This window comes from Amblyomma americanum, chromosome 1 (assembly GCF_052857255.1).
Source record: "Amblyomma americanum isolate KBUSLIRL-KWMA chromosome 1, ASM5285725v1, whole genome shotgun sequence".
Classification (NCBI taxonomy): Eukaryota; Metazoa; Arthropoda; class Arachnida; order Ixodida; family Ixodidae; genus Amblyomma; species Amblyomma americanum.
The window spans coordinates 252697213-252841391 of NC_135497.1; the positions used below are offsets into that span (position 1 = coordinate 252697213).

General features: G+C 47.5%; 3 protein-coding genes and 1 pseudogene across 3 annotated transcripts; 1 reads left to right on the plus strand and 3 right to left on the minus strand.

Moving 5' to 3' along the window:
• Window positions 1-10025: 10025 nt before the first annotated feature.
• LOC144114927 (uncharacterized) lies at window positions 10026-63097 on the minus strand. The gene is made up of 10 exons (XM_077648957.1): window positions 62259-63097; window positions 48902-49147; window positions 47592-47667; window positions 41051-41203; window positions 38032-38305; window positions 29980-30321; window positions 27530-27715; window positions 17843-17983; window positions 17084-17189; window positions 10026-11486 (listed from the first exon to the last, which is right to left on the minus strand). The coding sequence occupies exons 1-10, from the start codon at window positions 62809-62811 to the stop codon at window positions 11218-11220; spliced, it is 2346 nt and encodes a 781-aa protein (XP_077505083.1). The 5' UTR covers window positions 62812-63097; the 3' UTR covers window positions 10026-11217.
• On the minus strand, window positions 42899-44977 carry LOC144114928 (uncharacterized). The gene has a single exon (XM_077648958.1). It carries the CDS (start codon window positions 44756-44758, stop codon window positions 43034-43036), a length of 1725 nt encoding a protein of 574 aa, XP_077505084.1. The 5' UTR covers window positions 44759-44977; the 3' UTR covers window positions 42899-43033.
• Window positions 63098-96523: 33426 nt separating the features above from the next.
• LOC144114929 (uncharacterized) lies at window positions 96524-99669 on the plus strand. The gene is made up of 2 exons (XM_077648959.1): window positions 96524-97639; window positions 98176-99669. Exons 1-2 carry the CDS (start codon window positions 96978-96980, stop codon window positions 98756-98758), a joined length of 1245 nt encoding a protein of 414 aa, XP_077505085.1. The 5' UTR covers window positions 96524-96977; the 3' UTR covers window positions 98759-99669.
• Window positions 99670-105633: 5964 nt separating this feature from the next.
• LOC144116782 (uncharacterized) lies at window positions 105634-107495 on the minus strand (annotated as a pseudogene).
• Between the last annotated feature and the right edge of the window lie 36684 nt (window positions 107496-144179).

Below are 144179 nucleotides of genomic sequence, written 5' to 3' on the forward strand. Positions count from 1 at the left end.
TGCCAATGGCCCGAACTCCTTTTGCAGAAACTTGCTCAATGTGTGGCCGCCAGGAGAGAGTAGAGTCGTATATTACACCGAGATACTTCACCGTCTGAACTTGAGGTATAATGTTATTTCTATAGACCAGGCAGATATTTACTGGAACAGAAACTGGAAATACTAACAATGCGCATTTCTTCACATTAAGGGACAGATGAATTCTTCCTAGCCAGTTGTCAAGGACATTGAGGTAATTTTGCAGGGTTTGATAAAGAGTGTGAATGTCACCTGCTGATGCAAAAAATGCAATATCGTCGGCGTACACATAAGTTTTCACATTTTGAATGCATGGAATTGAGCTTAGAAAAATGTTAAAAAGAACAGGTGAGAGAACTGATCCTTGCGGAACACCTCTTGTCTGTGGAAATCTCCTTGAGGAAACACCATTTTGGCAGCAGTAAAATTCTCTATTTTCCAAAAAAACAGAAATCCAGGCTACAAAATAGCTTGGGAAGTTGAGTTCCTGTAATCTTAGTAATAGAGTCGAGTGCTCCACGCTGTCGTATGCTTTACTGACATCCAAGGTGACAAGCGCAGCAAGCTTTTTTCTATTGCGAGCTAATTTAATACGACTCTCAAGGTCAGTATGAGCACACCAAATTGAACAACCCGGCCTGAAACCAATTTGGCATGGATTCAATACAGCATTTTCTGAAATGAATGACATGACACGGCTGAGAAGGACCCTTTCCACCAATTTCACAAGGTTCGATGTTAACGAAATAGGGCGTATATTGTCTAAAGTTAAGCCATCCCCTTGCTTTTTAAGCAATGGAACTATTTCAGCAAGACGCCACTCATGCGGTATCCAAGGACCTTTAATAGAATGGTTAATTAGAGCCAACAGGTCTGCAGGAGATTCATTGAACAATATTTTGATCATAGATGAAGTGACCTTATCGGGACCAGGAGCCGCTGGGGATAAGCGCAGAACAATTTGCGACAGCTCAGGCATAGAGACCTCAGTGAAATCACTTGAGGTGCATGTGAATATAGTAGGAGAAGGTAAAGCAGATGTAAAGCGAAGCTCTAGGCCACACTCAATATCCTCTAAGGCCTTTGCGATGTCAGCAGGGGACTGAACAAGGGATTCAATGTTGGCAGCCGGAGGAATCACCTTGTTGCGCCTCATGAAATTAAACAAAGCTCGTTTATTTCCTGATTGGCAAAGGAAATCATAATGATTTGTATTATACTCCTCCTTTGCACGGGCGACAGTGCGCTTAAATGTTGCTGCAACATACTTATAATCCAGCCAATTTTTTGGGCATTGATTGATGAGAAGTTTCTTCCAAGCTGCTTTCCGTCGTCTATATGCACGCGTGCACTCAGCATTCCACCAATTGTTCGCGATTGCACCCTTTGTTCTCTTAAGCAAAAATTCAGACTTTTGCCTTGCATGGCCCAGTTTTGAGCATAGATGTGCAGCCTTGCTTTCGGCACTACTCTGAGCGCGAGTGTCTGAAGTGATTTGGAGGGATGGTTTTAGCGTGTCTTTAAAGCAATTGTAATTTATGAACGTGCGCTGATGTCGCTCAGGAAGAGTTAATTTACACGCAAACTTGAAACTAATCGGTAGATGATCACTGTTCGTTGCACAGTTAACAGGCGCCCAAGACATAACAGAGACTCCTGGGGAGGAAAAAGTTAAATCCAAGGCAGAGCGGCATTGACTGCGAACAAACGTAGGCAATCCGGAATTGTTGCAGATCAAGTTGTTGCCAGAAGCCCAATCAAATAGTCTAGAACCAAAGCTGTCTGTTTTAAACCCCTAAGTCACGTGGTGCGAATTGAAGTCGCCAAGTAATAGAACCTGAGATCGGCTACTAGACATGAGTGAGTCAAGGGGCCGAGTGTCACACACACCAGACGGGAAATATGCATTAGCTACCATAAAGGGCTGTTGACCTGGGACACTGAGGTCAACCGCTAGGATTTCACATTCATTGTCCGCATATTGAAAAGAAATGCATGCCCTGTGGCAAAACTGACTGTGGGTCAGTCCTCTCGCCGCTGCTCTTCAAAGAACACTCATTCCCATGCATGGCCAAGGCGTTAAACGCAGTACCTAATCTTTCGCACTCCTTCTATGCCGACGACATTACACTGTGGACAACCACAGGAAATGACGCAGCCATAGAAGAAACAATGCAGGCCGGTGCCGACCTGGTGGCAGCGCATGATGCAACCGTCGGCCTGGCCTGTTCCCCTACCAAATCCGAGTTACTCATTCTTCGACCACCTAGATGTAGGACGGACCTAGACGCCTCCAATACAAGTCAGGTTGGACGGCACCCCCATCCCAGAAGTGGAAAAGGTCCGAATCCTAGGCATCCTACTCCAGAGCAACAGCAAGAACACCGCCACGATAACCAAACTCACACGTCAGACCATGCGGCTCATACGACGAATTGCCAATTGACAAAGAACATGAGAAAACATGACCTCCGTCGCCTAGTTCAAGCATTCGTCGTCAGCCGCATAGTATACTCTCTCTCATATCTCTTCCTCACGAGAGCAGAAGTAGAGAAAATTAATGCCCTGATTCGCCAGGCGTACAAGACCCTACTCAACCTCCCTCGACACACCTCCAACGAACGGTTCTTACTCATTTTCATACGTAACACACTAGCCGAGCTTACAGAAGCTCACCGTACAGCACAACTTGAACGCCTTTCCTCCGCCCTCACAGTCCGCAGCATCATTAAGAACCTAGGCCTTAACCCAACACTCTCCGACCTACATACCCCACCACCGGGGCCACCCAAAAGCTTCTAGCAGTTCATCCCCTCCCAAAAAACATGCACCCAGTCCACCATCAAGCTCGACGCGTAGCAAGAGCTCAGGCACTACACAAATGTTATAACACACGGAGGCTGTCTACGTAGATGCCACGGCATACACCACTCAGGCGGCCTTTGCCATTAGCGCAATCGGCCACACCTATATAGCAGCTGTATCGGTCCTAACGTACACCTCACTAGAAGCCGAAGAAGCTATAACTGCCCTTGCGATCTCCTCCATCACTGCCACACTCGTATTTAGCGACTCAAAAACCGCGGTCAGAAACTTTGCTAAAGGGCGGACGCATGCCGTCGCCCATAAAATTCTCAATTCCTGTCAGCCCCCCACTAGGCCCATTCAACTCGTATGGGTTCCCGCGCACGTGGGCCGTCCAGGCAACGAAGCCGCCCATGACACCACTCGAGCGTACGTCAACCGAGCAGGGCAAGCCGCCGAGCCAGGGAGCGCCCGTGACCGAATGATCACATATCACGAGATTTCATTCCACTATCCTCCGCCTCACGAATCACTCACTAAATTAGAGCAGGTGACGTGGCGCCAGCTACAATCTCGCACCTTTCTCTCCCCCGCCCATTTCGCGCTAATGCACCAAGGGCTGTTCTCTCCAGTGTACCCTATATGGAGCCCCAAGAGCTGATTTCCATCACACACTCTGCATATGCTCAAAAGTTCTAGCCGCCATCAGAGTGGCAACTCACTGACCTCGAGCGATGGGAGGTCGCGGTGTACAGTTCCGACCCAGCTGTCCAAAAAAGCAGCTGGTGTGCTAGGCATTTGAAGTCGCCAGGCGTCACCGACTGCCGGCCACTTCACGAGACCAAGAACCAACACAAGAACAGCCTAAGGTATGGCTCAATATTTATTAAAGTAAGTTTACCACCACCACCTCTGCCGCAGCTCACGCAACGCCGCTACGAGTGGGGTGGCGAGGGTGGGAGAGGCGGGTGCACTACGGCCGAGGTACAGAGCCAACGCCACCTAGAGGAATCGTTTATCTAGGTGGCGTTGGGAGAACCCGAGCGGCCGCACTGCCCCCGAAGACCGAACGTGGAGGCATGTGCTTCTACCCACATGTTCCCTTTCTCTTAACGGACTTTTCTCTCCGCGTCCCCGCTCCCGACGCGCAAAAGATATCAGCGCAAGAATCACGCGAGCAACCGTGCAGTGGCGAAGGCCGCGCACTGCTGGTGTCTTTTTTTTTTTTGCCATGCCCTATTACTTTGCGCTGCTTTTTAAGCATGACCCGTCGTAATACCACGTGGTATGACGTTTCAAAAGAGAAAGCGTCGGAGATGCGCCGACGGCACTGGAGCACGGCGTGATGTGTCAACTGCAGTCGGTCGTTTACAATCGGCATTCCTCTCATATCAGTTCGTGCTTATCACGAAGCTTTCGCGTGGTTCTGGCAAATTTTGAGTAACTCAGCACTAGCTGACAGATGGCGTAGCCAGTTTGTTATATCAAGGTCAACCGCCGCAACACCTTCGTTACGTGGAGGTCTCAAGTACACGCGCTTCAGTAGGGGCAGTTTGGTTTTTTGGGGAAAGCAAATAGCGCAGTATCTGTCTCGCATATCGGCGGACACCTGAACCGCGCCGTAAGGGAAGGCGTAAAGGAGGGAGTTAAAGAAAAAAGGAAGAAAGAGATGTCGTAGTAGAGGACTCCGTAATAATTTCGACCATCTGGGGATCTTTAAAGTGCACTGACATCGCACAGCGCACGGGCGCCTTAACGTTTCGCCTCCATAGAAAAGCAGCCGCCGCGGTCAGGTTCTAACCCGGGAACTCCGGATCAGTTGCCGAGCGCCCTAACCACTGAGCCACCGAGGCCGGTTCAACGGTTCAATTGGGGCGGCATTAGGGAATTTAGAAACATTCGTAATGTCAAGGAATTCGCTATGCAGAGGCTTGTTACAACCAGGTTTAATTTTAGTTATAATAGTCCCACATCTCCCATTAATGCCAGTAAATGTGAGTGCTGCGCACATGCTGGTGCCCAGTTTGATATAAGTCACTGCTGACATTTCTCTTACCAGTAAGGAATGAGCAGCGCATTTCTCAGACCCAATTTCCATTAACGCTAACACGTATACTTCACAGCCACTGCGTTCGCACTTAGCATCCATCGCTTTTTGCAGATATGTAGTACTCGCCACCAGACCACAGATGCCATACTGACCACCACCAGTGCCATGAACCAGTATACGCAACTGCACGAACCCGCCGCGGTGGCTCAGTGATTAGGGCACTCGGCTACTGATCTGGAGTACCCGGGTTCGAACCCGACCGTGGCGGCGTTTCGATGGAGGCGAAATGCAAAGGCGTCCGTGTGCTGTGCACGTTCAAGATCCCCAGGTGGTCGAAATTATTCCGGAGCCCTCCACTATGCCACCTCTTTCTTCCTTCTCTCAGTCCCTCCTTTATCCCTTCCCTTGGCACGGTTCAGGTGTCCACCGAGATGCGAGACAGATACTGCACCATTACCTTTCCGCAAAAACAAATTTTCATTTCCAACTGCATGAAATGCATGTCGGGGGAAATCAAGTGATCACTCAAGCTGTTCAGCGGCTGGAAGTGGAGCGGTTTTAGCAGATACATACCTGTTGGAAGTGGACTGGTTTGTGCTGAGCAGGAGGCAGGAGCTGTGATGCTCCATCATCGGCTACCAAGTGTCTAGTTGCATGATCACAGGTGAACGTGTGCCACACGCAAAGACTACAAAGGTAGAACGAGGTGCATGCAGGAGGAGCAGCGCAACTGTGTTTACAGCTTACTGAAGGCCATTGCGGCTTAAGTCCCTATAACAGCTTTGCTATAGAAAGACAGGGCCACAAGGGTATTTTTCGGAACAGTGGCCCCTATTCCTTTATAAAATATTTTAGCCGGTTCCTCAGTTCAGATATGCGAACGCAATGCCACAATGTCATTAGCATACAGACTCCTTGCATCACAGACACCCCAGAAATTATGTCATCACTGGCTAGTACCCTTTCCCAATGAATGTGAGCATGTTAACGGGGGACACGCCTCTTAGAACTACATTTATTTCTTGATAAATATTCATGAAACTTACCCAGTTTGTGTATTTCAGTATGCTGCTTTCAAATATGTTTTTATTTCTCCCGTGAAACAAGTTGTTCCCAAAATATTGTGCAATCTTTGTTTGAAACATGCAGGTAATTTAATTTTGTAACACTTAAGGCCACAGTGAAGTTTAGCATACAGACATGATTTAAAATGTCCACGGAGTGCAATAAGACAAAAATGGTTGTTTTATGCCCATTTAAACAGAAGTTACAGCACATTAAACTTTACCAAAAAAATTCAATATGGCGGCTCAGACGAAATGTAATGTTTTAAAATTATACTGATTGGCAACTGGTCTTGATTTAGTCTTATTGCACTCTCTCTTAGTTAATCTTCCCAACAAAAACAAAAAAAAATTATGCAGCTAGCCCGCCTAGAACCAGAGATATCATCCCTGCACTATTGCAAATGTGTCAAAATTGGTGTTTTGAGAAAATGACGAAAAACGTTTCCAACCATCTTTATGTAAAAGGAACACAAGTTCAAGCTCGTAGAAATCCGCCAAGGACATAATCAGGGTGCATTGTACCGCTCTGCCTCCTTTTTGCCATCTTAATGATGCCCACAGATGACTCTCACTTCTTGGTGGAGCCTCAGAAGCAGACACGACAAAAGGCTGTCTTTTGCGCTGTCACTAACGTCAATTCAATACGGAGTACCACTCGTTCGCAGGCACTAGCTTCGATCACATCACTATGGGTGATAATTTCAGCGCCGATGCGTTCGTGGTTGGCATAGACTCGAACTGCACATTCGTTGTTTTGCCCGGAAGCAGGGCCGGCAACAGCACTGGCGATTCGTAGTTCGTCGGTGGCAGTGTGCCAAGCGCACTTTGGCTTTGCCCTGCTGAGGTAGCTTCAATTCCATCATCGATGTGTACGTAGCTGGCGTCGAACTGGAACTGCACATTCGTTGTTTTTGCCCAGAGCGGGGCCGACAACAGCACTGGCGATGTGTCGTTGTCGGTGGCAGTGTGCCAACTGCACTTTGACTTCGCCCTGCTGAGGTAGCTTTAATTCCATCATCGATGTGTACGTAGCTGGCGTCGAACTGGAACTGCACATTCGTTGTTTTTGCCCAGAGCGGGGCCGACAACAGCACTGGCGATGTGTCGTTGTCAGTGGCAGTGTGCCAACTGCACTTTGACTTCGCCCTGCTGAGGTAGCTTTAATTCCATCATCGATGTGTACCTAGCTGGCGTCGAACTGGAACTGCACATTCGTTGTTTTTGCCCCGGAGCAGAGCCGGCGGCGGCACTGGAGGTGCATACTGAAGGTGCATCATATTGGAGGTGCATCGTCGCCCACGGCGCGGGTCTGCGATGCACTTCACGGTCGTTCATGGTGCGGGTGGCAACGTGCCATCCAAAGCTTGACCTTCGCCCTGCGGAGGCTGCGTCAATTCCAGCGTTGACGAACAGCGTTTTCGTTGTTTTTGCTCCGGAGCGGAGCCGGTGGCAGCACTGGCGATGCGTCGCTATTCACGGCGCAGATCCTCGACGCGCTCCGCGGTCATTCACGATGCGGTTGGCAGCGCGCCGACCACACTTTGGCTTTCACTCTGCAGAGGCTGCGCTAGTCCAGGCTCCTTGTGCCTTTTGCGTTTTCTCCGTTCCTGGGTGCCGAACCGATGCTACGAGTGATACCTCGTCCAACGCACCGCGCGGCGTAGACTCTCAAAATGGCGGCGCGCTTCTGGTGAAGACAAGCCTAACCCGAGGCCTAACCAATCACAGAGCATCATTTTGGTCACATAGCTTTTCTAGCCAATGAAAATGCAGCACGCACGTTCTCTTTGTGGTCATTTTGTCTGAGAACGGAAGAATCACCGTGTTGCTTACTGGTTTTAAAAAAAAAGCTGGAGGCGCGAGCTTTCTAACGAGACCAAAACAGCGTCAGGGGAGCGCGTAGGTATCGAGCGACGGCGAGGCATAATTTGACTTCAATTTAAAAGGCAACTCGTGAGCTTTCGCAAATTTAAATAGCTATAACAAAGCAAATACTGGTTATTTCTTTCCAAAAATTCGATGTCAGGTGCAAAATGACCCTGTAAATCCGAATATGACATAACTGAAAAATCCATTTTTTTCCACGAATTTTCGGCCTAACCTAACAAGTAGTAAACATGTTCTCAAGGATACTCTGTCAAGGACGCAATGCTGCATCATTTGATTGGCCCAGCATCAGGGGTGTGCCACATGTGCTGCACAGGCAGCAGTGCACAACCTGCTTTGGGAATGTGCCGCTAGCTTCTAGCACTCTGGGGGTGCTGACAGTAAAGAGAAAAAAAGTCTCAAAACAGGACAAATACCGTAAAAACCGGACTATAGGTCGGACCGGAATATAGGTCAAACCACTAACTAACCAATTCTAAATATGAAAAAAATCTTTTTGAATCGAAAAAGTACTGAAAACACCCTTACCTTGAAAAAAATGCGACTCGACAGGTTGCACAATGGTGACAGTATTTAATTTCATTTAAATGCTGCTCGTATGCACACCCGGCCAATTTTTTAACAGTACCGTGCGCCCATCGACCCGCATGTTTGTTTCTGGCACACAGAAGTACGTCACCGTAGAGCAAAGCCCTTCCTCTTCATGAATCGCCGCACCCAGGATGGCGAGCCCTTGAATTGCGCTCTCGAGTCTAGAGGCACGCGCGATCTCGATCTTGCATGCAGCGCAACCTTTTTGTCCAATTCTGGATACGCTGCGGTCCGCTCACGAAATGATGTTTTCTTCTGGTTGCTGCAAACTGCAATACAGTCGAAACCCGCAATAACGAAATCGCCGGGGACAGCAAAAAAATTCGTTTTCGCGAGAATTTCGTTGCCGCGAAAATGAGACAGAAAAGATAGAAAACAGCCCGCAAAAAGAAAATTTATTGCCAAAAGTCAGTCAGCTTAGTTTGCCGAGCCTTGCCTTGCAGCAACTTCATGCTTCTATTCTCACACTGCAAGAAGTGATCCATTGCCACGTCGTCGTCGTGTGCGCCTAAGAACGACCGGATCGTGTCAAAGGCGTCCAACACATTCCTCGGGTTCGGGTTTTCCGTCTCTCCATGTTGTGGACCTTGGTCCTCGGTGTCGTCAGTTTCGCACACGTTTTTTGGCTGGCGGAGACATCTCAAACGCAAACGTGCGGACTGCTGCTCATACACACCGCCACCACACACAACGAACACATGTGCACCGCTCGCAGGCCTAAAAGTGCAGCGCTGATGATCTAGTGTCGCCCCCTGATGGTGTCGCTGCGAGGCTGCCTTCCCTGAACATAGCCTCCGAGATAAACAACCACGCGGAACCGATCACAGAGGACACGCGCTGCGCCGGTATGGTGGCTAGCACCGGCTCAAGGTGGCTAAAGTTTTTAAAGTTGTTCCGGCTGCAAGGTTGCCAGGCGCCAATGCTCTCACTGTAGCCACGCAAGCGCGCTATTGCAGTTTGCTCAATTTGAGTGCTTTTTTGACGCTGTTATTCATAATATGGGAGACAGTATGCGGACCGACGCTGCAGCAAATTTCGTTATCGTGGGATTGCGGTACAAAAATGTTTCGTTACCGAGAGATACGAAATACATTGGCCCCTATGGGCATTTGCCGGGATCTCGGAAATATTTCGTTGCGGCGAGAATTTCGTATTCTCGAGATTTCGCTATCGCGGGTTTCGACTGTACGCAGCTTCTCCCTCCGCCAGTACTGAATGCTCTTTTCGGATACTCCAAATTCGCGCTGTGCTGCCAGGTTCCCGTGAGCTTCCGCGTACTCAGTCGCGTTTTTATTGACGGCAACGGTGAATTGCCACCGGCTTGCGCTCATTTTGGAACAAAATGCGAAAAAGCAGCCTTTAACCAAACATTGGAAACTCAAAATGGCAGCCACGCCGCACTGCTGCTGATGGCGATGGTGGTGGAGGCTGTTGACTTCAGCCGACCATTGTTGCAAGTCTTCCGTAGATTTTCTGCCAATGACCGGTATATAAAACGAGGGTCGACTTTTCACCATGGTTTTTTGAAAAAAAAGTTCAACCTATACTCCGGTTTATACGGTAAGTGAAGGGCAGGTCACAGGCCTTTTAATTAGACACAAGTCAGATAAAGTTGTTGATTTTTAATTCCACTTATGACATGTACATAGTAATCATGACATAGTATTCAGAAAAGATGTCAATCATGGCCAGAATTCCATTGAAATTATTTGGCAAGCACATCAAGCTCTCATGACAGAGACAGCTAGTGACTAAGTCGACGCGGTAGATGAAAAAAAAATCTCGAACACTGAAAGGTGAAGTATCCAAACCGGGCAACACTACTATCATCCAAAACTTGTTGCACAATATAACGCTTGCAGGCACAGATTTTAAGCGTAAAAAAAGAACAGCCTTAAGAAAGTAAATTACAAGTGACAATTGGTAAACCTCTTCTGCAACATTTGATACGGGTGAAACCCAGATGTCCATCAAATTGCTAGGAACGCATAAACCTATTTCTGACTATTTACCCAGTATTAATGCATCATAAAAAGAGAGAGAACTACTACCAATCTACGAACGTAGAAGACATCCGCAACTGTAACGATTACTATGAGCCACACGTGCATGTCATGCAATCATGTGCAAAATCATGTGCGAGCGCCAGCAAAAATGATAGCTAATTTTCAGCACTTATAGTATGCCATACAGTGAATGACCATAAAGGTATGAATGATGACAGAACACAAAGACCAAGTGTACCAAAAATCTAACCCAGGAGTAAGAGCTACAGTATATCCACCCCTTTCAAGGCGCAAAATTCATTCTAACAGCCACAGACCACATCAACACATTAATGAAAATGCTATTCTCAATTTTGTTTTTTCAAATCACCACCAGGCAAAACAATGCAATGGTGCATGCTAGCCTGAGCTCAGTCATGTAGCACCTTTCATTTGCAGCATCAATGAAGAAACACGACAGCAATCGTCAGCTGGCTCCCTTGCAACATTCGTATGCATGTACTTCAGAACTACAACCTGCAGTCAAGCTGCTTGATTAGGGGCATGCTACAATGCAGAGTAAAAAAAAAAAAAGCAAATGAGAAAAACAAGGACCAAGAAACAGTCATGGTGAAAAGCTCCCAGTCAGAGCCTTAGGTGCTACATGACCAAGGTTGATGTGCGCTGCCATTGCAAAAGTACCGCAGTGTCTCCTGTCGAGCCGATTAACTACTAGACTCCCAAAGTGACCCTATGATGACAACGTGAATGAAGGCGACGGTCCATGGCCTAGATAGCGTTGCTAAACGGCCACTTAGCTCGGGGGAGGCGGTGGCGGCGGGGCTGCCAGCAGCCCAGGCAGTGCCGCCAAAGTGCTAAGATCCACCATGGTAGTAGAGGTTGTTGATGTCGCAGCAGCACTGGAACTCGTGCCAGGAGCTGTGCTCTCTGTGCTGCCTGCAGTGACTGCTGGCGGTGGTGGCGGTGGGGGCAAACCCATGTTCATGAACGGTCCTCCAGGGCCCCAAGGGAACAGCTGCGGTGGTGGAGGAGGCACCCCCGCTATCGGCGACTGCCAGGGACCTGCAAAACAGGGCATTTTTTTCCACCTTTGTATCTTACCAATACATGAGTGGTACATTGTGGCCACACAGAGAACAAAACAGAAGCTGTGACACCCTGTACACGTCACTTGTGAGACAGTGCTAATCAAAATGCTCACACTGTTAAATCTCCCATCTCTTTTTTTTCCTCCTCACACAGCTGAACTCAAATAACACTGTTGTCATCACCTGCCAATTGATCTCCATCCTCAAGCTGCAACTGGCCGAGAGTGAGCACTGCAGTAACTACAGGCCCATTCCTCATCCAGTGAAAATGTGGCAAATATGTAAAACTTATTCGTAAAAGAGAAAATGAAGTGCACTGAAGAGTAAGTACAGTCGATATTACAGAAGTCAGAATGAATTATACTTTATATAGAATAATTTCCGACCACTATAAAGCTACAACATGAATGTGTAGCAAAAGATATGGCTACATTGTACAAAAATTAGCCATTACATCCGAACAGATTGATCTCTGAACAATGCCGGTCGACTAGGGAAGCTGGCTTTCCTTCAACACATCTCCAGAGGTTAGCTTCTCTGCACAAACCTGCAGGTGCTCGTAGCGTGCACACCAACCAATGATGGTGTTTCTCATGACGTAGGTGCCAGGCGCTCAGTGCGTAGCCAACAAGAGTATGTGTTGCCAACAGCAATTACGTATGGTTCTCGTCGTGCTTTGTTATTCTATGCGTGATGGCAGCTGTGAAATGACAGAACCTTCCCCCTTCCATGAGTGGAAATTGTTAACCCATATTATGCCTAGCGTCCTACATGCCGGACACCCCTTTTTAGTGCAGTAACACTAAAAAAGTTTACCGTGTAAAAACTTGCGCCCGCTAGCATAGGTTGAAGAAGCCCTAAACTATTCCTGTGCAAAGGTTGGGTTGCGTGCCTACAGTTTTTTTAGTTGACAAAGCCTACATAATCCTGATGTTCGTGAGCATGTGGGGTGGCAAAACGAAGTTGTGGCCAAATTTGTGAAGTTCCTACATCATGTGCTACTGAACTAAAACAGCTTTACCCAAACCATCCAAAAGCCCAGTCTCTTAAAATTATGTACAGCTGGTAGCCCATTGGTAGCTCCGCGATGGCCCGATTACAGTGTGTGTTGTGTTGTGTTGGGTTTAATGGCACATAAGCAGCTAAGGCTATCATGCGCCAGGCTCACGATTACAGTGTAACCGTTGATGCTTAGTGCGAAAGCGAGGAGTGAACATGGATCTTCTGAGGGAGTGAAAGGTATAAGATCCGAAGCACGTTGGCACATCCTGTTATCTACAATTAGCGGCAAAAGGGTCGACGCTCCGCAATGGACCGATAACGGCGTAGCCAGCGGTCCTTAGCGCGACAGCGAGGAGTGAACACAGCACTTCTCAGGAGAATTCCAGACGAAGAAGCGATACCTAAACAGCTTTCATTGACAGCCAGCAAAGGTGCGATAGATCAAGCTTTCCAACAAAGCTGGTGACGCGACGGCAGCAGCAGTCGCGAAATGGCATCCCGCAACGTGCAGCATCGCAAACCTTGATGAAATAAACTTCTCAATCATTTGAGGTGCAAGAAGTGCAAACAGCACATATCATAAGATAGAGGCTGACTGCAATCACAGCATCGTTGTGAGATGCGAAGGCACTGTTCAAGGATACCAGCTTCCAGACAGTGCCATCTGTTTGCTGGCACAATTTCCTTGTTGCAAGTGCGATTATGTCGATGGGAAATGGTGCTTCCACACCAGAAACCAGCCAGAACTCACTTCAGTGATTTCTAGTTAGCCTTGGTGCCACAAAAATGTGCCAAAAACATATTCCCCAGATTTCTCAAAACTCAATTTTTTACACATTCAGAATTTTGGAGGTGCGATATCTCCAGTTCTACACCACCTATTACTATAATTCTTTTTGTGCTAGAAAGATAAGTGCACAGGTTGAGCATTAATACTAACTTAAACCACTGCTCCATTAAGAAAATTTTCAAAATAAATACCTTGTCTCATGTCACCAAAATGAGCTTTTGCTCTGCCATGTTTGACCAGCTGTAACTTTCGTCCAAATCATCCTGGAATGCTCATTTATGTTTAACTACACTCCTTGGTCTCTCTGCATCATTTATAAATAGTAATCTTCTCCACAAGGTCCCATGTTTATTTACCAAGCTTCCTCCAAACAAAACTGCAGGAGGAAAACGCTTGCAGTTTTGGAATCAGCACATGAAAATTTGGTGTAAATCTGTCCTAAGAGGGGTGTCCCCCCTTAAAACAAGTTCTCATTAAGAAGCACAATCAAGAAAATAATGCATACTTCATGACATTTTAAGTATCATTTTTTTTTTGTCAAAGCACTGATGTTGGGACTACTACACACTCGCCTTGCCCCACCAAGTGGAGCAAGTTAGCGAAATTCACTAGGGGGCAAGTGCGCTTTGTAGCAAGTGTCACTAAAGCCCATTGTGCGACACTGCACGAATGACACTTTAGGTGAATGTCCCTCGTTCAAAAGCGACACTAAATATGCCTGTAAGATGGGTATAAATGGCCCCGGAATACCTCAGCCCATAAAAAATGTGACCTAGTTTTCAATAAAAATTGAGTTAAGAGTGTTGTGACGGTGCTAGACCAAAGATAAATGGCCATGCGATGCCTTAGCCCATATAAAATGTGGCCTAGTTTTCAATAACAATTAACCACTTGTCTTGCATGGTAGCTGTCGTCTCAGTTTCTTTTGCGTTGCCATTTTCCATGATGATTGACTGACTAGCCCACACAAGACATCAACTGTACCTGATTAAATCAAAACAAGAGACGAGGTCTTTTCATTTTTACATGCATTATGGTGAGTTGTCACACTCATAAACGAGTCTCTAGCTTGCTTTCTGGAGCCTAGACTTTGTCCATGTTTAACTCTCAATCTCTGCACTTCCCCAACCCTAACATGTTCTTCCGTCTGTTTTCAAACTTAACAACATGAAAAATTTCAAATACAGTAAAAGCTCTTTAATTTGAACTCGAAGGGGACAGGAAAATTGTTCGAATTAAGCAAAGTTCGTATTATCAAATTGGCGCTAGAATAAGCAGTACCGTAAAAACCGGAATATAGGTCGAACTTTTTTTCAAAAAACCATGGTGAAAAGTCGACCCCCGTCTTATATACCGGTCATTGGCGGAAAAAATACGGAAGTCTTGCAACAATGGGTGGCTGAAGTCAACAGCCTCCATCACCATCGCCATCAGCAGCAGTGCCGCCATTTTGCATTTCAGTGGATGCAAAGCGGAAGCTAACGGCAATTTACTGTCGCCTTCAAGAAAAACACGATTGAGTACGAGGAAGCTCACGGGAACCTGGCGGCACAGCGTGAATTTGGAGTATCCGAAAAGAGCATTCAGTACTGGCGGAGGCAGAAGCTGCGTATTACAACTTGCAGCAACCAGAAGAAAACATCATTTCGTGGGCAGACCGTAGTGTATCGAGAATAGGAAGGAAACGTTGCGCTGCGAGCAAGATCGCTGCCTGTGACTGCCGAATGCATCCGCGTGAAAGCGGCAGAGATCGCGCGTGCCTCTAGACTCACGAGGGCGAAATTCAAAGGCTCGCCATCCTGGTTGCGGAGATTCATGAAGAGGAGGGCTTTGCTCTACGGCGCCGTACTTGCCTGTGCCATAAACAAACACGCGGGCCGATTGGTGCGCGATATTGTTAAAAAATTTGCCGGGTGTACATACAAGCAGCATTTAAATGAAATTAAATACTGTCACCATTGTGCAACCTCTCGAGTCGCATTTGTTTCAAAGTAAGGATGTCTTTCGGTACTTTTCCCATTGAAAAAAGATTTTTTCATTTTTAGAATTGGTTAGTTAGGGGGTCGACCTATATTCCGGTCCGACCTATAGTCCGGTTTTTACGGTAACTGCGCCCCACTGCGCGGGCAGAATCCGAAGCTGTCACATCTAGACTCGCTATCACGAGCTAGGCGCTAGTACATGTTTGTGGGGAGCGATTCTGAGAATTAAATTCATGCGGTCCTAAAGGCAAATGAAATAAACTGATCGGCCAGTTATGCACCAGAAAGAAGTGCTGGAATGCATTCGCATGAGCAGCGAGCTTTAGTGCTGGTATATAGGACGCTATTTATTCGCCAAAACAGGTTTATTTACGGGGGAGGGTTGTCAAAATTAAAAGTAATCAGTGATGTGCATTTGCTTTAGTTTTTTCTGCCGAGACTTTTATCAGCATCATGTGCAGCTTGCCCAAGAGCTCCAGCCCAACGTCGGAGTTCTCACAAGGCAGAGCAGCAGCGTGCTGCAGCATCGAGCGCCAATGCCATATCACATGCACTACATGCACTTAGCGGCGGCATAGGCTCGTTGCCGCAGTCAGACTCATCCCTATCGACTGTGCTCCCCATGCGTGAGCCCTGTCCTGAGCATGCCGCCTCAATTATATCAGCGTCTGTCACGTGATTGTGACTCGGCGACTGCAGCACAACGAAAACCTGGAACGGCCTGTACCGAAGCATCGATGGCGCAGCCGAGTGCTCCGGCAGCGAAAACCTGCTTTGGCATGCACCGGAGCGTGGGCTCCGCCAGCCTCATGTGCTCAGCTTTTTTTTTTCTTTTTCATTGTTTTACATCTCTAGTAAATTTTCAGCGTGTTGTGCTCACTATGGGTCAACTTCTATCTACGGGAGCGGTGTAAGCCAGGGGCTCCTGACTTACACCGCTCCTGATCCAGAGTACCCGGGTTCGAACCCAACCGCAGAGGGCGCGTTTCGATGGAGGCAAAACGCAAAGGCGCCTGTGTGCTGTGCGATGTCGGTGCACGTTAAAGATCCCCAGGTGGTCGAAATTACTCCCAAGCCCTCCGCTACGGCCGCTCTTTCTTCTCTCAGTCCCTCCTTTATCCCTTCCCTTCGCGGTTCAGGTGTCCACCGAGATGTGAGAGAGACACTGCGCCATTTCCTTCCCCCAACAATCAATTTTCAACGTATCAGCGACAAAAGGTGGCGATGACAATCCAACTGCCACCTCGAAGTGTCAGAGTTCGCAGGGACCTCTACTGGCAAAAATGAGGTACCGAAAGTGTGTCAAGCCAATCCAACTGCAGCGTAAATCCACCTCAATCCAAAATGGCGCCTTTTGCGCCGGCGAAAAGCCTATAAGATAGCTGATTCTGGACAGCAGGCGATGGAAATTAGTCCGAAAAATCGAACTTTCGGACTTTTGAAGTCCGAAATATCCATTGCGAATATGTCACGCTTCTATGGGGTGACTCACGGTGCCTCATCGAGGTCTGAAATTTGCTACAAGTCTGAATTATCCGTCGGCTACTGTACTGTGTTACGTGGAGATAAAAGCACACTATGACATATTTGCTTGCGAAATATTTTATGGGTCGTTTGATGGGTGCACAATATTTGATGCCACAACGAAATGGCCCTTCACTGCAAAGTGAGCGCAAAGGATCAACTGTTAGCCCATCAACGCAGATTGCTGGAAATGGTGAAGAAATCATACCGCTGATTTGTGTCAAGTACATCTGCAATTAACAAAAGAATTGAAATTTTGCACAAAAAACCAACCTCCAGGCCCTTGTGGGGGTCCTGTCATCCATGGAGGTAGTCCTGATGGTGGAGGTCCCATCATGGGTGGAGGCGGAGGCACTCCAGTCATAGAGGGCATTCCTCCCTGGAAAATATGTGCGAGACAATTGCTCGTGATTACACTGTCAAAACAGCTTCCACTAACATAACACTTTTTAGCCTATTGTAAACCTCGTCGTTACTGAGAGCCACCATGCAGCTGATTTTTAAAGCAAGAGCACAGAAACCCCATTTTAGAAAAATCTGTCTGTCCGTCCATACCTCTAAAGCTTTGGTCCGCATGTGGCAAAGAGGAGAGGAAAATGCCCCTCTCCACTTCCAGAGAAGGCGGAGGGAAAGGGAAGATGGAGAGGGAATATGGCGTGGCACACAGTGATTGACAGACTGGATCATGCTACCAGCTTAAACTGTCTGAACCAGTCAGCGGCAGTGGTTGCTCCATTCAAACAGAACACTAATGCTAACGCATGCTCTGCCACGTCATTAGCATTGATCGCCTGTACTTCTTGTCTCGTGGCACTTTGCAATTTGTTGAAACTCGGTAACTTAAGGCAGCAGGCAACTGGCACAGCAAGCAGCTAATACAGGGCAGGGTTAATTGGAGAGATATGGGAGAGGCCTCTGCCCTGCAGTGGGTGTAGTTTGGCTAATGATGATGATGACTCAAGCCACGAGGGCAACATACAGTCAGCATTCACCAGTACCACAGCTCCAAACCTGAGGGCTGCATGAACACACCTGGGATGGCTGCCATGGCATGCCAGTGCCAGCCATGTGAGGAGGCGGAGGTGGACCGCCCATCATGGATGGTGGCCGTGGGGCACCGGGAGGCATCATTCCCTTCGGTCCAGAGCCCCACTGCTGCGGTAGTTGTCGATCCTGCACAATAGATGCAACATGTTAGGGCTTCAGCTATGCTAACATCTTGTACTTAACAATTGCATCATTAAGACAAAATGCTAATCAATGTCAGATGTAAAGCAGAGGTAAAGTACCATAAAAAGCAGAATATAGGTCGAACTTTTTAAAGAAGAAACCATGGCAAAAAGTCGACCCCCGCCTTACATACTAGTCATTGACGGAAAAACTACGGAAGTCTTGCAACAATGGGCGGCGGAAATTAACAGCCTCAATCAACATCGTCATCAGCAGCAGCGCGGCGTCAGTGGTGCGGCGACGTGGCACCACTGTTTTGCATTTCCGTTGTTGCGAAGCTATTTTGGATAAGGCAGCTTTTTCACATTTTGTCTCAAAATGAGCGGAAGCCGACAGCAATTCACCGTTGCCTTCAAGAAAAATGTGACTGAGTGCACGGAAGTCCACTGCAACATGGCGCCACAGTGCGAATTTGGAGTATCCGAAAAGAGCATTTGGTACTGGCGGAGTACAAATTGCAGCAACCAAAAGAAAACATCATTTCGTGGACAGACCACAGCGTATCCAGAACTGGAAGGAAAGGTTGCAGAGTTCGTCCGGGAGCTGCGTGCAAATGCACCAACGTGAAAGTGATGCTGTGACGATAAGGTGCTGACAAACACGCGGGTCGATAGGCGCGCGATACTGTTAAACAATTGGCCGGGTGTACATACGAGCAGCATTTAAATGGAAATTAATACTGTCACCATTGTGCAACCTGATGAGTTGCATTTGTTTCAAGGTAAGGGTGTCTTTCGGTACTTTTTCCACTGAAAAAACTTTTTTCATTTTTAGAACTGGTTAGTTGGGGGGTTGATCTATGTTCTGGTCTGACCTATAGTCCAGTTTTTACGGTAGTTCACAGCAATGCCTGTTGCCAATTGGTTGCGATGCACCATACAACAAAGACTGTTACCGGAGGCTATCAGAGATAAGCAACTGTCAATGTCCTGCAGTTATTTTTGCTTAGAAGCACACTATAGTAAACTCGGATATAGTAAATGGAAGCTGACTGCACTTTTTTTTTTTCACATGGCAGCACGATGCACAGGGAAGTAGCGACAAGAAGTGAAGGTGCAACGGCACTGCATGGGCAGTTTTGCCGCGCTTAACTGTGTCGCGCATGTTTCTTAAAGGTGCACTAAAGAAGAATCTGAACTTGTTTTTTTAGCACGGGAACTCATTCTACACGTTCCGAGCATTCTTAGAAACTACGAATTATTGTCCTGTGCGGCCAATTTCGTCAATTTAGATCAGATTAAACGTCCTGGCTCCCGCCTTTTTTGTAAACTCAACGCTGAAAGTAGGAGTCAACCAACGCATAAAGTGCCTTTCAGCCGGTCCCGTGGCAGCTTGCTGCTCTGCCATCGGCGGAGTGACAAGTAAATCAAAGAGTCCACGCGTATTTTTACTTCCGTGCACTTAATTTGTGGCTATGTTGTCTGCAACTGAAACTATTTATTCACAGAAACCTAAAAAAAAAAAGAGCGAGAGCAATGCCGCCACGGCTGAAAGGCACACCATGCGTTGGTTGACTCTTCTTATATTGAGCGCTGAGTTAAAAAAAGGTGAGATCTGGAACGTTTAATCCGATTTAAATTAAGAGAAATTGGCCGCACAGGAAGTTTCCAAGAATGCTCGGAGCGTGCAGATCGGGTTCCTGTGGTAAAAAGACGAGTTCAGACAGATCGGGTTCCCGTGGTAAAAAGACGAGTTCAGACTCCTCTTCAGTGCACCTTTAACAGGGGAAGCTAGTCTTAAAAAAAAAGAACTTTGTTAATGAAGTCACATTTATGAAAACATCAGGGAATTAGTATGTTTGTGTGCCGATTCCAAATATGTAATTTAATTTTACTTAAAACAAGTCCTTGTACACTTATATAATATGTTATGCAACTTTTTGCCATGAGCTTTCAAGAATGCATACCATTGGCTTCTCTTGACAAACTATGCAAAAAGAGGAACATTATTATCCAGCCTATCACAGAAGTTGAGTTACACGGTCTTGAAGTTGTCACTCCAGAAACGGGGATACAAACTTTTCTTCCTGTTTCTGAAGTACAGTAAAATCTCGTTACTACGAACATCAGATTAACGAAATTTTCAGACTAACGAATTTTTTTTAATCCCCGGCAAAATGCCTACATTTTCAATGTAAAAAACTTTCAGTACTACGAATTTCAGATTACCGAATATTTCAGAATAACGTATGTAATTTAATCTCGCAATCGTCGCAAGATGCTTCGTTATTACGAAGTTCCGTCAAAGTTTCGTACCAAATCCCTGAACCTGACGCCTATCATCATCATCCGAAGCAGCAGCTATGCGCTGGGGAACCTGTTGCAACGGATACAGCCCCAGCAGCATCGGCATCAACGCGAGTGTCGCGTTGAATGAATATAGGCTAGGCGGCGCAAGCTGCCGCCCGATACAAAGGGTAAGGCCATTATCATCCATCCATCATCCAGTGTGTGGTCGCATACTGCGCCGTAGTCGGAAGCCTATTCACCGCAGTGTCACCACGTTGACATCGGTAGGATCTGCAAAGTTATCGGCGCTGTGATTGTGTTGTGCATTAGCTTTGCTGACAATGAGTTCTCCTGGCCCCCGCGTTAAAAAGAAGCGACACCAGTTTTCACTTAAAGAAAAAGCGGACATTCTGTCGCAGCTGAATGCTGGAAAAAAGCAAGCGGACTTGTGCAGGGAGCTAGACATCACACCGTCAACAATGGCAACGATGCTCAAAGATTGGGACAAGATCATAAAGCTACATCGAGAGTCTCAGCTGGCTCCCTCAAGAAAACGTCTGCGGGTGGGCAACTACCGTGGACAGCGACTTATCTGGACAGCGACTTTCGAATTATGTGGACAGCGACAGCGCGGCAGCTACATCAGCGGAGCTCACCACCGAAGACATCGTGAATCAAGTGCGTGAGCAAGAAGAATGTAGTAGCGACGAAGACGATGCCGACACTGGATTAGCGCACGAAGAGGAAGAGATTGTTTCCAGCTCGGATGTCCTAGTCTTTCTAGAGAAGACCCGATCATTCCTCGGGCACTGCAAAGTTGTCCCCGATGACGTGCACAGGAAGGTCGAGGATGTGGAGGCGTTCGTCCTGCAGCGCTTGTCGTCTACTCGCCAGAAGAAAAGACTTCTTCAAGCAATAAATTGTAGTTAAACTGTGCCCAGCGTTATCGTTTATTATTTACTTACCAACACGTAAATCTGCTGCAAAAGTACGTAATTTTAGTTATTGTGATGCATACTGACATGAAAATAATGGTTTTTCAGTACTACGATATTTCAAAATAACGAATTAAATTCGGCAGTCCCGAGAAGTTCGTTGTAACGAGATTCTGCTGTAGTGGCTTCAAAGCCTGTAACTCAACTTCTACGATATGCAGGATGATAATTTTGCCCTCATTGCACTCCTAGATGTCAACAAAAACCAATAGCATGCATTTCAGCAAGTTCCCTACAGCAAAATTTCTTACATGCTCTCTCCAAAAGACTTGCATAGCATAATGCATAAGTGCACATACACTTGTTGGACATAAAATTAAATGACATAGTATTTGGAATCAGCATGCAAAAATACATGTTCTCTGAAAAGAGATTTCATAATTGTGACTTCATTAATAAAAATTAGGTGTGTGCAAATAATAAAAATTTCGAGTATGAATTGAATACGAATATGAAGAAAAAAATGGCTTCAAATATCGAATATCTCTCCAGTACAAAAAATATATATATATCCCATTTCCAAAGCAGTCTATGGTCTTTGCTACTCAAATATACAAAACAAGACACCCTCTGCACCGTTTAAAAAAAACATGATGCACACAGAAATGTACTGTATAAACGCGTGTAAGGGCCGCACCCCGTATTCCCAAAGGAAATATTTGAAGAAAAAAAAAAATCCGTGTAAGGGCCGCACCCAATCTTTCCAGGAAACACGCAAGAATAGCCTTTGAAATACATGCGCACAGGAGCTTCGAGGTGCCGCCCATGGATGGCGCCCGAGGCCACGGGTCACCATCATCTTTTCTTCTGCCGCGAGCTTCTGCTACTGTACTTCCGCTATCCGTATCGGCATCGGTATCGCCAGGTCCAACTTTGTTCTGTTCTGGCTGTCAAAGCATGCGTACTTTGGTGGTTGTGTTAGCGTGGTCGCTCGGCATAGTTGTTGCTCTCGTGCGCTGTCGTTCTTCACTTTTTCATGAACTGCCTCCGAGCATTGTCACTGTTGCACGATGGGCAAGCACCTCAACAGCTACACGGCGGGCTTTAAACTGAAAGTAGTGGAGTTCGCTCTCGAACACGGCAAGCGTGCCACGGGCAGAAAATTTGACGTGGACGAGAAGTGTGTCCGACGGTGGTGCGGACAAAGGGATGCGTTGAAGAATACCAGCTCCAAAAAGCGCGCTTTCCGAGGCAAGCCATGCAAATTTCCTGAGCTAGAAGAAGAGCTGCTATGCTATTCAATGGAAGTGCGGAACAACGGCTACGCGTTGACAACGGACATGCTGTGCGTGAGGGCACAAGCCTTGGCGCGTGCTAAAAGCATACCGCACGAGGACTTCAAGGCTAGTGCCGGCTGGGTACGAAGATTTCTGAAGAGGAAGGGCCTATCATTTCGGCATAGGACCACGCTGTGCCAGCGGCTGCCCCCCCCCGACTACACCGACAAGGTGCTCAGCTTTCAGAAGTATGTCATCGGTCTGCGTCGTGAGCACAACTATATATTTTCGCAGATAGCGAACGCCGACCAGACCCCCGTGTGGTTCGACTGTCCCGAGAGCTGCACAGTTGAACTGAAAGGAAAGAAGAGTGTTTTCGTGCGGACAACCGGCGCGGAGCGCCAACGGTGTACCGTTATGCTGTGCGTCACCGCGGGCGGGCGGAAGCTGCCCCCCTATGTCATCCTGAAAAGAAAAACGATTCCTAAAGGCGTTTTCTCCAAGGGAATTGTAGTTCGCGCCCAAGAAAAGGGCTGGATGGACGATGAGCTTGTGCTCGACTGGGTAAAAAGCGTTTGGGAGAAGCGCCCAGGCGCCATGCTGGCCCGACGATCGCTCCTCGTCTCGAACAGCTTCCGCGGTCACTTGACGGGTAGGGTTAAGGAACGCCTGCACGGTATCCGCACAGACATGGCCGTGATACCGGGCGGCCTCACCGGCATGCTGCAACCCCTGGATGTAAGCGTCAATCGGCCTTTTAAGGTTGAATTTCGAAGGCAGTATTCGGAATGGATGGCCAATGGCAATCACGACGAGACGCCGACAGGGCGGCTTAAGAGGGCACCGCTCACGACTGTGCTTGGATGGATTTTGTCCGCGTGGAATTCCGTGTCGACCGACACTGTAACCCGGAGTTTCAAAGTGACCGGAATTTCAAACAGTTTAGACGGGACCGAAGACGACTTTCTGTGGGCTGAACATTTACGTGAACACAGCACCAGCTCGGAGTCTGAAGACTCCGTGAGTGATGCCTGAACGGTAAATAAATGCCGCGCATTCCAGATTGGTTTGCTTTCACTTGAAAAAAATTTTTTTTCGAAAATCGCGTGCATGGGCCGCACCCCGAAATTTCCCCCCCGAATCTGGGGAAAAAAGTGCGGCCCTTAAACGCGTTTATACGGTATACTTCTCGGTTAGGCAGCAAACAGTATCCAGCCCGTAATGTCTTCACTGGAAATGAAAACCACAGAATGACAAGACTGGCAACAAAAAATAACATGATGCCTAGTAAAACCTAGTAAACTCGGAGTTCAAGGGACCGGAAGAAATGCCCGGGTTATCCAAGGGACAATTTATAAAATGCCCCGTGGCCCCTGAAAAAGAAAAAAAAAAACCTGCAGAAAAAGCAAAATGAGGTAAAGCCTTAAGAGCCGGTGCCGAGCGCCCAGTTTCAGAAACACCAGGAAATGGCCCAGTTGATTTTAAAGGTGCAAAGAGCATCTCTGCAAATAAAAAGTGCAGAACGGCAACGGTGCACGGTGATGCTATGCATCACTGCCAATGGCAGAAAGCTGCCACCATATGTGGTTTTTCAAGAGGAAGATGCTGTCAAAAGGAAAGTTTCCAGATGGCATTATCGTTCGCGTCCACGGAAAAGGCTGGATGTACGATGAACTCGTTTTGGACTAGGTAAAAACGGTGTGGGCGAACCGATCAGGCGGCCTGTTGCAACGGAGGGCTTTGCTCGTCCTCGACAGTTTTCGAGGCCATCTCACAGACCATGTCAAGGGCCGGCTCGCTGAAACTCACATGAATTTAGCTGTCATTCCTGGAGGAATGACAAGCATCCTGCACCCAAACTTTCCACGACCCTCGCGGGAATAGCCTTCGAAATGCACGCACCGTGGCCTCCGTTATCAGCTCCGGCTGCGAGCAACTGTGAGCTTGATCGCGGAGGCCCCGCACGCACATAGGAGCTCCCACGTGCCGCTCACGGATGACGCCCGAGGCCGTGGGTCATCATCATCGCCGTCAATTCCACCGCGAGCTCCCGCTATTCATATCGGCCACCAGCTCTAGCAAAGTCATGGGAGTTGTGGTAGCGTGTCAGTTCACCGTAGTTGTTGCTTTCGTGTGCTGCCGCCGAGCTTTGCAATTTTAGCACGATGGGCAAGCACCTTAATTGCTACATGGCTGGGAGCTTGCTCTCGAACACTGCAAGCGTACGGCGGGCAGGAAATTCGACGTGGTCGAGAAGTGTGTCCGACGATGGCACAGCCAGAAGGATACATTGATGAACACAAGCTCCAAAAAGCGTGCTTTCCGAGGCAAGCTGTGCAAGTTTCCGGAACTGGAAGAAGAGCTGCTCTGATATGTGATCGACGTGCGGAACAACGGCTACACGCTGACAACGAACATGCTGCGCAACTTCTTGAAGGATGAGCATGCACCAGAGCACAGCACCAGATCAGAGTTGGAAGACTCCACAAGTTACGACTGAACATAGAATAAACGCTGCTCATTCCCTAATTGGTCTGTTTTTGCATCATGTGTTTGGGGCGCACCCCGACAATTGGCCCTCGAATCTGGGGAAGAAAGTGTGGCCCTTACGCGCATTTATACAGCATATTGAACCCTCTCGCACCAAGCAGTGCTGGTAGGATGGCAGGCTTCACCACTGTGTACAACTAGTGGTGGTGTACCAAATGATCATGTCAAGGTTCACTTTTTTATCTGACACTTGTTAAGTGGGGACACGGGTCTCTGGGACCAAAAAATCGCAAAAAAACGACTTCAATTTTGTCATAGTTGGATACGTCTCCTCATTTTCCACCTTAATTTCAAGTTTCATGGCTGAATACTGTGTAGTTTACGAGAAATCGACACGCAAAGATGCAATTTTGACAACAGAGCTCGCGAAAATCAGTTAGAAAATGCCCGTTCGAGTCACGTGTCACGTCAAAAGTAGCCGGCGCAGCTAGGCGACTTTGGTCTCGTTTGAAAGAGCGATGCCTCAGCTTTCTTTCCTGCCAGAACGGAAGGTATACTGTGATTGGTCGCCGAGAAAAAGACAGAAAACAAAATATAAAATGCAGCAATTGTATTGGCTGTTGGACACCACGTGACGAAATTCAAGCGCCTCATTGGCCGAAGCCATTTTTCTGAATGCTCCGCGCTCGTCCTGCGACGCCATTTTCAAAAAGACCACCGCGGCGTGAAACTGCATCAGAAGTTCGCAGCGCGCATATAATTGGGAAAAAAACGTAAAAAAGGCCGCAGGATGCAAGCGGAAGACAAGTTCGTCAGCAGTGATGTCAACCAGCAGCAGCGGAGTGCCTGAGCGTGGACCAGTGGATGACGCGACCTTGGCAGCCGTTCCAGCGTTCATTCCAAGTGCTGTGCACATTGCGGCTGCAGCGGATGACGGAGAGCCGGGGAATGGTTTTACTTCACAAGCAGTGATCGGAACAGGGAATAACGAGGCACAGGAGTGCAATTCGGTGGTCGTGAGAAGCGTTTCTTTACCAGCTTCAGCGTCCGCTTTTGACACGGAGCAAATCGCGGGCTCGGGCGAGATTGGCAGCAACGGGTCAGAGTAGACAAATTCCTGCCCAGCGCTGATCACGAGGACTGCGAAGCACGCCGATGATAAAATCGCCAGTTTGGCAGCAATTTCTGCAACCTAGCGCAAGATGTAGACGCTAGCGAACGAGCACGTAGACGCCAACCCCCATTGCCTGCGGAGCTACCGACGTGGTCGTAGATTTGGTGGCGATCGACAGACTGCTTCACAATACAGTGTGCACCCTCGAAATCATTTTTGCAGCTTGCTAAGCGGCGGCAACGGCAAAAATGTGATTCAGACTATTCACTATGGGCCTTTTAAGCTGTTTGTTTTGGAAAATTAAGCACACACACACAGCTTCAAAATGTTTCATTTCATTTTTTGCGTTTTTCTCAGTTTCATTTTCTGCACCACCCTACACACTGCTGACAACCTTTTCCCGGCTTTGGTATGCACGATTTTCACCATTCTTGTTTTATTTGAAAGCTGAATGATTGGAGCTCGCAATAAAACCATTAATAGCACTGTTAATAAAATGCGAGAATATTACACAGCATAAAGAAAAATCAGCTTTTTCCCCGCCAATTTTACGTGAACTTCAAAACATTGTAACATTGGCTGCAGAAGGGCTAGAACAATGAAAGTACCCTTATTGCAAGCATTAATAATATTAGAATCCACTGGGATAAAATTTATTTGAATCTGAGTAGCCAATTTTTTCAAAAAGTTGTCAGAATAATTTTACCGAAATTCTTGAATGAATTAAGAAACGACATAATATACACAAAAATGGATACCATATTTGAAATCAGCATACTAAAATACATAATAGCTGATGTTTTCATTTTGCCAAGTCCAATATTAAAAATTTTTTCTCTAAGACCCTCTTCCCCCCTTAACAGCACCACGGAAAATATGGTGGTGTTGAGCGTAAGTACCCTGGTGGTCAGCATTTACAGTAGAATCTCGATAAATGGAAATCGGTTAAACGGAATCAACGCTTAAATGGAACAAGCACCTCGCAGTTGGTTGCGTTAATCTCGTTAATCGGAACTCAAATTTTCCAACCACCATATAAACGGAACCGAAAAAAATAGACTCGAAACAGCAACTTGACATGTACGCGCGCAGCCCCACCACGGTACGCATCACTGCCCCCCCCCTTCCCGGCTTCAGTCTTTGGACGTTTCCGGTTTTCTCACACACTGCAGCCGCATCGCTTGCTTTCTGTCACGGTGTGCTTGCAGTTGTGTTCAGCTAGGCTTGACTGAATAAACTGCGCTGCTCTTGCATGCGTTTCTGACAAAATTTTAATTGCGAATTTTGCGAGACTGATGCCAAGGTCTAGTGAAATGAAATACCTACTGCAGCAGTTGCGTTTAGCTGACATTCGAACACTGAGGCCAAAGGCAAGAAATGCAATTAGCTCTCCCAGACCGGGCCACCCACAAGAACATAACCACAGCTTAGAAAATTCCTCTTACCATGCTCATGGGGGCATTCCCTCCTGTCAGTGGTGGCGGTGCCATGATCGCACGCATCGGTCCCTGTGCACCACCCAGCTGGGGACCACCACCACCACCACCACCACCACGGCTGCCTGTGTCATCCCCTCCAGCTTTGTTCGGTGGCGGCGGACCTTCACCAAGCTCAGCCATCAGGGACATATACTGCACCAAGAACAGAACGAGCCCACCATTTAACAACTGAGGCTAGCAGCTTATCATTACAATGAAAAAAAAAATCATGAGTCAATGCTTCCTAGTACAACAAACTTAAGACGCCTGTGACCGCTATAATGTAATCCACTTAACGATACCAGACACAACAATATATCACTTATAACAGCCAAATTCTTTACACCTATCAATTCTCCTATTTCCCCAGTGTAAAAATAAACAGTATATAACAATTAAATTATCGGTAAAATAGCGGATACAACAACAGGATTCAGGCCGCCCGGACTGTGTTTACCACCAAAATTTGGCTGAAAGTTTGATAAAAATAAAATGCTTTGTAGTGAATGACGTGAGAACTCTGCAAATGGACCGGCATGGCAAAATCTGTGAGGGTTATTGCCTTGGGAAAGCAAGCGCTGTCATCACTGCAACTGCTGGAGGAAGGAAGAGCTTGCTTGGCTTTTCTGGCACAAACATAGTTTCTGCCATTTCCGAAAGCCTGTTTTTGCATTCGTGAACTGGGTAACAATGGCGGCAACTAAGTGCAAGGCTAAGTGCAAGGCGATATCTCTGAACCCCCCACTTTTCGCTTTGAGAATTTACTTTTTTTTTAAGCATTGGCTTTTCTTACTGTTTCGCGCTGTCCGCAGCGCAGACGTTGGCAGTGCGTCGATAACATCGCTGCATGTTTATTTTTTGATCAGAGCTCCCGCGGGATTAGCTCAGTCAGTTGATTTGGCAGAAAACGCTGTGTGCCCTTAACAGGAGCACCGGTGGCTACATGCATGGGGGGGGGGAATAAGTGTTTTTTTTTATTTGCTTTATTTGCTGGTCTGGCTATAACAATAATCAGTTATAACGATCAGAATTTCTAGTTTTCTCAATATCGTTATAAGTGGATTGCACTGTACTGTATGCAGCCGAAATGAAATCGTGGAATGTAGCTGCTATGCACACAACAAAATAAGGTGCAAACATAATCAAATCAGTTGCTAGTCATGACAGTCGTACTTTGTATTGTCCAGAATTTAAAGACTGCTTTGTAACTGCCTGTGTCATCCATTTCACTGAGTCACACGTTAACACTGCAGCATCCCAATTAAGAAAGAATTAATAAATATATGGTATGGTACATGCAGCTTAACGTCCCAAAGTGACATGGGTTATGAGGGACGCTGCAGTGGAGGGCTGTGGGTAATTTCAACCACCTGGGGTTTTTTAACGTGCACTGACATCAAAATCCTAATCTACTGCATTATGTGAACCGATGCTGCCAGACTGAAAAATTAAGATCATAAATTCATTGACAGCACTGTACCTCAGGAAACTGGCCCATCGCAAATTCTCAAACAGCGGGCATCCAGTCCATTTTGCACATGTGCAAATTTGGTGGCTGTATTCTTGACAAATATTGTACAAACAATTGTTTTTGCTCACACTGAAATGTGCACCATGTTTGCAGAAGTACATAAATCTATTCTATGCAGCTATTGCAGTTCTACGAACAATACTGAACTCCCATTCCCCAACAAATAGGGGCACACTGACTGCCAGCAAATGGGGTGACTGCCGATCATGGCATGGGTGGCGAATGTTTGGGCAATACATCTTCACTCAGTGCTGGCAGTGCATCTTCCATGACTAATGATTATGCCACTGGTGACGTAATGGCTGCCCTTGTGGCTCTCACATTCATATAATCCGTAGTGACAGAGGAAAGAATCCCAAACATCAGAAATTCTGCTTATTGTACACAAAGAGAATTCTACGAGTTCACATCATATCAAAATTCGCATCAGCCATAATGAATCATCACGATTCTATTCTTCAACGACTCTTGAGGGTATTCCAGCATTATTTAGAACTCCTAGAAACCAGTGTCAATGAATATTATCGGGAAACTGGTCACTTATGCATGACCACTTATGCATGCAAATAAGGTCTCCAAAGAATCAATTTTATGAGAGAAAAAAAAGATAAACAAAAGCCTTCCCTAATACTTTTTTTCCAAAACACACAAAATGTAAAAGTCGTTTTGTATCGACATGTTGACTTGCATTTGCTCGTGCTGTACTGACCACTACAGAACATGCATACAAAATTATTATTAAGCTCACAGCATAAACACACAACCGACTTTTTTGAATGGAACCCTGCATGAAAATTTAGCACAGCTTCCAAGAAAGCATCCCAAGACACGACTACATGAGGCTGACTAGCAGGACTATGATTACATGAAAACCAAACCTACACACCTCTTCATCTATCTTAGATTGGGCCCCACCAGGCCCTCCTTCGCCTCCAAAGCCACCCCGACCTCCATAGCCTCCGCCACCTTTGCCCCGCTCTCTGCAATCACGTGCAATGTGTCCAGTGCCACCGCAGCAAGCACAAATGACATTATTGGTGATGTTGGGCCGGTCTGGGCACTGCCACGCCTTGTGCCCTGGTGCACCACAGTTGGAGCATCGAGGTCCTCCCAAGAGATCATTCTCACGCAAGGTGCCATTCAGAAGAGCTAGCTCTCGCAGCTGCATACGACGGAGATCATTCTGGCCCTCCGGCACCTCCACACCTTGCCGGATTATCTCTTTGATCTGCAACGCAAGATCACACACCATTTGGAATGAACATAGAAAATACCACTAAAAAAAAGCTCCAGAAAGCGGTACTGATGAAGTACCACTTCGAGCAGTAAACATTTTCAGCACACCTACAAGGAGAGGCAAAGCCTTGCCTTAAAGCCCACTGACAACTGCTCAAGCAATTTCATAAGACCTAAATGTGTAGCACTACCAGACAAAATCTGAAAAGACACTTCATTTTTTTCCTGTCTGCATCAGGGAATCCCGCAGCCCAGAGCAATTTAGTCACCAACCAATTTTTCGGACTTAGCAGGACTCGGATAATAGTCCGAATAATTGAACAGTCTGGAAAATCTATAAACTTAAAAAATACCTTTCTGTGAAAAACTGGCTTTACAAATAGTAAACATCACTCTTCCCCATGTTCCGTTTGCAAGCTATAATATTAGACTGTATCTGAGTCAGAGTCATACTTTTGTCATGTCCACACCACACCACCTCATGTCACGATACCAGACAGTGCAACACAGCCACCGGAAATGCCACGAGCGAATGCACGCACAGCGCGAGGCAAGAATAGTTTTGTTTCAAGAGGCAAAACAGAGGGGAAACCACAAAAAAAAGCAAGCAAGAAGTGAACGCAAATGAGCTCCTCTGAAAGCAATTCCCTCCATCCGGCTTGCAACATGGGCAGCGTCGTCTAAGCCCCAGTAGACAACACAGCTGTCCCATTTTCTATGCGATTACGCGCTTTCTTTGTAGGCACTCTTAACGGTAATGATAGCAATAAAGTGTAACAAGTGGCAATGATGCCTAACAAATACCCACGCCTACCCAAGCCAGTCCGTCTGACTGACTCCGTTTAAATCTCAAGGCGGCACTTCTTAACGCGGTGACGAATCAGGCGGTTACAACAGCGATGCCCGCCCACATCTATATTTGACTGGAAAAAAAATGAACGTTCGGTCGAAAAATGCTCTATAGCATAGCTGGCATCTATTTTAGTCCAAAAAAACTAAGCTTTTGGACTACACATAAGAAGGTAAGACGACGTCGAAACAGCTGTCGTCTTCTGTGGTTGCAGTTGCATCAGCCGTTTCAGATGGCATTTCCTCTGCGTAGCAGTCTGGTGGCACAAAACTGCTGTGCTGGAAGTGGTTTGCTATGATTGCAGCAGGCATGTTGGCCCCTTCATGTGCCAGAATGCTCAAAGCACTGAGGAGCATAAGGTGGTACTTCTTCTCAGCTTCCATATACCGTATTTACTCGAATCTAACGCACACCTTTCTTCTGATATATCGGGTCCAAGAATTGGGTGCGCGTTAGAATCGAGTACGACACTAAATCTGCGATATCATATCGCCATCGGCATTTCAAAATGGCCGCCTCGTACGCACTTCGAGCCTAGCTGTCTATGCCTAGCCAACCTAGCTGCAGTAGCGTCCTCCTCATGCTTAGTCTACCCGTTTTCTGCGTTTGATCTACCAGCATGGACGTGCCGACAGCGAAGATATGTCGAGTTCATCATGATGCCGCATTTAAAAGGAAAGTCATCATGCATGCAGAGACGGACGGAAATCGGGCCGCATCACGCGCATTCGAAGTACCAGAAACATGCGTGCGGGACTGGCGCAAGCAGAAGGAAAAGATTTTCGCCAGCAAGGCTACACGAAAGGGTTTCAGTGGACCGAAGCAGGGCCGGTTCGCCGAAATAGAAGAGCGGCTCGCAGAATACATCCAAGAGCAGCGAGCGGCGCAGCGGCCAGTGACGACTGATCTGCTCAAAGTCCGGGCGACGCAGTTAGCCCTACAAACCGGGCTCACGCAGAGCGACTTCAAAGCGAGCAGGTGCTGGCTGTCAAATTTTATGAAGAGAAAAGGGTTTTCTCTTCGAAGGCGGACGGGGATATGCCAGAAGTTGCCCGAGGAGTATGAAGAAAAGCTGCACAGTTTTCAGCCGTACGTTTTGAATTTGTGCCGCAGAAACGGCTACCATCTCGGCCAGATTGGAAATGCCGATCAGACACCGCTCTACTTCGACATGCCTGCCACCACAACTGTTGAAAAGAAGGGGGCGAAGCAAGTGCGCGTGTTGTCTTCTGGCCACGAAAAAACGCGCGTCACCGCAATGCTTTGTTGCACCGCGGATGGACACAAGCTGCCCCCGTATCTTATATTCAGATGCAAGACGCTCCCGAAAGGAATCGTGTTTCCGAGTGGCGTGATTGTGCGCGCAAATGAAAAAGGTTGGATGACGACGGACTTGGTCGCCGACTGGATCGATCACGTCTGGCGCAAGAGACCCGGCGGCAGTTTGGGCCTGCGTGCGATGCTTGTGCTTGACGCGTTCAGGTGCCATCTCGACGAACGCATCAAGGACAAGCTCGCTGCATGCAACACCGACCTTGTCGTGATACCCGGCGGCATGACATCGCAGCTCCAGCCGCTCGATGTTTGTTTAAACAAGCCGGTTAAAGACAGGATTCGGGCGCTCTACACCGAATGGCTTGTGAATGGCAGCCATGAATTCACTCCCAGCAACAGAATTAAGCGTCCCTCGCTGCAAGACTTCACTGGATGGGCGAAAGATGCGTGGTGCACGATACCGTCTGCCATGGTCAGCAAGGCCTTTAAAAAATGTGGTATATCGAATGCCATGGACGGCACCGAGGATGAAATGCTTTGGTCCGTCGACAGTGATAAGGAGTTGTCTGACAGCGACGACGAGCGAAAACAATCTTGGCAAGATAAGCCGTTTCCTTTTGTGTGTGTGTGTGTTTTATTATCGAAACTTTTGCGCATCGAGATTAAACCTTTGTTTTTCCAAACGAGACAAAGTTGTATTAGTGTATGAAAGCGTGAGGTGCGTGGTACTTTTTTTTTTTTTTTGCGAAGGAAGACGGGTGCGTGTTACAATCAAGGAGCTTTTTTTTTTTCGGGAGGGGGGGGGGTCACGAAAAACGGGTGCGCGTTACAATCGAGGGCACGTTAGATTCGAGTAAATATGGTAGTACAAAGGCATGTGCTGTAGCACGTGCTTTCTGTATTTACGTTTGATGTATCGAATTATGCCCTTATCCATGGGCTGTAGGGCTGCGGTTGCATTTGGAGGGAGAAACACCAGCTTGATCCACTCAAGGCCCAATACCTTGCAGTGAGCACTGCAGTTGTCCGTAACCATTTTCTCGGCTCCAAAACGCCGGTCAATTTGATGCAGCAAGGACTGAAAAATGTTCGATGTCATCCCAGCCTTCCTGCTAGCTTGGTAACCATCAAGAAGGTGCCTCACGTTCTTGAAGCACCTTGGCTTCTGCACCTTCCCAATCACTTAGAGCAGCAAAACGTTCCGTTCCCGTCCCGTCATGTTGGCGGCAAGTAGCACAGTAGCTCTTTCCTTGCCGAGTTTTCCTGCTGTGCAAGGGTCACCTTTGAATGACACTGTTTTGCCTGGGAGTGCTTTAAAAACCAGCGCTGTTTCATCAGTGTTGAATATGTTCTTAGCGTCATAGAGCCAGGCATTCATGAAGGCCGTGCCTATCGGTAGTTAAAACGTTAACTATTAGAAATTAGATCACTCTACTTAATAGTTAGCATGATTAGCCTGTTTTTAGACATCTGCCAGCACTGGCACTGCTATGCCACAAAGAGATTCTCTTTATCTTGAAAACCTTTTTTTTTTTTTTAACGGGGGACACAACTGTTTTGGATCGAAAATTCGCGAAAAAAAAAATGGTTTTTAAATTTTGTCATATTCAGATTCACGAGGTCATCTTGCACCAGACATCGAATTTTTAGGAAGAAATAAACAGTAATTGCGTCGTAATAGCCATTTAAATTGCCAAATGGCACCCAAGTTGCCTATTAAATTGAGGTCAAATCATCCCCTCCGTCGCTCGGTCCCTGCGCGCTCGAAAGCTCATACCTTCGAAAGCTCGTACCTCCAGCTTTTTTTTTTAATCGGTAAGCAACTTAATCGGTAAGCATCACGGGGAGTCCTCCGTTCACGGAAAAAAAACGGCCACAAATAGAACGTGCGCACCGAGTTTTCATTGGTTAGAAAAGCCATGTGATCAAAATGGCGCTCTGTGATTGAATAGGCCTCAGGTTAGGCTTGTCTGCTCCAGAACTGCGCCGCCATTTTGAGAGAGTCTTCGCCGCGCAGTGCGTGTGGACGAAGTATCACTCGCTGCATCGGTTCGGCGCCCACTAACGGCGAAAAAATTGGCAGTGACTTAGCTCGGCTATGCCAGGTTATACATAGCGAGAAATTGGTCTTCTCCTGTCGATACCGCCGCTGAAGAGTGACCGGACTCTCCTTCTCGTCACCCATGCGAAACGACTGTGATACGGCCACCGTGTCACCTACGCATTTTATACACACAGCTGTGCATGCGCAATTAAGCGCATAGCTAGCACGTGGCATCCATGTGTGTCATGCGCAACACCAGCGGCGAAGGCCGGCCAGCTGCCCCTCTCTGGCTGCCACGCATGCGCACAACCGCTCTTCCACGCGACGTACGCCACGCGCGGCGGCGGCGAACCTCTGACATCACACGCGGCGCACCTGCTGCTCCTCTCCAGCTGCCGCGCATGCGCAGAACTGGCCTCTCCGGACCACAGCGAAATGCACGCAAAAGATGCAAGGAGTTTGGACCAGCGCAGCCTCCGCAAAGCGAAGGTCAAAGTGCGGTTGGCACACTACTGCCAACCGCATCGTGAACAACCGCGAAGCGCATCACGGACGTGCGCCATGAACGATAACGCATCGCCAGTGCCGGCCCCGCTCCCGGGCAAAAGTAACAAACACGCAGTTCGAGTCGACACCAACCGCGTACGCACTGATGATGGAATTATCACCTATAGTTATGTGATCGAAGCTAGTACCCGCGAACGAGTGGTACTTCGTTTTGAATTGACACTAGCAACAACGCGAAAGACTGAGCCTTTTGTCGCGTCTTTTTCTGAGGCTCCACCAAGAAGCGAGTGTCCATCCATGGGCATCAGCAAGATGGCAAAAAGGCGGCAGAGAGACGCAATCCACCCTGATTATGCCCCTGGTGCATTTCTATAAGTCAGAAATTGTTCCTTTTACATAAAGGTAGTTGGAAAAGTTTTTCGTCATTTTCTCAAAACTCCAACTTTGACACATTTGCAATAGTGCAGAGATGGTACCTCTGGTTCTAGGCGGGCTAGCTTCATAATTCTTTTTTTATGTTGGAAAGATAAACTCACAGAGAGTGCAATAAGACTAAATCAAGGCCAATTGCCAATCAGTATAATCTTACATATACATCTTACATATACCACCCTGCTAAATTTAAATGTGCTGTAACTTCTGTTCAAATAGGACTAAAACAACAGTTTTACCTTATTGCACTCAGTAGACATTCTAGATCATGTCTGTATGCTAAACTTCACCAAGGCCTTTACTGTTACAAAATTAAACCAACTGCATATTTCAAAGATTGCACAATATTTTGAGAACTTGTTTCACAGGAAAAATAAAAGTATATTTGAAATCAGAATACTGAAATACATAAACTGGGTAAGTTTCATGAATATCTATCAAGAAATAAAAAATAGTTCTAAAAGGGGTGTCCTCCTTAAATTCCTTCAAAAAAAAAGAACACCTGGTATACTCACTGTAATGGCCGCACCCTCAACTTGCCAGCTGGCAATTTTTTAAAAAAAAGTCAGCGAAAAGAATTGCTTCATATGTGCACGATTTTGCCCAAGTGGTATGCACACTAGGAGTTGATAGACGATAACTGCCTTTGACACTGTACGACCACACCCATTAGTCCCGCGTGCCAGACTGCCTGCAACCACGAAAACGCGATGCTTCAGCGCTGCTAATTCACCTTGTGCGCTCGGTGTTCGCATCAGAAAGGACAAAACGTTACGCTGCTCAAGCAACTAGAATGTGACGCACCTTCGCTAGCGGCGCGCTTCCATGCAGCAATGTGCTGCCTGCCAGACTCAGGTGATCCGCACCCTAGTAGCGCGCCGTTCGTCCAGTTTTGCTAGGCCTAGCATGCTCCGCATCGAAGCTGCAGCAAAATGCTTAGAATCTAGTCATGGTTTATTATAAAATGTCTAACCCTGTTACCAGTTTACCATCACACAATAACCTCACATTAAAATGAACATATAATTGATTTCTGCGAGGCCTTCAACAGTGAAGCGCATGGAAGAGCAGACCAGGAAAACACCACCTCACATCAACGGCGTCAGGTCGCACGCGTGGCATGCCCGTATTCATCCGAACAATGCGGTGGTCCGTTAACTTTTGCTTTTGCGCCAGATGGTACAATCAGTAACTGCACTACCCCTTGCATGGCTGTATGTCAGGGTTGACAATGAATGTACAAAGCAACATCCAGGGCTTAAAGTCAGAGTGGTCTCGGGGGGGGGGGGTCTCTGGGTGTTGGCGAATCGGAATCGGCACATAGCTAGCTTTTTTTTTTTTTTGCAAGTGAGCATACACAGACTTGCCCTCCAAATTCGTGCACGCACGCACCACGGTCCACTGTACACTGTTCAGATAGCTTCACCGCCTTAGAACGGAGCTTCTTTCTGCTGCTTTTCTGCCTTGCGCCGAACATACGCATACACCGTATGTGTGTTGCAAAATAAACGAAAAAAGAAAGCCAATGAAAGCCACTGCTCGTACTTCAGATACCATCGAGCACAGTGGCAGAGCATGGGGATCACTTGTTTAAGGTCTGTGTCATAAAATAATGACTTCTCTATGCACTTTGTATAAAACTCAGCAAAAAATGTTATAAACTCAGCAAAAAAAACCACGTAAAACAGGCTGCCAGCCGCTTTCTCTATCTCCTTCTATTAACCTCTCCATCGGAGCTTGAATCACTACAGACCCCCCTGCAATGGAGCCAGACTTTATGCCCTGGCAACATCACAATGCAACATCACAGTACCATGGAGCCCTGAATTTTCACCTTTGCTACTGCATCTTATAGACGCAATGCCACTATAGAGACAGCTTTTATAGATTAAAAAAAACTGCAAATACCATACCACCAACCACAGCTCAATGTTCATGTGGCATGACCAATGGCACTCCATGATGAACTAAAATTTTTTTCATTCGAAGAATTAAAGGGACACTGAGGAGAAATTGAAGTTGACTTGTATCGATAGAATAGCAGCTCCTGATCACAAAAACATCACTCTTACTGAAAACAAAGCTCTTGTAATGTAGAAAATAGCAAGAACCAAAATACAGGTGTCGCCGCCACAGGCCAATCTCGCAAGTACAAGCCTGATGACTTCCTAGGACAAGAGGCGCCACCTTGGAAGAATTTTTCTTACTTCATGGAAATCGACGAATCTCTGAGGCTGGCAAAGGAAGGTTTGCGCACCGCACCGCTAGCCGTCAGAAATCACAGAGTGCATTTATGTCACGTTTCACGTCACTCCGTTCTGAGACGTCATAAGAGTTGCCGTGGCGTCATAAGAGTTCCCTGAGTTTGAATCAGAGCGGCGGGAAAAACTTTTTCATCTTCGAATCCAAATTTCTTTGAAATAACTGCATCTTTCGCGCCCGGTCAAGCGGCAACAAAGTCATGAAATGCCAAACTATCAGATTTTGCTAACAAAAAAAAAATGATAGAGTTCTCCTCAGTGTCCCTTTAACATTGGGCACACACAGTATAACGTCGCAAAGCAACATCAAGGTGAATAGTAAAATATTCTTACCCTGTCCACAGCTTTGCGAACATTTTCCTGGCTTGAAGCTGTGACAAAGGCGTGCAGAGGTTCATCTTCACCAGGCAATGGCTGGCCATCCTTGCGTCCCACTTTGCCTTCCTTCACAGAGCCTTTGCCCCGAATGATGATCTTGGCACCCGTTTCCTTTTCAAGTGACTTGAGTGTGTTGCCCCGTGGGCCAATCAACAAACCCACAAAGTTGATGTCCGGGTGCTCTTCTTGTGGAATCATGACTTTCTCAGACACGCGAACCAGCGGTGGTCTGCGAATGAAACATGCATCAGCATGCTGAAATGCACCAATGCAACAAGGACCAGGAGGTAACAAAAGATTTGCTTCGATGACACTGAAAAAAAATGCCCAAGCTAAGATCTCGAGCTCTCATCATTTCCCACTCACAAAAGCATTGCACAGATTCAACTTGAAAGGAAAGCATAAGCCATCTGCGCCAATTCATGCAGAGAACAGTTTCCACTACTACTCAGCACTGCTTCAATCATTACTTCCAAGCTCAGGATGTACAAGAGTTGAGAAAGCTACTCCTTGCGGACAGCTTGTAAACATGACGATTAATGACAGAAGCAAAAAAATTTCCTGGTTCTTGACTAACATCGAAGGCAAAGAGAAGCAGTGATACCTATGTATAACACCACTCACAGGCTGGAAAATGCAGACCAACTGAACACACCTCAGCTATAGTAGCATGCAAAAAAAGCTTTATTTTTGCTGTACCCTAACCAGACAGCACCAAGCTTTCAGATCTCAAAATGAGAAAAATGTATGCAACTGGGCACCAAACATTAACGCAGTAATGCTGCTGGTAAAATGCAATTTGGAGCAATTTTTGCAGTTCTAAGATTTCAAATTTGGAGCATTCTGAAGCAGAGGAACGTCGATTTAGGAACAGCTGGAAGCACTAAAATTTCAAATCTGGAGCTCTTTGCATTGCTTTACATTGTTTTAGGAGCACCCTGGAGTATCCAGCTTTTAGTTTGCAAATAATCTTTTAGGTTTGCAAACAACGCTACAAGAGATTGACTGCAATGTAAAGATGTACTATGCCGTTAAGATTGCAATCATTGGCACAAAATACACTTGAGAGGTCTTCCATTCTGTTTTATGCTGTATAATTGAAGAGGATACACCTTTGCAAAACATGTCATACAATGTTTAGTTGAAGAGCCAATACATACACTGCACATAGTTTCGAGCATAGCAGCTGAAATGTGCTGATGTTTAGATTAGTTTATAGGGTTTAACGTCTCAAAGCGACTCAAGCTATGATGAACGCCGTAGTAGAGGGCTCCGGATAATTTCAACCTTCTGGGGTTCTTTAACGTGCTTTGACATTGCACAGTATGCGAGCCTCTAGCATTTAATTATGCTTTGGCTGCTTGTGGTCTATAGCATGCTCGAACAAGCTAAGAGCCATGCGGTAAGGTGAAATAGCTGCTAAGTACCTAAGATACCTAAGGTTAAGTGCCTCCACTTGCACATGTCACTACATTTACCTGCACTTTGTAGACGATTTTAAAATACAACGGCAGACTGAAATGAGCTCAAGTCATCACATAACACCAGGTCAGATGATGTTATGCGTTTGACAGAACTCATTCTCAAGTGGATTTAATGCCATCTGCTACAATGCTACAACGCTACTAGACAAATTACTACACATCTGCTACAATGGCTCACCAGCAAAGCGCGGCTCAGCACAGTGATGCAAATTCAACACCCGCTCATAGTGGCTGCACTATGATGGGCGTTATAGGGTCCCTGAAAAGGGTGATGTTGGCTATACTACGCTCGCATTATGTTGAGTACAGGGCACCGGGCATTCCTGCCGTGTCCAAGATTTCAAAAGCGAGCCGATCATTTACAATATATTTTTTAAAAATTCGCGCTTCCACGCCTTGCGGCGATCAGTGGTGCCAGGCTTTCGCCTCAATCTGCCCGCAATGCGTCATGAAGCACTCATTATGCCAGCTGCAGAGGGCTATCATTGCTTCGCCGTGCCAACTCTTTCTGACGTCACGCAGCTACCATGGCTGCGGCTGGAAGCTCTGCCTCCTGGGGAATTCCCGCACACGTCGGCAGACAACAGAGGGATCGAGTGGGTGGGGCCGGCGGAGGAGCGCCGACATTCCAGTGTGCCAAGTGACAAGAGGAAAGGCACGAAGAAGCGGAAATTCAAATTTTGACTGCATATCACTCAGCTTCCACAAAATGCATTAAAAAGATTCTTGCTGGAGGACATTTATGAAGTGGCATCCTTTAACATCCAAGGCATATCACAACTTTATTGAGAGCTCCTTTCAGAGCCCTTAAAGGAAGGACTTCGGACACTGCCAACTTTGTAGTGCATATAAAAAAAATGCTTGGTTGCTAACATCACACCTCTAGGCTACAACACAATTTGCGGAAAACTGCATAACTACGAAGCGGAGATACACTAATTATGCATGTCTAGCACATTCAATTTGCATTCTATATATAAGCTTATTTAGGGAACAGAGGGTAGGAGAAGCTGGGCGACTGGGTCCTGGAGCTCACCAATAAGCAGGAACTTCAAGCCACCTTACACAGTAGAGAGGGCCCCACGCACTTGTTTAAACCTCATCCCTAATCCCTACCCTTACCCTTTTGGTCCTATGACAAATAAAAGTTTGCTCCTCCTCCTTCTGTCCTTCTCAACCCTTACCTCCTTGAGTGAGAATTAGTTCTGTGAAAAATCAAAATCCTGAACATTTGAAACAAAGAAACACCTCACGTATTACAAGACCACCCCATCCAACAGCTGACCATCTCTAATCCCAAAACTAAAATGACAGCGTTTTGCTGTGGACAAAGCGGCACAAGAGTTTCAGTAGTACACCAATCAACAATCACAGACAGACAAAAGCTATATTAATATGGTGCACACTGCTGGTAATTTAACTCCACAGCAATCACTGCCATTTACAACTATTATCATGCAACATTACAAACATCGATAACATTTGCTTACTTGTAATCTGATGGTGGCTTGTAATCTGGATTGATGGTGAACATTTCTGTTATGAGCACATGCCGCTCATCCTCTAATCGTTTGCGCACTCGATATTCGCGTGTGTTCAGCCTCTTTCCTGCGCTGTTGTAAATGGGCTCCGGAGATGGAGACCTACAAAAGAACAGAACAAGAGGTGCACGCATTTTGTGTAGCATTAAAGCAACAAGCACGCAATTATAAAGCACCACACTGCTCGACTTCCCACACTTGACAGGCATCTAGTAAAGCTGCAGTGTTCAATGTCAAGATCTGTGTTCACAGATACCAACACTTGCCTTTGCTAGAGCTTTTTCTTGCTCTTTAAACAACCACAGACAGTGCTCAAATGCCAAACAAATTAGCTTCAAATGTTGTTGAACATGTTTGAACACGTTGATAAGTTAGTACATAAGAGATGCCAGGTGAATAACAGACATTTGCCTTAATGAAGGCATGCAGCCAGAACACTAATCCTTTCAGCATTCAAAAACCTTGAAGAAAGATGTAACATTTGTTGCAAACTGCATTTGAACAACAGAAGTGCGCTAAACTGCCTTTCTGATAATGTACTTCACACAAACAAATAACATGAGGCAAACACGGAAGTGGAAAAAAAACTTGATTGGACAAATTCACATTACCACCGATGAAATCAAAAAATAAAAGCTGGTTAGGCAAAAAGGAACCTGAAAAAAAAAAAAAAAGCATCAGCCTACAGCAGCTTTTCTTTCTAGTTTTCACACCTTTTCCTTCTGACAGGATAATACACTTCAGCAGCTGGAGCAACGCTGCAGCAAAATTGGCCTATTGTGTGAACATTAAAGAAACAAAACCTACATATTAAAAAACCCTCTTTATTTTTGTTACTAAACAGCAAGCACAATTGAAACATACCAAGTTGCTGTCTCGTACTAAAAATTTGATAAATTTTAGATAGAAGTCTTACGCTCATCAGTCACTTAATAATTACAGTTAATGATGAGAACAGTGATGTTCTACAGTGTCATTTCCTTCCTATGTACTTATTGCACGCACTGTAATTTTAAGGCTTCAGAAGCAACTTTCCAACAACCAGCACCGTTTAGGTGAAGTTACCAAGGTCACACAACCTCTACGCACCACTAAGTTGTTATATCTAATCTTCTCAATCCCTATAAATAAGTAAATAAATAAGTATGCAGAACACATACTTTGGTGAGCAATTATCACTGTATAAATCATTACCATTACCCAACAGGATTGATTAAGCCCTATGCATGCTGCTGCTGCTGACAGAAGCTACGATACTAGGAACACTTAACATTTTTAAAATATACCTGGTCATGGCACATGAGGCCAATATTAAATGCAGTAAAAGCCCATTAATTTGAACCCTGATAATCGCTAGTCTTTTCTACCCCCCCCCCCTTCTCGCCGCTCCGGTGCCGCTGAAAGTTTTCGTCCATGGTTCATCCGTTCCTCCAGTGCACCAAAACTGCACACTCGTCACGTGCTTCCTCACACAAGATGCTACCGCTTGGGAGGTGTACTAGTGGTGGAACTTTACCACTAAATATATTCACTGTCGCGCCACTCTCGCCTCAAAAGCAAGCAACCACTGCCCAGTCTTTAGCCAAATAAATTTACAGTGATGCAAGGACTTCTTGTCAGTTTTTATTTTCGGATAATTGAAACATTTTTTTTCGGTCTCTTGAAGTTCGAATTAAAGAACTTCTACTGCAGGGTTCGTAGCAGTTTTAGTTGAAAAAATTCAAGGGTTTTCAAGGACTTTCAAGGCCCTGGCATAGCAATTTCAAGGACCTCAAACAATGTGTTTAGCAGCTCGGACCAAAAAAGAAATTCTTCAACAACAAAATCATTCATTTTATTGAAAAAGAAAAAAGGAAAGAGGCATATACCACCTTAAAACACATATCAGTAAACACACACACATTTCCTTGAAGCACACACTCGTTAAGCATATCAAGAAAGTGCTTGAAGTTTTGCTGCAATCGCACGATCAATTTCTTGAAGGTCCTGCATCTTTTCTTTTGAAGTTTTTCTAAGACTGTTTGATTTCACAATATATGTGATGTCATTTGCTGCTTCAGCTTTTTCGGAGTAACTGTCTGCAGCTGCCGTCAAGTCCACAATAGTTTTTTCTAGTTTCTTTTTCTTGTGTCTGTTGGCTTCAATTTCATTTTCAATAAGGCTTCTCTTTGACTGCCTCAACTGCTGAGCTTCTTGCTGCTTCTGCTCCTCCAGGTACGCTTGGTACCGGTTCCATGCGGCTGAAGTAGATGTCCGCGGCTCCTTTGTTATTTCTACTTTAAGGATGCCTCCCACCTTATCTATGGCATCGCACACAATTCTTTGCGACACGTAAGACATTTCCTTCATGTTTTCAATGGAGGTGTGGAGATTAATGCTAAATCCTCTTTCTACAGTAGCTTGACCATGACTTAAAATAAGCAGAACTTTGACGACACCCCAGAGGTTTGAGCATGAAGAACGGAACTTCAAAAGATTGCAAAAAAACTCATCCAAACTTTTGGAATGCTTCTCGAATGATCCAAGGGTGTCCTTTTCTTCCTGGAGCAACTCTGTGTACTCGGCGAGAACTGCACCTCGCTGGTGCTCGCTCAACCGGTTTGCTTCAATGAGGGCACCCAAAACTTTCCTGAAGCCTGTAAGGCACTCATCCGGCCTTGAACACATCCGCACAGGAACTAAAGAAGAGAGGGCCCTAACAAGAGGGTATCTTAGTGGGCTTTTATCCAATATCTTCTTCGCTGCATTAATCAGAAACTGTTTGCACTCCATCTTAAATGCAAACACATCCTTTGCACTTATCTTGGCAGCTTTCACAACTTGTTCTGCTGCATGACCAATGCCTACTTTTTCAAGGGGAGCATGGTTCTTTGGATCATCGATGTCAATCTTCAAGAAGCTCAAGATTCCAGCAGACGCTGCTACCACAGAGCACATTACAAACCTTGTCATTAGTTTTCTCACAACACTTTCAAGGTCCTTTGCTAAAAAGAACACCAGAGGTTTGTCACCTTGGTATTCAGTCAAAAATGGCTTGAATATCATTGCAATTCCCAGAGCAAATTGAAGCTTTGCTGGCATCAGCGGATCAGCGCAGGCATCACACACACGTTGGAATGCAATACACTTAGGCAAACTTACTTGTCTCAGTCTAATACATTGCACATACTTGTTCACATCGGGCCACAAAAGAATGGCGCGCTCAAGGACAGGTACATTTTCAACCCAGCGGTGCGAGACAAAGTTGAGAGGGTATGTTGTCTGGCCAGTAACAGAGGCAAAGTCATCTCTCCGTGCAGGTGCATCGTGAAACAGGCCACTTAGGCTTGAAAGGAGGGTATCCAGGCACCACTTGCTGGCCATAACACCTGCTCTGTACGCATTGTGCAGAGTGTGAAGACCACAATTCCCCAACTCCAGGCACTGAACTTGATAGTTGTTCTGAAGGTGACTTTGCAAATTTTTGAAGCATTTCAAATTCACATTTGGCCCATCCATAGACAAGTGAACTATTTTTGAAAGTGGCAAACAATCCAAGGCACTCAAAAGCTTTTCCAGGATGTCTTCTGCCGTACTGTGTCCCATGAAGACTGATGTGTAGTACCTGGTAGTTACACGTTCAGAAACGGCGTCCCAGTACCGCACGCGGATATCCATCTGCTTCCGCTGAAGGTAGTCGTTCAATAACTCATCGAACAGGACAGCGTAAGAGCCACACTGCTCTATTTCGCGCTGCAAACACGAGAGAAAATACGGCCGCAGGCCGTGACAGAGGACGTACGCGCATTTCTTTTCACCGCAGGAGAAGGCTGTCGGGAAACATCTTTTGGAACAGTTCCCCTGTGTGCGAAGACGAATTGTACGAGTAGTGGGAAGCTGCCACTTTCAAAGTCCACAGTTCCTCGGCATCGGTCACAAGTTCGTTCATACCGCACGCATGACGCAAGTCTGATGACACTGAAGGCATGACGCTTTCCGGTCGCTCACTGACTGTAGCCGCCACGTAGTTCCGAATCGAGTTTCCTTGCGCTCCATTTTTTACGTTTGCAATGTGCTTTGCGCTTCTCATGTGGCTTTTAATTGCCGACTCGCCCATGGAGGAAACGTCAAATGCTTTACAACACACCCTACACTTCGCGCGATGACAGTCCGAAGGATCCGGAGCAATCCACTGCTTATAAACATCATGGTCCAGCCAGGACCGCTGGAACTTGCACCTTCCTGGCATAGCGGAAAAACTTGGGAAGTTTTCTTCACAGCCCGTGAACCACGCTAACCACGAGGAAATGGTCAAGAAAAAGTACACTGGATTGACTTGGATTAGGACTTCATGAATGTGGCCAGACGCTCTGTCAATTCCGCTAAGCCTAGCCGAGCGTAAAATTCAAGGACTTCCCAGCACCTAAAAAAATTCAAGGGTTTCCAAGGCCTTGAATATAGCGTTTTAGAAATCAAGGGTTTTTAAGGGTTTCAAGGACCGCTACGAACCCTGTACTGTATTTGAGCTCTTCCAACAAAACAGTGCACCCTGATAAGAAAAATGACAAACATTACCAACATAGCGCAAAACAAGCGGACGAGAAGAGAACAAGGACATCTCATCCTCGTGTTTTGAGCTGCGTCGGTAATGACCAACCAACTTGCCCAAGCTTCCACTTCGTCTGACAGAAACACTTCAGTGCAACAAAGGGGCCATAGGCAGCACCTTGGAACTACTTAAATGTTAAACCTCTCTCCATATATTAACGAGATGTGTGTCTGAGACCGACTGGTCATGAACTTCATCCTTCTTCCAGCACTTTTTGGCCTTCTGCCCGAAGATGAATGACTGCCCTGCCAATACACACCAGCACTACATTGCTTAATGTTTTTTTTTATATAAAGAAAGCAGCAGCCTAATCAGAAGTAAATAAAAGCGCTTCGTGTTGTCAGAAATATGTACCGAGCGCTGATAAGACAGCAATTTATTACTTGTATTGCTCCATCTGAATAAATGTTTTGAAACAATGGCCACCAAGACATAAATTATTTAATTTCCGTTTTAATCAACCTTAAATTGAAAGAAAAAAAAAGGAAACTGGACACATCGTTCTATGTAGTTTAAGAGCACTACGCCGCAGCAATCATTCTGCTGTTATGATTTCAAGCTTAACATTACAGTAATACCCAGGTGCCTGATGCTGCTTTTATCCAACATTATTTAACATCTCCAAGCAAAAACAAATGTGAAACAGCAACCTTTCCACCAGCGGACACATGCTCCTTGATGGTGCAAAGATTTTTGGTAGAGAAACTCTTCAGGGAATCAGCACATAGCACCTGGTCGCAAAACCCCTTACTATCAATAGACTGAGTTTATATTTCACACACATAATGCATTTTACCATATGCCAAATGTGCATTTCATTTCAGAGTGCAAAACCATATGTACGCTTAGTTTCAGTACATTATACCCGTGACACAGGCTGTTTCAATGGCTCTTAAAATGAACAACAGCTCATCTTTCCAAGTGCTGCTGAACTGATTAGCAGTTTATCACATTTATATAGCACTTCCCCACAAAATCCAGTTCCAACTCTTAGAGCATGTGACCCACTAATAAAAATTTGTCAGTATTCTGACACATTTAATTTACTGCACTGTGATTACTGCATAAGTTTGGCACTTTGTCTACACTACAACTGGACACCATACTAAGCCAAGAGGATCCAACAGTTTCCACATTTACACACATTTGCTCCGTGAATGTTGTAGAATTGCATTTGTACAGTAATGCTTTATGCAATGATAGAACAAACAGTGGGTAAAAAGGTCGCCAAGTCACTCGATACGGCAGGACTGTTGACCCTCAGGATGTTTGATGACCTGTTCTACTGGAATTGCTGATTTTTGTTTGAGTTCCAATTTTCACTGAGAGCCCAATGGCAATTGTAGCTCTCATGTAAAGCACCACCACCTAACTGCCATTGAAAATGCCTATGCACCAAGGATACTAATCATGTATACCAACAACTTGTGGCTAAAATGCTCACCCTCAAATCACCTCCCTTTAACAACAGGATGGAGCTACAATATTTGCTTAAGTTTTGACACCACTAAATGTCTCCTAAGTTTATAAAGTACCTCAGCTTTATATGTCAACATCAATATTAAGAGGGAATGTGTCACAGCTAAATTCATAAAATCGTTCCAACCTAAAATGTCACTGGCACATGTCAGGAATGTAGTACAGGCACTTCCATAAGAAATAACTGCAGCTGCACTGCACTCAGCACAGGCTGCCTTGTGATTAGGATGAGTGGAAGTTGGCACTGGGCCACCCATCTCATCCACACCACAGTGTGCGACATGTGGGAGAGCAGCACAAAGAGGAGAGGAAGAAAAAACATTTTTTTTAGCCTTTGTGATCCTTGGAGACGAGCACACACGCAGTGGGGGGGGAAGAAAAGAGTGCATTAGATGATGCAGCCAGGGCAGCTCAGGTCCAAACCTTTCCTCAGGGTTGAAGGGGATGCCAAGGTCCTCAGTGCGCAGCCTCCTGCTGAGCTCTTCAATCTGGAGTTGCACTGAAAGAGATGGGGTTAGAGAAAGAAGGGGCGGAGCCCCCCAGCAATTAAATTAGGGTCCATCCCAATCAAAAGGGCCAGCCCGGCCACACCCCCACATCCCTGGAGTCAGGCAGCGGCTGGCCCCTGCACACACCTTGCTGGGGCATGCCAGAGGCCGCCGGGAAGATTGGCCGGCAGGGCCATGTGTAGCCCAGTGCACAGGGTGCAGAGAATGCTGCTCTTGACACCCTCAGCCTCCAAGCCTCAAAGCCTGCTCGGCTGACAAGGCTCAGAAACTGTGCCGTGCACCATCAGTAGTTAACTGCTTACTCTGGGCAAGGAACAGATGCCTCACAATGAATGAACTATGTATTAAGTTGCTCTACCCTGCCATAACGCTTTACACCTTCACTTTTGTAACACACGCTTCCACAACTTTCTTAGCAATACAGCACATCAAGAACTAACCGTTACTGCATTAACAGACTGGCACTCTACAATCAATACAAAAAAGGCAAAAAACATATATATATGCAACACGCCAGGGATTGATAGCATACTTTTACAAAACTACCTGATACAAAGCTGCCTACAGAGCAACCACAGCTGTAGTACAAAACAAAAATTTATAGAGATATAATGCCATGCTGGTAGTTAGTACCAGAAAAAAGAAAAAGCTACAAAAGCATTCTAAGCATGCTCTTGAAATATCCAGGAGATGATGACAGTTTGATAATAAAACTTAGCTCATTTACAAGGGCTCCAATGCGAACAAAATGAGATTTCCCATTACGTTGTATTATCAGCAAGCTCATCTCAGATGAAACTACTGTGCATGATGGAAAATGTGCAGGTGCAGCCCACTGCTCTTGCCTCGTAGCCACACCAGGACTGGCACCTCTGTCAGCTGCATTTATGAATTACACATCCGTAAAACCAAGCAACCTATTAGAGCACACATAATTCACAAAACCACAAAGAACACACAACACGTTAACTGAAGTAAAGAACAAAAGCAGAGATGAACCTCACCTCAGGGACGTCCTTGGGAAATAGTGAATCGCAACCACATGTGATGAACAATACTTTCTATGACATTACTTTTTAATTAAATAACTCACATGTTTAAATCAATAATCTAAAATAATCTGCAGGTACTAAACTTTTCTGTGGATGACTGCATAACCCAATGCAATACTTAAGCACCAACATTCCTGAAGCACAGATACCAATAGAGAGAAAACCAACTTACACAGATAGGCCCGCTCCTGGTTTGGATCCAAATTTGTTGGGAGCACAGTGGGCATTCCAGGGATGAACACCTTTTCCTTTTCATCACAGCACCAGCGGCTTCTTCGCTTTCGGCGACGATCTCCAGTATTGATAGCTTCTAGTGAACCCATTGAGCCCATGGAACCCATGCTCGTGTTGCTGTTCTCATCCTGACTAGCCCAGGAGGGCAGCATTGAGACAACAGGCGGTGCTCCAGTCATTGCAGCTACAACAGAAAAAAAAAAAGAGCATTGACAAGCTTTGGTCAAACTTAAGACTTTTACAACACGAGCATGCCTTGAATGCCACTATAAAGATGCATGAGCAAGCTGAAAAAACTTTCTACCTGGTGTTTTATTACACACTTCTACAGCATGTGCCCCTCATATTGAGCTTCCCAAAACATAAGCTGTCACCACAACTGGCTATGGCCTATAATAAAGGAATAGCACAAACTGTAATCCAAATAATACTATATTTACCCAATTCCAACGCGCATCTTTTTTCTGGAAAAAATCACCGGAACATGAAGTCTGAATTAGAATCCAGCACGAAATTGGGGCTACGCCAGCAACATGCTATTGTCGTCGACATCACAAAAATGGCAGCTTGGTACTCCTTGCAGATTGATATTATGGATATTGTCTACTGCACTCTTTGGTACCCAGAGCCCTCGCGAGCATATCAAGTGTGCCGTCAGCAAGATTCCGACCAGCACTTGAGCCAACATGCAAACGTCAGTTGTGAAAACACACCCAGTTCACTACAACGTCGGGTAAAAAAAAAAAAAGGCAACCTTGAGCGGGGACTTTCTAAGCACACACTGACATAGCCATACAGACCCAGCGCCGCTGCTGCTCCTGTCCAGGGCACACAAGTGTCTTGATGCTCTGCCAAGTACGCTGAAGCGCCACTGCCGCTGCCACTCCCATTGAAAGATAAACGCACCATGGTGTTATCAGAGCACAGCATCTTGGCACACTTCCAAAGCCTGAACTGCAGATGCCGACAAGGGCACGAAGGAACGAACTAAGAGAAGCTACCTAACACTTTGAAATAAGGTGACCTTGTATATGGAGGCAAGTGGCAATGGGGTAGCCTCACATGCATTTTTTTTTTATCCAAGCACAAAAATCTGGCGCGTTACAATCGAAGTCATTGCACTTTTTTTTTCCGACCTTGAAAAATGGGTGAGCATTACAATTGAAGGTGCGTTAGAATCGAGTAAATATGATATGTGTTTAGTTCTCGTCAATGGAGAAACGCACCAATACACCAATCATTACAGCAAACCAGAATCATGTGAGCAGACATCTCACAGCTACTCAGCTGTGCTAAAAACTGCCACAGGAACACGTAGCCACTTCAAACAATGTCACAAATTCTGACAAATTGGCTGCTTTTCTGATAATTCTTAAAGGAATACTAAGTCTCGCTAACCGAGAGACTAGTGTCCCGAGAATAAAATTAGGTCACTTTTACAAAGAACAGCACTTGGACAAGATAGAAAATTATATAAGACAGAAAACATCAGCAAAGCCCATTTAAATTTTGGAAAGTATACAAAGTTAGATGAATTCTACGCCAGCCACAACTAGTTCACTGCTTTCACAAGCAACACTAGTATTTTGATGGGAGGAAAGCAGCACAAGTTACAGCCAATATACGAGATACAAAGTGTCCATCACTTCACATGCCCCCTAGTCAGCCTGCATAAAACTGGTGCGTGCAGCAATTACAGAAGCACAAGCTTATTCATGCTTTTTTAGAACAGCGAGGCCACTACACCCCCAGAGAACACCACATCAAGAGAGGACAGCATAAGCATAAGAGTTGATTAATAGTATGGCGGTGATATCTGTTGATAAAAACTAACAAAACACTGGTCTGATTGGCGAGTCAAGAAGTCTCATTTCTGTTTGTTTTCTCTAAGACCTCAGGAGCTTACAACTCGTAACAATGCCCTTTTACACCTGAATCTTGTAGGGGTGTGAATAGAGGAGATAGAAGACTTGTGATTTTTCTCAGCAATGATTACTTTTATGAGCAGAAAAGCAAAGTAACTTTTCATAAGCAAAGTAACTTTTCATGAAAAGAAAGTCTAGTAATGCTTTTTTTTTTCATATTTCTCCTTAGTGTGCCTTTAACTGCATATAACTACAATATCAACTTATAATAGAAAACTAAGCAAAGATCATATGCCTGCACTCTAGAGAGAATAAGGTTCAAGTTCCAAATGAAGCACTGATAATATCTCATAGACACAACGACACAGTATATAGGCTGTTCAGGTTTTCATGGGCCTGCACTCCCTCTCCCACACAACAAAGAAGGAATGTAAATTGTAAATTATCGGGTTTAACATTCCAAAGTAGCACATAGTGGGGAACTCCAGATTAATTTAGGCCACCTGGGGTTCTTTAACATACACTGACACAACACAGCACTCTGGTGCCTTTCACGTTTCACCTCAATCAAAACACAGCTACGGCAGCAAGGAACTGAGAACAAAACAACTGAAAGTTACAAGGTGAGCTCTAAGATTTCCACAATCTACACTAGCAATGCCATGAAATTTGCATGGGTTAATATGATCCATTTGATCAAACAATAGCAACATACAATGCCCTCGCCAAAGCACCTTTTGCAGCACAGAATCAATGATGATGGAACAATAGGTAAAGAAATGTGACAACTGCATGCTACTCAGTGCCACCGCAAATGATATACTGACGTTACACACCGGACACATAATAAAACCAACCATGGTACTTTAAGGTATGAGCCCACATTTAAACCTCATTTATTTTTTCAAAACATCAATTTTCTACTTCACATGTTTCAAACATTCCCAAACAAATAAATATGTTGGAAAAGGAACTGCATTCCTACCTTACTGAATTTGCGAGTTACACCCAGTTTCAGAACACCTATTCACATTTTCGAAATCGGAACTAAGTACTTTTGGTCGCTAAAGTTGGTAATTTTACTTTAATATGGCAAATATTTCCCTAATTTTTATTCTTTCATGCTCTCTGCTATTCTCACGCTTTCCTGTGTACATGAAATATCTAGGAACAGCCAGGAAAGAGATGTGCAATGCTTGAACACAGTACGTGGACTCGGTGGAAAAAGTTAACTGCCGCCTTTACAGAAGTACTATGGCACTGTCATAAGAGCTTACGTAGCAGACCTTAAGGGAATAATGCAAGACAGTAGCCAGTCTACTTCACTGCAGTTCACTGCAGCTAACAAAGTGAAAGCTGTATAAAGTGACCTGTGCTCAGATGAACTGCTGTCAAAGTATCTGCACTACAAAACAAAATGCAATGAGTGTTTCAATGGACCCATATGGCAGCAGGTTTCCAAGAAGCCATATGTAAGCGTGCCTATAATACCATATTCCTTGCATGATGACGCAGTTCACTTTAAGAACGGCAGTAGAAACAACGTGGACATCCTGAGGTAAGCCATCATAGAACCAGTCAACTACACCTCAAGAGCTTGCTCTGCCAAAGACCACCAACACATACAGAACGCATTGTGTCAATGAAGTGATGGAACAAAACAAGCCAGCAAGACAAAGACAAGTGGCTACAAGAGCAAAGGGAAACTGCTCTGCATCTCAAAGGGGCCCTGGCTATGGACCTGGTTCATTCTAGAAAGGTGTTTTTTTTATTTTCATACCTTTAACAAGGTTTGCAAACTTTTTGTATTCTAAAAACAGGATACTCCTTAACTGTGCGCTAAGCAAATAATGAAAAAATTTTTAATTAAATTTTCTGCAGTTATTCCTTACATAAGTCACAAGCAATGAACCAGGATATACAAAATCGATGTGAAAGGTTTGACACACAGCTCATAATTGCCAATGTGAAAGGTTTTGACACAAACTTCATAATTGTAGTATAAATTAGGTTATTTTTTCACACTTAGTTTAAAAACTAAACATTGCACCACTATTAAACGCATTAAATTTATCCTAGTTCACTGTACTAGTACCATACACAACTACATAGCTGTAAAAAATTTTCTCAATTCAGTGTTTCAGTGGTTGCCATTGTTGGCATGACTATCGATAAATTTTAATGTATTTTTTTCCAATAAACAAGCACAAAAGAAACAAACTCGTATTTACTCCTAGAACAGTGTGAAAAGTAAAAAAAAAAAGCATGCTATAACATGATGACCATATTATAATCCTAGCTGCTAATAAAACATTTTTCTTTTATTTGTGGTCTTACACCTTAAAAAGGAACACATGCAATCTATAATGGATAAGGAATTATATACTTTGGCCAACCCATTGTGGGACACACGCATTACCTCCACAAAGAGCTAGCCAGCTGCTTATCTACGGCGCTACCGCTCTTTCTGGAGCAGGTCAGCTAGACAGTTTTACAAGTTCATACTGGCGGGCAAAGCCAAAATGTGCATAAAAGGCACTGAAACCTGTGGTGACCAAGGCCCATATTCTGGAAGTGTCCTTTGAGCGGGCATGTCCAAATGCCAATGGCTTACACTGGGCATGCCCTCTTGCTCCAAAAAAAAACGACAAATACTGACACCACCATCACGAACCGCATTAGTTGTGTAGAAGCTCCCATTGCTTTTAAATCAGACACAGTGCGTGTTCTTACTTTCAAATGCCTTAACATAATAACAAAAGTTTGGTAACATTCACTTTTGCACTTCAATTATTGATGCAATGGCAAATGCAGTTTCAGCCAAGATTATCACAGGAAAGGCAGCCCTGCTGACCTCACGCTGGCACCACCTCCGTATTTGGGGCTACAATAGATCGGTGTACAGTGGAGTGAAAATCTCCTCTTAGTGGACACTTCTACAAAAAAGTCCCAGACGCCAGGCAGGGCCAACTGACACTGCACAGATAACCTCCTGGCCTTCCCACTGCAGCTACTACAAGCCAGCAACACTGTGCCAATCCAAATGGCCAAGGCCACTAAAGCAGGGGGTGTTAAGTAATTTTTGCTTCCTGGGCTGTGATTCTGCAATTAGGTGAGGAAATTGAAAGGTGCTACTTGTAAAGGGTCCTCTTTCCCAAAAACACATCGTTTTTCAAGGTAGTCCACACCAGCGGCACTGCGCTTCCACCATCAGTCAAGTGGTCTCTGCATGCCACCATAGAATAATGGGGACAGCTGCTGATATCAACAGCACAATGCACCAAAATGGGGGAGGGACACCAAATTTTTGTTGTGTGTTCATTCCTTGAAATGACGCACAAGACACTAGTAAACATGAATCACCACATGGAATTTGCCTGTGCCCAGTATATAATTTATAACTGACAAGCTGTTTCGGTTGAGATTTCTGCAACCGAACACTCAGTAGCTATGACAACATAACTAGCCTTGAGGCAAATAAAAACTGCAATATAATCGCTTCTTTGTCGTTATTATTTTCCAGCGTGCACTAGGAGCTGAAATGACAGTAAGTAAACTGCTATAAAATCTGTTTTTGCATGCCCCAAGTAACCTCAATACGTGCGATGCCATAGCCACCATTCAGCTGCCGAGAACGGAATTGTAAGTACATTGAAGGTGACATTCAACTATATAAATTATTTACCAGGTACAGACAAATTTCATATGGTTGGTGACCTATGTTTACTAATGCCTCATGCACCATTCTCAAAAAAGAAAATAATTTGATGCACCCACCCATTAAAAGCTCAAACTTTAAACTTACGGCTGGTTCCCAAGATGAAGGAACATCTGAAGGGTACAAGCGCTGGTGCCAGACAAAGAGGACACCACTACAGTAGTGCACTGTTGATGTCAATAGCTGCCCTCACTCTTCTACAACCATATCAAAAAGTTATGCGCTCCTGGGAAGAAGGATATCCAAACTTTAATTTGAACATTACTCATCATAAGCAAAATTCACCAAACACCTCTAGTACCACCACAAAATTACAGTAATAAAATTTCCCAATAAACTCCCAATTCTGAGCAGTCCTGTCAACCTTTACGCCATCAAAGGGCATCTGTGGTGATGGCTATGATAGGATGTTAGTAAACACACCTAAAGCTTCCGGGGACATTGCATACACCTACAAATAATTACTGAAAATGTCACATGTACATTGTAAGTCCCAGTCACAGGTTGATGCACAAGAAGCACCACGCAATGTCACACTACAGCTCTTCAGCACAAATTGATCTACTTTCATGGATATTATTTATAGCATACACCTCCTGCCTACGCCCTGTGAGAGACTTCAACAACAGCCCACAGTTAACAAAGTTGCTGCTGTAAGCCATTTCTGTCACCTCTAAAGACGAGACCGAATCAGCCTCGAAACACTAGGAATATTTTGAAAAGGAAGGCTAAGAACATGAGAATTCAGGTTTGCCATGTCCACCTATTAATCCATTGCAGTGTCTGCCAGAATATCACAAAAAAAAATTGTGTACTCCATGTAGCACAACACTGCTGCAGTAAAACAATATATGACAAATAGCAGGCTAAATGCTCATTATTATAATTACACCATTTATATAAATGTGCCAGAGCACTAGCACTTCTCCTCTTGTTGAACATCAAGGGAAGCTGAGCACAGATAAATGCCCAGCTAAACATGGCCACCTATGCAGCCAATGCATATGTTCAGTGCACTAGTAGGCCAGCCAGTGCCCACAACTTGCCATAAATATCTCCACTACAATAACAGTGGCAGAAAAGCATGGTCTCTCCCCCAAAACATTTACAGCGAGAAAAAAAAGTAATTCTGCATGCCCTGAAGTTTCCAAATTTATCTTTTCCTGGAATACTGTAGCCCATAAACAGCATGGAGCTTTTCACACATAAGTTTTGTAAACACAGTGATAGACATTGAAAAGACATTCATCAAATGTTAAAAGGACTTCCCAAAGAAGAAATATATCAATAAACCGTACTCAAGCTCAACCATTTGGGTAATGCCATACTGTTTTCTCAAGGCTTTCTTCATGAAAAAAATTCGTTGTGGCCCGAGGCTTGAGCTCGAAACCACAACCAACTGAGCCTGATATAGTCGGATACAACTAACAAAAAACAGCAACAGCCCCACAAAGGAGAGCCCTTCAGCCAATGGCATCGACCGATTTTCATGAAGTCGTGGTTAATCCCCACCATGATCAGGGATTAACCACGATGTCACGAAAATCGGGTGACGTCAATGGCTGGAGGGGTCTCCTTTGCGGTCTTTTGCTGCTTCATTCCCGAGTTGTATCACACTAGAGAAAAGCTAGCAGATGGCAGGGCGAAGCCATGTTTTGCCCACTTACTTCTTATGAAACACGGAAGACCGTCAAGCATTGCTCGACTGCCTTAAGCGGCTGGGGTTATACCCGCTCAAAAATGTCCAACTCCACATACTGTAGTACATTTACCCGTTCTTTTGTTTGGGCACAATTCCTTTTTCTGCTGGGAATAAGAGGACCCACAATGACAAAATGATAGCTGTGAACATGCAACCTGACCTTTCCCAGTTACCACTCAAACACAATACTTGTAAAAAATAAAACATCTTCAAAAATGTTTAATTAAGGAATCTTCTTAGGGAACTTGTTTAGAGAAGATCTTAGAGACAGAGCTCTTCGAAGTTGGCAGCAGTAACACTGCACAGCAACACATTTCTAACCTATGGTAACGAAAATGGTACATGATGTGTGTAGAAAGTTTGCAAAGTGCTTTATCCCTCGGTTACCTTAGCTTCACCATGTGCACCACACTGCTACAGGTAAAAATAAGTGAGAAATACTGTTTTGAAATAAAATACTGATTTTTTTCTAATCATGCTTGATTGGATTCTTAATGTCTGGGCTGCTGCCCTGTGTTAAGTTATGGTAATCGCATGATTCCCGGCAGACTGAATACACAGTGCCGAAGCTATGCCTGGATAAAGGGAACATCCCAATGCAGGGCACCAGATAATTTCTGACCACCAGCAGTTCTTTACACTCGCTGGCATTACAAAGTATATGTGTGTTCGCACGCTGTCCTTATGCTTATATAGCCAGCCCAGCTAAGAGCAGAACCCGCTACCTTAAGCTCAGCAGCAGACACCTTAGTTATTGAGTTCAAGCCAAGGGCAATTCCAATGGTAGAATTCAAGGTAGAAATATGCACTTCGATTCCCTTGATTGTTAGTATATGTGTCAAGTTGACCTGCCAGATTCCTTGACAGGTAGGACATCCGGCGTTGCACTGACCTCCTGCAAGCACTTAGGGCATCAATCATCCCCAAGAGCGACACTTAAGTTACACAAGTGTCCAATGTGCCTCGCAAAAAAAAAAAAAAAAGTCATGACATCCGAGCTAGAAAACACATTACTAAGTGAATACTATAAGTTATCGGATTACCGCATCAGTTGTCCGCCAAATTGCATGGCTGGTGGCAAGTTTTTCATGAGCCAAAGCAATACTGGGGTCCAGGCTCAAGATTAATTTTGATCACACGCCGTTCTTTTTAACATGCATAAAAAAAACATACGCTTTTACAAGCCAACGCTAGACCATGAAGCGTGCCATAAGCAGTGGTGGGAATGGCCAAACACATTTTGGAGCAGGCTTTGTAGCAACAAAATTCAATTTAGAGCAGCTTCTTCATGTTTTGCAGCAGAGGCCCGATACTGAGAAATAAGGTCAAAATGCAAATATGCAGGGTATTCAGCTAACTTTTGCCAAGATTTAAAAAATGACAATACGCTGGAAGAAGATTTGAATGGCGAATGCTTGAACACCATTGTCTTGCATATCTTCGCAAATTTTTTAAAATGACATAAATGCAACAGCCTTAAGGCTCCGATTCTTTAGAAAATCCAGCACCGGTGTTGCGAGTGAAAAACCAGGTAGCCCTCCTGTCACCTAGGTCATGTGACCTTGTGATGTCATCACAACATGCCCATTAGATTGTGAGCAAACTGCCCACTGTGGCAGGTGATAATGAAATCAACGATTGGTTGCAAAAGGTTGATCGAGGAGAGCAACCTGGGTTTCAAAAGCCCCACTGGTGGCCATGTTTGAAACAGCTACCATCGCTTAACCGCTGCACCATTGCATCAGGATTGGTATGAGGACTCCCCGCGATCAATGAATACAGGAAAAATCAACCAGACCATTTTCAGCTTAGAGCAATGTTGGATGGAATGATATGTGTTCATTGTAAAACATAGCAAAATGCTTTTTTTCTTAGTGTTTCCAGTTTTCTGCAAGAAAATAAAACATGGTTTACACATTATTCACATACCAGCTTGTCTTGTTTTCAAGTTATGTGTACAATGCATGTGCCCCATACAAAGACAGCAAAGAATCACTTCCTTGAAACGTTCCTGGTGTGTGCAAGACTTCCAATCACCTAAAACTGGCTTTACCAATTGTAGTTTGTTATTTACTTCACCATTCCAAGCGGACTGCCATTTTTTCTTTAATTTACGATGTACTAAGTTCATGCAATCTTTAAAGGGGATGTTTACTTTTTTTATTTGCTTGCCACGAGCTTGAGCAACGCAGAAGTCTGCTCTCTCGTTGCTGTTTATTCTGACATGACTCAGGACCCAGCAGAGTTTTATGTTTTGTCCTTGAGCTGTGGCTGTTGTTATATTAAGTATGATATGATTCCATTATGGTATGATTAAGTACGAGTCCAAATACTCGGCATCGGCAAAACCACTGGGACCCTCTTTTCCCCGGACATGGCTCAGCCACAATAGGCTAAGAGTCGCTGTTCAGGTCTGTGGTGGCACGCTGCTCACCAACATACCCCTGCGGGGATGACCCTGCGGATGCTCCAGAAACTGTGGAGTCGCAACTCGCCATCATCTGCATGTTGCATGCATCTGCAGGGGATATGCAAAGAGGACCTAAAGGAAGCCATTAACGCTACTGCGTTACACCCGAAGGCGGACCTTAAGTGTCAACTTATAATTGCTAACTTTTTGCATCCTAACTTAAGCACAAAATTTTCTATGCAAAACTTGTAGCTTAAAATAAATCCCTCAAGATCTAAAAATTGTCATGAAACAATGCGCTGATGTGTCCCGATCTTAGCACCCTCAAACGCACTCCAATTGAAGGAGCTTGGTTATGGAAAGACAATGAATAAACAAACAATTAAGATGAGTGCGGGCTTCACCAATTCACGGCACAGTACACGTAATTTCTTGCAGACCGACACAGCTGCACCTCTCACAAGGAAGCATTCTTTTGCCCATGTGCTGTCCTCGCCTCAAGGAGCGTTAAGGCTCCGATTCTTTAGAAAATCTAGCACCGGTGTTGCGAGTGAAAAACCAGGTAGCCCTCCTGTCACCTAGGTCACGTGACGTTGTGATGTCATCACAACATGCTAGCAAACTGCCCACTGTGGCAGGTGATAATGAAATTAACGACTGGTTGCAAAAGGTTGCTCGCGGAGAGCAACCTGTGTTTCACAAGCCCCACTGGTGGCCGTGTTTGAAACAGCTACCATCGCTTAACTGCTGCACCATTGCACCATTGCTGCACATGTGCTGTCCTCTCCTCAAGGAGCACCGCCTTTTTCCTCCACCGTCTCGGCATTGCCGTGTGTGCCCCAGGTCCTTCGCTGACTCCTCTTCAAGTGTTTGCAGCAAGGGGACTTGGTTTGCATAGGAACTATAATTCCAAGTTCGTATGAGGGAAAATGTCTAGCAACGGCACAAGCCAAGAGATCACAGATGTAATCTTGAGCTTGTGTGCATGTCAGCAAATGCAAAATGCCACCCCATCATTCAAAGTGGTTCAGTTTAGTGATTCAGACTTAAAACAACTTTCTACCATAAAAGTTCAAATTAACCTGGTTCTACTGTATAAACAAATTGGAAGCTCATATACTGATGGCACTTTTAAAGCAAGTCAGATCCATAACCTCGAGCTATCAGTTGTAATGTGTTCTAAACCTTAAAGACAATAAATCTAGCCGGACCAAAATTTAGCACCATTTAACCATCTTAAAAGCAGTTTTATTTTGCATGTGCTTTTGCCATATCCGTTTCAGACAATACTGGCAGCAACACCTAGGCAGATGCACATACCTTGTATACTACAGGAGGTACTCAAGGGATGTCACGGGTGCCATTTTGTAGTGTATTGCACAGGTTCAGCACTGCAAGATGGAGCAGGTGGTGACAAGCCTGTTTTATGTGCCTGCAGCCTTTTGCCATGCTACATGCACCCCGAAATGGCGGCCACTGTGATATCAAAGCATAACCCCCGATAGACTACAGTTGCATACAACTCAAGAATGAAGTCCGAACGCCCCTGAAAGCAGCCCCTTCAGACAATGATGTCTACTGGTTCTCATGACCTCATGGTTAATCCCCTTGCACCTGGTACTATGACATCACAGAGGGCTGGCAAGTGTCAGGGGATTAACCACAGATTAATGGATTCACCATTATGTCATGACAATTGGTGGATGACATTGGCTGGAGGGCCTCCTTTCAGGGGCATCTGATGCTTCCTTCTTCGAGTTGTTCCTTCTTCGAGTTGTATCCAATTGTAACTATCAATAGGTGGTAAAGGGCTAACAGCAAAAGGGGTGGAATTGGGTTCTGTCTGTCTTCTTTTTTTATCACTATCGAAAAAACTACAGCGCACAAGACAGGACGACGTATAGAAGCGACACAGATGTAGTCCAGTAAAAGTCCTCCTTCAACCTGCCTCATGTACCGTAGTTTCTTCAATAATAGATCCATACCAACTAGCCCAGCTCACCATTCTTGTGCAGTATGCTTTTTCATCACACATCAAGAGAAGGAACCAAAGTGATGCCTGTGCACATTTGGCAGTAGCCTCTGCCACCTCATACTTGCCACAGCTCTTAGTTGCTGCCATAGTATTTGGGCACAGCACTGGTGCAATTTCATCGAAAACCACCATTTGTAGCAGGTTTAATAAAATGGTGCATGGTGAAGTCGGTGCAGCATTCCCCCTAATGCATGTGTCAAGATGCATAAGGCACCCTCTTTACCACCTAGGGTAAAGTACCCGCGCAGCAATTCAGTATTGCCGTGCAACACTGAAATGTTGCACGGGCACTTCACAGACATAGCAGTAAGGGACAGACTGCAGGTATACAACGTTCACAGCAAGGCATAACTCAGCAAGCAGTGCCGCTGAAAAAAAAACCTTCGATTTTTCCTCCTTGTCAAGGAACAGTGACGACAGTTGTACCAATACACAATCTCTAACTGCACATCCCACCACAAGGTCCACTTGGACCAGATTGCCACAGACTCTCAGCCCTTCACTCCTAACCAACATGGACCAGGCCCACGTAGAGAACATTTGTACTGGCCAGCACCTGAAAGCAGTTTTCAGCAGCATACCAAGGCATTGATAAAAATACCACAGATGCCACAAAACGTGCATAAAGTGCCCAGTACAGCTATTGGTGAATAAATGACGCACCAGCCAGGAATTGAACTCATGGCTGCTGGGTCAAGATTCAGAAGCACTTGCTTCAGCATGACACCGCATTCTTGGAATTTTCTGATGCCTGCAATACAACTGTGACCACATTCACAGCTCATGAATGAACGACTGCTACACGATTTTTCGCAAACCTGATCGTGCAACCACAAGGGTAACACTGTCTGGCTTGGTGTGCATGCCTCATTTCCGTGAAATGCAAGGCTTGTGATGTGTTTCCAGTGCAGGGTCCGTGTGCTCATTTAAGCTTCAAGGAACTCCAAAGAAAGGAAAACTCACCAGAAAGTAAGTTCGCCCAAGCTTGTGACCAGCCAGTGAATCTGGCTAGACAAGCTGACAATACTTTTCGTGCCTTCCAGAAAAATTCACACTTAAAAAGGGCGAGACTGGGCCGCAGTCCATCATAAATGCAGCGTGTAGCAATGATTTTCATAACTTTCTTTGCAATACACCTCCACCGTAATGAAACGGCTAGGTCCCACGCTCTCGCGCGCAACAAAAAAAAAAAGCAATCACCGCTGTGCCATATGGCACGTAACACTACAGTCTAACCTGACTTCTGCATTAATGACAAAATTCTGCACGTCGCAAGAGCAAAGCAATATGAGACTCTGCTCCTGCTACGCAGAAACTGCTGCTACCACGTGGGACGCAAGTAGCGTCTTCGACCTATATTTCAGCTGAAGGACTGGCATTAGGCCGGCACAAAAAATTACTACTTCCGCGGAAGACCTCAATTACAGCACACTCCTAGTTTACAACCAAAGCACACGTTAGGTGTAGAGGGAATTTCTCAAGTGCCGGCGAAAGTCAGCGTCTGGTCGGCGCGCACAGGAGCACGAGTGGCAGCATGAAAGTCACAACCGCCGAGTATTACTTACGGAGTGCAGGCTCCCGTTCTTTCTCCCTGTCTCGGTCCTTGTCCCTATCGCGTTCGCGGTCCTTGTCTCGATCACGATCCTTGTCCCGGTCACGATCCTTGTCTCGATCACGGTCCTTGTCCCGGTCTCGATCTCTCCGATCGCGGCTTTTGTCCCGGCTCCTGCCACGGTGTCGATCTCTGCTGCGATCGCGACTTCGAGCGCGACCACGGTCTCTACCCCGGTCTCTGGAGCGTTCCTTATCCCGGTCTCTCCTGCTGTCTCGGTCGCGGTCGCGTTCGCGGTCGCGATCACGGTCCTTGTCACGTTCGTCGTGGTCCTTCTCTGCCTTTATCGACGTAGGCAGGGCTGGGAAGACTGGTAGGGCTACGGGTGGTGTGGCTGCGGGTACGACGGCGGCGGTACCATTAGCCTGCGTTGCTAATGCGGCTGGTGGCAACGCGCCGGCCATGTAGCTAGGCTTCAACAAAGACACCCCGTCACCAACAGATGGTCGGACTCCCGGGAACGAATTCAAGCGTCCCAAAGGGGTAGTGTTGGCTCCTGTAGCCATGCCGAGACGCACCAACTATGTAAGGATAGTGTACGGCCACAGGTACTTGCCTAATCGCAGCTTCTGCGTAGCTAGTCAGTCGTCCACTACCGACCTAGCACGAAAACATGGCGGCGACGAGAACGCTGTCCGTGGCCCCGTCCTCTCGTTTGTGACGACAACAGCAACGTCATGACGACCCCATACCATCACCATCATCACAAATTCACTGCACTACAGTTCTAGAAGGCCTAGTAGTGGAAAAAGCGGCGCTCTCCCGTGAGGCTTTAGAAGAGGTTGCCGCGGCGCGGCGCTGGCGTAGACTCCTGGAGCAGAAACAGCGCGTCGTCGGTACGCGCGGCGCGCGGCTACGAGGGGCGGACGGGACAGTCGCGCTGTTTGTTATGGCGTTATCACATAAGTATCCCACTTTTTAATGCATCACCGCTTGGCTGCCAATGAAGATGCACGAAACGAATGGCTGATTATTTTAACCTTTCAAAAGGAAATCAGTGGCAGTGCTTCAGTGAGGGCGCCAACGGGAGGCAAGGGATGGTGGCCGCTACCTCGAAAATTTGCCCGGCGCTCCTTTCTGCCCCTGGAGGAATTGATTTTGTTCGCTCACAAGCACATAAGCGCCATAATCGTTGCGTTGCGCTATGCGAAACCAATATATCGCTGCCTCAATGCCGCAAGTTGTTCTTTTCATTTTGTCTTGAAGAGGAACAATGCCCAAAAATTAGCTCCCCCTTCGACGTACGCCACCCCCGTAGGATACCCTGGGCAGCCCTTGGAATGATAAAACAATAACCTACAACTTTTGGCTGCAAGTTTGTTCTATTTAAAAAAAGGCAACTGCCAATTTTGGTTTTTCCGGGGTTTTGTTTCGTTATTTTTTTTTTCAAGGAGGTCAGGTGGAATATCTTCTAGACGAAAGCACTTGTACGATGAGTCCGCAAGTGCCTTCTATTGTTTCGCTCACTCGTTGAGGTTCAGGACACAGGACACCGGATCCTTGATTTTTTTCCTATGCAACATATCACCACCGTTCTGATTATAGTTTTATTCGTGAAAATTGTATAATGCTATTAAAATATCATGCGCTCAAGGCGTTCTTATAACGCTACTAGGAGATTTTGTAGCTACCCTTCCATAGTTGGACATTTCATGGCTGATGGAACGGGCGGATGTAGCATCAGCTGCATGGGAGTACAACGCCCACTATTTTCAAAACGAAGGCCGGCCGTTCATGCATTCATGCAAATCGCCTTATAGTGCGCGATTTTCTATACCCATGGTGTCAGTGCTTGTTCTTTGTTCAAGTTCACTTAAATTGGTCGCGCCATTAATTATAAGGGCCAACCATTACTGTTACTGGTTCTTCTAATACTCGATCGCTTCTCCAAGCTTTGGTTTTCACTACTAATTAATTAATGCAGACCTTATATTTGAGCTCCATGTCGCTCCTGCCTGGTCTTAGAAATGACTGTTTTTCAAATTTCAATTCAGCGTTAACGTAATCACAAGCCAAATAAATGCAATTTTAGAATTATAATATGCTAATTTTGATGCAGTTAACAACGCAGCAACTTCTGCTTTTAATAGAGCATTCAATTCAGGCTTGGCCGTACATTCTCAGATGGGACGTATTCACTAATAAAATAACAGCTGTTATGTTCACACTATACATACAGTGCTGTGCGTTTTTATCGTGAACACTTTAAAAAATTTCCCCGCCTCAACCGCTGGCTCATTTGCCACGGTACTGCACACAGACCTTGCGTATTATGGTAAATTTTGTCTCGTAGCAAGTTTGACAACGGTACTTACTTAGTTGAGCCGTGCTTGAAGCGAAAACATAATCGTCTACGTAGAGATCGACAACCAAAACCCACAGACGACGCTTTTTCGCTGAACTGCGGCAGTGGCGCCATCTGTTTTTGGCAGTAAAAAGCGTCACGACAAGGCCGCCGAGACGAGCGTTGCAAACAATATTATTTGAAAGGTAAAGCCTCTTTAAATCTGTTGTTATGATTTTTTACGCTCAATTAGCCGAAAATGTTGCAAGCGCTTCAGTTGATGCAGACGAAACGGCCGGAACGGTATATTGAAAGGGCCGCGCTTCTCGAAACGCTCGCCTCGGCGGCCTTGTCGTGACGCTTTTGACTGCCAAAAACAGATGGCGCCACTGCCGCAGTTCAGTGAAAAAACGTCTGTGGGGTTTGGTTCGCCGATCTCTACGTAGACGATTGCGTTTTCGCATCATGCACGGCTCAACTAAGTAAGTACCGTTGTCAAACTTGCTACGATACAAAAGTTACCATAATACGCAAGCTATGTGTGCAGTTTCACGGCAAATGAGCCAGCGGTTGAGACGGCGAAACTTTTTAAAGTATTCAAGATAAAAACGCACAACACTGTATAGGCAGAAAACTGCCCCGTTTCCACTTTGTACCGGTGCTCAAGCAATGGAAAGAGCTATAGTACGTGATTCAAAGGGACCGTGTCGGACGCCTTAATGGTGTTACTGCAGGGACTGCGGCTTCCTGTCAGTCTTTGAGAGCTGCTCAGTGATCACGAATAGTGGCCGCCTTACCAAAGAAATAACTGAAAACGTTAAAATTGCTTCTTCCGCATCAGCGAGCCCTCTCTAATTCTCACAGAAAGCGAAATGTCGTTTCTGTCCGCGTCGGCGGACGTAGGTCTCTAGTCTGTCTCTTCCCATAGTTTTATTTATTGCCTTCTTTTCCCTGTTTAATGAGCACTCGCTTTATTGCATTTGTTTTTCTCGTTTCCCTTTTCTTTCGCCGCCGTGATGACAGATCAGTGGTTGTACTGCACGCTCGGCTGCTGACCCGAAAGATTCGGGTTGGATCTCGGCGGTGAAGTGGAGGTGAAGTGCTATAAAAGCACGCGTGTACTGTGCGATGTCAGTGCCCATTAAAGAACGTACCCCAGGGTTTCGAAATCACCCAGAGTGTCTACGGCGTCCTTCGTACACTTGTCCCAATAGCGACTCAGGTTACGAGGTTGAACCCCATAAAACCGATCCAAACGTTTCACTTTATCTTTTCCAACACCTGCGTTCGTTCCTTTTACACTTCGTCCACACCCTTTCATTCTTGCTTTACCGTCGTTTCATGCTTTTGCCGAGTGGTTTCACCTTCATTTCATTTAGCCAATTAATCTTCTTTCACCTCCTTGAACTTCACTGCTCATCGCTTGTAATTGTTCGTCAACTTTGCCCTCGTTTGCTGGCCGCCTACTTGGTTTGCAGTGCACTTTCCCTGCACTAGATGGTTTCTTGCTCTGTCCCTTTAGTTGGCAATGCATCCTCAGGTTCCCCCGCTCAGGCGAAATGTTCGCGGTCGGCTGGGTGTGGAATGGTACCTGCGTTTTGTAGACTTTTGGCATATCTTTATGTCTGCGAGGGACGCGCTTACCCGCTTTTATTATCCCAACGAGCTTAAAGCGCCACCCTTTTCCAACGACAACGCTCAGACTCGCTGAATGCAGCGACGCAGCAACGCAGACGGCAGGTTTTCCGCTCCAGTATTCAACGGCAGCGCCGCGCGCGGCCAACCGCTTTTTTTGCTTCAGCGCCTCCCATCGAAACCCGCTTCGCTCATGTCACTACAAAGCCTGATAAACACTGTACGCTGCACCAAATGCTCCAGTGCGTCTGTCGTAGTTCAATCTCCTCGCCGCTAGGGCCGCAGCATTACGACAAAGTTGCCAGCCAACTGTAGAGGGCGGGTACAGTAGGGCGAGCACCAAGATTTCCGTCCTAGCCGGACGCAAATCGAGCGAACGAAGCAGTGGATTTGAAAGGCTGCGCCATCTGGCGAACTGCAAGGCAACCAATATCTCTGCTTCCTGGCTCCGCTCGCCTATACGAAAAAATTCTGTGCGCAGATGACTCCAGTTTTAAAACGAAAGCTTTATTGGCCGCAATCTCGCGATTTCGCCGTGGCGGTACTCCATGGTGATAATCCATAACAGCGCGACAGACGGGACAGAGAAGAGAGGACACAACACAGAGCGCTGACTCGCAACTAAAACATTTATTGGCCGCCAGCCAGTATAAATACTGCCCTGGTGGCCGGGAAGGAAACAAGCACGCTTGACTTGCGTGATATTCAAAAACGCCAGTACATCAGGCACGTGTCAACAGGTAACAACGTCACAACGCGCGCCTCGCCGCCGCCGCCGTTTGGTAGGACGTGACACCGCGTTCCTCGTCCCCAAGAGGGATGCCCAAAGGGCCAACGTAGTATGGTACGTCGGGACCAGTATCCCCCTCCCTCCTTCGTAGCAACAATCACCACCACCGCGTTCCTCGTCGTTGCGCTCGCCTCCGCTCGCTTCTACAGCTGCGTCGCGTGCGTGATAAGATGTCACAGGATTGAAAAGGAGAGCTGGCGTGCGCCGCAACCACAGTTGAGGCGACAGTATGGACGGCGACAATTCTGATAAGCTGGAGGAGGGCTGGAATCGACAGCGGAACGAGATGAAGAGGAAACGAATCGCCCCGGAAACAGACGAACAGCGCGCCGAACGACTGGCTGAACGCCGCCGTGAATATGCCGCCGCGAGCCAGGCACGTTTAACGTCCGGTGTCTCGACCGCTAGCAGCAGCGACAGTAGCCGGAGGAGAAACCTGAGTCCTGCTTCACTGAAGACGGCCCGTGATGAACGATGGAATGCGACCAAGAGACTTCAGCGGCGGGCTCAAGAAACCGAAGAACAACGTGCCGTTAGCCTAGAGAATAGGCGTAAGAGTGACGCGACCCCTTCAATCCTTGGATAGCCTCGGTGCTGAAATCGAACGTGGACCTACAGGTCATACTGGACGTTTATGCCTGTGCTTCATACGTTGTGGAATATGTGAACAAGGCCAACCGGGGAGTTCCACACTTGCCTTCGCTACATATATCCTGGCATAGCCGAGCTAAGCCACTGCCATTTTTTTTCGCCGATTCCGGACAATTCAGGCAAGTTCCGATGTTTAAATTATTTATTGAAAAAAATTTGGAGGACGCTTAAGCTTCGTCTTTAAGAGTGAGACGCGACAGCGTGTTGCAGCGCTGACAAGAACGCCAACGCCCGTTCAGCGCGACTCGTGGACTCGTAGCCCGTTGGACAATTAAGGAAAGGACGCCTGTCTCACATATCTCCGTGGACACCCGAACCGGGCCGTAAGGAAAGGAAATTGAAATAAAAATTGATTTTAAAGAAAGTAAATGACGCCTGTCTCACAATTCTCGTTGGACTCCCGTACCACGCCGTAAGGGAAGGAAAATCCCTTTACGGCGCTGTTCAGCTAGGTGTCCACCAAGATGCGCCATGTTTCGCTCATGGCCAAAGACGCCGGCCGACGACACCGGCTTTTCTGCGACACAAGCTCCTTAACGCTGTCGCGTTAAAACGCAGACTGTCATAATCTACCCTATGCTCTGCGCTTCGGAGCCCAAACAGGCAAGAAGGTTGCGCAGAATTTCTTACAACCCAGACAGATAAATGCGGAGCACACTATTCTTTTGGCAGAAACATGTACTTCAAAGCTTCTGATGTACTATCAGCATCAGCCAAAATTCAAACAAAATAACTGAAATGTGAACAGAAAAAATTAGGCACTACCGAAGAAATACAAGCTGGGGTAAAAAAATTACCTGCGGTTCAACTGCTGCTAAATCTGGTTAGAGAGCGAAAGCTGTTGTGTATCGGACAAGTAAACTGAAAATTGGTTTTGGGGAAAGGAAATGACCCAGTATTTGTCTCACATATTGCCGGACACCGGAACCGCGTCGTAAAGGAGGGGATAAAGGAGGGACTGAAAGAAGAAAGTAGTGCCGTAGTGGAGGGCTCCGGAATAATTTCGACCACCTGGGGATCTTTAACATATGCACTGGCATCGCACAGCACACGGGCTCCTTTGCGTTTTGCCTCCATCGAAACGCGGCCGCCGCGGTCGGGTTCGAACCCGGGTACTCCGGATCACTAGCCGATCGCTTTAACCACTGAGCCACCGCGGTGGGTGACTGTTGCGTAAATCAGAGAAAATCGAAAAAAAAAACTTCCTCGGCCTAACCGCCCGCTCGTTAGCGCTCAAAATTCGCACAGAGGTGGAATTTGGCGGTCAGTTCTGTTTTATGCTAAGTTTGGATGGAGTACTTGCCTGATTCGGTCAAAATTAATCGGAAATCTTCGGCGATCAAAAACTGCAAGCCTTCGCAGTAATGATGCTGGTAGCGCCATCATGCGCCCTCCAGACGAACGAGCACTCTACCGTGCAGGGTGGCTGAAGAGAAACTCATAGGAGAAACGCAGGGTGCCGGGTTCGAACCCGACCGCGGCGGCTGCGTTTTTATGGAGGAAAAACGCTAAGGCGCCCGTGTGCTGTGCGATGTCAGTGCACGTTAAAGATCCCCAGGTGGTCGAAATTATTCCGGAGCCCTCCACTACGGCACCCCTTTCTCCTTTCACTCCCTCCCTTATCCCTTCCCTAACGGCGCGGTTCAGGTGTCCAACGATATATGAGACAGATACTGCGTCATTTCCTTTCCCCAAAAACCAATTATTATTATTATTATTATTATTAAACGCAGGGTGCGTGGAGGGGGCAGTTCCGTGCTTTTTGGGGAAAGGAAATGGCGCAATATCTGTCTCACATATCGGCGGACACCTGAACCGCGCCGGAAGGGGTTAAAGGAGGGAGTGAAAGAAGAAAGAAAGAGGTGCCTTAGTGGAGAGCTCCGGAATAATTTCGACCACCTGGAGATCTTTAACGTGCACTGACATCGCACAGCCCACGGAGTTGCCGGGTTCGAACCCGACCGCGGCGGCCGCGTTTCGATGGAGGCGAAGCGCAAGGGCGCCCGTGGCTGTGCGATGTCAGTGCGCGAAGATCCCCAGGTGGTCGAAATTATTCCGAAGCCCTCCACTACGGCACCTCTTTCTTCCTTTCTTCTTTCATTCCCTCTTTTAGCAGTGCATTTAGTTTATAAATATTTAATATATTTAAGGTACCCCAATGGTCTGGAAGTGCAAAGGTGATGGTGGTGGAAACATTTATTGCCAAGCAATACAGAGGGGGGCAAGCCCCCTAACATGGCACGAGGCAACCCTTAGGGGGTTGCCCTTACAGGGCAAAGGACACCCCTTGGAGGGCTATCCGCTTCAGGACGTCGGTAATTATCCGGCGCTGGTCAGCAGCAGCGGAGCTGGCCAGGAGAGTCTCCCAGTACGACACTGCCATGGTTGGGGATGGAGGGTGTTGGAAGGTAGGACATGTGAGGAGGACGTGAAGAAAGTCTCCCGGTTTCCCGCAGAGCTTACAGGAAGAGAGGAATTGATCGGGGTAGCGGCCATGAAGGAGAATAGGGTAGGGAGCAGTTCGGGTCTGGAGTCGGTGCCAGTGGGAGGCCTGGGTTAAGGTTAGGGAGGGAGCTGGCGGTGCGTAAATGCGCCGGGTATCTCAGTAGTAGGTAAGGATATCTGAACGTAAGCAGACACTCCTGGGATGGTGGAGGAGGTCCAACTCCGGCCCGGAAAGTGAGACCTCGGGCGAGGGAGTGGACCTCCTCGTTACACGCGGGAGGCCTGCGTGTGCGGGGGTCCAGATAAGGGTTACGGGGTGGGCGGGGTGCCAGAAGCGTAGAAGCCGAGCCGCGGTGCGGGATATCAGGCCTTTGGCGAAATTGGATAGGGCGGATTTTGAGTCGGAGAGAATTTTGGTGGCAGGGGTGGCGATGAGAGCCAGTGCAACGGCCGCTTCCTCTGCAATTTCCGATGTGTCTGTGGTGACGGATCCCGATGCGATTACTCGGGCCTGATTATTAGCGAAGGCGAGAACCATGCGGGAGCCCGACGAGTACGCTGCCGCGTACACGTAGGCTACCTCGGAACTGTTGCCGTAGAGCATGTAAGCAAGGCTTTGGCGCGGGCTGCCCTGAGTTCTCCGTCGTGCTCGGGGTGCATGTTCTTAGGGATTGGAAGGATGATGAGATGGGAGCGTAGGTCTGGAGGTTGAGGAACCCTCTCGGTAGGATGGGTGATCGGGGCGATGCCTAGCTGACAGAGTAGAGTGCGGCCTGCCGCGGTACTCGGCAGGCGAGTCAGCTGTGCTGTTAGGGTGGCATCTGTCAGATCCTCAAACGTGTTGTTAGTACCGACGTTGAGGAGCTGGGCAGTAGAGGTGCTGAGTGGTAGGCGGAGGGCGACGATCGTGCAGCTCCTGAGGAGCGCGTTGATGCGGTCCCGCTCCTTCTGCTTTAGGGGGAGGTAGGGGAATGAGTACGCCGTGCGGCTTGTGATGTAGGCTTGGGTGAGGGGGAGAGTGTTCCACTCTCGCAGGCACGCGAGCCGGTTCGCCACGCGCCGAATGAGACGGGTGGCTTGCGCTGGGCTTGGGTCTGGAGAGTGTGGATGGCGTTGCCATGCGCGCCGTGGGAGTGAAGGACGAGGCCCAGGATGCGAATCTTGGAGACCAGGGGAATGGAGTGGTTCTCTAGAGTTAGTGAGATGGGAGGGTTGGCGGGGTCGTGCGGCCTAGCTGGGGCGGTAGAAGAAGAGTTCTGATTTAGAAGGGGAGCAGTCTAGGCCGCGCGCGCGAGTGTATGAGTCGATGATGTTGAGGGCCGACTGTAGGGTGTGTTCCATGTCGGCATGTATGCCTACGCCTAGGGCGTGGAGGCCTTCTAGGATGGCTGCGCGGGTAACGTTGTCGAAAGCTTTTCTTAGGTCGACGCTGAGGATAGCCTTGGTGTTGTCCCCAGGGGAATCAAGGATGTGGTGCTTGAGTTGTATAAAGACGTCCTGGGTGGATAAGCCCGGGCGGGAACCAAACATGCACGAAGGCATAAGGTTGTTGTTCTCCAAATACCGGATGAGCCGGGTCTGGAGAACGTGCTCCATGAGCTTGCCCACACACGACGTAAGAGAGATGGAGCGGAGGTTAGCAGGGAGAAGGGGTCTGCCGGATTTGGAATAAAGACTACTTGCGTCTTTCCACTGAGGTGGGAGGGCGCCGCGCAGCCAGCATTCGTTGAAGTTGGTTAGGGCTTTGATGGAAGGGGAATCGAGGTTGCGTAGTGCCTTGTTGTGCACTCCGTCGGGGCCAGGAGCTGAGGGAGCGTTGAGGCGCAGAAGTTCTGCCCTCACTTCCGCCTCGGTGATCGTTTGGTCGAGAAGGTCGTTGGGGGAGCCTGTGTAGTGAGGGTGGTCTGCGGAGGGATATGCGCAAAGGCGCCCGTTGCTGCGCGATGTCAGTGCACGCCGTTAAAGATCCCCAGGTGGTCGAAATTATTCCGGAGCCCTCCACTACAGCACCTCTTTATTCCTTTTTCTTTCACTTCCTCCTTTATCCATTCCCTTAAGGCGCGGTTCAGGTGTCCGCTAATATGTAAGACCAATACTGCGCCATTTCCTTTCCTCAAAAACTAATTTTCATTTAATTTTTTATTTTATAAAAATTGGGCGCAGAAAACGCTGTTGGGCGCAACTAGTACTGCCCCCTCCACGCACCTTGCGTTTCTCCCGCGCGCGGAGGGAGCAGTTGCGTGCAACTGCATTTTCAGAGCCCAATTTTTATAAAATAGCCGAGGAGAAGGAGGAGGAAAAACATTTATTCAGAACATAAAAACTGGGTGGGTTCAGTATGAGAACCCATTGGTCGCCATCATAATCCGGCCCCTCTCAACCAGCGATTTATGGTCGAGGGGGCTGTGGCTATGAAGGGTTGCCTCCCAGCGCTCATAAGTCGGATCGGGATTGCTGTCCAAGTCTGGGTTTTCTTGACATTCCCAAACCGCGTGAAAGAGTGTGCCAACTGCTCCACAGAAGGGGCAGGACGAATCGTAGGTGTCTGGGTACCATTTACTCATTAGGTTGTGGGGGTTGACTTGGGGAGATAAGTACGTTCTCCCCACTCAATCGCAACTGACACGGTTCAAAGCCGCCCGGACCACACCCCGTGATCGCGTACGCTACCGAGCGCTCGCCGACCACGGCGGGCCTTGCTCTGGGGAACAAAGGAACGACACATTGGCTGACACAAACAGGCATTTATTTATTTGTTTACAATACTGCTGGTCTTATTGCAAGACCATAGCAGGGGCAATTAGTACAGTGCAAAAAAGAAAACAAATATAAACATATTATTCAAAGGCAGCAAACATGGCATAAAAGCAAAGGTAGGGAAAAGTGAATTGGCCATAGCAAAAGGATATACAGAACAGATCTTCGACAATGGTAGGCACAATTTAAGAATGCACTCAAAATCGCATACATGACAAGTTAGAAGGGGTTGTCTTCTTGCCTAGATTTGCGGTCACGGTTGCTGCATCGCCACTGTGCATTACGACAGATGCTCTATCTGTGACACGAATGATGATAAGAATTGAGTGCAGGTGATGTTACGATCTAAGCGATTCCATTCACTAATGGAGAGAGGGAAAAAGGAATGCTTAAACGTGTCATTATGGCACACATACTCGGTTAGTGTGTTCATATGTTTGTGCCGTGAAGGTGGCGATTGTGAGTACGTCACGTATTTTTGCACATCTATCCTGTACTGCTCGTGTAATAATTGAAACAAAAATTTTAAGCGCGCTTGTTTTGCTCTTGCGGATAGTGTTTGGAGACTGGATGAAGCTGCAAGCAATGTTGGGGAATCTGTGCGCTTGTATTTATTGTGAATTATTCGTAGGGCTTTGCGTTGTATAGCCTCAAGTTTTGTGATGTTAGTTATTGATTGGGGGAACCAGACTGTGTTCGCGTATTCTAAGACTGGCCTTACAAGGGTTTTGTAGGCCAGGAGTTTAGAAGATACTGGTGCGGACCGCAAGCGTCTCCAGATAAAGAGAAGTTTCCGTAAAGCAGTAGACGTGATATTAGCAATGTGAGAGTCCCAGCTCAGGTCAGAAGACAGCGTAATATCTAGATATTTATGGTGTTTAGTTTTCGTTAATGGAACGCCGTTTACAGAGTAAGAAAAGCAAAACGAGAATTTTTTTCTCGTTACTGTCATACAAACGGATTTTTTAGTGTTTATTGTCATTTGCCACGTGTTACACCATTCTGTTAATTTTTTTAGAGAACTGTTTAACGACAGATGTCTTCGCGGTTGTTAATTGTTTTGTAAAGAATGTAGTCATCTGCGAAGAGCTTAATGCTGCAATCAATGCCATTAGTTATGTCATTGATGAAGAGCAAAAATAACAATGGACCAAGGACTGATCCCTGAGGAACGCCCGACGTTACTGGAACTGTTTTGGATGAAACATACTCAAAAACCACGAACTGAGACCGATTTGACAAAAAATCTTCTAACCAAGATAGTAATTCGCCTTCCCCGATAACAGTTTTTAGTTTTCCTAGCAAGGCTTATTGTGTGATACAGAGTCAAATGCCTTTGAGAAATCGAGCAATATTATGTCTGTCTGGCTACAGTTATTAATATTAAGTGCTAGATCGTGTACAACCTCTGTTAGTTGAGTAACGGTTGATAACCCGCGTCTGAATCCATGCTGATGGGGTGTCAATATACTATTGCGCTCCAGGAATGAGGTTATGTGCTTCGAAATTATGTGTTCCAAAATTTTACATGATGTACTTGTAAGAGAGATTGGCCTATAGTTTGAGGGTGAGGTAGTGTCCCCTGATTTATGAATATATGATCTTTGCCATTTTCCAGTCTCTGGGCAGCCTTGATGATGAAATAGACTTGCGAAAAATAATACCAAGGTACTTGCTACACCATTCGGCATATCTTTTTAAAAACTCATTTGGAATATCATCCGGACCTGTTGATTTTTTTGGATCTAGGTTCAGCAGAAGATTGAAAATCCCGTCATCGGTAATTCTGAGAGGTTCAATATTTAGCAGGGGCAAATTGCAGGAGTCGGGGATGATGCCGTTATCATTAGTAAAGACTGAAAAGAAGAAATCGTTGTACATATTAGCAGTATTGTCCTTATCTCCTACAGAGAGACCGGACTGCACCGTTTTATGGCCACGAAAATGGCTCCAAAACCTGTGTGGATTATTTCTCAAAAAACTTGGGAAAGTTACATTGAAGTAGTAGTCTTTCGCTTGTTTCGTGACCTGCTTGAGCTTTTCAACGGCACTGCTTAATTTAGATTTCCTCAAATGACTACCACCTTTGGTCTTGATAGCTTTGCGTAACCTCTTTACTTGACGCTGCGCGTGAATGACGTCTCTAGTGATCCAAGGGTTATTTTTAGCGATGCGTGTGATCTTGAGCGGGACAAAGTTAGTCATACAGTACTGTACAGCGCGTTTAAAGATAAGCCATGTAGCGTCTATGTTTGTAGATCTGTCTGATGCGCTCTCGGCAAAGCTGTCGAATTCATGGGCGAGATAAGTTAGGATCGCTGCGTCGTCTGCCTTTGCAAAGTTTTTTATGGTGGTGGTTGGACAGTGGCATGTCATGGTGCACTGTAGCGGTAATTCACAAACTGGGATTTTATGGTCTGAGATGCCTTCGATGACGTGGGTTGCAACACGATGGACGGGGAAATGTTCACTGATTAAAATCAAATCAAGAATGTTTTTTGTTGAGCCTTGTACGCGTGTAGGATCGAGAACGATTTGATGGAGGTTAAAGTTTATCATCAAATTAATTACAGCGTCGGAGATAACTGAAGTGTGATGCATGGTAGTCCAGTCGACATCTGGTAGGTTAAAATCGCCCATTAGAATGATTCGGGAGTTACTTACAACAGTATTGCTGGAGAAAATCTTGAATTACCGATATGCATTCGTGTCCAGAAGAAGGGCTTCTGTAGAAGCTGCCAATTATAATGTTGGTGTTGTTGCAAATAACTTTGCAGAAAACAGCTTCAGCGCCGGTTACTTCAGGAAGCATGACAAATGGGATGCGCTTTTGTATCATAAGTGCCACGCCACCACCGCGGGAGGCGCGATCCTTTCGGACAAGTTCGTAGTTCGGTGGAGCAATTTCATCGTCGCTGACATCTTGGGAGAGCCAGGTTTCAGTAATCGCAACTATATCTGGTTCGTACTCAAGCAGAACAGTCTCTAGGGATTCGACTTTATTTATTACGCTTCTCGCATTGATATTGATAACCGTCAATTCTTTGACCGTGCTCCCCGTCGAGTCATTGGTGGGCTTAGATCGGTAGAGTTTTTTTCCAGAGGTGGTTGGTTGGTCTTCCCATCATGTTCTCTCAGAGGTACTCGATTATTCTTCTCATAGTCCCAGACATATGCACGGCCGTTGATGAATAACTTGTCGAAGGCCAAGGACACCTTTTCTTTTCTTTCGCGTTCTTCTTTCGCGCTCGCCCAAAGATTTTTCCTGATTTCACGAATTCTGGGGGAAAAATCTTCGCCAATACAGAATCTTGTGTCCTTTATCTTCCGACCGTTCTTCAATATAGCTGTCTTCTGTCTCGAATCTAATAGTTTAAAGATAACCGGGCGGATCTTGTTGCTCTCTGGTCGTCCTAATCTATGAATTCGTTCGATGGCGACCTGGTCAAGCCCCAGAGTATCTTGAATAATTTTTTTGTTAACAGCCTGCTCTAGAGTTTCGCTGTTCTCTTCATCCTCCTCTTCTAGGCCATACACTATTAGATTCGATCTTCTGCTCCGGTTTTCCAAATCGTCAAACCGTCTTTCTAGTGTATCAATAATTTTAGTCATGCGGGAAACTTCATTCTGGCAAGACGTAATCTTGGTTTCTAACACTGACAATGCATCCAGTTTCTTATCTATTTCTGTGAGTCGTTTTTCTTTTATGTCTTTTATGTCGCAAGCAATGTCCTTTAGTTGTTTTGCAATCTGCGCAAGTTCAGGGCCAGGGTTAGTTTCCACATCACCTCCTAAGAGCAACAATTTTCCAAGAAACACTGCAGTATCGTGCACTATACTCTGAAGCTGCGGGCACGGCAGCACTAGTAGAAAGCGGTCATCTGAACGGTAACAATTTCCAAATTCTTTTCTTACCTGCACAATGAAGGCAAAATGATTATTCCACCGCATGCCGGTAGTGCCGCCGTGCCCAGTGACAGCGTGATGTTCGGGGAGGCAGTATATACTGTTGATCTGCGGTGGCGCGGGTAGCGATCCGTGCGTGCAGTGGTCCGCGCATGTGCCCGGTGACGATCGGTGTAGCCAGTTAACATCCAGATGCGGTGTCAGCGCGTCTCGCACGTGGAACTTGGCGATGGTGATTCCGCGATCGAAGGCATTTCTCTCGGGCAAGTGGCTGATGCTGGCGCTGGTCGGAGGCAGTGCTCCGATGACCATCTGCACAATGAAGGCAAAATGATTATTCCACCGCATGCCGGTAGTGCCGCCGTGCCCATTTATTGCTACAGAAACAATAACGCCAGCTAGCAACAAGGTACGCTAATGAATCGAGGTCGTCCGACTCACCAGCAAGGTTCCGAGCGAATGTTCGCCCGCGCTAGGGCATCTAGGTGGTATTGGCTAGGGCAAGGGATATATACTCCGAAGGCCGGACGGGACGAGTACGGGAGCCTGTCTCCCCGTCGCTTCCTCGCCCCGCCGGCGAAGAGCGGAGCCCCGAGCGACACGTCCGCTCGCGCCGAAGATCCCAGCCGAAGCCCCCTCTCCCGCGCGCGGGCTTTGGCAGTCTCCCCCGCAGTGATGCTGGCGCCCTCTCTTGCCAGTTAATGTAACTGACAAGGGAATGCGTTCAGCCTCGATATAGTGCCTAGAATATACTTAGGATATTCTAGGCACTATAGGATATTCTAGGCACTATAGCCTCGAGGTGAGACAGCCGCTGCACGGTGCCTCGCGGGTAAGCAAACTCAGGGGGCTGCGGGGCAGGTCCCCACAAGGTAAGGATTGGGCTGAGTATTAGTTTGTAGTCGCCTGATTATGTGCTCTTCATATTTACTTAGGGTTTTGTGAGGAAGAGGATATTTCCTTCTTGTGATCTTATAGTACTCCGTAATTTCTGCGTAGCTTAGTAAGGGTGAGGGGTTGTCAACTGTGTCAGAGAGAGGCTGCGTGCCAGATGCTCGGAGGAGGAGAGCTCGAGCAGCTGTGTTGGCCGCCTCATTGCCCGTCGTTGAGAGGTGCCCTGGCGTCCAGAAGATCTGGATGTTGGAAGGATTAGAATTTCCAAAATTTTCCAACACGGAGCGCCAACGCGGCCTCTGAGGTAATTGCGTACCGCTGCTTGTGAGTCGGACATAACCGTTGCCTCGCTGTTCTTTGATATCGCTAGTGCGATAGCTGCTTCTTCAGCCGATGTAGTATCCACCGCTTGGATAAGTCTGCTTGAAATGATATCCCCCGGGGTGAAACTGCTGCATTTGCCGCGACTCCGTTAACGGGTCCAGCCGCATCGACGTAGATCGTGTCCTTGTTTTCATCCCAGCGCTTAGAGAGGTGTCTAGCTCTGGCTAGTCTCCGTCCTCTGTTGTATTCCTCATCCATGCGTTTTGGCATGGGGTGAGTCGTGATGTGTGATCTCATCTGCATGGGCATGTCGATCTTGTCAGCGACTTCCCGGGGTGGACTGATTCTCAGCTTCTGTAATATTTTCCTGCCAGGCTTAGCCGAGAAAGCACTTTCAAACCAACCGTGCAGCCTCTTTCTCCCCTTTGCAGGGACTACGGAACTCTTCTTTAGTGGGGAAGGAGGTGGGGGGGGGGCAAAACTTTGAGCTTATTTTGTTATTTATTTATTCAATTCTCATTTACATGATAAATTTTACATTTTCATTTTATTTTTTATTTTTCAATGTTCGAAGGTTGATGCAAAGGTCACATTGTGGTGACCACACTCCAGCAGTCAGGAAGACAAGGAAAAGCCTTCCAAAAGTTTAAGGGGCTGACTCGCGCCCTCTAGAGCTGAATGACTCGGCGGCGGCGATAGCCACAAGTGACAACCGTGCTCGGCGGTCATCGTACTGAATGCCTGCAGTTCTTGGCCGCCCTCAATTTAAATCTGGCAAGGAACCTTCGAGAACCGAAAGCAACTACAACAATCTGAAAAAAATGGGGAAGCAATGTTTGCCCACGGCCACAGATAAGTCTGGTCGCATCTCGCGTTACAAACCAAAATGATAAAGCCGCTTGTCGGCGATTTTGAGTGCGAACGAACAAACGGTGCAAAGATTCACGACGATATAAAACGAATTGAAATGTTTACATTTGAAATGTAAAGTGTTTCATTTGTCAGAAATCCGATCCAAGTGCAAGCAGTTGGAGACCTGGGGGGGGGGGGGGGGGCGACCAGCCCCCTTGCCCCCTGTTCCGGGGTCCCTGCCCCTTTGCGTTTTGCCGCACCCTCAATACGGTGGAGAGCTCGTTCCTTCGGCGAGCACAGATGGTTCTACGGGTACGACTGCTGTAGGGTGTCTGGGTGCCCGCCCGCCTCCGCTTTCCCATAGAGGCAAGCCTAGATTGCTGCGAAAGCTTGCCGTTTCGGTCCGCCGTCACCGCAGACGATGCAGATTTTCGGTGAATTCTGACCGAATCAGGAAAGTACGCCATCTAAATGAGCTGCCTCTGTGTGGTTGTAGTAAGTGCTACGCATTCAATTGAACAAGTCGAAAATATTTGCCTTTCTAGGAAGGGAAAAACAAGCAAAATTGCTGATAGCATTTGTCATTTTTATGACAAATGCTGTTTTTATATATGTGCCACGTACATCACAAAAGTGCATGCGTGCAGGCTTAGGAAGCAAAATATGAGTACATCACTGAATGTTGCGAGGGTGCGCGCTCTATTCAAATTATGTTGTGTGTGTGTGGGGGGGGGATAGGGGCGGTCGCTTAAATTTGCTTAATGTTGTTTTTTATTAATACCAGAAAAGAATCTCTTTTTTCTCTGCTTTGCACATTTAAGTTGATAATAAGGGATGCGCACTCGGTGCGTTCTCCTTGACGAGATTTACTCCGATATTCCGCGTTTTGCAGTTTCCTTTCTTGCGCGGGTGCATGCAAACTTGACCAACAACAGAGTCTGGGGCAACGCGTTGCCTAAATTGTGCACACCGGCTTGCCTTGTCAAGCATGCATTTCAGCACTAAACAGATCGTGGAGGCCTTCCAAGCGCACACAGATACAACTCCGCTGCACGCCGCTCTCTGTTAAAGCCGATACGTAGCGATTAAAAGCTTTAATTAGCACTCTTGCTGACCTGACGTATAGCTGACGTGGCGCATAGTAAACAGTGAGTTTCCGCAGAGTTTACAACGCTAGAAGAATGAGAGCGTTGTCCTCGGGCAGGGGCTGCTGGCCTGCGCGGATTTAGGCGCCGCTTCGGGCGCCTTTTCAGCAGTGGCGGCACCACTCCGAAAATTAGCTCTGGCTGCTTCGATCCTTTCCTGTCCCGGACGAGATGACTTTTCCCCAAGAAAAGTGCCTTAAATATCTCAGTTCCTGCATTCAACTGTGGCTGGTAAGCGAATGTGCGAAGCTGTCGTCGATCGTTATGAGGAGCAATGCCACAAAGGCATCATGCCGGCCAAAGCTTTCACTTTCCGCTCCCATCCGGCACGTACGCCATTACGAATACCTTGGCCCCGTTCCTGATGTTCGCCAGCTTCTTTGCGCAACCGTACGCACGCGTGTGACGCCGCTCGTGACTCGCTGGTACGCCACCACTTTACCTCGACTGAAAAGTCGTCTAGGCTGCGCCCTCGCTCGCACCGCCGCATCGAACTCGATGAATCCTTTGACAACCGAAGTGCGAGTCTTTCGCACTGAGTAGCCCCACTCGATCTGTCCATAGCTGCTGCCGGACGTCCGACATGATACGCAAGAGGCCGCAACATATTTCACTCCCTCGCACTGCCCATCGACGCGTATGCACCGAAGATTGCAACGCAGAGGCTCAGCGCAAGCTCCCGGAGCGGCGTTCTGTTTCGTACTTGGCGGTAGCAGACGACAGTATTTATTTCTAGATAAGTTTTTACATTTTTTCCTATTCACGTAATCAGATTCTGTGGGTACGTAACCTGGCACCGTCTTGATGGTCACGTCACGCTTACGTCACAATTTGAATAAAATGGTGAATTGAGAAGCGAATCAAACGCTGAGGAGAGCGGACGTGCGTTTGATGGGCTCCGTCGACTACGGCCGCTCGAGCACGAGTTGAATTCGACGGATCTTGGATTTTAACTGAATCGACAGCACTCGACGCCTGGACACCGCGGAAATCGATTTTCCCAAGGTGGGCCCACGCTTTCCTCATTTTTTGAGATCTTGTGGTCTTCGACGAGCCACATGGTGAGCTAAGCCTAAGGCTAGACCTAGCGGCGAGACGCCACCGGCGGCGGCTCCGCTCGAAGACTGTATCAGCCATGATGGAGACCGTAGATGGTGCGGACTTAGATCCAGAAGAATTGAACGTGCCGGGACAATGGTACGTCAGTAAGAAGAGAGGTAAAGCGGCCCCCCTGGTGAACAACGAGGGACGCCATGTGGAACGGCAGCGAGTCGCCGAGAAGCTCGCAGAGAGGAAGATGGCGGCGCAGTCGGTTGAAAGGCAATTTGCCCGAATCCCGGACGGCGCCGAGAAAATAGTCATGAGAGCGCACGGCGGTCTGGTACTTCTGATGAAATATGGAACTGCGTACTTGGCTGACGCTATACTTCGGGCGGCTGGCGTCAGCACAGACGCGGCCGGAGAGGATGTCATCTCGATGAATGTGAATCAACATTCCATTCTCGTCGCCACCGTCAGCGTGGAAAGGAAGAAAAAATACGCCGACTTGAAGCTCCTCGTGTTCGAAGGGGAAAAGATCGCAATGACTACGTACGTAGCTATGCCGCAGGACTGCGGGAAAGGCGTCGTGCATGAAGTCCCTTTGTCCTTCTCGGGCGAAGCTATTTTGAAAAGGCTGCAAATCTACGGAAATCCTCCGGTTCTGGGAGTGCGAAGGCTCGGAAGAGAATCGAGGACAGTTTTAATACTGTTCGAAGACAAAGAGGTGCCGCGGTGGGTGAGACTCACGCCCGTGGCGCAACGCTGCGCACTCTACCGCAAAAAAATACGAAGTTTGCAACGCCTGCGGCCGGCTCGGACACCGCGAAGACGTCTGCCCGGACCCCGAGAATGTGAAATGCCGTGGCTGTGGCATGGAACAACCGCCACAAGACCCTTTATGTGAGCCCAAGTGCCAACTGTGCGGGAAAGGACACCCGCTCGATGACAGAAAATGTAGAGAACTCTACCGTGTTCCTTACGAGGTGAAGAAGAGACTATGGGAACGCAAGATCAACATGCAACAGCAGCAGGAACTTCAGGAGCAGCAAGCCGGAGCGACCGCCGAGGGGAATCCCCGGAGCAGTTCCAAGGTCAGGCGCGGAAACGAGGACTTTCGCGCCAGAAACGACTCCTTCCCGGGGCTGGAGTAGACCACCGGAGGGCAGCAGCAGCGCGCCCGCTCGAGCTCCCGCACCAGGGGGCGCCCCGGATCCACACCCAGGGGGAGATCGAGTTCCAGGGAACCGGCGAACCCGTGGACTCACAAGCGGAATCCGAGCGGGGATCGAAAAAGTGTAAGCTTTGGCAGTGGCGTTTCCCAGGCAAAAGATAAGAAAGACGAGGAGATCGATAAATTAAGGAAAGAGGTTAGTGAGCTTAAAGAGATAATTAATAAGCTCACTCAAGAGCTTCGTACGCCAAAAGTGCAGGCGCGTACGGGGTCCCCCTCTCCCCACAGTGCGCAACCAAACTTGGTATCGAAACCAACCCCCCCCCCCCCCCCCCCCGGCCCCTAAGGCTGCGACTCCCACGCAGCCTGCGGCACCGGAGGAGGAAAAGATGATTGTAGAATAGGCTGGACCGCCCCCAATGAAACGCAAAGGAGAAGACGCTCAGATCCGTTGGTGGCACTAGAGAAAAGATTAGAAGCCAAAATCGAAGCTAAATTCGATTCTTTCATGGCCCAAATTATGTGCGCAATAAATCAGACTCAGAGCCAGATCCAAGCCCTTACGGGCGAAGTACAAAGACAAAGGGCAGAATTAGTTGCCATCGGAGAATGGCAACAAAAAGCTGAGGAAAATATCAACCAGCTCCAAAATGGCCAGAGGCGCACCAAGTGAGTCTATAATCTGGCAGTGGAACTGTCGCGGCTTCCAGCGCAAGCGGGCGTTAGTGCAACAATACTTGACGCTATTAGATGAGAAATCGTTAGCTATAGCCTTGCAGGAGACGGGCAAAGCAGCAAAACTATCGGGATACCAAGCTTTTCCAAGTGATAGAGGTGAGAAATCTCGCGTCACAACGTTGATTAAGAGGAACATTGCGGCAATCGAGCACGAAATCAACTCGAGAGAAAATGAGGCAGTGCTATTGGAAATTCTTACGGGGCGAAAAGAGGAACCGAGCGTGTTCATATTAAATTTGTGCAGTACCCCGAAGCAGAGAAAGGTGAGATTCAGGGCCCTCTTTCGCAAAGCGATTAAGGCAGCCGGAACTAACCCCCTGCTAATAGTCGGTGACTTTAATGCAGCGCACCCAGAATGGGATTACGCTAAACAAGACCCTGAAGGCAGGCAGCTATGGGAGGGCGCGCACGAGCTGGGACTCACCCTACACAAGGACCCTAGTAGTCCATCCAGGGTGGGTAACAGCGTCTGCACAGACGCCTCTCCTGACCTGACCTTCTCCAAAAATGTGACAGATCTGAACTGGCAAAATTCGGAACAAAATTTGGGCAGCGATCATTTCATTCTGGCCTCGAGCCTTAAAAAAGGAGTGAAGACGCGTCGTGCGCGTCAACCGAGGGTTACGGAATGGGAATTATTCAGGGAGAAGCGAGAGAAATCTGCCACAGGGAGGATCACAAACATGGAGAAATGGACGGAGGCCCTCAGGCGTCACGTTGGAGAGGCAACAGAGACGCTTGAAGGGGACGACGCCCCGGAGATAGTCGATAGCAGACTGCTTCACATGTGGGAGGCAAAGCATGGTATGGAGCGCAGACTGAAGAAGCAAAAATGGAACCGAAATCTTAGACGGAGGATCGCTAGACACAACAAAGAAATTGAAAATTATGCGATCAAATTATGCGAACAGAATTGGTGCAGCAGATGCGACGAGATGGAGGGGGGCATGGGCCTTTCCAAAACGTGGGGTCTGCTGAGACACCTATTAGACCCGACCAACTCGAAAGCCCAATCGGGAATTAGATTATCAAAAGCTAGGCACGCGTTTGATGGTACAGACGCGGAATTTATGGACAAACTCATCAACATGTACATTGGCGATACCCATAGTACCCCTCTCCCAGCATACGACGGAACTCCCAACGAGGAGCTCGACGCACCCATCACGGAGGCGGAGGTCAGGGCTGAAATATTGGGACTAAAAACGAAATCGGCCCCGGGCCCTGACGGGATAACTAACAAAATTTTCAGAAACCTGGACGATGACTCCACCAGCGCTCTGACGGAGTATATGCAAGACATTTGGGCCAAAGGCCACCTACCTCCGCAGTGGAAGGCGGCAAAAGTAATTCTAATCCCAAAGCCTGGCAAACCCCCTAAACTAGAAAATCTAAGACCAATTTCCCTAACCTCATGCATGAGGAAATTGTTGGAGCGCGTAGTCCAGGCAAGACTGACGCGCTTTATGGAGCAAAACGGCCTGTGGCCGCACGAGATGGTCGGCTTCCGACCGGGCTTGTTCACGCAGGACGTGATGCTCCGACTCCAACATGACATAATCGACTCGCGTTCTAGAAAGAGACGCCAAAGTAATTCTCGGCTTGGACTTGACAAAGGCTTTTGATAATGTTACACACGAAGCGATCCTCCGCGGTCTCCAGGATATCGGAGTAGGCGCGCGAACATACGACTACATCAAGGACTTTCTGTCAGACAGAACTGCCTGCGTGAGGTTCCAAGACATTGAATCTCCCACACTGAACTTATGGAGCAGGGGCACGCCGCAGGGCTCGGTTCTCTCCCCGTTCCTCTTCAACGTGGCGATGCGGAACCTCCCCGAAGCCCTGAGGAGCATAGAGGGGCGAAGTTTCAGTATGTATGCGGATGACATCAACCTCTGGATTAACCAGGGGAGCGATGCGAGCATCGAGGAACGCCTGCAGGCGGCGGCGGACACTGTCGTGGACTATGCTGTTAGTAGGGGTCTCTCATGCTCTCCGCAAAAATCTGAATTACTCGTCTATAACCCAACATCGCTCCGATGCAAGCGCAGCTGGGAATTTAGCATTAAAGCAGAGGGGAAACCAGTTCCCGAGGTAGATAAAATTAGAATCTTAGGACTATTCATTCAGGAGAATGGATATAATGATGGGGCAATCAAAAAGCTAGAGGGATTTGCCACCCAAGCCCTTGGCATTTTTAGAAGGGTCGCGCTGAAAGGACGAGGTCTGAAGGAAAGAAGCTTGCTTAAACTAACCCAAGCATACGTAATAAGCCGCGTTAGCTATGCCACGCCTTACTTAAACATCAGGTCGGAGGAGAGGAGGAAATTAGACTCACTCATTCGGTGGTGCATAAAGAGGGCCCTGGGCTTACCAATTAGCACCTCCAGAGAAGCTCCTTTCTATGGGAGTGCACAATATCTGGGACGAAATAGCGGAGGCTGTCATAATTTCGCAGCTCGAAAGATTAAGCCGAACGACCACGGGCAGAGCCATCCTCGAAATGGTAGGCCTGCAAGCAGATAGGGGACTACGAGGAAAATCGAGCATCCCGCAGGACTGCCGAGCAAATCTAATCACTTCCCCACTCCCTCGTAACATGCATCTCATATTCAACACGGAGAGGAGGGAGAAGAGAGCAGAAGCACTAATCAGACGCTTCAATTCGATGGACAGCAAGTCGGTTGCGTACGTGGACGCGGCAAGTGGCAAGTCGGGTGCGGCGGTCGCCTCGGTGGTCGACTGCCGAGGTGCCCCCGTATCGGCTGCCACCATTAGAAGCCGAAACACGGAAACGGCGGAAGAAGTTGCGATAGCGCTCGCTTGCGTTGGAACGGAAGCCAATTTCATAATCAGCGATAGCAAAACAGCCATCTGGAATTTTGGAAAGGATAGGATCACGCCGGAAGCGGCAAGGATTCTGGCCGATCGACGCCTCAACAGAAAAATCAGTCTAATTTGGACCCCCGCACACGCATCCGTTCCTGGCAACAAGGCGGCTCACGAGTTAGCCCGAGCTCTCTACTTCCGGGTGGCTGTGGAGCCGCCCGACTGCCGGAATATGGACGAGCGTCTGCAAAATTACACGGAGATTGTTGAAAATTATAGGTTAATTATGCAGGAGACTGGTGCCACCACCGGACAAAAATCTAAATAGGGAAGCAGTCGCATGGCGGCGCCTTCAAGCTGGGAACCTCGTAAACCCGGTCTGGGCTTATCATATTCAGACTGGTGATAGAAAAAACGATAAGTGCAAGCACTGTGGGGAGAGAGGGACCCTCGACCACATAATCTGGGAATGCGCTAGCTCCCCAGGGGCTAAAGCAAACAAATTGTAGAGAATCCTGGGAAGCCCTGCTGCGTAGCGAGGTCTCTGCTCAACAGCAACAAGCCATCCGCCTGGCGACAGATGCCGCCAACAGAGACAAGACGTAAGAAGTGACACGGACAAGCGCTTGCTGACAACTGATTTTTTATCCAGGGAAACACACAATATATAAGCGAACAGTACCGGTGATAATCAGAGGCGGTAAACGTCACATGGTGTATAAGGCCATAAAAGCGATAAAAGACTTTCATGGTGAATATGTAAAAACGATAAAAAAGAGCAATGACACGTGGTGTACAGGCCGCATGAAAAGGAAAGTATAAAAGGTTTTTAAAAACAAACATGAATTTCAGTTTTTTAGGCATGCGCAGATGTCAGCTTTTTACACATGTTCCAAATTCAACCGCGGCCTTCTAGGAAAGCCAGTTCACTTTCATAGAGCAATTTTGACGGTTCACTTGGGCATCCCAAGCCCTTTTGTTTGATGAAAAACGCCTCTTTTAACTCGCGAGCTAAGCTGTCTCGACTTCTGTCTAAAACAACAGTATCTTCTAAGCGAGGCATGCACTTTCATTTTTTACAATGAATCGGAAGATTAGATCCAGTGCCCTTGTCAAGTGATCGGTCATGTTCCCTCAAACGCTCGTTCAGACACCTTCCCGTCTGGCCAATGTAAACCTTGCCGCATGTGAGCGGGATCTGGTAAACCACCCCTTCCTTGCATCCTACAAACATTCGAGCATGCTTGGTTCCACAAGTTTGCTTTTTTGGTTTTTGGTTATTAATCCGAGGACACAAGGAAGCCAGCTTACAAGGGGCGGAAAAAACTGCAGGGACCTTGAACTTATTCGCCACCTTCTTCAAGTTATGTGCCACAAATACGGGACGACTACAGGTTTAACCCTCCTGTAATCCTCCGGAATGTGATGCCTTTTTGTGCCTTTTAGTTTTTGAAGCAAGGACTCAGTTACTGCCGACAAGACGGTCTGCGGGAATCCTGTCATTTGCAGCCGTTCGATCTGGAGTTGAAAGCTCCTTTGCATGCAATGTTCACATGACCTCTTAATCGAGTATTCTAATGCTGATATGGCTATGGCTCGTTTGACAGTTTTTGAGTGGAATGGCTTATATGACAACAGGTCTTTTTGAGCCCGTGTGTGGTACATCCAGCCAATTCAATCTTGTACCAAGGTGAGTTCCAGGTCCAAAAACTGCAACTTTTTGCCTTCGGGATGTTCACAAGTGTGACGTAGTGCAAGTCATGCACACGCGCCTAGCCGGACAGAAGCAGCCCCCATTTCTGTTATCTAACCGCTTGCCTATATAACCGCTCGCCTTCTTCAATAAAGCGTCATTCATGCACCATGCTTCGTCGTGTCCACAACAAGTAAATTCCAATCCATGGCTTTGCTGTCTAAATACTTCTAGAATATCATTCATGGTGTCAGGGTATGTCGATGGGTCCTGTTTGTTTAAGACGACTAGAAAATCATCGACATACCTAAATACCTTCGGTACTTTCCCTTTGTCCAGAACAGTGTCCAAAACCTCATCAACGGCTGAGAGAAAAATGTTACTTAAAATAGGCGCCACACAAAAACCTATGCAAATACCTTTCTTTTGAATGTAGACGCGATTTTCAAATTCGACCACCGTGGCACTTAGGTAGAATTCCAACAACGTTAGAAAACTGTCTATTGACATTCCCACTGCATTTTGAAATGACACCGCACGTTTTTTTCTCGATACAAGACTGAACGGCTAGGAATAATTCTTTGTGGGGAATAGAATAAAAAAAGATCCTTATCATCGACCGAGAAAATGCTGCCTATAGTTCCACAAGTCTGATGAAAGTCTATTACATCAGTTGACTTCTTCGTTGCAAAGGGAACGAAGAAACGAGCCATAGCCATATCAGCATTAGAATACTCGATTAAGAGGTCATGTGAACATTGTATGCAAAGGAGCTTTCAACTCCAGATCGAACGGCTGCAAAGGGCAGGATTCCCGCAGACCGTCTTGTCGGCAGTAACTGAGTCCTTGCTTCAAAAACTAAAAGGCACAAAAAGGCATCACATTCCGGAGGATTACAGGAGGGTTAAACCTGTAGTCGTCCCGTATTTGTGGCACATAACTTGAAGAAGGTGGCGAATAAGTTCAAGGTCCCTGCTGTTTTTTCCGCCCCTTGTAAGCTGGCTTCCTTGTGTCCTCGCATTAATAACCAAAAACCAAAAAGCAAACTTGTGGAACCAAGCATGCTCGAATGTTTGTCGGATGCAAGGAAGGGGTGGTTTACCAGATCTTGCTCACATACTGCAAGGTTTACATTGGCCAGACGGGAAGGTGTCTGAACGAGCGTTTGAGGGAACATGACCGATCACTTGACAAGGGCACTGGATCTAATCTTCCGATTCATTGTAAAAAATGAAAGTGCATGCCTCGCTTAGAAGATACTGTTGTTTTAGACAGAAGTCGAGACAGCTTAGCTCGCGAGTTAAAAGAGGCGTTTTTCATCAAACAAAAGGGCTTGGGATGCCCAAGTGAACCGTCAAAATTGCTCTATGAAAGTGAACTGGCTTTCCTAGAAGGCCGCGGTTGAATTTGGAACATGTGTAAAAAGCTGACATCTGCGCATGCCTAAAAAACTGAAATTAATGTTTGTTTTTAAAAACCTTTTATACTTTCCTTTTCATGTGGCCTGTACACCACGTGTCATTGCTCTTTTTTATCGTTTTTACATATTCACCATGAAAGTCTTTTATCGCTTTTATGGCCTTATACACCATGTGACGTTTACCGCCTCTGATTATCACCGGTACTGTTCGCCTATATATTGTGTGTTTCCCTGGATAAAAAATCAGTTGTCAGTAAGCGCTTGTTCCTGTCACTTCTTACGTCTTGTCTCTGTTGGCGCTCCTTTTCTTTGTAACATGCACCAACTAGCCCAGCAAAAAGTTCTACTTGAAGTCAAGACCTCTTTGCCTGCTTGTGATCGCGGAGGTCCCCGCCCCCGTCCTCTAGCCCTGCGTGCCGGGGTCGGGGAGGCCTCCTTATCTGGTGGAATATTAAAGTTGTTATCATCATCATCATCATCATCATCAGCACACTGGTTAGGCAGAGCGCCCACCCTGCCACCCTGGCAGATGGCAGTTAAATTAATGGTTGATCGCGAGAGGTTGGTCATCCAATGAACGCTGCGGCCTACTGTGTCGCGTGTCTGCCACAATGTTGTCAGGGCTAATGCATGCAGCCCGCATCTCTCTCACCACCGCCATGTAGTACTACCTCAAAGCGTGATTGAGGCGTCCACTGTCCCAGACAGCCAGTTATGCGCAATTCCTTTCCTCAAAATCAGCCGAGTCTAGAACGTTGTCAACGCACCGGGAATGAACGCCGACTGTCTATAGCTTTAGTGCCGCGTTACTGCTACAACGTTGTGAATGCCAACGCATGCAGCGCACATCTGTCACTACCGCCACGTCTATAGGTTAAAGCACGACTGAGGTGTCCACTGTCCCATGGGGCAAGTTACGCGCCTTTGCTTTGCTTTCGAAGAAAATTGAAGATTGGTTTTGAGGAAAGGAAACGGCGCAGTAACTGTCTCACACATGTCAGTGGACACCGGCCGAACCGCGCCCGGCGGCGGCGACGGCGCGCGGCTCGACTGAAGGTGGCGAAACGCGCCGCAGCTAGCCCATTGAAGCTCTCGCTTCAAAACACTGGCACACAATGGCCTTGCGTCATCGATGTGAAAATCAAGTGCAGTAGTATTCGTTCTCCTTCGGCTAAAATCTTCATATTTTGCCGTTTCTACGTTCGTTGTCTTGTTCACGTTTCATCTGACGCTGACAGTTCATCGCAAGCTTTAAAGGATGTCAAAAAGAATGGCACAGCTCTCCAATAAAGTCACCGCGCAGCTCGCAGCCCTCGCCAGATTATCCCCACAGATCTGCCTGAGTGAATTGCCCGACGCCACAAGAGCAGACGAGCATGCAGAAGAGCACAGACGAGCACACTCAAAGCGCCCTCAGCGGTCTAATGGTGAACGAGAGTGGACGCACGTGCACCGCCATAGGTGCAGGCATGGAGGAAGGAAAAACTCGAAAACTCCTGCATATGTCTATGACGTGTGCACATGGATAAAGTGTACTAGAAGAGCCGTGTGTGCAGGTCTGATGCTTTGACGATGACACCTTCGTGGAGTCGCAAAGACGCGGCGGCGCTACTTTTGGGGGATTCCAAAATATCTGAAGTATATGAAACTATAAAACATAAAAACATTTACAAATTAATTATTATACTTCGTATAGTGTTCAAAAGTAGACATTCGTTTATGCGGTACTTAGCGTACTCAGTTGCAACGTACACCGACTACATCTGGTTTGGCGAAAAATTTGAATTTATTTTTTCAGTAACACAGACGTAAAACACCATTGGGAAAAACAAATCCCAATGGTGTCATTGTTCCACTGGAACTGTTCCAATTCATATGCCTCTAAGAACTGCTGAACAAGCGTCGGCTCCCAACTGAAGTGGCAAGCTCAGTGTGTGCCACAGGAACGCACGCATGACACACAAACCACAGGAACGCTAAATGACTGAAGCGAATCAAGAGAAGTTTATTGAACAGTGAAGCAATGGTTACAAAGGGTGCAATCCGGTCTTGATTAACAGGTGACACGGATGGCACAAAGTGGGTATAATGACAAACCATGCTGCCTAAACTGGTTGGATTGAAGAAAACAAACATGCTCGTGATGAAATATGGCAAGAGAATTCACCCTCGGTACACGGTCAGTGCGAAGGGGTGAATGCCACACGTTACAGACATAACACGCTAACACACAAACCACTCTCTTGGGTGGGGAGTGGGTGTATAGATAAAGGGGTGACTAACCACAAACTAATGTGAGGCGTGATATAGTGCCCGAATGTACAGAAAGAAACTGTGACAGAAAACCACAGTGTTCAACCTACGTCCACTAAAACCACTTTTCTTCAGGCTTATATACACCATTGATTGGACCCTCCTCCTGAAGCCAGTGGCGCTGGGCTGGTCCTTTGAGTGAAGTTATTGTATATAATCACGACCGCAGAGTGTGTGGCAATGGTGAAAAGAATTCAGCAGGTTACGGTGCTAATATCTTTTTTCCAAGAAACTCATTATTTCGCTGTTCTGTTACACCCATAGACGAAATGCGTAGCCATCTCTCGGCGCTCCGAGAACTAAGCCCATCATGTTGGTTCGGTAGAGACCACTGGGGTGCTGCCTCTCCCCTAATTTTTTTTTAAGCGAAAGCTTTACTGGCCGCGAACTTGCGATTTCGCTGCGGCAGTGCTCCGAGGAGGCACAGAGACAGACCTTGAGCCGTTGCCTAGCAGCCGCCGCAGCTGGGCGGACGCCGCGCGCTCGCCGCGCCATCTGGCATGACGTCGCACCGCGCGCCTCGCCGCCGTTTGGTATGACGTCACACCGCTTTCCTCGTTGTTGCGCTCGCCTCCGCTCGCTTCGCCAGCTGTGTCGCATGCCTGATAACATGTCGGAGGATTGAAAAGGAGAGCTCGCGCTCGCCGCAACCACAGTTGAGGCGGCAGTATGTACGGCGACAAGTGTGCTAAGCAGAAGGCCTGGAAGGAGGCCTGGAATCGGCATTGGAACGAGATGAAGAGGAAACAAATCGCCCAGGAAACAGACGAACAGCGCGCCGAACGACTGGCTGAACGCCGCCGTGAATATGCCGCCGCGAGACGGGCACGTTTAACGTCCGGTGTCTCGACCACTAGCAGCAGCGACAGCAGCCGGGGGAGAAACCTGAGTCTGCTTCACTGAAGACGGCCCGTGATGAACGATGGAATGCGACCAAGAGACTTCAGTGTTGGGCTCAAGAAACTGAAGAACAACGTGCCGTTAGCCTAGAGAATAGGCGTAAGAGTGACACGACCCCTTCAATCCTTGGATAGCCTCGGTGCTGAAATCAAACATGGACCTACAGGTAATGCTGGACGTTTATGCCTGTGCTCATACGTTGTGGAATATGTGAACAAGGCTAACCGGGGAGTTTCACACTTGCTTTCGCTACATATATCCTGGCATAGCCGAGCTAAGTCACTGCCATTTTTTTCTGCATGCTGTTTTCCTCTGTTTTTTCCTTGCAGCTCCTGGGCCTGGGCTACTTTCGTCCATGTTGATAAGCCAGCCTTTGCATCTTCTAAATATCCATAGAAATGACATATTTACATATTATAATGCCTAATACACAAGGTTTTCGTAATAGAAACAAGCAAAGGGAAGTTGTTCATTTTGCTAGAAAGAACAAGGTCAACCTCCTGTTCTTGCAACAGTGTAACCTGTGTAATTTGCACTAAGTAATCATGCTCTGTAAAGAAATTTCTATTAAAGCATACTTTTCATTTAGTTCAATTCTCGGAGTCACGGAGTGAATGTGGTTGTATTCTGCAGAGCTCTCCTGCATGGAAGTTGTCGTTATTGTTTGACACAGAAGGTCGTGTAATTGCTTTTTTTTGGGGGGGGGGGGGCTAAAAGAAATTTCGCGCACTTAATGTCTACGCACGAGCCTCGCTTTCCAACATGACACATTTTTTTACTGATCTAGCCCCGTTCATTTTAGATAAGCATCCATTTTTTGTACTTGGAGACTTTAACTGCGTTCTAGATGCTAGGTGCCATATACAAGACCCAGATCACAATGGTTCCATAGCACATGCCGCAGAACTATCACGGTTTGTGCACGACTACCAGTTAACCAGTTCATGGGTACATATAAATGGAGACAGCTTTGGAGGCACTTGGCACCAAAGGCGAACGCGTACACCTACCTTTACCATGCGTATATTCCTCCCACACTTGTTCCTCATCTATTTCAGTGCTATGTCCTTTCGTTTCCGCCTGACGCCAGTCACACAGACCATCGCCATTCTCAGTCATATTACATTTAGAAGGATGACTGGGAGATCGCAGTGATATTTGGAGGTTAGATGTAGCTGCTTTACGCGATCCAGTGTCATTAGCTGAAATCAAGACGGCAGTATCAGAATCTGTGACTGTGCAGCAGCAGGATATTGCAAAGTGTGACCAAGTAAAGATGAATTAAAGGTCTGCATGCACAGCAGCAAGCAGGGGGAGGAAAACGGCAGACTGAGCAGATCTGGGAAAGATTGCGCCACATCCACATAGTGCGAATATTCGTTCAAAATCTCAGCTTAAGTCCGAATATCTAAAATACAAACACGAATATACAAACACAAAAAAACGCTCAAAACAATGACATAATGAGCCTGCCAGGGGCTGGCTTCGTCGCATTAAAATTCTTTTAGAACCATCAAAGGCAACCACTCTGGAATATCGCCAACACAGTTTTCACGATCTCTACAAACCAGCGCATAATTTCACGAAAAAGAATTCGTGCAGGGCGAGCATCACGATCACAATAATACCCTGCCATTTTTGAGCGCCAGATACTACGTAGGCCCATTAGCATGACTAAATCATATGGCATCCCCTCCTCGTCGTGATAGCGCATTACGCAGGGGTCAAGTGAAAGTGCGTCCCAGAAATAAACCCCTTCCCAGCATTGAAGAAAAACGTGGTCTATTGTTTCTGGTTGTTTAAATTAGGTTGTTCAAATTAGGCAGTCTGCACCGCATGGGAGAAATAAACTCTTTCCCTGTAAGAACATTTTTACTGGCAACGTTCCAGTGTGCAACTTAAACAAATTCAGCCGTCGCACTGAGTGCATATGCGCGAATGGTTAATTTTTAAACATCAGTTCTCCAGCCACTCGCTGAAGTAGTTGAAACCATCCATGAGTTGAAACCAAAACTAGCCAAAATTTCCTACCCCTGCAATCCCCTCATCGTGGGTTCCAATGGGCGTTGTGTGGCGGCGCCACCCACCGTGAAACTTGCGCAATAATGCGTAGTCTCGTTGAACACACCCTCACTGTCGTAGCAACCATGACAAAACTCGTTTTTAATCGAGTAATCGTTCTGTCAATCAGTTCGTGAACCAGACATCGCCGTACTATTGGGATAATTGGGATAAGAGCCAGTCATTTTACTTTGCCCATATATGTGCTGGAAAGAAATCTGGTTTAGGCCTACCTAAACATCTGCTGCAATCGTTATGCCGGGATCAGTGCAACACCTTTTACGGTGTGAACCGTTATACGGAGCACAGCCCGAGCTGTCGCGAGGATGAAGCCCGTCCAAGGTCGCCGATCTAAGGGGCCAAGAGAGAAAGATGAGATAACGAATGGAGGGGCGGCGATGGGAGAAAGCTAAAGGGAATTAGTATGGGGAGAAAATGAAGGGACACTAATCTCAAGCGCGCGCAGCGAAGCCGCCCGCCGCTCGCTAATGGAACCGCGATGGCCATCATCCATGTGAGCCGGTCTGATTTAGAAATAATGACGCAGCGCAAAAGGAGCAACGGCCGGAGAGTAGACAAGGAAGACCACTGAACTTCCAACAACTTTTATTGTGAACGAATAGCAAAATCTGCATAGACGTACATGCTGTCCGAGCCAGGCGTTATCGTCTGCGCATGTGCAAATATGCCAGCTCTTTGTTTTATGCATGCGCAGACGATAGCCCCTGGCTCAGACAGTAGGTATGTTTGTGGTTCGTTCACAATAAAAGTGAGTGGTAGTTCGATCAGCGCTCGTCCTTGTCTACCATAGAGTTTCTTACTATACACTAGAGGGAAAACTGGCGGTTCTGCACTTGATCCATCATGGACGCCCGAGGCATGCCGGGAAGACAGCTCTTCGGATTGAAATCTGGTGGCTTGTTTACTGTGCTACGGATTGGATTTTTTCGGTTCAGTTTCGTTTTCACCACTGTATAAGGTGGCGGTTCCACTGCCGCCATCTTGCGAGTAGTTCAAATTCTGCCACCAGGCTACGACACTGATCCATGACTGGGAAAGTGTCTACCCGTCTTGCCCCTGAGCGACCCGAGACTGGTTCTGGTTGAGATGCGTTTCCGGTCCTTTCTTGACCCGCGCGCTGCGTGAACGCTTTTCTTTTGTTGCTGCGCCTGCTTTCAGAGGGTTACAGATGAACCATGGCAAACCCGGCTGCTTGTCCCCGTAGTGCGTGGGGGGAGGTGTTGGCTGGGGTGGTTCGGCATGCTTCTTTCTCTGCCTGCTCCTTGCTGGTTTTTCCACAACCACACACGGTAGCCTTCTGCGGCTATGTAGCCAAGGCTAAGCATAGAGCACATTCTTACACCGTGGCATAGAGGGAAGAAGGGCCTTCTCGTCGCGAGTGGAGCTTCCTTTGTTCGGGTTATGGTTGTGGAAGGGTGAAGGAAAAAAGTTGGAGAGCCGGGACAAAGAGGGTACCGTCTTTGCCCAAACGGAGGGGGGATTATCTTTGTTCGGGATAAGGATGCGCGGCACGGGAACAAAGGACCGCTTCCCTCCCTCTCTTGTTTAGCCTTGGCTCATTTGAGGGTATGTGCCGCTTCGTTCTTGCGTTGTACCCGACTACAGACTTTTCTATTTTCAATGTCGATACATATATTAGTGTTGGCAAAGAAAAAGAAAGAAAGAAAAATAATGCTGCCCAGCACGCAGTAAGCGAAAAGGGAAAGCGGACGACAAAAATAGAAAGGTGTGATATCATGCAAATTATACATGCTTTTTTATGTCCCAGGTATATACTTCTGGCGTTTTTTTTTTTTTTTTGCAATGAACCTTATAGTTGAAGTCGGTGCCTTTCTTGTGTTCTTCTTTCTGCCCTCGTCTTTTGCGCGTACAATCACTTCGTCCCTGTTGATGCATAGTAATATTAGTAGTAGTCGGAACACTCCTGGTCTAGAGTGTAGCCTGCCAACTCGAGCGCTGAAAAAAAAATATTTTTTATCAAATAATGTTACATCTATGATAATACAACTTTAACAAAGACAGCTAGACAACTTCAGACAACGCTCGACGGATGCTTGTCCAACCATAGAATCTAGGGTTGGTGAAGAACAAGGTTTAGAGAAGTGGGCAACTGTCAATTTCTGTTTACCGCTGAGATGAATCTATATTGCACAAGAGACGTGGAATTGCTACCGAGAGGGTTATCACCGCAGCGTGTCGGAATGAGTTCGCCTCAGAAAAAAATATTCGTCGTACATGCGGCGGCATCTTGCAACCAATTCGGGACGGTCAATTTGAACAGAATTTTGCCAAGGTTTACAAAAATGCAGCATAGATGCATATCATTCACGAAGCGGACTAATACCCCTGTCACACGGGCACTCTAAAGGCACTTTGAACTAATGCTCCTTTACGCTCCCAAAGGAGCACTACTTCAAGGGAGTTCGTCCGTGCTACACGGTCGCGGAACGACCTTCGCAAGAAGTTTTTAGCGCCCTCATCGGCGAAAAGCGTTATTAAAATTGCAAACCTCACTGCACATGTAAATACAGAAATGTCACATTTTTTTTTAGTAAATTAGTTTTATAACCGTATTATGTTAAAGCAACGCAATTCTAACTGCAATAATGACATGATTTTCCAAGTACAGAGCATAACATCACAGTGCTGGCCACACTGAGCCCTACTCGCTCAGTCTGGCCAGGCTCAGCGGCTCAGCTTCGTTCTTCGGTTGTTCCCTTTGATTCTTTTGCCCCTGCGATCGTTGTTTTTGTGGTCCCGTTTTTCTGGTGTGCCTTGTGTTCGGCGGTCTCCATCAAAATGAGTGACGATCCACGCGACGAGAGAAAATTTGAAATTGCGCTTGCAATGAGTGTGGTTTTGTCGTCGTCCGTGGACCTTGCGCTATCAAGGCGAAAGGTGCGTGAAATACGGCGGCGTCTCTTGGCGAATAACGCCTTGCTTATAGCACTGGCCTCGTCTCGGCGCACAGTGCGGCGGCAAGTGTGGGCATACCCCCGCAACGAACGGTGGTTTGAAGACACGCTGCCTGGTTTAGGTAGCCGACACTTCCGGCAATCTTTTCGCGTGTCGGAGACAAGTTTTCGCTATCTTGTCGATGTTTGCCGACCAGCAATGGAGCGACAAGTCACAAACATGCGTGAGCCCATCCCCGTAGAAAAACGCGTCGCAGTCGCTTTGTACAAGCTCTGCTCGTGCGCAGAGGACAGAGCCGTCGCTGACGTCTTTGGCATTGGGCGGTCAACAGTCAACGAGCTCTACAGAGAATTCTGTGAGACTGTCGTGGCTACGCTGGAACACGAGTGGGTGAAAATGCCCACTGCCGTCGACATGCGTGCTCACATAAGAGAATTTGAAGCTATGTGTGGGTTCCCGCAAGCCGTTGGAGCGCTGGACGGATGTCACATCGCAGTGTCGCCACCGAAGGAGCATGCCAGTGACTATTATAATTACAAAGGATGGTAAGTAGTCAACGAGTTCTGGTATTATTGAAAGGACCATGCAGGAGACGCCACTATATTTGCATGTACTGTGCGGCTTGACACCAGCACAATTAACTTGTAGCAGTCATACAATGGAGACGCCGAGTTTTTATTTCTCACATACTACGTTCATTGCCACTTGTAAAAAAAAAAAACTCATAGCAGTTGTAAATAAAATGTCCATCTTTTCATAGTTACATATATTGTGCTCTTCGTCTGTAAAACAATATATAGCCATTGTAAATGCGAGTTTTCTAAGCGTATGTGTTGAGGTAATTGTTTTATGGTCAAGATAGGATAGAACAAACGTATGAGCTACTGATGTGGAGGCATATGAAACAAAGGCAGGAATGCATCTTGTGACATTAGCAAGCAATTTGAAGCACTTCATGTGCGCATCGTGTTACTTCTTTTTATAATATTCCTCCTTCGTTGCTGTCCTCATGAGAGTACATATTTGATGACTCTTTCTGAATGCAGTTTGTTGTATGGTCATGAAATATTGTGCTTTGCAGGTACAGTGTCATTCTACTGGCCCTTGTTGACCACAAGTACCATTTCCGGTTCGTGAATGCTGGTTCACCGGGGCGGTGCCATGACTCATATGTATACCAGAACTCCACGTTGGCCAGGATGGTTGAGTCGCCGATATTCAGTGCGCCAACTGCCACCATCAACAGAGTGATTGTGCCACCCTTGATCCTGTGTGATCAAGCATTTCCACTGACACCAAACTTAGTGAAGCCATTTAGAAGCCTGGATACTTGCGATGGGCACAGGAGCTACAACTACCACCTGTCCAAGTGCAGAAGGATTGTGGAAAACGCATTTGGGAGGCTTAAAGCAAGGTTCAGGCTCATTTCAAAAAGAATGGATGCCAACGTCAAGAATGTGGCGCAAATAATAAGGGCGTGTTGCGTGCTCCACAATATTTGTGAACATTTTAATGACTCTGTGGCACAGCAGTGGTTGCACGAGGTAGAAATTGACGACGCTGTGCATGTGCAGCCTGCACATTCCTCTGATGTTGTAACTGCAAATGGTGCAGATGTTAGGGAAGCACTTGTCGAGTACTACCGGCAGTTTGAACAACACTAGAAATATTTGTCTTGGTACACATGTCTGCGGAAAGAATGTGTCATTCTTTGTGTTGTTTGAATAATGTAGTCTTCAACAGATTTTTATCCTATGCCCATTTGCCCCCACAGTGGCCTTATGCCTTCATCTCATAATAAGGGGTTTTCAATTAATCTCTCTGCCTAGTGCCTAATAATAGACCTACTGATGGAGAGTTGGGCTAAACAACATGCACGTTTAGTATTACTGTTCCATGTTCATTTGTACCACAGCTTTTTTAACTCATTTGTACTCAGTGTCTGCTTAACATAGGCTGTGAAGAGCAGAGGCTGGGCAACACAAGTTTGTTCTAAAGCATGTTGCTGGTGCTGTGGGCCATGATTTTGTAATTTTTCCTTTGTCGTGGCACATTGCGGTGCTTTGTGAATAGCTGCCGATTCAGGCTGCAAATCCATGTGTACTGCACATTGAGGTCCAATTCGTACTTTGTCTACAGTGTCATTAGAGTCCTAGAATATGTACTACACGACTTGAATACTGTTAATGGAAACAAAGACTATATGCACCTAACTTTATTTGCATGTTCTCTTTCAAATGATGGATTATACATTTCAATACATCTGTCATGGTGTGGCTTATTGCCTTCAGCTGCTAAATAACTTTAAATTCAGTTCGAACTTGGTGCTCTTTCGATTTCATCAACCGAGCGATGGCTGTAATGTGTGTATGGTAAGTCACGGGGCAGAAAAAAAAAGTGCGATTTTATCGCTGATACACAGTTACAATTCATTGGAACATTTGACCAGCATTCTTCAAGAACGGGAATAATGACAAACTACGTAGCAGCAGTTATATTGCAGTTTTTTCATGCATCACGTGGCCTAAACACAAGCTGCACATCGCAGCCATTGTTAGGTTGATGAAACCGAAACAGTGTCAAGAAGAAATTATAAATGATTTAGCAGTTGTAGGCAAATACCACTGGGTGATCTATATGTAATGCTTAAAGCATCATTTGAAAGAACAAAAATAAAGCATTCAAACAATAGGTGCGCCTACTCCTTCTAAGCTTTATTAAAAAACTTTCCCATTATATCTACAAGCTTTTCTTGAGCATTAATGTGACGCTCCATTAATTGAGCTTCCTTCTCTGAGGCAGCTGCCAGCGCAATTCGAAGCTGGCGTTGCTCTTCAAGCAGCTGCTGCTGGAAGCTTGAGCTATCAGCTTTCCTCTTGCGTGAGCGCTGCCTCTGGTTGCTTGCTGGCTCCTGATTTTCAGTATTTTCCTCGCATACAGCTGCCCAAGAGTCAGCTGTATGCGGTGAAACTGGGGCATCCCATTCCTCAGTTGTGCTCCTAGAGGGGCTTGTGCGGGCTTCCATGCTGGCGATGAGCTGAAAAAACGAATGTGAGAGAATTAACATGTGCTTGTCATATTCCATGTATTGGTGGCAATGAAAGCAGCAAAACGTTCTCGACGTAACCACTTTTGTGCAGACTTCTTCAAAAAATGACTTTCTTCTCAGGAGTTGCACTGAATTGCAATTAAAAATTATTGCACTGTACCGTAGCATACAAACAGCCTTTTGTATGGAACAGTAATCGTATAACATTTTCAGCAGTGAACAAGTTCACATTCACATGCGGAATTCCTTGCATTAATGAAGAATTTCATTTTTAGAGAAAGCAGTGAATGTATGAGTCTGGAAATGCATGTAGGAGACCATGGAAGTGCTCTGTGCCTATTAATATATGGTGTCATTTCTGTGCTGCTATACAACCAATAATGTGCACAAGGTTTGATGTAAAAGTGAGTGTAGTGGCATGGACTGCATTTTCGTTCACTTGGGTTATTAATTGCAAGCATTAATGCAGTGCCGAAAAAAACTGCTGCCCACCTGTTCTACTGTCATACTCTCTTCAACCAATGAATGGTCATTGGCTGGCAGGCTGCCCAGAAACCTGTGAATTTCTGAGAAATAAATCCACGCAACTGGCGCTGAGCCCGTTGTCCTTTGTTTGGCACAGTTCCTGAAACAGTTTAACTCATTTGTTATTTGCACATAAGCGCCAGAATAAGCAGGAAATGGTGAGTGGTAAGAGCTCGCTGCATGCAACAAGATCTAGGTACAAAAAGTAATTGTTTACGGTGAAAAGGCAATCTCGGAAGAGCATCGTAATATAGATAGAGGGTTGGGGGTCAGGACATTAAATGCAGTTGCACATTCATTTATAATTTACTGTGATGTCGCTTCCAATAAAACCTTTCATCCCACCTTCTCGGCGACTACAATGCGCCTCAATCCTTTGTGAACTCACTCCGCAAACTTTCACGAAACCGTGCAGCACCTCCGCATTGATTCCTGTAAACGCACTAGCAACCAGCCCGGAACACCAAAGTCTAGACCAACAAATGCCTTACCTGTATGCTTGGGTGAGGTTGTCAATCTTCGACTGCACTTGTTTGCGGGATTTATTAATCCCGCTTCGGGCGAGGCCTTGCACGATGGCCTCATATACTTTGGCGTTTCTCCTCTCTGCCCTGAGGCTATCTAAATGTTCTTCCCATATCGCGATGAGAGCCCAAGTCTCCCGTTCGGTCCACGTGGTGCGCGGTTTCATCGGTTTGGCACTGCCAGACGCCGCAGGTTCACCGCCACTCATTTTGTCGACGCACCACACACACACACACAAAAACAAGCACGAAACTGTATAAAAAAAAAAGAGCAGTGCAGTCTCGACGTGCGATAATCGTGGGCGAGCAGTGGCGACCTGAGTCTACTGGCAACAGCACCGCAGATGTGACGAGCTGCTCTCCGTCGCTACTCGCTACAAACAACAAACAACATGGCCGACATGGCGGCATATTTCCCGTGACGCTCGTATATCTGGAACGAGAGTATGGCGTGGTGAGACTGCCACAAAACAAATGATCTTATATTTTAAAACACCACTAATTTTATGAAGTGAATTTATAAAATGAAAATTGAACGTTTCTTTCCTCAATTTATTTATGCTGTTAACTCGCTGGGAGAGAGAGTACTCCCTTGAAGCCTCAAAGGACGAACTCGAGCTCCCTTGTTTCGAAGCTCCTTTGAGCTAGGTGTCCTTTGGCGCGTCCGTGTGGCAGCGCGCGTTCGTCCTTAGAGTAATGGAGCATTAGTTCAAAGTGCCTTTAGAGTGCCCGTGTGACAGGGGTATAAGTCTAAACACTGAACGAGGAAGGGGGGGGGGGAGAAACGTTGTCAAAAAAGGGGCCAGCTATAAAGGGATAGTTCTGTAGGCACTTAGGGCGTCCCCCTCCCCTCTCCCGTTTGGACCCTGAACTGTGTGCTCTTATTTATGTTCGACGTACACCCCCCGTCAAAAGTATACGGCCCAAGGGGTTTGCTTGTGAGGCCTGCTGCGTGCCTCGTTATGCATGCTCAGCGACCGTGACCTCTCGAGAGAGGAATAGCATCGCTTCCTCAACCCTCCCAATCTTTGGAGTGCTAGATGTGCTAGGGAGCCCCGCTAAACAGCTTAAAAGTAAACCCTTTGGGCTGTATACTTTTGACGGGGACCGTACGTCTTTCTTCTTGCATCCAGTTTGCCTTATTAGGTTGCTTACTGCCTTTAGAATTTTCCATCGCGTGCTGAAATGTATATCTTACTCGCCTTGCGTCGATTTGCCCCGATTTGGGGTTGGTCAAAGATAGAAAAGGCGTGCGTGCGTGTGTGCGCGTTCACGCACGCGTACCTGGAAATTGAAGCGACAGCTGTTATTTTCACACCGTCCGTTGTCAGGCAACTATAACATCCTTGTAGTCATTTTTTGATATTTTTTTTTTCCCGCGATATTTTATTTGACACTGAAATGCGATGTCAAGAGCGGCACGCTATGGAAGAACGTTGGCAGCTGCTTCCTTGTCTTGCTTCAGCTTCCCGTAATAATGCACGCGCTAAAAGCAGAGTGCATGCCTTTGTAGTTTTCGAACCAATATATTGGGCGGACTACTGTCCATTATTTCAATGTAACCGGAGTGTATTGTCATATTTATTGCACAGGGAACACGCAAGAAACGTGTGTACAGTCATGAAATTTATGAGCGTGAATACGGGAGCGCATGGCAAGTATCCTCAAGACCTACTTGTGGCGACACGCGGCGGCTGCTTTTATCAACGTGGTGGAAAGGGCTATGCCGCCTTGCCTGCTTCCAGCAAGCAGAAGGACACACATCCCTTTCCACTTTGTTTATGAAGGCGACCGCCGCGTATCGACAAGAGTAGGGTTCGAGGCTATCTGCCACGCGCTGCTGTGTTCACGCTCATAAATTTCATGACTGTACTTTCGTGTTGAGCCCGCCCTTTGGTTTCATGGGTTAGTAGCAAATCATTTTGAGATGGGCCAGTTGCCATGCATTCACACATTCGCAGCAAAATAATTCGCTTACGATTTTTATTCCATACAACACCGTCCATTGCGTGCGAAGCATTTTTTTTCAGCAAATACTAAATGATTAGACGCACCGACCAGATCGCATTCTGTCGGATCTGGAATGCGCCAATTTTTCAATGAATTTGTCAAGTAAAAAGAAGGCGAAAGCAATTACATGCACAGTTTTTACTGGTCGAACCAGTTAGTTTACTGTAGACGGCATGCACTTTCATCGTAGTGGTTATTCGGCTCCCCATGGTAATTCATGAATAGGCTAATAGATGTCACAGAGGTAAGGTAAGTGGTTTTATTGCATGATAAATGGAAGAAAAAAGATTATTGCTAGCCCCGGCAACTGCCATTGCTGCTGGAAGCACCTGAGCTGGAGCAGCGGAAATAAAGGATAGCAGGCAGTGTCTAGAAGTGAAATGAAAGAGGTGAGGGGATAGTAGAAAGGTCAGGGGGAGAGGTACACTGGCAATAAATCTATCTACATATTAACATAATAACATATATACAGGTAGCACGCACGTGAAGGTCTTGTAGAGCACAGTGCAAACACACGCGCACGACATAAAGCCAATACAGCTGGAGTGGGGGCGTCCAGCTGTTCATCGTCCAAGGTAGCACACGCGGAGCGTTCCCCGTCTGTTTGAGGAATGCACAGAGGCCCACCACTGTTCGCTCGCGGACGCGCGCACTGCCCTGCGGCCACAACAGCACCGTGAGAGCGTCTGGGAGAATGCCCAGAGCCCTGTAGGCTGCGAGCATGTCACGACGATCATCGGCGAACGCGGTAGAGCGAAAGAGCAGGGGCTCTAGCGTTTCCGCCGCACCGTATCCGTCACAGAGGGCAGGTCATGTCAAGAGGCAAGGCAGTCATTTTAGCTGCTGGGCTGACTGCTGGTTACCTCAGGCAGTGCTTTCTTTTTTGCTTTTTCCCTGGCCTCTACAGCAATCCTGTTCCAGTCTGGGCGGCGCACTTCCATGGAGCGAGCAACGCGGGAGTCTACAATTTCTGGAAGAAGGCAGTCTCTATAAAAACGTACCAGGAATGGCTTCATTTTCGTTGCCCAGAAATTGCCATCTCGGTGTACCTCTTGCACGTGTATTCCCTTTGTTGTATACACTACGAAGTCACAGATACTCCTTCTGGTGACATGAAGCTGGCCCTGCACTTGGTAAAAATATCTGTGCGATCGTCTAAGCACTGGATCACCTTCTTTTTGCTTCTTCTCTGAAAACTTTCGCGCAGCTTCCAGGGGATCATCTTCCTTTGCAGTTAACGGGCATTTCACCTCTACAATTCGGTCCTCGTCAACTACCCCGTCAGGTGACGCTGCCAGGAATCCATGCTCAAGGTCAACAAACAGCCCGCATGGTTGAACAACTCTGTTCATCTGTGCTCCATATAACTGGAGTGCAACGCTCTCATGCTGCTTGCCGTGCTCCGTGGCAGAATTTGTGAAGCTCTTTGGATGAAGCAGGGCCTTTACCAGTGCGTCACAAGGTGTGCAGTCCCTTCTTATGCAGACAGCGTGGAAATTTGAAGCAGTGAGGCGGAGCCTCCTTTGCTCGAACCAATTCGAATTGTCTGCCGGTCCCCGTGTTTGTGCCTCAATCTGTTCGCATAGTTCCTTATCAACTTGGAGCTCCTGTAGCTGCCTTTCTGCTTTCTCAGCTAACTCATCAGGTGGCATGTCTGGCTTCATGCAATTGGCTCCATAGTGAGGTGATGAGGTGCAAGCGGCACGGATCTTCCGGTCATGCTGGCTGTCAAAAAGTCTTTTTCTAGGCAATCGCCGGTCTTTTGCAGCCATTTTCTTGTTAGCATACTTCTTGTAGACACCACCGGGGCTCTTGCAAATCATTGCTTTGCTAGTTTTTGCGTGCCACTGGGGCCCTAGCTGGAAGCTTAGCCCAGCAGCTTGGCAGCGATGCTCATAAGGACCCTTCTGGCACCGGTTTATCTGCTTGCCGCCACAAAGCTTAGCAACAAGAGACATGAGGGCTTCCGCAAGGTTGCTTGTGTCATCATTGATGAGACGGTCAGCTTTTTCCGCAATACTGTTGGCTGCAGTCATTATCTTTGTTTTCAGCATGGTAGGAAGCGTCCCGTATAAGTCTTCACCCTTGGTGCGGTCACAGAAATAACTTTTACAGCCATCATGACACCCAAACACATGTTTTGGGCCATTTCTCAAGTCAGTGGCCAAATCACGAACAAGCTGTCATTCATCAGCAGGATCATCTCGTAACATTTCGGCATAGTGACTGACAGCCTTGCGCGCACCGTTCTTTATACGCTTTATTCTCGGGCCCGATAACATGGGCCGGCCACCTTTGCTTTCCTTAGCAATGGCGTAGAGGCGGGAAGTGTAGCACTTGACAACATGGTTAGCACACTCATGCTTTCGGACGAAACGACCGTAGCTAACCTTTGACTGAATCTGATAGTAAACAGACGAGTCTCCATCTCCTATAAAGGTCCGGTATTGAACACCGTGCATCTCCATGCTTCGCTGGAAACCCTCAACAAGGACATCTGCCTCCATGGCCCCTGAGCTTTGGTCCCAGTTTTTGTAGCAAGTGTGCTTCTTTGCTTCAACGTTTTTCCTGGCATAAAACTGACAAGTGCTGCACAGCTTGTTTCTCACACCCAAGTAGAGGACCTTTTTTGTGCGCTTACCTATATGATGACGGCCACGCCAGAATTGGCACAATATCTGTGGCCATGGCTCCTGTGGGACCAGCCGCCATCAACTACCACTGTTATCTTTGGGGTGCAGCCATCCTCGCAGAAATCACCAGCTGCTTCTGCTAGTCTCTTTTCCTCCTTGCCAGCTTCAGTCATTTGCCCCAGGAGCACAGCTTTCCATTGCTGAAAGAAAATCGAACATACGTTGAAGCATGTCTCTTCACAACAGGTTGAAAGTTCGTTCCCCAATTGTGCTGTTTCTCGCAAGTGTCAGCCTCCTTTGGATTTTGCCTAGCACATAGAAAGGTTCACGCCCAACTAGAAATCAGAACGAGACTGCATATTCTTCGAATTTCAGCTTTTGCCTCTCGTATGCACGACGTACTACAAATAAATGTAACACCCTTAGGCGCATGGAAGATCGAATGAGTTGCTTAGAATGACATGTCAAGCCATGACATAATAGTAACTGGTTTTACAAACTTCTCTTTTCCCTTTTTCATGACAACATACCCTAGTTGCACACATAATATGGGACGACGAATATAAAGCGTGGGGAGACTTTTGGAGGCTTTAAAAAATGTATTACTTTGGTAATTTAAACTCGAAATGACTCCTCGCCAAAAAACAACCGAAAACGCACGTAGACGACACGTGAAGGACACCTGCTAACAAGAGCAAACGTGTAAGATGAATACAGTTATTATGGTAGCTAACAATGTCTTGTGCATTTTTTTATGTACGGGGACAAAAATTTAAAATATGGATGTAGGAACGGTGCAGTTCATTCTTTGTGCTGGTACATTTTGAGAGGATTTGTGCATTGGAACAAAGGAAAAGGCTGAATTATCTGTGTGGCGGTAATGTTCCCTTTTTGTGTATGTTTTCTGGTGCTTCAATTTGATAAAACTTATGAGTGTTGAGGTCTTCGCATGTTTACCGCATATTGTGGATTGGCCGTCTGTCTTAATTCAGCGCAAACAAATGTAATGGGAATCATCAGTACCTGAAACAATTATAGTTCTAAATCAGGCAGGAACCACAAAAGACAGGACAAAGAGAGCAACAGCTGCACAAAATGGGATATTCCGCACTACACATACAAAGTCGCATGGAAACGAAACTTGGCAATATGCCAGTGCGCATACCTTTCCTAGTGCCTCCTCTCGACGCAGGAACGTTCCCTTGCCCATGACAGGGATCTCCATGACCGCCATTGCCTCCTCCAGATGCGAATGGCCAGACCCGATGCTTGTGAATGCCCACACAGTAGCATCGTTTATGCCAAGAGCTGCCTTATCTGTGAGAGGCGTTGGCTCTGCAACAGGGTCGGTAGCGACTCTTCTGAGTTCATGGCAACCATTGCACTGGAATTTGAACTCCGACCAGAGGCCGATCCTTCTTTCCTCTTTATACTCAAAGCGCCCTCCATTAGGACAAGGGCAGCGGTGTTCGCCAAGCTCTTGTACAGCCTTTACGAAGTGGTCCACAGACACAACTCTTCTTCCACATATGCCCGCATCCTGCGCTGTCGGGAAGCTGCTGTCCCTCTGAAAGACGAGCTCTGGCAAGGGATTCTCAATTCCTAGGCCATCCCAGTAGTCAGTCATTGTGACTTCGCAGCTAGAAGCACATGACGCAGATTGTGGTGATGTGCATTGTGTTCTGCTTGATGCCGGGCTGCTGTTCGTCGGCAGCGCTGCCTGTTTTCTGTAAAGCACAATGTGAGGAGTGAAACAAACACAATATTAAAATGAGGCAAGGCGAAACAAAGATGCCAAATAATTTTGCCAGCATCGCAATTTAGGTAAACCTCGTGTGCATTGTAGATGAAAAGGGCTGACTGCGCTAGTAAGCACGACACTTCAATACGGCGCCGGAAAAAAAGGGAACTGTAGTAAAAGCAAATAGATGGTTATCTTATATTAACGTTGAGAAACACGGGCTAAGGATGTGTATACCTTTATAATTACCATACCATAATACCATAATTACCATTACCATAATAACAGCGCAGTGTAGAGCCGACGCAGAAACGAAAAAGGTCAGAACTAGCACTCGCCGTCGTTTTTCTCTTCTGCGCCCTTTCTGCAGTATGCTGTTATTATGAATGTGAAATACGTCATTCATAAGTTAGGATAGCGAGGAGGGGGGGGTGGGGTGTGTGACATTCCGTGTGTGCTACGAGGATCCACGTTCGACGGCGCGGCGTAGACGGAGACCCGCGACAGCGGCATCATCAATTACCCAGCCATGCTCTTTGAGTGACGACCAGAACAACCGGACCCGCCGCCGCCGCCGCGGTGAAACAGGCTTTATCCTCCCCAATTTCCGGGCACATTCCAGGACAAGGGAGCTGTCAGCGGGCCAGAGCGCGCCGTACCACAGCCGACGCTATGCGCTACCGCGAAGACGACATTCTTTCCCTCCCCCTCCCCCTTTGTCGTGGGCTATCGCCGGGAAGGCACCCACAGCTTCCCAGAAGGGCCGCGACGGACACCTGTCATGGCGGACAGGCAGTACTCGCCAAGAATGTGGAAAGACAGGCGCTAGTGAATTAGCTCCGAAGAGAGAGCCTGTGTATACTCTCACTTGAGAGAGAGTGGTGGCGTTTTGGTTGTTTATTTAGTTTGTATTGTTAACAGACTCTGGGTTCGAGGCTAAGCCCAACCCAAGGGGTGGTCCCCATCTCGCATGTTATTTTGGATTGGAGAATTGATGCTTTGGGCGGGCCACTGGAAATGACCGCCCTTAGTCCTTTGTTAATCAAGTGCTTAAAAGCACATGTAAACGGATGCAGTCCAGTCTGAGCTGGGGCTCCATGCTTAGCATGTAATGTGATGCTACTTAGGCACTAACCTGCCCGGTCGATGAGTAAAGTAGTGCAAAGTTTGTTCTTTTGTAAATTCAGTTCTGCTTTTTCCAGTTTAACTCTCTGTATATGTATGTTGTAAAATTATGCTCTGCTGTCATCATCTACAAGCTCGCCTCCTGTTCATCTTCCAAGCCGAACGACACTAGAGGAAGGGTTTGTGAACCATCCTCGAAGAAACGGACGACTATTGAAATTCTACTGCTGAGCTGAGGACGACATCGTTTGCCAAGAGGGCCTTCAGCGCCGAAGCCCGACGGCGTGCAGCTTCTGCCAGCAACCGCTCGAGCCCAACTCCGGAGCCACTCCATCGCCCCCATGAAGTCGTCGGCACGTAAGCTAGGACGCCCCAGCCTCTGATGTATAACCTTAATCATGTGTAATTATTGAATATACCTGTTTGTTTAAACTGAGCCATACGGTGTCTCTTTGCCTCTCCGTCCCGTGTGGACCTGCGCATTATGGGGGTCATCACACTGGTGTCAGAAGTGGGGTCTCAAAAGCAAATGTCCTCTGAATGCTGTGACATTCATGACTTCAAAATTGTAATCAAAAGGGAATCACGGGACTGATTGTGAGACTTTTACCCCCATTTGAGAGGCTTGAGGCACTGGAGGGCTTGAAAAAAAAAAGGCTGTATCTGAGGGAGCTCCCACTCCACAGCCGTCGCTCGGAGCAAGCATGCTGGCATTAGGAAGCGTCATTCCGACGTTTACGGGAGATAAGACAGGGGTTCCAATCTGCGATTTCTTTTCCATGCTAGAAGAGATTGGGAAAATGGGGGGATGGTCCGATGCTCAAATGCTGGGAATGGCGAGGTGTAAGATGGCAGGAGCTGCTCATGATTTTGCCTGGCGAGACGAAAAAGTAAAATCCACAAAATCATTTGCGGAATTTAAGAAGCTCGCGTTTGAGCATTTCGACACTGAACCACGTCATGTGCGGGTACAGAGGTTCCGTGACGCCGGACAGATGGTAGGGGAGGACGTGCGAACATTTGCGTCGCGGCTTCAGCGCCTAGCACGCGATACGTTAAGCAGGGAGGAGGAAGGAGACCAGCTAAGGAAGAAATACGCGGAGGATATACTTAAAGAGGAAATGACCGCTTTGTTCGTGGCTGGTCTGCAAGACCCCGTGCGCCGGTTCGTGCTCTCGCGCAAGCCGAGCAATTTCGACCAAGCCGTGGAGGCCGCATTGGATGAGGAACGAAATGAGGCGTTAACGACAGCCGCAGCGAGAGTACGCGTCATAGAGAGAGCGGTGCTCAACCCTGAGGTTGCTCTCTTGACAGAGCGGTTAGATCGCTTGGAACAGCTGCTAACTCAGCAGGTAGAACGCCAGGTTGAAGCGCGCGCTCAACAGCGCCCAGTCGCTGGAAACCAGAGACCGCCACAAAGCTACAGGCGCGGTATGCGAGATTTTGAAGAAATCGTATGCTTCGCTTGCCAGGGTCGCGGACACATCGCCAGGTTCTGCCAAAACGTGCGCCGTGGGGAGCCACAAAGAGAAGCAGGCGAGACACGCCCTAAGCAAGCCTACAGCGGGGCTCCAGATACCGAGTCAAAAAACTAGTTAGTCCTCCCCAGCCTGAGGAGCGTGGGGAGGGAGCAGTGGATGATGAGGTGGTGGTAGTTTGTGTGGCCGACGAGGCATGCCCTGTTGTGCGTTGCAAGTTAAATGGTTGTTGCATGGAATTGTTGATAGATACGGGGTCAAAGGTGACATTGCTTAAGGAGAGCAGTTTTAACACGCTTCGAAGGAAGGGGGACCGCGAGGTGTTGGAAGCGTCTGGTGGCATGGCAACCAAATTTGTAGGCATAACGGGGGATCCTCTTGGCATAAGTGGACTCTACCGGTTACACTTTTCTCTCGGCGGAATTGCATTGGAGCACCCCTGCTACGTATGCCCGGACACGGTGTCTCTGCCAAACGGAGTGTCAGGTATATTAGGGCAGGATTTTTTGAGAAAAGGGAAGGTAGTAGTCTCATTCTCTGAGGAAGAGGTTAATGCGGGCGGCTCAAAAGTTCCGTTTTTGAACAGGAGAGGGGCTGAGATTCGCATTACCGATATTGACACCCGTCAAACAGTGGGATCATTGGAGAAGGTATATTCGCGGGTTGCCGTCCGGCTGGTCGAGGAGGCGGTTGTCCTTCCTTGGTCGGAGCACATTTTGTACGCGTTTGTGCCTTCAGATGTAGAGAGCAGCGCCGTGGGAGTGCTTGAGCCGGTCGACTCTCTCAGCAATGGCCTGAAGGCAGCCGCGTGTCTCGTGACAGTTAATGACGCCCACAGAGTGCCCCTACGGGTGGTTAACTGTAGCCAGCAGCCACTGAGCCTTCCCAAGAACAAAACATTGGCTTTCTTCACCTCTGCGATAGAGAAACGTGAGCCCACCGATACGGTACTCGCAACTGTAGAGCATGCTAGTCCTTCGGCTGCTCCAAAGGTGTCGTTCGATCTTTCTCACGTAAAATCCAGGGAGAGGGAGGCTCTGGCTGGTTTGCTGAACGACTACTCGGAAGTATTCGCCGCGTCCAACCTGGATTTGGGCTGCTGTGGCGTTATAAAGCACAGGATAGAAACCGGCACTTCATCACCCGTTTACCAGCGTGCGTACAGGATTCCTTACTCTCAACGTGAGGAGATAGAGCGACAGGTGCAGGACCTGATTGATCGCGGCATTGTCGAACACTCAAAGTCACCCTGGGGAGCACCAGCATTATTAGTGGAAAAGCCAGATGGCTCGTATCGATTGGTAGTGGACTACCGCAAACTAAATGCCGTAACTCGCATCGATCCATACCCCATCCCCAATATACAGGAGACGCTTTCTCAGCTGGGCTCTGCCAGGTACTTCACGGTAGTGGACATGGCGGCGGGATTCTGGCAGATAGCAATGGATCCGGCAGATGCCGAGAAAACGGCATTCAACACGCCCTCAGGGCACTATGAATGGAAAAGAATGCCGATGGGTCTGGCCAACAGCCCTGCTGTCTGGCAGAGAACCGCTGATGTTATCTTGGCAGGTCTTCTGGGGAGGCTGTGCTTCGTGTATATGGATGACATTATCATATACAGTGACAGTTTTGATAACCATTTGCGCGATATTGAGCAGGTTTTGGTGCGACTAAGAGCAGCGGGTCTCAAGCTGAAGCCCTCTAAGTGCCAATTCCTCAAAAACGAGGTGAAATACCTCGGGCACGTTGTTTCAGCTGACGGCGTGCGACCGGACCCTGAGAAACTAAGGTGTGTCTCGGATTTTCCATCCCCGACTAGCGTCCGCCAGGTCCGGCAGTTTCTCGGCCTGATCGGTTACTACCGAAGGCACATAGAGGAGTTCGCCAAGCTCGCTGAGCCGCTCACCGCCTTAACAGCCAAAAATGTCGCCTTTCGCTGGGACGAAAACGCGGAGAATGCTTTTGGGGCCCTGAAAAGGAAGCTAATGAGTGCACCGCTGTTGCGCCACCCGGATTTTAGTTTGCCCTTCGTTATGGCCACAGATGCGTCAAAGTTCGCAGTTGGTGCCGTGCTATCTCAGGTTATCGAGGGCAAAGAACATCCCGTTGCTTTTGCTAGCCGACAGCTGAGCCCCACAGAGCAAAAGTACGGAGCTACGGAAAGGGAGTGCCTCGCCGTTGTCTGGGCAGTAAAGCACTTCAGATGCTACCTTTACGGCCGCAAATTCAAGCTAGTCACAGACTGCCATCCTCTGAAATGGGTGATGAGTGTCAGGGACCCTAGCTCGCGACTCGCTAGATGGAATCTACACCTGCAGGAATACTGCTTTGAAGTTGAGCACAAGTCAGGAAAGACACATCTGAATGCTGATGCACTCAGCCGCACAGCTGCCGTGGCAGCTATAGATGAGTTTGTCCCCGTAGTCGACCCCGCCGAATTACCCACAGAGCCGTGCAAAGATCCTGACCTGAAGCGAATAATCGAAAGCTTAGAGGGCGCACCGTCTCACCCCGAACAGCTAGGTTATTTCATTGGCAAAGACGGCACCCTGTGTCGGCGCACGAGGCCAACCAGGAAAGGGAGACCAGAGAAAACCGCTTGGGAGAGAGTCGTCATACCTTGGTCGTGGACAGAAAGGGTTCTTCGCGCGTTTCACGATGCGCCATGCGCCGGTCATTTTGGCGTAGCGAAGACACGCAGGCGTGTGGAGCGTTTGTACTTTTGGAGTGGCATGCGACAGGATGTTAGAGACTACTGTGCGAAGTGTCATTCCTGTCTGGAAAGAAAAACACCCAAGGGACGAAGACCAGCTCCAATTCAGCCGTTCCCTGAGGTTTCGGCTCCCTTCGAGCGGACAGGTATGGACATAATGGGCCCATTGCCCACGACCACTTCCGGAAACAAGTACATTTTAGTATTTGTCGATCACCTTTCAAAATACGCGGAAGCGGTAGCACTCCCAGATCAGAAGGCAGACACGGTTGCAAGAGCATTTGTCGAACAGAGCGTGCTCCGACATGGACCCCCGAGGCAACTCTTGACAGATCGGGGAACGAACTTCGTGTCGCAGCTAATGAGGAGAGTTTGCGAGCTGCTTAAGATCGCTAAGAAGCAGACAACACCGTACCATCCGGCTTGCAACGGCGCGGTGGAGCGACTGAACCAAACCGTGGCCGGGTTCCTGTCGCATTTTGTTTCGCGCGACCAGCGGGACTGGGACTTGTGGCTCCCGTATGCAATGTTTGCCTACAATTCCGCAGCACACGAGAGCACGGGCGAATCGCCATTCTTTCTTCTCTACGGCCGAGACCCGGACCAGCCTAGTGAAGTGCCAGAGGGCCCCCGTCGTGTCCCATACGCTTCACTGGACGACTATAAGGTTGAGCTAGAATCGCGCTTGCAAGTGGCGAGGGACATCGCAAAGGAGTCCTTAAAGAAAGCGGCGAAGCGCAGGAAGGAGGTGCACGATCGCAGTGCTAGAGACGCGCCGTTTGATGTGGGGGACAGCGTGTACATTGAAAACTGCCAAAGGCAGATTGGGCTAGCTCGTAAGTTCCAGACGAAGTGGAGAGGACCGTGCGAGGTTGTCGAGAAGCTTTCTCCGGTAAACTTCAGAGTCCGAGACGTGAACCGGCGTTTGATAAGGATACACGCAAATCGCCTCAAGTCGGCACCGGTTCAGTATTCACGAAATGAGGAAAGGGAAAGCGCGGATTTTGATGGGGACAGAAGTGAAGCGGAGCGCGCAGATAGTTCGCAAGAAACGCCCTCTCCTGCATTTGTTCGGCAGGCGCCCGAGGTGACGGCCGGAATGCCACCGGATTTACTTCATGCATTGCTAGAAGAAGAAGCGCGCGAGGTTGCCGCGCAGATAACGCCAGGAGAGGCTCCTGCCACGAGCCCTCGCGAGTCCCAAAGCAGACAAAGGGGCACAGACTTACTTAGTATGACTCATGAAGGCCGATATCCGCTGCGAAATCGGAAAGCTAAGTCGGACTAATGGCGTAAACAGAGCGGAGTTGTGAACTGGTTAGAATTGTGTAATGCCGCAGCTCATAACATTGCTATGTGCTTATGTGTTAAGTTATCGGAGTTGGTAGTTAAACCTTTCTGTCATTAAGTAACACCTTCACAGGAGAGCATGCGGAGCGCATGCAGAACCTGCCCTACTTCCTTTCGTTATCTATATTTTTGTCTGTGCCGTGATCGTGCTAGAAGTGGGAGCTCCTTTGTAACTGTGGTAAATTTATTTCGTCCAGTTTGGACTAGAAAGGAGAGGCTTGGGTGCTGAGTTTCATGTTTATCTGTAAAAGAAGATCAGTGCTGCCCCTGGAGACGCCAGTATTGACAGCGGAGGCATATGGTGTTGTGCAGTGGTGTTGAGTGCAGCGAAAAGTGTTTTGTCGGACGCACTGTGCGAGGCGATTCAGAAAGACAAGGGGAGCTGCGTGGACTCAAATGTTCGGAGAACATTCTTCTGGAGGGTGAGCGAGTGTGACATTCCGTGTGTGCTACGAGGATCCACGTTCGACGGCGCGGCGTAGACGGAGACCCGTGACAGCGGCATCATCAATTACCCAGCCATGCTCTTTGAGTGACGACCAGAACAACCGGACCCGCCGCCGCCGCCGCGGTGAAACAGGCTTTATCCTCCCCAATTTCCGGGCACATTCCAGGACAAGGGAGCTGTCAGCGGGCCAGAGCGCGCCGTACCACAGCCGACGCTATGCGCTACCGCGAAGACGACATTCTTTCCCTCCCCCCCCCCCCCCCTTTGTCGTGGGCTATCGCCGGGAAGGCACCCACAGCTTCCCAGAAGGGCCGCGACGGACACCTGTCATGGCGGACAGGCAGTACTCGCCAAGAATGTGGAAAGACAGGCGCTAGTGAATTAGCTCCGAAGAGAGAGCCTGTGTATACTCTCACTTGAGAGAGAGTGGTGGCGTTTTGGTTGTTTATTTAGTTTGTATTGTTAACAGACTCTGGGTTCGAGGCTAAGCCCAACCCAAGGGGTGGTCCCCATCTCGCATGTTATTTTGGATTGGAGAATTGATGCTTTGGGCGGGCCACTGGAAATGACCGCCCTTAGTCCTTTGTTAATCAAGTGCTTAAAAGCACATGTAAACGGATGCAGTCCAGTCTGAGCTGGGGCTCCATGCTTAGCATGTAATGTGATGCTACTTAGGCACTAACCTGCCCGGTCGATGAGTAAAGTAGTGCAAAGTTTGTTCTTTTGTAAATTCAGTTCTGCTTTTTCCAGTTTAACTCTCTGTATATGTATGTTGTAAAATTATGCTCTGCTGTCATCATCTACAAGCTCGCCTCCTGTTCATCTTCCAAGCCGAACGACACTAGAGGAAGGGTTTGTGAACCATCCTCGAAGAAACGGACGACTATTGAAATTCTACTGCTGAGCTGAGGACGACATCGTTCGCCAAGAGGGCCTTCAGCGCCGAAGCCCGACGGCGTGCAGCTTCTGCCAGCAACCGCTCGAGCCCAACTCCGGAGCCACTCCATCGCCCCCATGAAGTCGTCGGCACGTAAGCTCGGACGCCCCAGCCTCTGATGTATAACCTTAATCATGTGTAATTATTGAATATACCTGTTTGTTTAAACTGAGCCATACGGTGTCTCTTTGCCTCTCCGTCCCGTGTGGACCTGTGCATTATGGGGGTCATCACAGGTGCTTCAACATGTAACAGTTCGGCACTTTCTACCTTTGAGCGTAGGGTTTGTTTCTGGAAAAAGCCAATTACACCCTGTTACTCGAGTATGTTTGGGCAAGAGATTCATGGTTCAAGCGCAACCATAACGGACCGTTTGCGGAAATCTAAGTACGCTTCCCCGCAATGCTTGTTTTCTAACTAAAAGGTCTCGTTCCCAGAGGACGCTCTCACATTCTTTGTGGAAACGAAAAGGGTCGAGGTTCCCCTTCTGCGTCAACTGAGGAATCCGCTCAGACGTAAAAGCTCAAGAGACTGGACGAAAAGACGACGAACGACCCACACAGGGGCGCTGGAATGTCGACAGTGGACAATGATAGTGTCGTAAGGGCAGGCAGAGAGAGGTGCAAGGGTACAGTGGTTTATGCTACCCCTTTGCAGTAGGAGAGAGTGAACGGATGGTTGTCCTGTGCCTCGCTTCTTGTTCGCGACTGGTTTTGACCGATTTGTTGCGCTCCCTCCCTGTCTAGAGCAGCTCCTTCCCTCTCCAGGTACGGAGCGCAACGAATCGTCCAACACCAGTCGTCCATGAGGAACCAAGCGCGGAGTCATTTTGGTAAACATGCGGCAAACCACAGTTTACGAAAGGGGGACTTGAGTCTTTACGTTTGTAAAAAGAATGCAAGAGTGTCGCCTGGGAAAGACACTTTTCGGTTGCAAAGCAATCTTTGGCCGACTCACAGATTTCGGCGTACACTGCCGGCGCCTGCTTTTCAACCATCGCAGGCCAGCAGAAAGCATCTTGGCAGCGTTTAGGATTGAGATTTGTTTCTATCGATGAATCGATAGATTGAGGAACTACAGCCTGGACATTACAGCACCTTGAAACACAACAATAGGTTGTTGTAGGTATATTTACGAAGTCAAAGGGTTGCAGCTTGAAGTGTTATAAGCTTTCTTTGGCAAGGCTTTGCCTAGCGTTCTACAAAGACAAAACTATAACCTCCAGAGAAACTATCTGAAAAATTCTCTTGCACACGAGGGGAAGTAAGGACGTCGTGACACAAGCCAACGCAGGGCTAGTACGATCTCCAAAAAGTTCAATGAATAAAAACTTGTTGCAAGTAACAAAGAACTGGAAACAAACGAATAACGAGAATTGAATCTACGGTACAAGCGAGTACTGAACCAATACGGCACATACTGAAGGTGTTAGACCTCTAGTGTGATTTGAACGTTCGTGTGCACGGACCGCTAGCGGCTCGAGAGCTATAAATTTGATTACATCTGGTCTGTGTGGGCAACTCTTGACACTCGTATAAGTGTTGGCACCGGCGGACAAGGACAACCTGCCGACAACAAATACATCGCACGTTGCTGAACAAACTTTCTTGCTCATGTAAAAAAAAGCGGGAATGGGGATGAGCGAATGAGCACTGCGCAGTGCGACGTCACCGCTAACCGTTAAATATATAACAAGCAGAACATGCAATAGGAGCTAGAGGGCAATAGTAATCGGAAATGAGCCCAATACAAACGAAAGGCTTACCTCCAACGTGCTGCCGCGGCAAGTTGAGCCCTTCCTCGACGAGCCTTCGGTCCTTTTCTCCTCGGCGGAGGCCGGTAACGGTTTTTCGCCATGCCTTCTCTCTGTTGCTTTCAGTCGTCACGATTGTTTAGTGCTCCAGAAGCAAATTACGCTCGCTTGGCGCTAACACCGACAATCGCAATAACCAAATGTAAAAACAGGCACCTCTTCGGTCGCTATACGATAGAGATGAAACAGGTGTCAAGAAGCAAGGCATTTCCAATCTGTTCTGTGCCTTTTATAGCTGGCGCTACCAGTGTATACCCTGCCTGCAGGAGAGGCGAGCTGACAGGTGTAGGAGGGAAATAAAAATGTGAAAAGAGAGGGAGAAAGGAGAGGGTAGTAGTAGGTATGGCACCCCTGTCTATTGTCTCAGCTTCACTGGCCACTGCAGGTGCGGAGGACGCGGGGGCACTCACCTTTCGCACATGTCCGCGCGAAAGCGCTGAATGTTCTCGTTGGGGTCGTGTTCGGCAACAGTCGGTCGTGGCGACTTCAGTCTCTGCCGGTGCTGTTGCGGCGCACCGGTAGCGACTGAACAGAAAACTGTTCGGTCTACGCGCTTGGCTGGGTGGTCTCCTTTGATGGGCATGTGTTGCTTCGTTCTTGAGTTGCAGTGTTGTAGGCGTTACGAAAAAAAAGTAACTAAATACGTTACTCGTTACGCTATAAAAAACACGTTACCGCCCTACGTTACCTACAAAAAAAGATAACGCGTTACCGTTACCATTGCCGAAAAAAAGTACCGCACGTTACTTTGCCGCTACTCCAAGGCCATAAATTTTAATCAGTGGGTTTTCGCTGTAAGAACTCAAGATAACAATTTTATAAAGCTCATATTTCACATAATTTCAACTTCACAAAGAAAACATGGTTGAACTCAACAAATTTACAGTAACTCTGGTGTGCTTCTGCTTACAAAATTACGCGGAAATTGTGTAGCAATAAAGGAATGCTAATGGCATGTTTCCGGAAAAATATATTTGCGCACATAAACATTTTTTTTCACTTGAACCTGCATAATTATCGCAAAAATGCGAGTGTTTATGTCAAGGTGATCAAGGTCACCCTCGCTCGCTTTGGAACTCAATAACCAGAAACGTAGCCGCAGTTGCAGATAGAAATAAGCAAACTTTATTTTGAAAACAATCTTGATAAACATTGTTGAAACAAAGGCCCATTTCCTTCTTTTTCCTCTACTTCGGTGCTACAGCCGGTTTATTGCAATCACCTTTTCTGCGCTGTACCATTGTACTCTTTCGACGGCTCTCTTGGCGCCATCTTGAAGTAAACTGGCGACATTCCTGAGTTTACTCAGAAGGGGGAACTGCTTCCACAAAGAATGCGAGAGTGTCGCCTGGGAACGGGACCTTTTGGTTGGAAAACAAGCTTAGGGAGAAACTGCCTTACAGATTTCTGCAAATGGTTCATTGGTGGCTCGGTATGCGTCCACTCTTTAGAGAGTTGCGTGCGTGAGGGGTTTGGGGGGTGAAGACAAGTGTGTGAATGCGTGTTCGTGCTTTTTTTTTTTAGTTGAGTGCGTCGTCAAGGGCAGGTGTTTTCTGGCATGCATGCGAGCCGCAACAAGGGTCGTCGAGAGCACCTGTAGATGTTGTTCTTTTGAAACATCATTTTCGGCGTCTTTTTTTTTCTGAAAAAGAGGCGGAGGGGGCAGTTGAAATAAAAAGTAACTAGTAACGTTACACCTCACGTTACCGAAAAAGTTTGTGTGTGTGTGTGTGTGGGGGGGGGGGGGGGGGCTCATATTGCAGCGCGACCTCCTCATAGAATTTGTGCAGGGATCAAACGCAACAATAATAACTGCATTGCCATATTGGCAATGCCATTGTGTACTAATAACGCTACGCACTATCTAGACAAGTGAAATACGTATTTTTTAGATAAAAGAATGAATTCGTATGTCGTAAAAACCGTGGCAGACATAACTGATGCCAATACTTCAAGAAAGTATCACACGAAATCTAAAACTATATCCGTCCGAAACCAGCAAAGCAGTGCACGCCGCTGATATGAACAACGTAAGGGCCATGGAATTATCAATTATTTAACGACTGTTTGTCGTTCAAGAACCTTTACATTTTTGTACATATGCAACGGTCAGGAAACAATCACAACGACGCTGTTCTTCGTTCCAGTGTACTGCGCAGAGCAGCTGGCACCGGTCATATATTGCGAGTAATTGCACCGAAATTTCAGTCGCAACAGCGAGCGCATGTATAAACGAGGAGTTCTGCAAAATATGCATTAGAAGTGCGGAGATAAAATGGAGTATTAGAAATTTGAAGATAAAACTTGTTAAAGGACAAAAAAGTGTCAATGGAAACAAAGTCACTGTATCTATACACAAAGCCTCGCAACAAGATATGTAAATACACGTATGTCTCCATTCACTCTTCATGAGGCGTCAAACAAGGCAAATAAACATCTTGCGCAATCACAAATATTAAACTTTGCACATGGAAAGACAGACGATTTAGCAAAGACCAAAACTATGATAGCGGAAGTCGCGATATGTACTTGGGCCATGCTGTGGTCGTGACGGCACCATATGGTTAGAATAATAGAGGAACAATGCAGAAATCAATAGGAAAGTATGTATTTTTCAACTGCCTGCACGGCGACAATTATTCTGCACCCATAATTACAGAAGGGCATTCCTTTGGTTCAAAGAAAAAAATAAAAGCAGTTAGATAAACAACAAAGAGAAGGACAAGCGAAAGCCACGAATGATGCCGCAAGTTGAAATAACCAATATCCAAGTGTGTATGTTGGGAAACGCCGCGTGGGCAGGGCTTTCAATAAGCTAGGTCAATCAAGGTCGGTTATTGATGTCCTCAAAATTTTCGCATTCAGAGGGTAATTTTGATCATTATGCTAACTGATGCTTGCATTACGTGACTCCAGGTGCATGGGCGTTGCCACGAAATACGACCTGTGTTAGCAATGTTCGCGCCAAAATGTCTTTTCTAGTCTGAAAAAGACATTGTATGTGACAAAATCCAGAATGGCTTCCGGTGGTTGTTTTGGTGAGCGGTGCTGGCAGTTCGAAAAAATTTCGGGGGGGGGGGGGGGGGGAGGACTGAAGCACCATAAGCAGCCCCCCCCCCCCCCTGGCTGCGCCCCTGGTAAGTACGTTACCCGTTACAGTTCCGAAATGGTAACCAGTACGTTACAAAGTTACCGAAAAAAAGTAACGCGTTACCGGTAACGCCGTTACTTGTAACGCGTTACTGACAACACTGGGTACAACTCAACAGTGTTGTCGGCAACGCGTTACAAGTAACGACGTTACCGGCAATGCGTTACTTTTTTTCGGTAACTTTGTAACGTACTCGTTACCATTTCGGAACTGCAACGGGTAACGTACTTACGTTAACATTTTTCGGTAACTTGAGGTGTCACGTTACTAGTTATTTCTTATTTCAATTGCCCCGCTCCGCCTATTTTTCAGAAAAAGAAACGCCGAAAATGTTGTTGCAAGTAAACAACATCTACAGACCGGTGTTCTCGACGACCCTTGTTGGGGCTCGCATGCATGCCAGAAAACACCTGCCCTTGACGACGCACTCAAGTAAAAAAAAAATGCACGAACACGCATTCACACACTTGTCCCCACACCACTCACGCACGGAACTCTCTAAAGAGTGCACGCATGCCGAGCCACCAATAGACCATTTGCAGAAATCTGTAAGTCAGTTTCTCTGTAAGCTTATTTTCCAACCAAAAGGTCTTGTTCCTAGGCGACACTCTCGCATTCTTTGTGGAAGCAGTTCCCCCTTCTGAGTAAACTCAGGAATGTCGCCAGTTTACTTCAAGATGGCCCCAAGAGAGCCGTCGAAAGAGTACAATGGTACAGAACAGAAAAAGGGACTGCAGTCAACCGGCTTTAGCACTGAAGTATCGGAAAAAAGAAGGAAATGGGCCTTTGTCCCTGTGCCGGCAGTAGTGAGCTACCTCATACTAAACTTTCTGCTCAACAACACTGTCACTCTAACTTTCGCCCTTCATAGTCATACAACCCCCCCCCCTTTTCTCCCCTATATTGAACAAGGAACAACCCACTCCCCCACTAACAACCCCACTAGGAAGCGAGGCAAGCTGTCCGATGACAGCTTTGCAGTGCAGCTGCAGTAACAGCAAGTTGTAACTATTAGAAAGTTGTCGTCGTTTATCAACATTGTTTTCAAAATAAATTTTGCTTATTTCTATCTGCAACTGCGGCTACGTTTCTGTTTATTGAGTTCCTAAGCGAGCGAGGCTGACCTTGAACACCTTGACATAAACACTAACATTTTTGTGATATTTATGCAGGTTCAAGTGACAAAAAATGTTCATGTGCGCAAATACATTTTTTTTCCGGAACTAAGCATTCCTTTATTGCTACACAATTTCCGCGTAATTTCGTAAGCAGGAGCACACCAGAATTACTGTAAATTTGTTGAGTTCAGCTATGTTTTCTTTGTGAGGTCGGAATTATGTGAAAACTGAGCTTTATAAAATTGTTATTTTCAGTTCTTACATCGAAGCCGCAGTGTAATTATGGCCATGGAGTAGCGGCAAAGTAACGTGCGATCCTTTTTTTCGGCAATGGTAGGTAACGTAGGCGGTAACGCGTTCTTTTTTTTAGCGTAACGAGTAACGTATTTAGTTACTTTTTTTCGATAACGCCTACAACACTGGTTGTACCCGACTTATAGATCCGTTCGATTCGCCTGTACCACATGAACTTGTTTTCGCGGCACTCCAGCTCACATGGCTTCATTTCAGCGGTGAAACACGGTGCGCTCTGAACCACGGCATTCGTTTGAAAGTAGTGCGAGTGTAGTTCAGGAAAACTGCAACCCTCCTCGGTGGTTAGTGCTGAAATAGTGCAGCTGCAGCCGCCATGAAGGCAGATGATGGTTTGCGCGTAGTGATAAACGGCGGAGACTCAAGTAATTCCACTCGTCGACAAGCTAGAACACTGCTCGAGTTCTCCAAAAAAACGGCTACACGTAACTGACATCACTGTAAAAAACAAAGACGTGCATGCAGCATGATGCACGTCGACACAGTTCAGTCGCGTCGTTTCGCGCCAGCTGTCACGAGGTGCACATGCACGCATCGAGGCTGGTTCATGGCAACATTTTATTGTGATGTGCTCTTTGAAGATTTCTTCACGAGATACGAGATGTTGGCAGCCGCTGATGTGGGGTGTAAACAGAAACAGCTGGCTGCAATTCACTGGCGTCACCAAGGCTAGCAGACGACCAGGCCTGCACTCGACCATCCGTTTTGGAAGCAGACAGTGCCAAACTGCGCTCAAACCACGGTGAAAGACATAGCCTACTCTTACACCGTGGCTCAAACTGCCGGAACTAGCGCTACACACTCAGGGGCACTGCCGCACAGCTTTGCCGAAATGGTACAGCGAGTGCAGGCGAATCGAGCGCTGTCCAACTTCCCCTCCACAGCGCTAGCCGGAACAACGAACGACCGGCGGCACGAGGCAAAAGCCTGTCTCCTTCCTTCTTCAGCAATGCCAAAGCTGTCCTCGAAAAATAAGACGACGCCTAGAATGCTTTTCGTAGCGTCAGGGAGAGGCGGGAGAGGCGATGGAGAGCGCGCGGCAGCGGCGGTGGCCCCGGCACGCTAGCTATGCGCCGCTACCGCGCATGCGCAACTGGCGAGCGCGGCGGCGGCACCTCTGAGTCACCGCCGCAGCGACGACGGCGGGCGCCGTGTGACGTCACTGCTCCTCGCGCATGCGCAGTACCTCCTTTCCTCAGCTCTGCGAAATGGCTAGGCGACTCGCGTAGTGTTGCTTTCGCAAAAAGCAATCCAGCAAAGCAATATGGTGTAAATCTGCTCGGAAGCTACAGAGGGCAAAATGGAAGGGAACGTGCAAATATCGTAGAGAAATGATTCCCTCTCGTGAACACCTCCTGATTTTAGGTGTTTGGCAGCGCCACACTTGTCATTTTTCTGAACTGTGACCATTTAGTACATGTGCGCTAATGTAGATGGCGCTACTTACTACATTTATCGCATGTCGCTGCGTTATTGCTATTATTGTTTGTAATTTGTGGACTTTGTAGTCGATAATTTTTACAAGTTGAATAAAAGAATAAGAGCCCGATATTTTAAGAGTATATTTACCTGAAAAATAGAAGCTGCGGAACGTTCCGAGAGCTTGTGCCCGTCATAAGCACAACGAAAAAGGTAGCTAAAATCAACATTTTTTCAACTAGACAGTGCACGTTCCCCAAAAGCCTTAGAGTAAAGGCGATGCTTAGCCGCGTAGAGCGCAGTACTAAGTTTCTTCACGCAAAATCTCAGAATTGTGAAGCGCTGGTTAACTGAACAGTATTGCATTCCGTTTTTAAATATTTCGAAAAAACGCTAACTTTGATCAGGAATAACTTTTAAACTAAACAAGGCAGATTAATGAAATTTTCAGAATAGATGAGCAATTAGACGATCTCAAACTGCACAAGAAGTCGCCGCAGTGCAATGCATATCCCAAAAGTTATTGCAGATTATATTGTTCTGTTTTCTATGCTTTTCAAACAAGCGTGGCTAATAAACTAATCTATACACGTACTTCTAAATGCTTAAATATGCGCACTAGTATCACATCTCAAAGTATCTGGAAAGATATTTCTCTAGGTGCAAGAGGTTTTTCACAATTTTGCCTTTCCTGAGACAAGTTGAGCTCAACTGCCAATTTTCATCTTTGCGTTTTCTTTTACAGTTGAAACAAATTTGCAGCTACCGTTAAAACAAAAGCATCTTTTGAAAGCAGAGAAAACTAGCTTTTCGGAGATATCTGAATCATATTTATGAAGCGAACGAGCGAGGTACAGTCGACGTACAAATATCACCAAAAATGGTTCCCGCTCACCGCCAGAGTGGGACCGCCATGATGTTTTGCGCGTTTTGTGGTGTTGTAGTTATCCATGCAGGTATACGCACGAAATTCGTTTGGGATCCGAAGCATACGAAGGCGCTTTACTCGAAGAGAGCTAAGCACAGTGTCTGGTGCCTGAAGTCCGTTTGCGCCTCCTGTCTGGGAGCAATTTATGCAGCAAGTTGAGTTTGGTCAGCGGGAAAGTTGAAAGAAGGGATCAAAGCTTTTGTGAATTGAGAACTCAGCATTCTGCTGCCGTGACCGCTCTTCACATTTCTTGTAGGAGTCTCGGAGAATGTACTTCGATAAGCGCAACTTATGTTAACCGTACTTTCCGAGGATTGCGCTTGCGTTTGGTTCATTTCGAAGACTAGCGGTGGCTGCGCATTGCATGTAGGAACCACTTCCACTTCATTCGTCTTGCGCCAACACAAACTAAACTTTTAGCTTATAAAACGTTTGTTAGGCCTGTACTAGAATATGCTAACACTGTTTGGTTTCCTCAGTCTGTAACCAATATTTCGCGACTTGAAAGAATTCAACGTAAAGCAGTGAGGTTTATTCACAACAGATACAAAAAAAACGACTCACCAACACAACTAGCTGAAATCTCCAGGTTTGAAACGCTGTCAACAAGGGCAAAGCGCACGCGACTAAAATTTCTTTATCAGCTCCTTAATAACACTTTTAAGATTGATTCATCAAAGTACATTTCACTGTCACTAAAACGTGCATTAAGAAACCAGCACGCGTATACGCTAACCGAATATCCTTATCAAAGTGACACTTTCAAAAATTCTTTCTTCCCGCTAGTAACAAGAGAATGGAACCGTCTAGACGAATCCATAACTAACGCCGATTCATTTTCAAATTTTTGTACCGAACTAGAAGCCGTGTTTTAAAACTAGAGGAGTGGTTAGAAAGATTTTTCTGCATTTTTGTCTATTTTAAGGAGTACACGACGTGTTGTGTGCATGTTAATGTTCATGTTTTCGAACGAGCATGTTTTTTCTTCAGTTACTTGAGCAAATCTGTCAACTTCTTTTGAGTTTTTTTTCTGTGATATGAACTGTCTAATTTATAGCTGTCTTTCGCACAGCTGCTTTTAGAAATGTTATCCTCTGCTGTGATACGTGTTATGCCCACCTGCTAAGGTCTCAACTAGAGACTGGCAGTATTTCAAATAAATAAATAAATTAATAATTAATTTCCGCAAATGAACGCGGTTAATTGTCATTTGCTTGTGATAGGACAGATTTCCACTTCCTAATTCATGTTTTTCTTGGGAAAATGTGTAAGCGCGACGTAAAGACATGGCGAGAGTCGGCACTTATTGCGTGCAAACTAGTTTCTCATGGAAAAGTGAGGGCTCGGGCAAGTTTCCCATGACACGAACATAGCCTATAGCTATGCACGGGCATAGGGCGCGAACCCGCAATAGCAGACTACGCCAATGAAACGTTTGTTTTGTAGCGAGAGCTACACTGAGCTGCCAGTCGAGCATTTCGCGGTACATGGGAGAGGAAAGTTGTGCGCATGCGCCGTTACCATGGCAACCGAAGAGGAGCAAAGTGCGCGTTCGCTTCGCCGTCGCCGTGGCCCCGCTCCACCATCATCATCATCAAAACGTTTATTTCCACCGAAATGAAACTCCTTTTTGGACCCCCCGGCACGCAGGCATAAGGGAGCCCTACTTAGGAGCCTCGCAAACTAAGGTCTGGTGAAGACACATTGTCGCTTCACGGCCTCAGCCGCCAGGCGGATGGCTTGTCGCTGCTTAGCGGGGTCCTCGCTCCGCAGCAAGGTCTCCCAGGCTTCTCTATCTTCTATCTTTTGCTCGGCGCCCGGGCTTCCAGCACATTCCCATATGACATGGTCGAGAGTGCCCCTCTCCCCGCACGTTATACAATATTGGTCTTTCTCCTCTTTGGAGATTGTGATGTATACCCAGAAGGGGCTTATATGATTCCCCCCTTGCAATCTTCTCCACGCAATTGCCTCCTCTGTTGCGAGGGAACGGTCGGGCGGCGGATAGACCCTCCTGCTCAGCTTATAATGTTCCGTGATCTCGTGGTATGAAATTAGGCCATCTTTCATGTCTGTGCGAGAGGGCTGCTCTGCGGCCGCCCGGTGATAGAGAGCTCGGGCAAGCTCGTGTGCAGCCTCATTTCCTGCAATAGACTCATGCGCTGGGATCCATATTATCTCTATGTTACGTTCTATCGGCCTCGCCTCGAGGACGTGTTTGGCCTCTTCCGAGATTCTTCCTTTCGCGAAGTTTCTTACTGTAGTTTTGCTGTCACTTAAAATCGTCGTGGCCTTGGTACCGACGCAAGCGAGCGCTATCGCCAACTCTTCCGCCGCATTGGCATCTCTTGTGCGGCTCGAAGCCGCTACCGTTGGTACTCCTGCCCCGTCGACCACAGCGGATACAGCCGCCCCGTGCTGTCCGCACGCCGCATCTACGTACGCCACCTGGTCTGCCGGTCACTCCTTCAGCTTCCTCTCGTAGGCCTTAGCCCTATGTTCTCGCCTTTCCTTGTTATACACGGGGTGCATGTTCCGCGGCATAGGTGGGACGCATATCTTGGCCCTGATTCCTGCCGGGATGTTTACCATCTTGTGCGTGCTACTTTCTGGCCGGATTCCTACCCATTCGAGTATTGTCCTGCCCGTTTCAGACTGGCCGAGCCGTTCTAATTGGGATATTCTCACCCCCTCTGCCAGCTCAACCCATCTGTTGTGTACCCCCATTTTTTCAAGCCGCTCCGTCGACGTAGATGTCGGGAGTCCCAGAGCTCGCTTGGCGCATTTCCTCAATATTCTGTCTACCTTCTCTATTTCTGCCTTGTTCATGTTTATGTACGGCGTCGCGTAGCAGATCCGACTTATTACGTACGCCTGCGACATTCTCAGGAGATTCCTTTCTTTTAGTCCTCGCCCTTTTACCGCTACCCTCCTGAATATGCCTACCACTTGGTCTGCATATGTGGCTAATTTCTTTATGGTATTGGTGTTGTTGCCTTTCTTGTTGATAAACATGCCTAGGATCCTCATTTCCTCGACCCTGGGCACCTCCAGGCCTCCCACCATCACTTTAATTTCTACGTCTCTCTTGTTCCTGCTGTCGCTATTGTACACGAAGAGCTCCGACTTCTGCGGTGAGCACGCCAGGCCTCTTTCGGCCGCGTACTTCACCACTACGTCTGCTGCCCTTTGCAGACTCCACTCAATTTCCGCGTCGCTTCCGTTATTCATCCACATGTTTATGTCGTCCGCGTACATGCTGAATTTTAGATCAGGGATCTTGTTCAGCATGGCCGGGAGACCTCTCATCGCTGTGTTGAATAAGAAGGGGGACAGTACGGCGCCTTGCGGGGTACCTTTGCTGCCCAGCCTTATGCTGGGCGACTCTGCGTCGTGGAATTTAATCACCGCCTTCCTCCCTTGGAGAAAGTCCTTGATGTACTCGTATGTTCTCTTGCCCACGTTTACCTCCTCCAGACCTCTGAGCACCGCCTCGTGTCGGACGTTGTCGAAGGCCTTCGTGAGGTCAAGACCTAGGATCACCTTGGCATATAATCCTTTCTTGTCTACAATGTCATGTTTGAGTCTGAGCATTACATCCTGCGTGCTGAGCTTAGGTCTAAAGCCCACCATCTCGTGCGGCCATAGGTTTCCATCTTCCATGTATCTCGTTAACCTCGTTTGCACTACGTGCTCCATGAGTTTCCCCACGCACGACGTTAGCGAGATCGGTCTTAGGGTTTCCAAGCTTGGTTCTTTTCCCGGCTTGGGGATGAGAACAACCTCTGCCTGCTTCCATTCCTCTGGCAATTTACCTTCCGTCCATACTTTGTTCATGTACCGCGCAATTGCATCTATCGAGTCGCCGTCTAGATTCCTGAGCATGACATTGGATATTTTATCCGGGCCAGGGGCCGAGCGAGTTTTTAGCTCAGCGATAGCTGCTCTGATCTCCGCTACCGTAATGTCCGCGTCTAGATCTTCATTTTCCGCTCCTCCATATTCTGCCTGTCGTACTTCTGTCGCGTCCCCTATGTAAATGTCCCTGAGCCTGTCCATCAGCTGTTTGTCCGTCCCCTGGAAAGCGTGTCTCGCTTTCACTTGGTTAGCGTTCGCTGCCTGTTTAGATTTTCCCGGGTCGAGGAGATGCCTCAATATATTCCACGTCTTTGCTAGGCTCATGCCCCTTTCCATTTCGTCGCACCTGCCGTACCAATTTTGCTCGTTTAGTTAAATAGCATACGTTTCCATTTCCTTGGTGTGTCTGGCTAACGAACGCCTTAGATTTCTGTTCCATTTTTGAGACTTAAGTTTCTTCTCGAGCCTTTCCTTCGCCTTCCACATGCTCATTAGCTTGCTATCCATTATCTCCGGTGCATCCTCCCCTTCGGCTACTGCTTCCGCGTCCCTGGCATCTTCCCTCAGCTGTTTTCCCCAGTCTCCTATGTCTCCAATTTCCTTAGCTTTGTGGCTTCTGCGAATCTCCCGGAATTTGTCCCACTCCACTATTCTCGCCTGTTTGAGTTTCCGTAGCTTGACTCCTTCTCCCAGCTTCGTAGCTACGATGAAGTGGTCACTACCCAGATTTTCTCTGGTGTTTGCCCATTCTACCCTGCCTGCATTTTTACTGAAGGTGAGGTCCGGCGCGGTGTCTCTACTTACACTGCTACCTACTCTAGTGGGCGCACATGGGTCGGTATGCAAGGTAAGTCCGAGATTTTGGGACTCCTCAAGGAGATGTCTGCCCTTCGGATCTTGCCTCGCGTACCCCCATTCCTGGTGTGCCGCGTTAAAGTCCCCCACGATCACCAACGGGCTCTGGCCGGCCAGTTTGATGGCTTTTCTAAATATCGTTCCGAATTTCATTTTCTTCTGCTTCGGGTTGCTATAGATGTTAAGCAGAAATATGCTTTTTGCTCTCTTGCGTCCCGTAATCATTTCTAGCAATACCGCTTCTATGTCCCCCGTTCTCACTTCGTGCTGTAGGGTTGCTATATTCCTTTTCACCAGCGTGGCCACTCTGCATTTTTCACCCCTATCGCTATAGAAACTTTGGTATCCGGCCAGTTTTACCTGATTTCCCCCAGTTTCCTGCAGCGCTATAGCAATTGGTTTGTCTTCTACATGTTGCACGTGCTGCTGTAATAGCGCTCGCTTCCGTCGGTACCCTCGGCAATTCCGTTGCCAAATGGTGGCGTTCTCTTTCTTACTTTGATTCCTGTCCATTGTTGGCAAAAACTACACTCTCCATATTCGCCATCCTCTCAGTGAGGCCATTTAAAGCCACTAGGATCTTGTCCATTGAACCCTTAATGTCCCCTAGAGCGTTTAACCTTACATTCACTTCCTGCATCTGCGTTTCCAGCCTATCAATTTTGCTTCCAAATTTACTCGTTAGCTTCCTCTCCAGCGTCACAAGGGGGTCGGTCTCGGCCGCCTTTCGCTTTATCTAAGTGGGTCTAACCACCTCCGTATCCATTTTCTCGTCTGCTTCTTCTATCTTCGGTTTCGCCGCCGGCAATTTTTGTGCTGCCGCTTGCGTGGGAGGCGCCACCGACGTCGGCTTATTGTTTACTAATTCTGCTATCATTTTCCTCAGCTCCGCAATTTCCGTTCCTTGCCTCTTTAATTCTGCCTCTTGTTTCCCTATCTTCGCTTTCAACTCTGCATTTTCCTTCCTCAGCGCTACTGGTTCTGGGTTAGCCTGGGTGACCTTGCTCGCGAAGCTTACCGCTTTCTCGGGCCCCGTCTTGGGTAGTCTCGGGTCCTCCCTGGACGGCAGGTTCGGGAACTCCTTCTTGTCCGTGAGTCTCGCCCCGGACTCGGATCTCGAGGGCGTCCTGGATCTGGACCTTCCCTTGGGCCCGTCCTTGGCCTGCGCTGCTCCGTCTTTCCCATCTTCTCGTCTAGTTGCGTCTTTCGTCGCCACGAACGGCTTCCTATACAGATAATGCCACTTTCCAGAAGCCGAACACAGCAGGCTTCACCATTATTCACCGCGATCGAAGGGAGATGTCTGACAGCGGCGATACATTTTTTCACGTACACACAGACTCCAGCGTTCTTATTTGGTTCAAGCCAACTGCCAGGCGACAGCCTAAGGATCGGAAGAGTTAATCTTCTCTTGTATATACCGCCGTTTAGCAGCAGCTGGACTTCGCTTCTCTGCATGCATGTCGAACGTTGTGATACAGACGCCCACTACTTCTCCATCCTGCGCATGCGACGCGGGGTTCGGGTGACAGAGCGGCGTGAGGCGAAGAAGAACGCGGCGCAGCTGTGGGGTCTGTTTGGTTACCATGGTATTGGGGCATGCGCACTACCGCGTGAAAATCCGCAAACCTGGTGTTCTAACAAGAAAGGGTGGTACCAGAGATGTTTCGAACAGTGAATCGGAGTTAGTAAGCTAAAATATGTCATGTTTCGCAGCTCATCTGCTGAGAAATTCGGCGCCTTGCAAACATTCGTTACATTCTCACAGCGGTTGTAACATTTCCAGCGCTATCTGTACACCCGGATACTCTACATCTCGATGGCTTTTCCAACAGTCAGGATTGCTTATTTAGAGCTGGAGTTTCATAATCACCAAACACTGCCACTCGGGCAGTTCTAATGAGAATATCAAGCTTTCCTGTCAACGACAGTTTCGAGGATGTTTGGGCATTAACTTGCTCCTCTGTTGCTACTGCGACAAAGCAGTGGCAGTATATAAGAGATAAATATATGAAAGCATAACAACTGTCAGAAGATTTTGACATACTCTGCTCACCTCGTGTTTGGGGTGTTGTTGAAACAGGCCAGTGAACTGTGTAGGAGTCTCACTGTTTAATGGTAGCACAAAATTGACTCAAATTATTTTATAATTTGTCTTGCTTTCAAGAAATGTGTGAAACGGTCACCTTTGTTGCATCTGCTACTGCGTGGTTTTCTTTCGTAGTCTACAATAAACTTGTGCGTGTGTATGATTCACTTTGCACAAGAGCGTGATAGCCGTAACCATGCACTGCTTTTTCGCCGTGAAATTTTGACTTCAGTTTTTGGAAGGTTCAAGGCAATGCCAGCTCGTAATGACCAGCCTGTCCACTTCAACAAAACCAAATTAAAAGATATATTTTGTGTGTCGCTACTCCAAGCATCCGCACTTTTCGCCATAGGAATACGGCGGACATCACATACACTGACCATAGGAGTCGGTGTTGCTGAGTGCAACACATCACGTAAATATCAGAACAGCAAAGAATAATCCATTTATTTACAATATACATGATATTGAATGTACACATTGCGCTCTGCGTTCTAAAACAAAAGGCAACTTGTATTCACTGAAGGCCTGCGCCTGCTACTGTTTTGCTTCCATAGGATCGATCAGGAAGTTCAGGTGTGTTCAGCCATCGTGCGAAAATACGAAGCCTAAGGGACACAAAACGGTCAAGTTTCTGGAAAATTTCTGAGTGCTGTGTGCACGAAACTTGTGGGAGGGCCACACTACCGATGATCATTTGTCTTAGTGTCTTCATTGGCTTTTTGACACGACTAATATCCCTTGTTTCAGAAAAAAATTTAAATGTCCTTTCGCACTGCTCAACAATTTTCAGAACTTCTTGGCTTGCGTAAGTTAAAGTTTTCCCACCTTGCACAAACTCTTTCAGCTGAACGATTCCGTGCTGTTCTCCGGGCTCTTCCGCGGTCAGCATGCGCATGCAGACCAAGCAATGTTCCACAGTAGACAAAATTGGCTTAACTAAGAATCCTGCTAAATGAGAAAGTATGTCGCCCTCGATAGAAGACACTGGGTGCAGATCGACATCAATGACTTCCTCATTTTCGCCAGATTCGCACTGCCTCGCATTCTGTATTTCTGGAGAGATAAAATCAACTAGATAATCACTGTCGTAAATTTCGTAGCCAGATTTTTTTGGAACTTTTAGAAACTGGCTCACTGACACAATTTTAAGGGCATTTTTTAGATCATATGAGCTGGGCACAGGCGCCCGCATTGGGATTACGGAAAATAAATTCTCCAAGCAGTCTAGGACAAGCCTGTCATTCAGGACAAATTTGTACCCGCAGTCTTTCAGGAGGTAAAGGTGTAGCTTCAGCACAACATCTGTCGGCATGACTACGCCTGACTGGCAGGGCTTCCAGATTTTTCGCACGCCAATGCTGAGTTCCGAGACAACTTCTGACACAATGTTTAAAACTGAAACTGCTCGCTCATACTTTTCTTTGTCAATCATGCTTAAGGCGACCAACGGATGGCGAGCTGTCATTATCGGGTACCACTTGAATAAAAGTTCAAAAAACCAAGAAGTGGTTTCAGCTTCCGATGGTAACGCTCCTTGATCTACAAGGTACCTAATTCCTGCAGGGGCTTCTCTGAATAGCTGCACAGCGATTCCGACCTCCATTTTTGTGAAGTGACCATCTGAAAAATGAATTTCGCCGAGGTTTGAAGCAACCTTGAGCTGTTCGTCGTGCTGATGCTCAATCAAATTCTCAACATGCCCTATCAAAATTTCAGTGCTCGGCAAATTAAATCTTGACACAATCTTTTCACTAAGATGCACGACATCCTTCCTCACAAGATGCCCTCTAATATTCTTAAGTACATGAACAGGGTCGGGCATAAAGTAAAGCTCTCTTGCATCACAAGGGTGGGGAACACTGCAGATAGTCACCGAGTTACGTGAGCTTGACAGACTTAGACCTCCACATGGCTCGGTTGGAGGCACCCATGTCATAGGTCACACAGAGTACGCGAAGAGAGATCTCCGAGCAGAGTCGTATGAGATGAAACACAAAATCTCTCAACGTGTCACCAGAAACGTAAGCACCTGTAAAATGATAAGCTATCACTTGCTTCCAACGGCTGTTCATGCCTCCAACCATGAACACAAGGGCATGATTAGCTGGTTGATCAGACTCCGGCAGAGTCGTCGTTCCAAGAAAAACATCAGAACTGCGATCTAGCTCTAGCCCTTTTCTGATCTCCATTTCGTCCAGGAACAATATGCAGTCTTTTTCAATAACGGCCATCATGGATACCTTGGTCTTCATTATTTCAAATATTTCAGTGAGCACGCCTGGTTGAAATGGAAGATGCTCTAGCCTTCTGCAGAGTGTTCTCCTTGACGGCAGCGGATTGCCTTAATTGCTCAAGCAGAACATCGTATCCTGTAGAGCCACAAGCAAACTTCAGCTGAAAAGCCTTCTTTACTGTCGCTGGGCTCCATGAACAGCCCTTTCTGTTGTGCTTCTGCAGGGCGACTTTTTGATCTTCGTTCAGGAAGCTGAAATTTGAGGTCAAAGTAGACATCTCTTTCTGAAGGCGTTTTGTAGTTCTAATTTTTCTTTCCAGCTTTTTTTTTAGTCAGGGAGCATCGTTCTCTCAAAATCGAGTTCTTATTCTGAAGGTCCTGTACTTGTTTCACGAGCTCAGTAGCGGACATAGAAAACACATCTGCTGTTCGTGCTCCACTCTACCTTGCATCTTGATGCTCTTCGCTCACATCACTGTCAGCGCTCTCAGAACAGCATTCTTCTGCGGCTGATGAGCTCTGGTCACTATCACTGACAATGGTAGCTGGGAACGTTCGTTGACGATGCGGCTTTCTGTATTTAGGTCGAGCTGAAAATGTTAAAAAAAACAGAAACAAATTACATTGAGGACACGAAGCACTGAACTTGTCTTGAATTTCGCATATGCTTTTAAATGGTTCCCTTCAGCGGATTTCTAACGACATGCATAAGCTAGCAAACACAGACCCGTGATCAGGACCCGACATGCTTAATTCCGCCATCTGAACTATAGGAACTATGGGGCAGATCAGCGAGAAAATGTCACTATTATTTCTTTCGACATTTTTATGCCATCAGCATTTCGTAATAGAGTCATCTCGCAGTACATAAAGACACTGCTTGGAGAGTATTCAAATAGCATCAGCATAAGTATAGGTTTGTGACCCGACGTTTTTGAGTCGAAATGTTTACTTTCGAGAAAGTATATATTTCCTAACGCCTGAATTCAAAAATCGTCGGCACAGCTGTGGATTTAAGCAGGCGCCGTCCAGCCTGCCGATTGGCTTCATATTGGTCTTGGTCAAAATGAAGCTGAAATAAAGTAATGCATGGTAATACGAGGAACTGGAGCCTCTCATCAGTCAGATGTAAGGCCCGTGGCATCATCAGCTCGACAAAAAGCAGTGATACCCCGCAGAAATTGTGATAAATATAAATAATCTTAGGGTATTGTGGCAAAACGCATGCAATAGTAAATTCATAAACGGTACGTTCACTATTAACACGGATATATGCACCACCTTGACATGCTCGCGATATATGTTAAGGAAGCCAACAGTCACCGAAACCAAGGTGCATAGGGGAATGTTTGTAATTTTTTTTTAATTTGTAGTGCCAATCAATCGGTTTAAAGAAAATTACTTATAAAGCAGCAGAAAAAACAACCATGCCGCCGGTGAGATCGGAACCCACGACCTCCGAATATCGCGTCCGGTGCTCTTACCAACTGAGCTACGGCGACGGCTGTCCAATCTGCTGCTTTCGTGGGTATTTGTTTACTGGGTGTAAGCGAACCTTGAGAGTGTTCACCAGCGCCACCCTCGTCCATAGCGGTGGACGTAGCACGTTCTGTAATGCCGCAAGTGTGACGTAGAACGTCATCTAACGGTGAGGGCGGAAACTGTGCGATAGCCCTCTTATGCTACCTATGGCATCAAGACTGCCAGAACCGAGACCCCCGTTAAGCTATTAGCAGACAAGGTAAAGGAAATGAGGGGCTCGTTTGACAAACATGTTAAGGAAGCCAACAGTCACCGAAATATATATATATATATATATATATATATATATATATATATATATATATATATATATATATATATATATATATATATATATATATATATATATATATATATATATATATATATATATATATATATATATATTGTTACGGGGATGTTACGGCGGTAAGTCTATATTGGCGGCTGCTCTGAGATGGCCAGCACTCAGCTCAGAACCGAGCGCCCAGCTACCAACTGTCAACGTCGTCGTCGTTCAGCGCACCGCCACTTCGTTCATGATTCGTCCACTTGTAACACTATCCCCCTCGGCTGAAGGCAACGTCCCGGTGCGTGTTAGGCGTGCGATGTCGGTGGTGGGTGATAGGGCTTGAGGCGAGCTACATGAACGACTTCGGACTTCAGTGAAGCGGACGTCGACTTTGGGTGCAGCGGCGTGATTTCATACGTTACGTCGGTCACTGCCCGTAATACACGATAAGGACCTGTGTAGCGCGGCAGAAGTTTTTCACATAACCCCACACGACGGGATGGGAGCCACAGCAAGACGAGAGATCCGGCAGGGTATCGCACATCACGGTGCAGGCCATCGTAGCGGTGTTTTTGAGCCTCTTGGGAGGCGGAGAGCTTGTGTAGAGCAACCTGGCGGGCGGCGTCTGCTCGGGCGATAGCGTCACGCGCATATGTAGTGACAGGGCCAGCTGTGGGCAGCAGAGTGTCGAAGGGCAGTAAGGGGTCTCGTCCAAAGAGAAGATAGAAGGGCGAGTAACCAGCGCTATCATGGCGCGAAGAGTTGTAGGCGAAGGTGACAAAAGGCAAGCTTATGTCCCAGTCCCGGAGGTCGTCGGATACGTACATGGCGAGCATGTCTGTCAGCGTGCGGTTGAGACGCTCCGTAAGGCCGTTCGTCTGAGGATGATAAGCAGTGGTGAACTTGTGACGAACGGAGCACGAACGAAGGATTTCGTCAACAACTCGGGAAAGGAAGCAGCGGCCACGGTCGGTAAGGAGTTGACGGGGAGCGCCATGGTGTAATATGACGTCGTGCAGAAGGAAGTCAGCGACGTCAGTGGCGCAGCTGGTTGGAATGGCGCGAGTGATCACGTACCGCGTGGCATAATCGGTGGCGACGGCAATCCACTTGTTCCCCGTGGAGGACTCCGGGAAGGGCCCAAGTAAATCTAGCCCAACACGAGAAAACGGGTCGGTCGGGATGGGGATCGGCTGCAGGTGTCCAGACGGCAGGACAGCGGGCTTCTTTCGGAGCTGACAGACGTCGCAAGCGGCGACGTAGCGTTGGACGGAGCGGTACAGACCAGGCCAGAAGAAACGCCGGCGCACGCGGTCGTACGTACGGGAGACACCAAGATGACCAGCTGTAGGTGCGTCATGCAGTTGTTCGAGGACAGTGGACCGTAGGTGGCGGGGAACAACGAGCAAGTGCTCAGCGCCATCAGGTCGCATGTTGCGGTGGTACAGCGTGTTCCCGTCCAGCAAAAACCGGGCCAGAGAAGTGTCGCGGCGGTCGGTGCTGAGGCGGTCGATGAGAGAGGTGAGGGTAGGATCCAAGCGCTGTTCGTCGGCAATGTGGGAGAGGTCGGAGATGGAGAGGACACAGGCATCCGACTCACAGTCTGTAGAAGGAGGATCGACGGGATAGCGGGACAGGCAGTCTGCATCTTGATGGAGGCGACCGGACTTGTGAACCACGGAAAAGGTGTATTCTTGCAATCGCAATGCCCACCGGCCAAGACGGCCAATAGGGTCCTTGAGAGATGAGAGCCAACACAGGGCGTGGTGGTCGGTTATAACAGTGTATGGGCGGCCGAACAAGTATGTGCGGAATTTTCCAATGGCCCAAACAAGAGCCAGGCACTCGCGTTCTGTGATGGAGTAATTCTCGGCGGAAGAAAGAAGACGGCTGGCGTACGCAATCACGCAGTGCTGGCCGCGTTGTCGCTGAGCAAGGATGGCGCCAATTCCGTGACCACTGGCATCGGTGCGAAGTTCAGTCGGGGCAGACGGGTTGAAATGGGCCAATACAGGAGGGTTGGTGAGGACGGCGATAAGGCTGGAGAATGAAGTAGCCTGCTCTGGGCCCCAGGAAAAAGGAACGCCTTTGTGCAACAGATTGGTGAGAGGGCGAGCGACGGCTGCGAAGTTCGGGACGAACCGGCGAAAGTAGGAACAGAGACCGATGAAGCTGCGGACTTCACTGGGCGAGCGGGGACAGGGAAAAGCACTGACGGCACGAACTTTATCAGGGTCAGGTTGTATGCCACTCGCATTCACCAAATGGCGAGGACTTTGAGTTCGCGGCGGCCGAAAGTACATTTTTTTTAGTTGAGTTGAAGACCTGCGCGGCGGAAAAGTGCCAAGATGGACGAAAGGCGAAGCAGGTGGGTTTCAAAAGAGGGCGAGAAAACAATTACATCATCTAAGTAACAAAGGCAGGTCGTCCACTTGAAGCCCCGGAGTAACGAGTCCATCATCCGTTCAAATGTGGCAGGGGCGTTACAAAGGCCGAAGGGCATGACCTTAAAATGGTAAAGGCCATCAGGGGTGACGAAAGCTGTTTTCTCGCGGTCTCTTGCGTCAACAGAGATTTGCCAATACCCGCTACGAAGGTCGATGGAAGAAAAGTAGCGGGCGCCATGTAAACAGTCCAGGGCATCATCTATGCGCGGAACGGGATAGACGTCTTTCTTCGTGACCTTGTTGAGATGACGATAGTCGACGCAAAACCGCCAAGTTTGGTCTTTCTTTTTCACGAGCACGACAGGAGATGCCCAAGGGCTGTTTGAAGGCTCGATGATATCGTTGGCCAACATCTTGTCCACCTCCCGCTGGATGATCTGGCGCTCTGGCAGCGACACACGATAAGGCCTCCGGTGTATAGGTCTGGCATCGCCGGTGTCAATGCGGTGAGTCACTACCGATGTTTGACCCAGAGGAGCAGAAGCGAAGTAAAAAATGTCGGAGTAGGACACCAAAAGGTTGTGAAGATCCTGTGCATGCTCGGGGCTCAGGTCAGAAGCAATCATCGCAGAAATGGATTGCGGAACGTTGGCCGGGATGTCGGCTGCTTGAGAGACAGTAGAAGGCGGTCCAGGTGAGAGAGCAGTGACGGTACAGTCGGTGAGAGAAGACAAAGTAGCAAGCGATATGCCTGCAGGAAGAACTTGTGGTGACAAGCTGAAGTTGAGGACAGGAAGGGAGGTGCTATTCTTGGTGACGGTCACGATGAGGTGCGGAAGAACAACATTGCGGGAGAGAACGACATCGGCGAGTGGACAGGCAAGATAATCCCCATCAGGAACCGCAGGAAATGGGGACATAGGCAGATAAACGGCAGAGTCGGGGGGCAGGCGAGCGTACTCGGTGGAGCGAAGGCGGGGCGTGGAGCTTGAGGGTGTGTCGGCTGAGCTGAGAGGCAGGTCCAATCGTAGAAGGCCGCTGGAGCAGTCGATAAGGGCAGAGTGAGCGGTTAGAAAGTCTAGACCAAGGATCACATTGTGAGGGCAGTGTTCGAGGACGGTGAGCAAAACTGGGATGTGACGATCGGCAAGAGTGACGCGGGCAGTGCACAGGCCAGTGACGGCAGCAGTACTGCCATCGGCAACGCGAACGGTGGGCGAAGCGGCAGGGGTCTGAACTTTTTTGAGGCGACGGCAAAAGGATGAGCTAAGAACCGAGACTTGGGCACCAGTGTCAATGAGGGCAGAAACAGGAACACCGTCCACAAAAACGTCGAGCAGATTACAGGGCGAAGGCTGGGTCAGTAGAGGATTTTCAGGTCGGGGCACCAATGCAGCATCACCTCCGGGAGCTGCACTGGCTAGTTTCCCGCGAAGCGGCCTGCAGAGGACGGTGAGTAACTGCGGTGCGGAAGAGGTGAGCGGGAACGGTGGGCTGTCGGGGAGGGAGAGCGGCTGGTTCTACGAGGAGGCGGTGTGGACTCGGCGCTGGGTGGGTCATTCCGAGGCGTGAAGCGACGGGGTCCATAGTCACAACGGCGGTCGACGTAGGGCAAAGGTCGGGGAGGTGCGGACCAACGGCTGCGGCAGTGGCGGGAGATGTGGCCTACGCGCGAGCACGTAAAGCAGATCGGCCGGTCGTCAGGGGTACGCCACTCATCCGGATTGCGATACCTTGTGTAACTTGGGACGAAGGTGTTGCGGGCCGTAGCAGTAGCGACCACGGGAGAGATGGGGCTCGCACTCCGAGGTTCGTCGGGACGATGGCTGGAGGGCATGCCCAAGTTGGCGACCTCCTGGCGGACGACAGCTTGAATAAGGGATATTGTGGCCAGGGTGTTGTCCGACAAGGGCGCGTTGGGCGTAACAGGAGCCAGCGCCTCCAGTTCACGGCGCACGATGCGAGTCACGTTGCCGGGGTTGGAAGGCTGCCTTAGTGTCGGCAGATCCTCGCACGTGGAACTGGCAGCTGTGTTAGGCAGGCGGTCGAAGCGGTGTGCAATGCGCCGGTGCTTGGCCTGCTCGAAGCGTCGACACACCTGCAGAACGGAGTCAACCGTAGAGCAGTCCCGGCATTGAAGAAGGTGGAAGGCATCGTCGGCAATGCCTTTAAGAATGTGGCCTACCTTATCGTCTTCGGTCATGTTGGGATCGACCTTTCGGCACAGTGCCAAGACGTCTTGAATGTATGTAATATATGATTCAGTGGCCGTTTGGGCGCGAGCTGCAAGTTCTTTTTTGGCAGCAAGCTGACGGCCAACTGGTTTCCCAAACAGGCCGCGGAGCTTTTGCTTGCAGGCATCCCACGTGGCAATCTCTTCTTCGTGGGTTTCGAACCAGACGCGTGCGGTGCCGGCGAGATAAAATATTACATTGGCCAGCATCAGCGTGGCGTCCCACCTGTTGTGCTGGCTAACACGCTCATAAAGCGAGAGCCAGTCCTCGACGTCCACGTCATCTGTACCGCAGAATGTGCCCGGGTCGCGAGGGTGGGCTACGACGACAGTTGGCGTGGCAGGCGCAGACGGAGGGGCCGGGTCGGTAGTCATCTCGCCGGTTCGGCCCGTCGTCTCGTCGGCTCGTCGGGTCGTCGGCATGTCGGCTCGAACCCGCGACCTCCACCAAAAGATGTTACGGGGATGTTACGGCGGTAAGTCTATATTGGCGGCTGCTCTGAGATGGCCAGCACTCAGCTCAGAACCGAGCGCCCAGCTACCAACTGTCAACGTCGTCGTCGTTCAGCGCACCGCCACTTCTTCGTTCATGATTCGTCCACTTGTAACAATATATATATATATATATATATATATATATATATATATATATATATATATATATATATATATATATATATGTGTGTGTGTGTGTGTGTGTGTGTGTGTGTGTGTGTGTGTGTGTGTGTGTGTGTGTGTGTGTGTGTGAGGACTTCACCCCCTGTTCTTTTGCTTCGTTCGCCAAGAAATGAAGACCGACAAGTCGCCTTTGACGACTGCTAATTTCAATAATTAAGAAGGTGCAACTTTTCAGTAGTGCATTATGCCTCCGCCCCAGCAAATATTGTTCTGAAATGGAAGCATTTCGCATGCCTTGCCTCGCATACTTTGGAGTTGTCTGTTGGCTTCCAGCCGTCTCGTTTGACTTGCGTTTCCCACTTTTTTCTGCGCACACTGTCTCGAGGAAAGCGAAACAGCCGCTGTCCTTTTCTAGTGCTGGCAGAACACCCGGGAACACAACAGCCCGTCATAGCTTGATATGCGACTGCTTCATCACGCACACAACGCGAGCTCACTTCAAGCAGCCGGATCGGTAGTGCCACGAACAGAGCAAGGCCCCATCCGCTGACTCTTAAATAGACGTCTGCCGATTGTAAATAACGTGGCGCCAAAGGGCGCGACATGACGCGCAAAATTTTTCACTACCGCCTTGGCTTAGCATGTTTCCAGCATTCCCCGCCGCCTTTATCCTCCCGCTTAGAGACGCCTTGGCGCAAAATGCACCTTCTACACCACTTTTTCGGAACTCATTTTTTCGGTACCCCTCCTCCCCCTCCCCCCTCTCGCGCCATCTACTTCTTGGCGCCAGTTCACCCCGAATATCCCGTCGCCGTACCTACCTTAAGCGCGTCAGTAAGCAAGAGAGCATGCGTGACGAATTACACTGTCGTCAATAAGAGGCGCCTTATTTTTGGTATCGCTTTTCAGTACATCCCTACTGGGGAAAATATGCTACTATAGCCCCGAGATAAGTAAAATTCGTCACGCGTGCTCCTGGGCAGGCCTGTCCTGGAGCTTACTTTTTTTTTCTCTTTCTTGATGACAGCAGCGGGGATGAGAGCTTGCCTGCCTCGCGTCTTTCTGCTCAACATGAGTCAAATCCTCTCCTCCTGTCCCTTCACCTCTTTCATTTCTCCGTTCTGTCTGCTATCCTTTATTTCCGCTGCCCCAGCTCAGGTGCTTCCGTATCGATGGAAGATGCCGGGGCTAGCAGAAATCTTTTCCTTCCTGTTTATTATTTTAATAAAACCACTTACTACAACTAGCCCGGACCAGTGCCTAATGAGAGGCCTACTGTCTTGGCCAGCGACTATGGAGCAAGGCGGCAAGCCAGCATCTTTTGGCAACTGGAGCAGACAATTCCGCTGAAGCGAGAAAGGCGGCCTGTGTTGCTCCGACTCCCCTTAGTTGAGTTTGGCGTGAATAGTGCATTGAAATGAAGCCGTAATCTAGAGTTGAATTTTTCATGCTTCTTTGTGAATCGGTCGCGTTGTTTTTCCTCCATGCTTTGAACAGAAGGAAAAACTAACGTTTTCGTACACTTAGCAACTGAAATTTGTTGTTGCTATGTTGCCTTATTCAATGACAAATTTCACTGAACCGTTTATTTTTAATTCTTTCCAAGGAAAACCAATAAAAACGACAGATGTCTTGCTGAATAATCAGCAAGGTGTCGCATCGTACTATCAATCAACGTCTATTCAACACTATTCAGAGGGAAACTCTGATCATGTGCATAATTTTTTTGCGGAACAAGCCTTTAGCAAACGAGAAAATATGAACGTATTGTTTCAGGCATGTCCTCAGTTGTCCGCCCCAGAAGAGTGTGGCGACGGGTCGTTTGGAAAAGAAATTTCCTATTACTGCTTGGAATCCTTTACATATGGCGGAGTAATAATACAAAGTCATCCCAGTTAATGTTGGACAAGCGGGTGTTAACCACGCAAAAAATAGTTATGTTCGGCAGATCATCCTCCGCGCTGCTGGCATACCTGAGAAACTTGGGGTCTAGTAAACAGTTTTTAAACGTTAGAACAGCAAATGTAGCATAATCAAACAGCATTCGGCGACCCTGATACTGTAAATTATGACTACGAAGGAGGCGCCAATAACCGAAGGCTCTTTTTCAGTGTAGCCAGTGAGTGGGAACGCAGCGGCCAGTCATAACTTTTCGATCGGCGTGCATTCGCAGCGACTGCATCGTATGGAAAACATTCAAAACTGGCAGAACATTGCTGCCACGAGCGAAAGAACCATGCAGCGTCAATTTCCAGTTTATTCGCATCATTGCAGTCGCCACGCAACTGCACAAAAACGACGCCACATGCATAGTGCGCAGTATACGCGACCGGCGCGTGTGACCCAACATGCCGCTGCGAGGGGGAAACGGCGGCGCGGGGTGCTACGAAGGGTGTCCTCACCCTGAAAGCGGAGGCGAGGCGAGCGGGCATCGAGGCACCCTATTTCCAGCAAACGGAGTCTCACGTGATTAGTCACGTGGCCACAGCTGCCATGGTGGTGGTAGGCGCAGCGGTCGGCACGGCGGTGGCGAGTGATGTAGATGTCACGTGGCTGCCACACCACCACCGCATCTCCACTTGAAGGTCAAATTGCGGCGCCAGTGACCTTGCCTTGACTAGGCCAGTAAAGCTTTCGCTTTAAAAAAATATATTTTCCACGATTAGCTATATTTGGCAGCATGAAGGTAAAACCCTCTCTCGCCATGGGCAAATTCGGTGCTCGTTTAGGCCTGTCTTTTCTGCTCATTTATTGCAATGTCCAGTAAGCATATTTTGTCCAGTAAGCAATGTCTGTTTACGCCTGTCTTTTCTGCTCATTTATTGCAATGTCCAGTAAGTGTAGTTATGCTTTAAGGCCAAGCCAAGTACGACACGCTGTCTTCCCGGCATTCTCACGGTAAATAAAATGCCCTTTTAATTAAGAAACTCGCACAGACGGTGGCGCCAGCTTTCCCTCTAAGTAATATTTAGAAACTCTATGTTGCCTACTCTTCTGCCGTTGTCCCGTTTATTTTTTTTTTTGCGCTGCTGTCATTATTTCTAAATATGTACCAACAGGTCCAATTCTCAGCATTAATCGGTTCTGTGTGTGCTCCCCCCGAGCGGCTGCAGCTCGGAAGCGAAGTGCTCGGTGAGAGGATACTCTAGGGTGCCTTGATGTCCGCTCGCCTCCACTTTCAGGGTGAGGGAACCCATTTGCACCACATCGCAGCAGCATGTGGTGGTGTGCCATGCGCCGGTCGCGTACTGAGCACTATGCATGTGGCGTGGTGTATGCGGTTACGTGGCGGCTGAAATAATGCGACTGAACTCTGAAATAGGCAGTGCACAGTTGTTTCTCTCGTGGCAATAATATTGTGGCAGTTTTGAGTGTGTACTGTGCACGGTGCAGTCGCTCAGACTACATGGCCATCAAAAAGTTATGACAGACTGCTGTATTTCCCAGTCACTGGCTGCACTGAAAAAGCACATCGGTTATTTGGTCTTTAATCAAAATTGCCGTTTGGGCGAGTTGGTGTGACATGATTCGAAAAGACCAGCGCGGAAACAGACAGGGACACGGGAAGAAAAAACACTGACGACAGGACGAGCGCTGACTAACAGCTCTTTATTGTCGAGGAACACCCAGCACAATATATGCCAAAACACCACGTGACAGTCAGGGGGCCAAAGATTTGGTCTTCCTTCGTAGTCGTAATTTAGAGTACCAGTGTCGCC

Bases quoted from the DNA above. Each gene is read 5' to 3' on its own strand.
- LOC144114928 (XM_077648958.1), bottom strand. From the start codon at position 44,758: ATGGATATCCGCGTGCGGTACTGGGACGCCGTTTCTGAACGTGTAACT.
- LOC144114929 (XM_077648959.1), top strand. From the start codon at position 96,978: ATGAGTGACGATCCACGCGACGAGAGAAAATTTGAAATTGCGCTTGCA. The intron at 97,640-98,175 runs GTAAGTAGTCAA...TGTGCTTTGCAG, and splicing joins TATTATAATTACAAAGGATG to GTACAGTGTCATTCTACTGG.
- LOC144114927 (XM_077648957.1), bottom strand. From the start codon at position 62,811: ATGGCTACAGGAGCCAACACTACCCCTTTGGGACGCTTGAATTCGTTC. The intron at 47,668-48,901 runs GTAAGTTGGTTT...CATCTCTTTCAG, and splicing joins CCAGGAGCGGGCCTATCTGT to TGCAACTCCAGATTGAAGAG. The intron at 17,190-17,842 runs GTGTGTTCATGC...CATATTTTCCAG, and splicing joins TGCCATGGCAGCCATCCCAG to GGAGGAATGCCCTCTATGAC.